At 48.6% G+C, this 144,179-nt stretch overlaps 1 protein-coding gene across 3 annotated transcripts; it reads right to left on the minus strand.

Moving 5' to 3' along the window:
- Window positions 1-1,370: 1,370 nt before the first annotated feature.
- LOC147105087 (N-fatty-acyl-amino acid synthase/hydrolase PM20D1-like) lies at window positions 1,371-101,136 on the minus strand. 3 transcript variants are annotated; one of them, XR_015081675.1, is made up of 13 exons: window positions 100,750-101,136; window positions 81,073-81,305; window positions 76,655-76,741; window positions 72,301-72,434; window positions 62,507-62,626; window positions 57,187-57,262; window positions 40,885-40,946; window positions 36,509-36,587; window positions 21,569-21,640; window positions 13,248-13,413; window positions 11,053-11,152; window positions 3,859-4,092; window positions 3,219-3,307 (listed from the first exon to the last, which is right to left on the minus strand). XR_015081675.1 is itself a non-coding variant. In XM_086011164.1 (12 exons), exons 1-12 carry the CDS (start codon window positions 101,048-101,050, stop codon window positions 3,178-3,180), a joined length of 1,560 nt encoding a protein of 519 aa, XP_085867290.1. In that variant the 5' UTR covers window positions 101,051-101,133; the 3' UTR covers window positions 1,371-3,177. The 3 variants fall into 3 exon arrangements, 2 of the variants coding, with proteins under 2 accessions (XP_085867290.1, XP_085867291.1); XM_086011164.1 differs by lacking the exon at window positions 3,859-4,092 and having other exon boundaries at window positions 1,371-3,307; window positions 100,750-101,133; XM_086011165.1 differs by lacking the exons at window positions 3,219-3,307; window positions 3,859-4,092 and adding an exon at window positions 4,182-4,898 and having other exon boundaries at window positions 100,750-101,135.
- Between the last annotated feature and the right edge of the window lie 43,043 nt (window positions 101,137-144,179).

Below are 144,179 nucleotides of genomic sequence, written 5' to 3' on the forward strand. Positions count from 1 at the left end.
TTGAGTCCAGAAGGCTGTAAAGTGCCTAATCGAAAGATGGGGTGCTGTTCCTCGAGCTTACGTTGAGCTTTGTTGGAACAGTGTAAGAGGGAGAGGTCAGAGTGGGAGTGGAGAATTAAAGTGACAGGCAACCAGAAGCGCGGGGTCACCCGTATGGACTGAACGGAGGCGTTCCGCAAATCTGCACTTGGTCTCCCCAATGTAGAGGGTCTAAATTAAGTTTTCCAAGTTCTCCCCATTTCTCTTGTTACTTCCTCTTAAGGTCAAAGGTTCGATGTGATGATGACCCGCTGCTACCCCACTGTCACCGTCAATAGGGTGACGAGCACAGAGACTGGCAAAGAGCATGCGAGGTCCTCAATATGAATTTATACAGAATAAGTCTTTCCCGAAACTCACTGCCTCTCTGTAGGTTTACGAGACATATACGTCTTTGAGAAATGTCGGTGCTGCAAAGCGGACAAAGGGCGTGTTCATATATAAAAAGATTTTCGGCCTTTTGACTATGAATGGACAGATAATGTTGTCCTAAATCGCATTAAAACTTATAAAATTCTAACAGGACTGGACAGACTAGATGCAGGAAGGATGTTCCCGATGGCCGGGGAGTCCAGAACCAGGGATCACAGTCTAAGGATAAGGGGTCAGCCATTTAGGACAGAGATGAGGAGGAATTTCTTCACCCAGAGAGTGGTGAACCTGTGGAATTCTCTACCACAGAGGGCAGTTGAGGCCAATTCATTAAATATATTCAAGAAGGAGTTAGATATATTTCTTAAGGCTAAAGGGATCAAGGGATATGGGGAGAAGGCAGGGACAGGGTACTGAGTTTGGATGATCAGCCATGATCTCATTAAATGGCGGAACAGCCTCGAGGGGCTGAATGGCCTACTCCTGCTCCTATCTTCTATGTTTCTATGTTATGTGCTTATGATACCTACTTTACCCACTCTGGTATATTCGTTGGAGCAACACCACCACAAGGACTGCAGCGGTTCAAGGTGGCAGCTTACCACCACATTGTCAGGGCACTGACTGTGGCCTTGTCAGCATTTAACGGGAACAAAGTTTTTTTTGAAAGCCTCTGGTACACTGGGGCAGCACTGCATATGTTTGGCTTCAGAAGACCGGTTTCTGACCAGTTTAGGTGACCATCTTGAGAACAGTGGACGGAAAAAGAGAGAGGTAGACAATGTTTACATCAAATAAACTGCTTGAAGGAACATTAGGCCGAGGCCTCCCAGTCTACGTGACTAAGACCAACTATAAACAAACAGCACGAGAGCACACGATTCATAAAGTGCTGGTCTGCCTCAGATATCCAACAGTTGGTTGTCCTTTTATTTCAAAGAATAAAACAGCCACACAGCTAGGTTCAAAATATCTATTTATTTATTTATTATTTAAATAATTATAATACTGTTCTGGCTAAACTAACAATAGTGTTATGGTACTAGAGTTCTGGTGTGAAAGAATGCCCCTGGCACAAGCGGTCTAAATCAGCAGCTTATAATTTATGTGTGAATGATTTTTAAATAATAACCTTCATTGTATGACTGCCCTAAACAAGAGATGCAGTCAACAAAATACAATTATAAATAATACTGTGAAAACATCATTGTTAAAAATGTTTCGCTAAATATTATAAATCCACAAACTCTGCAGCACTCAAAAGGTGTTCGATAATACTACATGCCAAGCAGGTAAATCCGGAGGAAATAAAGACTACACATTCAATCGTCCCTTTGGTATATGTATATATCTTTTAAAATGTTCATGTATTCATATGACTGTGTTGGCTAGATTCAGCAGCAATTTGTAGGCATTTCCATGTTTTGCCTTCTAATTTTTCTCCCTGTGCCTCTCGAATCATGACGGCAGTGGTTGCTGTTGCAGCACTGTTCCACAGGGGGCAGCAGTCCTCCGGTCCCTCTGGTTCTTCTTCACCATCCACCTTAGCTGGTGAGTGTCAGCAGTCTAATTGGCCAACCTTTTCCGCCCGCTATCCACACATGAACATTTTCAGCTCAGGGTTGCTGGATTGCACTCAGAAGGGGGTTACCCTGGCTGATTTCTCTCCCCCCCCCCCACCACTTCTACGGGTCTAAGGACGATAAACCAACTCAACACAGGCCAGAGATTAACCCTGGTCTATGCACGGAGTCACGTGACGTGCTTCTGTATTCCTGTGTGAAGGATCCAGTTAGTTCCCAATGAACTCTGGGATACTTGACTATGTTAGCTGTTTAAGATAAAGATTCTTTTTTAGTTTTCAAAACAGAGACTGACAAAATGCGGCTGGGAACAGATAGCAGGGATGCAGCAAAGTTGAATATCAAACATCAAAGACACATAGAAGTGATAAGGGCATGGGAATGTGTGTCCGCAGCCCCCCAGTAGAGCAGTGTCTAAACACTGCCCTGTTTCCCAGGAAATAAGAGTACAAATTAAAAACCAACATTGTACTAAGTTTCAGAACACATGAATCAATGTGGCCTTGCAATTACCCGGCCTGTTCGACAGAGAAGGATAAGACATAAACAAGGCCTGTAGCGAGGAAAAGATAACAACAGAAATGCGGGAGTAGAATTACGATCCACATCTGTGGCTAGCATGGTCAGGGGTTACCTGAGTTCAAGGGGGGGGTGGGTCCAACAGTTGAAGGGTGGACCCGACAGTTGAGTGACTAACCACATAAATCAATAAAGAGCAACGGTTATGACACTGTTTGTACGTATACGCCCCATTCTATAGAAAGTGGGCATTGCTTATTGAACTGTATAGCTTGAATGAATCACTGTTTATCCCCGTGAGTGCATCTCTTGTTTGAGGAAGCAGGATGACTCTCCCGTGTGCACACGTATTCTCTTAGTTGCTTAATAAATTCTGTATTTGTCCTCAATTCCGTCTCCGTCTAGAGTTTCTCCAAAATTCGAATCTAACATGTGCCTTGTACGAATTAGGTTAACTCCATTCGCCCCCTGAAAAAAAAAATCTACTAAGAATGACAATTTGTCAGAATCTCTTAAAAGGGCTGAAGAGAGAAATAACCGTGGCAGAATTTTCATTGGATTTTACGGGAACGTTTATACAACTACGCCCACCGTGGGTTACTTTGGAAAGTCTGAAGGATTTGTCAGGCTGTGTCAATCTGGGGACATTTTGCTGGCCCTTCTTCTACAGGTCATGTGAGGTACTACGAGGGAGAGGTAGGCTCCAAAAATCAGAGTACTGCATCAAACGAAAGTAAAACTGTACAATTTCTTCATAGTTCCTTACAGATATTCTTTCATTCACACCATGTATCCTGAGAGAGAGAGAGAGAGGAAGATTTAAAAAAGCGCTATTGAAAAAAAACATTATTCAATTCTTGTGAGGATGACTGTTCAAGGTCTTAATCACAGAATCACAGAATCCCCACAGTGCAGATAAAGGCCATTTCGGCCCATCGAGCCTGCACCGACACATATCCCACCCTATCCCCGTGTATTTAATCCCCTAACACTAAGGGTCAATTTATCATAGCCAAATCAACCTAACCTGCACATCTTTGGACTGTGGGAGGAAACCGGAGCACCCGGAGGAAACCCACGCCGACACAGGGAGAATGTGCAAACTCCACACAGACAGTCGCCCAAGGCCGGATTTGAACCCGGGTCCCTGGTGCTATGAGGCAACAGTGCTAACCACTATGTCACCGTGCCACCAACACATAATCTTGTGTTATAATTGAATATTATAGCACACAATACTGTAGTGCATTGGAGCATCAGGGATATTACCAGAGGCTACTTTTGAAAGGCTCGGGAATATATTTCCGGCGCCATAGCTGTAAAATTACATTCCCTATTTAATTACCCCATGTGTCTCATCTCATTGACCAGAATTTCAGTAGCACTCATCAACTCGGTGCTTGTTGCAAGAATTGTCGATTGCCATCATCCTGTTATCAAAGGCCAAAGTCATCACTTAGAGGGCATATCTCGGATTCACACGTCAGTTCTTTAGGTTCCTGCTGTTTGTAGCTAGTCGGCTCGGAGCAGTGAGATCCATTCACAGCACAGGTGTGTTCTTCGAGCCAAGCGAGTCTCGCTGAATAAAAATAAAAACAATTGGCCCATCTCTCTAGCTCATTAACTTTCCCATCATGGCATCTAATTGTATTTTGAAGAGTTCTAATGGTTTTTTTCTATCTCTCTATAACCTTGTATGGTAAGGTCGAGTACAGCTGTGAGACTGCGCCACAAAAAAATGACTCAACCATCTATTGATACAAAGTACATTAAAAAGACAGAACTAAACAATGGCACCAAGGTCGAGGTTACAAGAGGTGCGGACTGGAATGGATTGTTCTATTATAATATCAGGGGAGGTAACTGGCAAAGGCAACAAAATGAGCAAACAGTTTTGCTTTTCTATCGGATATGTGATTGACTCTTTCTCCAAGTTATTATCCTCGGTTCAGATAGACCATTTGACATTTTTTTCCCAAATAGTTAATCACTTCCCGGAGCACTAACAATACTGAGGTGTCAGAAGGAACCGCTAGAGTCTCGAAAGAAGGTGGTTAAGTGGACGGGACCTCAGTGAAAAACAGTAAATGATATAAATAAGGGAAACCAAGAATAAGCCAACAAGTCAGGAAAGTGGGACCAGGGAACAGAAATGGAGATAAGTGAAAGTAAATTTAAACCTTTTTTACTCAACGGGAAAGAAATATTTGGAATAATTTACCATACAGGATTATAGAGAGATAGAAAAAAACCATTAGAACTCTTCAAAATACAATTAGATGCTATGATGGGAAAGTTAATGTGCTAGAGAGATGGGCCAATTGTTTTTATTTTTATCCCTGATTTTTCCTATGTTCTTTCCATATTCACCAAGGTCCAATTAATCTAGTGAAAGCAAATGATATCCTATTATTGGGCATGATGGGAATACGCTTGGAGTAATGCAAACCATTTCAGCCTGTGCTTTGGGGTAGAGATGAGGCTTTTAATGTAATATGTCATAATTATACTGACTTCCTTCAGCTGCCGAGGCCCTAAGCTCTGGAATTCCCTTCCTAAACCTCTCCGCCTCTCCACCTCGCTTTCCTCCTTTAAGATGCTCTTTAAAAACTTACCTCTTTGACTAAGCTTTTGGTCACCTGTCCTAATGCCTCCTTATGTGGCTCGGTGTCAAATCTTGTTTGTAATGCTCCCATGAAGCACCTTGGGAGGTTATACTACGCTAAAGGCTCTATATAAATGTGCAAGTTGTTGTTGTTTACTGGTGGTGATAACAATTGTCCCCAGGGGGCCTCCTTCTAAAATTGAACCCAATCACCGAGAACCTTTGTATGGCTTGACAAAAGTTTCTCTTACTGGTGTAACCAACCGTATAAAATTGTAAGCACCACAACTGGAGGGGCGGGACTTGCACTATTCAATCCCTATTTGCATTATTTGGGATTTCAATTTCAACCCATGGCTGTATTAATAAAACCTTCCTATTGGCTTGTCCCCAATCGGAAGCAGGAGTATCTAACATGCACAACGATCTATGAATTGGCACCTTTTTTGGAAGGAAGTTACCACAATGCTTAATATTAGCCCTCCTGATGATCCAGTCCCTTTAACCAGTGAGTAGTGAAGTCCTGCAGACCATGAGCATCTCCCCTCCAGTTCCCAGTCTCTGCTGATCTCAGTCAAAATGACTGCAGGGGCACTACTGTCAGCCTCATGCACCTGGGTTAGGGAGGGGAAAATTAGCCAGGGTTCCTGCTCCTGATCACTATCCAGTGAACCCCTGCCAGGAGTGGGCATTGGGTGAAAATAAGGTTTTGGCTGTGATGATGCCCTACCGGTCAAATAGTCCACTGACAATTGATTGAGGTTCACATATGAGTGGCCCACTCACTTATCTGCTTGCCCAGTACCTGCGGATCATACCTCAGAAAAGAATCAACATTGTCAGGAAGGGCAAGGGGAGGAACGTGGCAGAGAAAAAATATTTAACATCACTAACCTAAAACTCCACGGGGGGAAAATTGGGTTGCGCCCCTCTTGGGGCGCTACCTTCGCCGGGGCGCTACTTTTAGCGCCCTGAAAAAGTTAGCATCTCCGCCCCCAAAATTCACCGGTAGCACCCCAAGAGGGAGGCGGGGCGCTACTGGAAGCGCCCCCACCTCCCTCTTGGGGCGCTGCGAGGGAACAAGGCCGCGTTACTGCAGGCCTTCCTCCCCTTATTAAAGGGGAGGGGCTTAGCACAGCACGACCCGGGGCCCAACTGGGCCACCAGGGATCGGACTGTTGGCAAAACAGCCCGGCACTCAAGAGAAGTGCCGGACTCACGGAGCGCAGCCGGCACTCCACGGGGGGGGCGGGGGCTGCTCAGGAGGCCGGGGATGGCAAAGTGGGCAGGTGCTGACAGGTGGCCAGCAACAAAAATGGCTGCCCGGCACCTCGCCTTTAATTTGCGCCGACCCGGCGGCAGGTAGGCCTCCCTGACCCCGTCAGATATAGCGTCTGGTGGTAAGTCAGGGGGCGCTACCAAAGATTGCGGCCGGGCACGAGCGGGGCGTTGTGCACGGCAATTATGTCATCACCGGTGGCGCAGTGCTAATGGTTACCGCTGTCGCTAACCTCCTGCTGAATTTCGTGGGAGTAGTTAATGGCGCCACGCCCAGGCGTTAGTTGCTTTGCGCCCCGTTAGGAGCAAATTAATCGAATTTTTCCCTCCACAAATTTTATAGGGGGTATTTTAGCGCACTCACCTGGCGGGAATGGTGCAGACGGCGAGTTAAGGTGCCGGGCGAGGGCGCTAATGGGACGCAAAGCAGCTAGCGCCCGGGTGCGACGCCGCCAACGCCTCCCGCAAAATTCAGCGGAAGTTAGTGGTGGTGGTAACCGCTAGCGCCCCGCGGCGCTGTGCCGCCGGTGATGACGTCATCGCTGTGGGCAGCGCCCCAGCCGCGATCTTTGGTAGCACGCCCTGACTTACCGCCGGACGCTATGGCTGAAGGGGTCAGGGGGGCATAGCTGCGGCCAGGGTGGCGCTAATTAAAGGCGAGGTACCGGGTGGCCATTTTTGTTGCTGGCTGCCTGCCAGGACCTGCCCTCTCTGCAGTCCACGGCCTCCTCTGTAGGCCCCCCACGGACTGCTGGCTGCGCTCCATGAGTCCGGCACTTCTCTTGAGTGCCGGGCTCTTTTGCCGGCACTCCAATCCCCGGTGGCCCAGCTGGGCCCCGGGTCGCGCTGCGCAAGGCCCCTCCCCTTTAAGAAGGGGAGGTAGGCCTGCGGCACATAGCGCCGTGATATTCACTCGTAGCGCCACAAGAGGGAGGCGGGGCGCTTCCAGTAGCATCCTGCTTCCTTCTTGGGGCGCTACCGATGAATTTCGGCTGCGGGGGCACTAATTTTTTCGGGGCACTACGAAGTTAGTGCCCCAAAGGGGGGCGCGACCCAATTTTTCCCCCAAAATGCAGGATAAGGAGTTAAGGCGCCGGGTGGCGGGCGGCGAGTTAAGGCGGCGGGTGGCAAATTAAGGCGGCGGGTGGCAAATTAAGGCGGCGGGCGGCAAATTAAGATGGCGGGTGGCAAATTAAGACGGCGGGTGGCAAATTAAGGCGGCGGGTGGAGTTAAGGCGGGGGCGAGGAGTTAAGGCGGGGGCGAGGAGTTAAGGCGGGGGCGAGGAGTTAAGGCGGGGGCGAGGAGTTAAGGCGGGGGCGAGGATTTAAGGCGGGGCGAGGAGTTAAGGCGGGGTGAGGAGTTAAGGCGGGGGCGAGGAGTTAAGGCGGGGGCGAGGAGTTAAGGCGGGGGCGAGGAGTTAAGGCGGGGGCGAGGAGTTAAGGCGGGGGCGAGGAGTTAAGGCGGGGGCGAGGAGTTAAGGCGGGGCGAGGAGTTAAGGCGGGGGCGAGGATTTAAGGCGGGGGCGAGGAGTTAAGGCGGGGGCGAGGAGTTAAGGCGGGGGCGAGGAGTTAAGGCGGGGGCGAGGAGTTAAGGCGGGGGCGAGGAGTTAAGGCGGGGGCGAGGAGTTAAGGCGGGGCGAGGAGTTAAGGCGGGGGCGAGGAGTTAAGGCGGGGGCGAGGAGTTAAGGCGGGGGCGAGGAGTTAAGGCGGGGGCGAGGATTTAAGGCGGGGGCGAGGAGTTAAGGCGGGGGCGAGGAGTTAAGGCGGGGGCGAGGAGTTAAGGCGGGGCGAGGAGTTAAGGCGGGGGCGAGGAGTTAAGGCGGGGGCGAGGAGTTAAGGCGGGGGCGAGGAGTTAAGGCGGCGGGCGAGGAGTTAAGGCGGGGGCGAGGAGTTAAGGCGGGGCGAGGAGTTAAGGCGGGGGCGAGGAGTTAAGGCGGGGGCGAGGAGTTAAGGCGGGGGCGAGGAGTTAAGGCGGGGGCGAGGAGTTAAGGCGGCGGGCGAGGAGTTAAGGCGGGGGCGAGGTGTTAAGGCGGGGCGAGGAGTTAAGGCGGGGGCGAGGAGTTAAGGCGGCGCGAGGAGTTAAGGCGGGGGCGAGGAGTTAAGGCGGGGCGAGGAGTTAAGGCGGGGGTGAGGAGTTAAGGCGGGGCGAGGAGTTAAGGCGGGGCGAGGAGTTAAGGCGGGGGTGAGGAGTTAAGGCGGGGCGAGGAGTTAAGGTGGGGGCGAGGAGTTAAGGCGGGGTGAGGAGTTAAGGCGGGGTGAGGAGTTAAGGCGGCGGGCGAGGAGTTAAGGCGGGGGCGAGGAGTTAAGGCGGCGGGCGAGGAGTTAAGGCGGGGGCGAGGAGTTAAGGCGGGGGCGAGGAGTTAAGGCGGGGGCGAGGAGATAAGGCGGGGGCGAGGAGTTAAGGCGGGGGCGAGGAGTTAAGGCGGGGGCGAGGAGTTAAGGCGGGGGCGAGGAGTTAAGGCGGGGCGAGGAGTTAAGGCAGGGGCGAGGAGTTAAGGCGGGGCGAGGAGTTAAGGCGGGGGCGAGGAGTTAAGGCGGGGGCGAGGAGTTAAGGCGGGGGCGAGGATTTAAGGCGGGGGCGAGGAGTTAAGGCGGGGGCGAGGAGTTAAGGCGGGGGCGAGGAGTTAAGGCGGGGGCGAGGAGTTAAGGCGGGGCGAGGAGTTAAGGCGGGGGCGAGGAGTTAAGGCGGGGGCGAGGAGTTAAGGCGGGGCGAGGAGTTAAGGCGGGGGCGAGGAGTTAAGGCGGCGCGAGGAGTTAAGGCGGGGGCGAGGAGTTAAGGCGGGGTGAGGAGTTAAGGCGGGGGTGAGGAGTTAAGGCGGGGCGAGGAGTTAAGGCGGGGCGAGGAGTTAAGGCGGGGTGAGGAGTTAAGGCGGCGGGCGAGGAGTTAAGGCGGGGGCGAGGAGTTAAGGCGGGGGCGAGGAGTTAAGGCGGGGGCGAGGCGTTAAGGCGGGGGCGAGGAGTTAAGGCGGGGGCGAGGAGTTAAGGCGGGGGTGAGGAGTTAAGGCGGGGCGAGGAGTTAAGGCGGGGGCGAGGAGTTAAGGCGGGGGCGAGGAGTTAAGGCGACGGGCGAGGAGTTAAGGCGACGGGCGAGGAGTTAATGCGGGGCGAGGAGTTAAGGCGGGGGCGAGGAGTTAAGGCGGGGGCGAGGAGTTAAGGCGGGGCGAGGAGTTAAGGCGGGGGCGAGGAGTTAAGGCGGGGGCGAGGAGTTAAGGTGGCGGGCGAGGAGTTAAGGCGGGGGCGAGGAGTTAAGGCGGGGGCGAGGAGTTAAGGCGGGGGCGGGGAGTTAAGGCGGGGGCGAGGAGTTAAGGCGGCGGGCGAGGAGTTAAGGCGGGGGCGAGGAGTTAAGGCGGGGGCGAGGAGTTAAGGCGGGGCGAGGAGTTAAGGCGGGGCGAGGAGTTAAGGCGGGGCGAGGAGTTAAGGCGGGGGCGAGGAGTTAAGGCGGCGGGCGAGGAGTTAAGGCGGGGCGAGGAGTTAAGGCGGGGGCGAGGAGTTAAGGCGGCGGGCGAGGAGTTAAGGCGGGGCGAGGAGTTAAGGCGGGGGCGAGGAGTTAAGGCGGGGCGAGGAGTTAAGGCGGCGGGCGAGGAGTTAAGGCGGGGGCGAGGAGTTAAGGCGGGGCGAGGAGTTAAGGCGGGGCGAGGAGTTAAGGCGGGGGCGAGGAGTTAAGGCGGGGGTGAGGAGTTAAGGCGGGGGTGAGGAGTTAAGGCGGCGGGCGAGGAGTTAAGGCGGCGGGCGCGAGTTAAGGCGCTGGGCGAGGTGTTAAGGCGGTGGGTGAGGAGTTAAGGTGTTGTGTGGGGTGGACTTTCTGATCCACCCAATTCTTTACTTACCTTGCTGGAGACAGTTTGTGTGAGTCCCCAAATTACACCACTCAATTTCTGTGGCGGGATGCCCCCCCCACCCCGTGAAGTTTGACTTCTGCCAGCTGACAGTGACGTCTTTCCCGCCGGCTTTGGACGGAAGTCATTGTCGTAGTGCACAAATCTTCTGGTCCTCACGCTCCGGGGGGACAGGAGGGGCTGGCGGTGGACAATTCACCAATTCACTGCTCACTTCGGCCCCCTGCACCTCCAATTCCTGCCTGAGTTAAAATCAGGGCTTAGGTGTTAGAACTCACATGCAGATGCAGGTTAATCAGGTTGCCAATGTTAATAAACAAAAAGACTAAACTGACACCAAGCTGGGTTGTTGAATGATCTGCTTCTGAACCCAAGGTGGAATAAGTGCATTTAGGTACAAGAACCCAATTGGCAATATCAAGATAGATAAGTATGCGTTAGAGAGAAGAGAGCGAGAATAGAAAGACAGATTAGAAGACAAGGTTTGAAACTGCGATTGCATGCGATCATAAGAAAGAGTTAATAATACTGTAGAGGAAACAGCTGTTTAGGCTTGGAACATAAAAGATGCTGTACATCAAACCTACCTGTCCTGCGTTCTCTGTACAAATTTAGAAAATTATTCACTGTAGCAGGGTCAACTGTGTATCTACTTATCCCAGATTGGCAAAACACACTGGCTAGGCAACTACATTCAATATGACAGCATTCTTCAACACAAGGCAATGGCCAAGAGCTACTTATGGACAGCATACCTGGACTTGAGACTTAAAAAGAGAATGCTTAAAACTTGAATAATATCCTTGTGCTGACTTCTTACCGAGATAAGTCTTCTTGCTTCAATATCATTGGTATAAATCTATAGAGTTCCTTGGTCAGGTTCTGGTAATGTCTAGTATCTGTGCCTGCAATACAGAGACCTAGAAGCAAAGGAGAGGGTAAGAAAGACAATAATTAGCAAGTACCAAGCTATGTTTTCCTCATTTTGCTTGACCCTCACTGAATGAACGACAATCTATTAATATTGCTCCTGTATTGGACACTAGTTCTAACCCGTTTGTTAAAGGCAAGTTTGACAAAGGTGACGTAATAAAACTCACTCCGCACTTGGTTAGAGTATAAAGCAAGGCTTTAATCAACTTGTTTCAGAACATGGAGGTCTAGTTGTACTTCACTAGTTCCTGTCTTACAAAATGTCCCTGGGCAAGCTGGACCCACGCCCGAGTATTTATACTCCTTGGACGGCGCCACCAGCTGGCCGTCCAGTGTTATTTCATGAGTAGTTTCTTTATGATGATGAGATTTATAACAAAAGGTAATAGATTATTTTTGAAGAAGTGAACAATTGGATAGAAGAGAATGCAGTAGATGTACACCTGGAATTTCCATGGGAGTTCTCTCAATCTACTCTGTAACTTTGGTGGGAAAGAAAGACTTGCAGTTCTATAGCGCCTTTCACGACCACCGGATGTCCAAAAAAAAACAGCCAATGAAGTGCTTTTTTGAAGTGTAGTCACTGTTGTAATGTATGAAACGCAGCAGCCAATTTGCGCACAGCAAGCTCCCACAAAGAGCTAATGACCAGATGATCTGTTTTTAGTTATGTTGGTTGAGAGATAAATATTGGCCAGGACATTGGGGATAACTCCCCTGCTCTTCTTCAAAGTAGTGCCATAGGATCTTCTATGTCCACCTGAGAGAGCAAGCGGGTCCTCGGTTTAACACCTCATCTGAAAGACGGCACCTCCGACGGGAGATCAATGGGTCCCATGGAAAATGGCTAAAAATGCTTGTTTTTGACGTATCTCGAAGATTTCCACCAAATTACAGTCAAAGATCAGGAGAACCCTGTGGAAATCCCCACCCCCACATATAGATTCTTGGAAGGCTTTCGATAGGTTATCTCACAAGAGGCTTGTTAGAAAAATTCAGGAGTTTGTTATCAGAGGAGATGTAGCATCACGGATAGAAAATGGTTGACAGAGGGAAAATAAAGAGTTAGGGTAAATGTATGCTGATCGGATTGGAGAAGAATTGGAAGTGGTGTATCCCAGAGATCAGTGCAGCTCTCTGTATATGTAGATGACCTAAACTTTGTCATAGGGAGTACAATCTCAAAACTTAATGATGACAAAAAAGCAGTGGGAAGGACTGTAAAAGACATCAACAAGACAATTAGGTCAGTGGAATGGGCAGACAGATGGCGGATGCAATGTGGGTAAGTGTGAAGTAATATATTTTAGGAGGATAAACAAGGAATAGGAGTATACAAATACAGCTTGCAACCATATTGTTCACTTAATGTAGAAAAATATCCCAAGGTGTTTCACAGAAGGGTAAGGGGAAGAAAAATGGGTGTCAAGCCAAATAAGGAGATATTCGGAGAGATGACCAAAAGCATGGTCAAAGACATTCGTTTTAAGGACAGGAAAGGGAGGTGGAGAGGTTTAGGGAGGGAATTCCAGAATGTGCGGCCTAGGTGGCTGAAGGCACGGCCGCCAATGGTGAGGCGAATGCGTAAGAGGCTGAAGTCAGAGGAGCGGAGGGTTCAAATGATGTTGTATCGCTGGAGGAGTGAGTTTCTGACAAACTTCCGCGAAGTTACCAATATACAGACACAGAGACACTCGCATAGACTTACACCGCCCCCCCCACCCCCTGTTTTTCTGGACTGGATTGAACTTTGTGAGGTAATACTAAATTAGTTCCTTAACCAGGAGTGCTGTTTTTCCACACTTCCTGGTCATTTGTAGGTTACATCACCACAATAACAGATGACTATGATGCACAAATCCAGACTTCAAAAACGCTTTAGTCACAAATCCAAATGGCAATTTAAACATTTCTGGTTGTGAAATTTGCAGAATTTCTATCTGTTGCCAAGGAAACCATTCAGCATTGCCAGGAGATGGAGAGCAAGCGGATCAAAATCTCTCGCCTTGCGAGATTCCAGCCGTTACCTTGTTCTCATTTAAATGTAATGGAAAGCCTTTGGTTTAGGAATTTCTCTCTTACCTGGAGTGATGGCTACTTCAGGAAATAGGTTTCCAATTGTTGCTTTGATAACCTGATACCCAAGTGAGGTGTCATCGTAAGAACTCATTGGAAGCGAGGGATGGTGCTGTAGAACTTCAATCTTCACTCGTTCATCAGAAATAATATATTGAATCTGATTGAGAAGCTGGAAAGAAAGTTGAATGAAACACAATTCATAGCGTTAACTTTCACTGACAACTGACGGAAAACATTTTGCGATAATCTCTCACAGATTTCTGTGTACTTCAAACTGTTGCATCATTCATAGGATATAGGGCACAGAAACAGGCCATTCGGCCCAACCAGCCCATACCGGCGTTTATGGTCCACTCGAGCCTCCTCCCCTCGTTCCTCATCTAAATCTATCAGCGTAACCCTCTATTCCCTTCTCCCTCATATGCTTATTTAGCCTCCCCTTAAATAAATCTATTACTATTCACTTCAACCACTCCCCGTGGAAGCGAGTTCCACATTCTCACCACTCTCTGGGTAAAGAAGTTTCTTCTGAATTCCCTATTGGATTTCTTGGTGACTATCTTATATTGATGGCCTCTAGTTATGCTCTTCCCCACAAGTGGAAACACTCTGGCCTAGAAATTCATTGACGCCACTTTTGGGGCGCTAAAGTGGGGCGTCCGCTAAAGTTTGCGGCCGCCGCCAAATCTATGCCACTTCTCCGATATTCATTAGCTTCGCCCTACTAGTTCGGGCGAGCGCTAAAACTGCTGCTGGACGCCTCTCTTTGGGCGCTAAGCCGGAAGTGGTGATCGATAGCGCCGAGGCCGGGCGCAGCGCAGGTGCGGCCATCTCGTGATTGACAGCAGACACCCTGGCGCCGGCCAGCTCTTAAGGGGGAAGGGTCGACTGTGTCTGCTGCCACGCCCTGGATAGTGGAGCCCTCCAGCTAGGCCTGAACACTGCTGCTGGACCCAAATAGCGCCTGAAGACATGGAGAAGGCCCATGAACGTGCGCAGCGCTTCTCAGAGCGTGATCTGAGTGTGCTGCTTGCTGCTGTGGAGAAGAGGCGCCATGTTTTGTACCCGGACAATGGCAAGAAGGCGATGGTCCGCGTCTACAGGAGAGCCTGGAGGCATGTCGCCAGCAAGCTGTCAGCCAACAGCGACGTCCCCAGGACCGGTGCCCAATGCTGCAAAAAGTTAAATGACCTCACACGCATTGTCAGGGTGAGTACCCTTTCCAATGACCTCCTCATCCTTGCATGTGCACCTCACATTATGGGCAAAGGGACCTGAAAGCTCTAATGGCCAGCCTTCATCCAGCAGCTATGGGACAGGCATGAGCATCAATTGCACATTCTGCACTTAACACACTGGCCAAGCTATTCCACCATGGGAGGCATTGCACACCAGATCATGGCGACACACTGGCCAGGCTATTCCACCATGGGAGGCAGTGCACACAAAATCACGGCGACACACTGTACTTAGAGGCCGTCCTTTCTCTTGCAGGCCAAGCTGGCGAATAATCGCAAGAGCCGGACTGCGACCGGGGGAGGCCGACCCCATATCCAGCCACTCACCGACCTGCAACATCGCGTGGAGCGCCTCATGGGTGGCCGGGTGATTGGGCCCGTTGCATGTGGAGATGCCGACCCTGTTCTGGGCAGCAATGGCAAGGACATCACCTTTTGCACCTCTCTCGTCCCACTTGCGCATCAGATCTACATCCTTTGCCACTGTCCGACCAATGCGCTGAATGCCACCACTCATGCATCCCGCACTGACGCCCTCTCCTCACTCTAAAGCTACTCTTGTGCCTTCCTGCTTTCAGATGGTCAAGAGGAGGTCCCTCAACTTGCCAGTGACAGACCCTCCGAGGAGGAGCAGGAGGAGGAGCAAGAGGAAGGCGGCCCATCAGGGGAACCCTCAGCCGCGGCCACCCAGGCCAATGTAGGGGACACGTCTTCCCTGGAGGGCAGCGTGGCGGAAGCGTCGAAGGGGAGGGGAGCTCCTGGGACCTGCGTGCTGCAGAAAGGCGGGAGGGGGGTGGAAGCTCGGCGGCCTTCTCCCCAGAGGGGGGATGCGTTGGAGGGGAGTCCAATTGCTGGGCCCAGCGGCCTCCAGCAACACAGGAAGGGTCGGCCAGCTCGGCGGCCTTCTCCCCAGAGGGAGAGTCCGGCCTCCAGTCAGGAGATGCCCTTCGCCGAGGAGATGGAACGCCTCGAAGACTTGTCCGCGGACTCGGAGCGCCGGCACACGGAGCTCATGGCGGCAGTGGCATGGTTGCCTGAGTCCATCGATTCCCTCTCTCGGAGTGTGGCCGAGTTCGGGCCCTTAGAGGCCACCAGTCGGGCGGAATACCGGGCAGATCTGTCAGCGACTGGCCAGGTGATCAGTGGTGCCGTCCAGTCACTGGCTGCTCTGCTGCGGTCAGTGAACAGGTCAACACGGGCACTCACTGCTGCCACACTCGCTGGGTCAGCCAGGCATCGCCAGGGCACCCGGCGCGCTGCAGCAGCACAGCGGTCTGTCCCTCGGCAGATTGGTGCGCATGCTGCAGTGCTGGCCCGGGCGAGTGCCAGTGTCTCAGGCGACCAGCGAGCGCCTGCCATCCGCCAGCTTGCCGCCATTCCTCCAGCCGCCACTGCCACTCCCCCAGTGGAGCTGCCAGGAGCTGCTGCAGCGACTGATGCTGGCCAGCCACAGCTGCAGCAATCAACAGCCGCCCGCTCGACGGCCAGACCTCGACTAGGCCGACCCCCAAGGGCATCTGCCGTCACGACATGTGCCCCTCAGGAGCCTGCCCCCAGCCTTGCAGCAGCCAATGGCCTTACTTTGAGGCGGAGCAGCAGGGCGGGCAGGGGCCACCCAAAGATGGCCAAGGCATCGCCCTAGCGGGCCAAATAGTCGAATGTGTGGCCATTTATGTTTGTTTCTTGAGGCCGAGAATTGGATGTTTGTTTTTTGAAGGCCGATGATGTGATGTTTGTTTTTGACGAAGGCCGAGAATGACGGCCATTTTAGTTCCCCTCTTTTGTTAATCCTCTCCAGGTTGTGGGAGCGAGTAATGTGTTTGAGTGTTTTTTGGGGGTTTCGTCTGTTTTTGGTTTTCATGTGGGAAGGGCCCAGAGTTTGTACAATAAAGCATTTTATTTATTCACATTGTCCATGTTTGATCTTTGAAGTGTTTGTTGCCTTAACCGGCTGAGGGCTTGCGGAGCGGCTGCAATCATGTTCTATCATTGGCACAAGCCATTCCCTGACAGGGGGCCTAGAAGTGACGTTCAATAAGCCGCTGACGGGCGGCCCTTGGACCTTGTGCTTCCCTCCTGGGCTGGTACTCCTCGTCCTCGTCGTCCTCATGCTCCTCCTGCTCCTCCTCCTGAGGTGGTGGTCCAACGTGAGGTGGCAGTGCCTGAGTCCTGCGGATAGCCAGGTTGTGCAGCATGCAGCAAACGACGACGAATTGGGAGACTCGATCCTGCGAATACTGGAGGGCTCCCCCGGAGCGATCGAGACAGCGGAACCGTTGCTTGAGCACGCCGATTGTTTGTTCTATGAGGTTCCTCGTCGCCTGATGGCTCTCGTTGTATGTCTCTTCAGCAGGGGTCGTGGGCGCGCGGAGCGGGGTCATGAGCCAGGTACACAAAGGATAGCCTTTGTCCCCGATAAGCCATCCTCTTGGGGGAGGCTGTGCCTGGAACATGTCAGCCACAGTTGTCTGTCGCAGGATAAAGGCATCGTGGCTGCTGCCTGGAAAGCGGGCATTGACAGCTAGGATGCGCTGCCTGTGGTCACACACCAGCTGTACATTGAGGGAATGGTAGCCCTTCCGGTTGCGGTACTCCTCGGCATGCTCAAGAGGTGCCCGCAAAGCCACATGCGTGCAGTCAATGGCGCCCTGCACCATGGGGAAGCCCGCTATTCTTGCAAACCCCACTGCACGCTGCTGCTGCTTGTCCAGGGTAATGGGGAAGGAGATGAATTGATGTCTCCTTCTGAAAAGGGCTTCGGTCACCTGGCGGATGCAGCAATGCACGGCGAACTGGGAGATGTTAGCGATGACCCCAGTAGCGGATTGGAAGGAGCCGGAGGCATAGAAGTTGAGAGCCACCGTCACCTTCACTGCCACCGACAGAGACGTCCTGCGCATCAGCTGTGGCTGCAGATCTCTCTGAAGCAGCCGGCAGGTGTCTGCAACCACCTCCCTTCGGAATCGCAGCCTCCTAACACACATCGCGGCAGACATGGTCAGATAGGAGGTCTGCTGGCGGTATACCCTGCGTGGGTAAGGCCTCAGTTGGCGACGCCTGTTGCCCCCTCTGCGTCTAGCCAGGGCTGCCACTCTCTCACGGCATCTGTAAGCCCTTCTGGCATAAGGCTGAAATTCAGCGTTGCCACCCAATGCAGCCCCCATTATATGCTGGCAAACACTGAGCTCTGAATGAAGGCAAAGATAATTGGTAAGCTCTGGTCTGAGCCAAAAATACCTGTCCAAGTGTTGGTCCAAACCAGTAAACTCTCCTCCTTGGTCTCTGTCCAAAAAACCGTTGCACAAGAGTGAATGCTGCAAAATGGCTGGCCTTTATACTGCTGGGTAAGTGCCCTTTAATTAGCGCTCCCCGCGGCCCGGCTGGCCTGTGTACCGTTCCACTTCACAGTGGCTCGGGCCGCCCGGCGCACAATGGGCCGGCGCGAGTGAAGTTCCGGTTTGGGGCGCACAAAGGGCGTTGCACTATTAAATGACGTCATGATCTGCGCGCGCAGCAGGGCGCGCGCTAAGACTTTGCGCCGGCGCTAAATGTGTCCTGAAGTTGGGGAGAGGCGCAGATCGCGCTGCGCCCGGGCGATAAGCGCCTAGCGCTCGAGATCTACTCCTCCTAAGGCGCTAACGGCTGGCGCGCCCAACTGAATTTCTAGGCCTCTCTCTGTATCTACTCTATCAAAACCTTTCATAATTTTAAAGACCTCTATTAGGTCACCCCTCAGCCTGCTTTTCTCAAGAGAAAAGAGACCCAGCCTGTTCATCCTTTCCCGATATGTATACCCTCGCATTTCTGGTATCATTCTTGTAAATCTTCTCTGCACCCTCTCTAGTGCCTCTATATCCTTTTTATAATATGGCGACCAGAACTGTACGCAATACTCTAAGTGTGGTCTAACCAAGGTTCAATACAAGTTTAGCATAACTTCACTACTTTTCAATTCTATACCTCTAGAAATAAACCCTAGTGCCTGGTTTGCTTTTTTTAATGGCCTTGTTAACCTGTGTCGCTACTTTTAATGATTTGTGTATTTGTACTCTGCTCCTCGACCCCACCCAGACTCGCACCCTCCAAGTAATAAGTGACCTCCCTATTCTTCCTACCAAAATGTAATACCTCACATTTATCTGTGTTGAAATTTATTTGCTAATTATATGCCCATTCTGCAAGTTTATTAATGACTTCCTGTAATTCGGTGCCGTCCTCCTCAGTATTGACTATCTCCCCCCAAATTTGGTGTCATCTGCAAATTTAGAAATTGTGTTTTTGATTCCAAAGTCTAAATCGTTAATGTAAATTGTGAACAACAGTGGTCCCAGCACTGATCCTTGTGGAACACCACTACCCACCTTCCGCCACTGTGAATAGCTACCTTTTACTCCCACTCTCTGCTTTCTGTCTTGAAGCCAGCTAGCTATCCATTCTGCTACTTGTCCCCTGACTCCACATCTAAGGCCTTTTTAAAATATAGATATGCTACATCTACTTCATTACCCTTGTCTACTCTCTATGTTACCTCTTCAAAAAATTCAATGCGGTTGTTCAAGCAAGACTTTCCCTTTTGAAATCCATGCTGACTATTCATTATTATATTTTTGGTTTCTAGATGTTCTTCTATTTTCTCCTTTAGTAGGGATTCCATTATTTTTCCTACCACCGATGTTAAGCTGACTGGTCTATAGTTCCCTGGACATGTTCTATCTCCCTTCTTAAATATAGATATTACGTTAGCTATCCACCAGACCTCTGGCACTACACCTTGTTCTAATAAATTATTAAATATGTGTAGTAATGCCTCTGCTATCTCCTCCCTCGATTCTTTTAAAATGCGCAGATGTAATCCGTCCGGACCAAGGGTTTTATCCTCTTTGAGTTTGATTAGTTTATTTAATATATCTCCTCTTTTTATTTTAAATGCAGTTATCTCATTACTAATCTCATCATCCAATGTCATGTCCACCTATTCTATCTCCCTGGTAAATACTGAAGCAAAGCAATTATTTAATATTTCTGCCATCTCTCTATCGCTGCCTGTGGTATTATTCTGTCCATCCCTTAGTGGCCCTATTCCCATCCCGACCTTCCTTTTTTTAATTGATGTGCCCGTAAAATATTTTACTATTTTGTTTTATGTTCCTTGATAAGGTGGAGCCCGGTCCCATCGGTACAGCTCCTTCCTGTCCCAGTACTGGTGCCAGTGTCCCATGAAAAGGAACCCCTCTTTCCCACACCAGCCCTTTAGCCACATGTTAATCTGACTGCTTCTATGCCAGTTCTAAGAGTGGGGATGAGTGTAGCGTGCTTGGAGGAAAAAGGTGACTTTGAACCTACGGTCCCCAAAGCTCTGCACCACTGGGTTTTTCCTTGTGTCATTTCTGGGTCTGGTGTAGACTAATTGACAGTGATTGTTTGCTATGATGAGTCAGCAACTGCATTATCCTTGCATCATGCAACTACCAGGATGGTAGAAGGTGAACTGGATGAACTTTATTCAGCTAGCAATTCCTATGTTCCTACGAGTGCATAGAAAACCGCAGGCTAATGCTCCAACACAAACGTGAAGTGCTGGAGCAGAGGGTCATGAATCAATACAATTTCTTATTTGTGAGAAACGAGTTAAGGATGCCTTAAAAAAATAAGGGAGCGGTGGCAGCATTCAGTTAATCATAGGGCAAATAAAGCAGATATCTTAATCTCATGGGCAGGTTGTTCACTGCTAGCTGTGGTGAATCACAAGCCAGTTCAGGTAATAACAGAACCCCGAAATGCAGTGTGCTAACATTGGAGGTTTGTGATTCCTCTGTTAATGGAAAAACAAGTATCTTTTTCTTCATAAATAATGACCTGTTTTACAAAAATCATAAGTCTCAGAAATCGCACATCTCAAAGCCGCAGGTTCTTGCAATTTCATTAGGGAGTCGTTAATTACAAAACAGATGTTCTTCTGTTTTTCATTAATAGAATTCCAATCCTTACTACTTGCACCCATCAAGACCATTTAGCTCATATTATTCTGCGCTGTACGTACAATATGCGGTACATCAGAGCACTGTGTGTTCGTACATAGAGTAGATGGTACTTCTCTCACCCCTCAATTCTTTTGTCCTTTCCACCCTCTGAAGGTAGAGGCTTGTGTCAGGGTATGGGTCGACAAATTCCTGCAGCATTGTGGTACCTCATCCAAGTGTCTTCTTTGTGTGTAAGCCCATGTAGGGGATGGGGTATCACAACACAGACTGATCCACACACTTCCAATTGGGGTCACTGGATATTGGTCAAGAGGATGAACCAATTTGTGCACAGGAAGATCCCACAAACAGCAATGAGATGATCTGTTTTGGGCGATGTTGGCTGAGGGATAATTGTTGGCCAGGACACCGGGAGAACCCCTCTGCTCTTCAAATAGTGCCATCCGTTCTTAAACAGGCAGATGGGTGGGCCTTGGCTTAACGACTCATCCAAAAACAGTACCTCCGACCATGCAGCACGACCTCAGTACTGCACTGAAGTGTCAGACTAGATGTGGTACTCAAGTACCTGGATTGAGGTTTGAACCCACCACCTTCTGACTCGGAGGTAATTGGGCCGTCACTGAGCCAAGCTGACATGTTAGATACAGGACTGTAATGGAAAAATTTTACCATTTATTCTGTGGTTTCTTGCTGCTTTGTGGCTACGTGCTAGAAATATTCTGAAGCACTGAACCATGTTCACAAAAGGGCATCATACTTTTTTTGTACATCATTTTTGCAAGGTTATCACTAAGAGATCTGGAGTACAGTAAAGGAAAACTCACACTGGAATTTCCTCACGACGTCTCCCGGTGTAACGTCAGCGGAATCCCTGTTTACACGCGCAAACTGGATTGCTGCCAAACTGCGAAAAACTTTTGAGCAAATTCACCCCTTTGAGGAGTGCTGTAAGATTATTTACAAGGTACTGGGAAATGTCTATTAACATCAGTAATAATAATCGGTAATTGTAGTGTTTGCTTGGTTGAAATAAAGGGAAACCAATCAACCTTAACATAGGAGCTCCCATTTAGAGTCACGCCTCAATTAGTATTCAGAATACCTCTTCTAGTGTGTGCACTGGGTGGAGCCGGAAATTCACTGTCGCTCTTGCCGAAGGAGCAATCACGTTCGCCTGCACAGAAAAAAAAAAGAAAATAATTGAACTAAGATATAGAGGGATAGAAATTCATTATAGCCAAGAAATGGGCAGTGTTTAGACTAAAAATGGTTAAGTAGCGCCAGTTGAAAATCGTCTAGGCTGCACACAAAATTCGTTGTCACTCCTCATTAAAATGATTGCAGTTATGATTCTAGTCTAAAAGCTCAAGCTCATTGGCGTTACACTGAAAAAGATGGACCAATATTGGGGCCAGTCTAAATGCAAGTAATGATTGTCACAGGCTTTTTTCACTACTTAAAGGGGAGGTTCATTGATGCTGCAGCACCTCATTCTCAGCATTGTTGGGTGTGCAGCTGCCTCAACAACCATAACAAGAAGGACAAGGAGAAGGAGCAACTATTTACAAATCCTGATGGCATCTTCGCCCCAGGGAGAGAGCCTGGAGGTTTTCTGAGGAAGCTTTGGAAGCATTGGTTTTAGCAATGGAGAGAAGGCGGGCGGTCCTTTACCCCCCAACTGGCAGGAGGCCCTCACCACAAGTCTGCCAGACTATGTGGAGGGAGGTGGCACACCACATCACGGGCAGCAGTGTGCTCCCCAGGACCCACACACAGTGCAGGAGGAAGTTTAATGAGCTCACACGGGTGGTCAGGGTGAGTGAAGGCTTCAACAAATGCTACATCTGTACCGCAAGCTTCACACACTGCTCAATGCACCACACTCCCAGCACTCACCCACCAACAATCTCTACCTAGCAACATTAACACCCACATCTCACAGCTATTCAACTATGGCAGGCACAAGGGTCATTAGTTATTAGAATTCATGTGATGTGTGTGATCTGTTTATAGATACATTTATTAAGTGTGTTTGGAATATTTTGTGGTCTCTCTCATTTCACCTTTGTGCCCAGGAGCATGCTGTGATACGGCGTGAGACAGGGATGGTATGATGGGGATGTGGTGAGCTACGGGCATCTGGGGTTTCATTCATGCGAATCGGGAATCTGATGAGCCAGTCACGGACAGCCCATCCGAAAGGCCGATTGTTTTGCTGCCTCCGCCCTCCCTCCTGTTCCTCTTCCTATGCCTCATCCTCCTCAGGTAATCCCTCAATCCTGCAGCCCCCATGACTGTTAGGAAGTGTTGTGAGCAGAAGCCATTAACAAATAATGAATGACTTCTGCACTTGAATCAACATTCCCTGTCACCAAAAAAATCTGAAATAACTAAAGAAAGCTGTTTCAGTTGCAGGAAGTAGCAAACAGCCACTGAAACTGCAGAACTATGTTAGCTGGAGCTGATTGGGGCTGGTACCTGACGTAAGAAAACTACTAGGCACTTGGTCTAAGTATTAAACAAAGCTTTAATCAACTGTTTTTCAACATGGAGATCTAGTTGTGTCCTTCACTAGTTCCTGTTAAAGAATGTCCTGAGCAAGCTGGGCCCGTGCCCGAGTATTTATACTCTCCCTGGACAGCGCCACCAGCAGGCCGCCCAATATCATTTCATAAGTCATTTCCACATGAATGTCAAGATTCATGTCAGTACCTTTAAACATCGTTGCTGCAGCCTGCTTCCTGTTGGTAGACGCCAGCTCTCCCTGTCATTGTTCTGTGCTGCCATTAAGGTAAATGGCTATAACGAATTTGGGAGATCGGACATCCAGTGAGCGCTGCACGCTCACTGGCGTCACGATCTCCCTGATGGCGAGGTCCCTGGCGATCGAGTTTACCGGCAGCGCTACTGGCAACACCGATATGGCGTGCAGCGCTGGAACCGGCCTCAGCTTTCGTTACTGCTGTCAACGGCATTTTAGCGCCAAACGTGTGATGCAAACCACACAAATTTTCCCCCCAGAGAATTTAAATCACTACATCAACTCTTCACAAGGTACTGCAAACTGGCGACATACAAAACGGGATTTGTTCCAAACCTGCAGCTATTCCAGATCACAATAAACAGGACAGAGCAAGCGAGTGAAATGAACATTGTCTCTGGAATTGATGGGGGTGAAATTCCACTTGGGCAGGGATGCAAAGCTGGGGGCATCGCATCTGCGGCCAGTTATACGCTCCGCCCGAAATTCAGTTCCATTGAAGTTACTGGAACTCAACATCCAGCGGGGCGTATAATGGGTGACAGATGCGATACTGCCTGTTTTGCTTCACCGCCCAAGTTGAGTTTCACCCCTAAAGGATTTCCCCACCACTCTAATTTGGTTTCACCAACTTTAATCATGTGCCAAAACCAGAGAAGGGACAGGGAGTGGGATCACAGCTTGAAGATGGTTTCTTTTGGGGACCATAATTAAAATCCAGATTGCCCGGACCAAAATTCGAGTGGCTTGGGACTCGGGCCGATTTCCTTCTGTTCCCACCTCTAGAGCGCTGATGGTGAAGATGGAGGTGGTAGTGGGGCTTTGGCGTGGGGAGGACTGGCTGCGAGGTATGAGATGGTCAACGCTCCCTTTTCCAACCCCTCTGAATTCCCGCTGTATGGCTGCTGGGTTCATTCAGAGCCCGTTCAAAATTTAGTGCAGGAAGATTTCGTGGGCTTCTGTCTGCCCCCCCCCCCTAAAACAGGCTCCACCCAGGAGTTGAGGACTCCCTTTGGAGAGTGGGGGATACTCCTGCGTGCCCACCCTGCGCACGTAATTGACCCGACCCGGGAAGATGGGTCGGGGTCACAATGGGGTCATGCTGAAGTCCTATCTCAACTCGCTTCCGGCGGGGATAAGGCAAAGGTCATAGATTTAAGATCTAGAGGGGAGACGAGGGGAAATTTTTTCACTCGGACAGTTGTCGGGATCTGGAACGCTCGACCTTGAGAAGGTGGAGGAAGCCGATTCCATAAATAATTTTACAAGGGAGCTGGGCAGGTACTTGAGGATGAGAAACTTGCAGGGTTATGGACAAAGGGCGGGGTGGGGGGGAGGGTGTGATGAAGCACGACTGTTCTTTCAAAGACCCAGCTCTGGCACGACGGTCCGAATGGCCTCCTTCTGTGCTGTAAGTTTCCAAGATTCTATGATGTTCTAAATCCCCTCCCTCAATGTTTCGTAACCATTCAATTTGATGCTGATTGAAAACAACCGCAGTATCACTATGTTCCTGTTGGCAGAGCTGCCGAGCTATTAGAAGAGACTGGGGCCTAAATTCATTAGCACATGAGACGAGCACAGTTCATGCTAGCGCGCCGCCAGAGCAGAGAGGCCCGAGGACAGCCCTAAATTGGTCCTTTGGCCTGATCGTCATAATTGCAGCAAGCTGCAGGTGCCAATCGGGCGCAACAACACAGCTCGCTGCTCGAGGCCTCCCCAATTTTAGCTGGTTCAGGCGCCCGCGGAGGCCCACAGGTGAATCTGGGGGGTGTGAGGCAATCAGGAGTTGGCGGGGGGGGTGTGCCGCCGGCCAACAGCAGCCGCAGTCTTGATGTGAAGGCAGGAGGTGCACTCCTCCTCTTCCTCCTCCTCCTCCTCCTGGCTCCGTATTAAGGCAAGTTTTCAACAGGAAAAACTTACCCGCAGGCTACATCCGTGGCCTCCGGTGGTCTGTTTACAGGCTGCTGTGGAGCCTGACGCAATAGCTGGAGCTGTGGTAACGCATACTCCGCTGACCTTTAACCATTCGCACGAAGGGGGTCTTGAATTCGGTGCAGGAGGTCACATTTCAATATTGCAGTGGCCCGGGGCGCATGTGCAAATGAGGCTTGAGCTTTTCCACTGTTAAACTGGGTGAAGTTAGGCCCCACTGTTCGCAGAGACCACCAAACAGAGCTAGCTCCTAGTCGTGCTGCATCTTGGAGAAAACCTTCAAAGGATAGGCAGACAGCTGACCCAGACGGCAGCGATGTCTGTCCTGTCCTGCACATTTTTGAAACTCTTTCATCCCTCGGAAATCCCTCGCCATTACCGCCCCTGCTGATGATTTCCTGACATGTTTCAGTCTCAAAAATGTTCACTTCCCCCCACCTGCTCCTTCCTTCCCCTCCATTGTTACTGCTTCTCATCCAGAGTTGGGTACACTCAATTTTACTGCAGCAAAATCCTGAAGCTCTAAAAGAAAATTATTTTATTGTTACTAAGCCTGTCTTCGCATCAGTTTTCCTCACATGACAAGTCCACCGTTGGCAGTAAATGAATAATATCAATTTCTCTGTCCCTCTGTGTGTGTGTCTGCAGTTTTCTCTCTCTCTCTCTCTGTCCATATGTATCTGTGGTTCTCGCTCCCTGTCCCTGTGTGTCTGTGGTTTTCTCTCCCTTTGTGTAACTGGTTCTCTCTCTTTCTCTCTTTGTCCGTGTCTGTGTGTGTGTGTCCACCATTCTCTCCATCCCATGTGTCTGTGGTTCTCTCTCTCTCTCTCTCTCTGACCTTATGTATGTGTCCACAGTTCTCTCTTCCCTATGTGTGTGGTTGTGGTTCTCTCTCTCTATTACTCTGTGTGTCTCTGGTTCTCTCCCCTGTCCGCCTATGTGTCTGTGGTTTTTGTCTCTGTCCCTTTACACATCTGTGGTTCTCCCGCCACATGGCTGTGGTTCTCTCTGCTCTGTTGTCTGACTGCAGTTCTTAAAAATAAGCAAGCTTTAAACTTCTAGAGGTCAATTTTCAACTTTTATCACCTGGCGTAAATGGGCGGTAATGACCTCCTCAAAATGGGGTCGGTAGCCTTATACTGACAATGGGGCCGGCAACATTTTTGAAAGGGGCCTACCAATGGGGGCCCGACATGCCCGCCTGTCTTAGGCGGTAGGCCCCTTTAAATATGCAAAATGGGGTCCTAGGATTCCAAAAGCCAAAATCGACCCTTTAGTGTTTTTGTCCCTTTTTAATTTCAATTACTAGCAAAACGCACAGATTGGAGAAAAGTTGCCAAGTTATTTGGGGATTTTACAGAGATATGTAAAATTTCACCACTATATCCCTGATGCATTATTATAATCACTTATACAAATCTGAATGGCTCTGGAATGTTTCCTTGTGAAATAAGTCTGGTCTCATTAAAGTTGCAGCAATTTGTACATTATAATCTTTTTGGTGTTCAATGGCTGCTTCTACGTGACAATGATCTGTACTTACATCCAAGAAAAAACACTGGAAAAACACAAACACCTTAATTAACATAACAGAGAAAGCAGAACCTATCCTACAGAAAAGAGAAGGGTTGATTAGTTAATCCTGGGTAAATCTTATACATTGTTCACATTCTTTGAATTTGCCAATAAGTAGAACTGACATCAGAAGAATAAGCAAGACACCAATCTGCAGTGTTTTCCTACAATTTCTTGTTGTCCTAACCCTTCCTGTCTGCCTCCGATCCACTCTCTTCTGGCTTCTTGCCTACCCCTGACCCACTCTCCTTCTCGTGACCCCCGACCCACTTGCCTTCTCGTGATCACCGACCCACTCTCCTTCTCGTGACCCCCGACCCACTCTCCTTCTCGTGACCCCCGACCCACTTGCCTTCTCGTGACCCCCGACCTACTCTCCTTCTCGTGACCCCCGACCCACTTGCCTTCTCGTGATCCCCGACCCACTCTCCTTCTCGTGACCCCCGACCCACTCTCCTTTGCACTCTTGCCTGCCTACCCCGACCCACTCTCTTCTGCGTGACACAAAGTTAATTGCGTGATTTCCAAGCCAAATTCAAAAAAGGACAAACCAGTGAAGCCGGAATATAAGCAACAAAAAACATTTTCCATTTGGAACATTGCAAATTCACATTTTAAAATTGCAAATAAACATGAATTTGCAACAATGATGTGCTTGCAATCAGGGCACCAAGCCAACGAGACTTGAGGGTTCTCTCAGCACTGCCTTGCCTTCAAAGAGCTGTAAGAAGGGCTGACAGACACCAGCAGCACAAATCTGGAAGGAGTGATGAGGGAGTGAGCAGGAGGTGTTAGGGGGATCCAGTGGAAAATTGATTTGAGCTGCATGTTAGGTAGAAGGAAAGTTTGGAGGGAAGTTCATACCCACAAACCAAATGGAAACAGATTCAAAATGCTAAATACTCCTTTTGAATAGTTGCTCTTTTTCATAGCATTAAACTTCGAGATGACGTTATCCATGATAAACAATACTGAATAGGACTAATTATGGTACAGAATTTTCCAACCCTTCTTCTCTCTACTTTAATCTTTGCAGAATCAGTATAAAGAAAGACTTACATTTATATAGCGCCTTTCATGACCACCGGACATCCCAAAGCGTTTTACAGCCAATGAAATGCTTTTTGAAGTGTAGTCACTGTTGTAATGTAGGAAACGTGGCAGCCAATTTGCGCACAGCAAGCTCCCACAAACAGCAATGTGATAATGACCGGACAATCTGTTTTTTTTAGTGAAGTTGGTTGAGGGTTAAATGTTGGCAGGACACAGGGGATAACTGCCCTGCTCTTCTCCGAAATAGTGCCACGGGATCTTTTACATCCACCTGAGAGAGCAGACGGAGCCTCGGTCTCATCCAAAAGACAGCACCTCCGACAGTGCAGCACTCCCTCAGTCCTGCACTGGGAGTGTCAGATTGGATTTTTGTGCTCAAGTCTCTGGAGTGGGACTTGAACCCACAACCTTCTGACTCAGAGACGAAGGGTGCTACCCACTGAGCCACTGGCTGTAGATTAATGGGCAGGAAGTCAGCACAGTCTCGATGGGCCAAATGGCCTTCTTCTGTGCGATAGTATTCTATGATTCAAAGTCATGGATACCTGGGAATGATTTTCAAGACAGCAATCTGATTGAAATGTTCAAATGGGATTCAAAACCACGAAAGCTAAATTTATAATGGTTTATAACAAATCGCTTAAATTTGTTCAATTAGATTAAAGCATTGAGACCGTACCCTGATGCAATTATTACAGGTTGATTGAGAACTACTTTACCATTGATTACCAGTAAATCCTATGGCCAGTGGTTGAAGGCAACACCTCATGCAGTACTAAGCCATACAAGTCAGAATGCCCCAGGTTCAATAGCAGGTCTTTGCTGAATTAACTGACCTCAGCAATTTGCACGCAATAACTGGCTCCAGTGCTGGGCTGGGGAAGGGACAATGAGGGTTCTGATTACTGTCTAGTGAATCTTGCTGGAAACTGTTTTTGTGTGGCTGTCAGTGGAGAACCGGAAAGGGTTTGTCTGGGAAAATCTCCACAGTCGAACAGCCTGTCAATACTCAATGCCTAAAACTCATATATGAATGACTACTCAGATGGGGCATTGGAGAGCCATTGGCATCCATGGAACTGTACCCCACATCAACAGTCAAAAGCTTCAGGAGAGGTGAAAATTGGAGTGTGGGATAACACTTTATAAAACCAAAAGCTAGAGCTACATTTTCCTCTCAAAGACCCAAGTTCTTTTCCAGGAGCCAATAGCCCAGGTAGATACTAAGGGCTTCCCATATTCTCTGTTGCAGCCCAATATTCATGTATGTTATAGATCCATTTATCGTGCATGATGCCATGCACACCAACACACTCCAGGATACCCAAAGGTCCATCAGCCACCCAAAATTTCTAAATCTAGTTATGGATCAGAGACAACACCAACATTAATGGCTTCACATTACTGGGATTGATTAGAAATTTTAACAGTGAGAAATATGAATTATTCACTCCATAGGTTTGCAAACAATGAGCAAAAATTGGAAAGAGTTACGAGTAGAGAGAGAGGAAAGAGAGAGAGAGCGAAAAGGAAAGACAGAGAGACAAAGAAAGAAAGCAATGAGGGAGCCAAGAAAGTAAGAGAGAGCGAGCGAGAGTAATGAGAGAGAGAAAGCAAGAGCGAGATGGTGCGAGAGCAAAAGTGCGAGTGAGAGAGAGATTAAGATTGAGAGAGAGGAAGGTGGACCAAATGCGAGAACGAGAGAAAGCACTGAGATTAGTTTGTGTGTTGACTCAAAACTGACGACAGCTGCAAGTTTGAACAAGCCCCTTTATGAAGCCCTGTACAACACAAAAGATCACAATGTGGAATAATGGCAGTCACCTACAACAAACTGAAGCTTATCGGCCAATCTGGTTTTGTAACGAGTCAATATTTAAACACCTTGTTGAGTTTCTGGTTGAATGATTGAGAATGGCTCAGGCATCTTAATCTGATCTTGCTGCACTACACACAGCTTGCCTTGGCACTGGGAGATGCTTTGGATTTGGTTATAAAAATTGTTCATAAATGTGCTCATCCACAGTTAAGCAATAACCTGATGCTGACAATCCCAATGATTGGTATCTCCTACAGAAATCGGATTCTTCCTATGTCAACGCTTAGCTTCATATCGTTAGCAGCTTCACATTGTTAGCAGTTCTTTCTTCAAAAACATCCAACATAGAGCTCTCAGCTGCTCTGAACTGACTGCAGTATTGAACCTAGCAGTCATTTAAGGGGATTGAAAGCTTGAGAGGGGGAATGATTTTTTTGGTCCATATTCCTCTTTTGCTGAAGAAAAAAGCACTTTTTAAAAATTCATTCAAAGGATGTGGGAGTCGCTGGTAAGGCCAGTATTTATTGCCCATGAGAAGGTGGTGGTGAGCCACCATTGCGGAGGGCAGTTATGAGTCAACCACATTGCTGTGGGTCTGGAGTCACATGTAGACCAGACCAGGTAAGGACGGCCGATTTCCTTCCCTAAAGGACATTAGTGAACCAGATGGATTTTTACGACAATCTGATACTAGCTTTTTATTCCAGATTTATTTAATTAACCGAATTTAAATTCCTGGGATGAGAGGGCTGTCCTTTGAGGAGAGATTAAGTAGATTGGGCCGATATTCTCTGACAGGGTAGATGCTGAGAGATTGGGCAGGATTTTCATTGTGCCGTGGAGTCGGGATTGGAGGCGGGGGGGGGGAGGGGGGTTAAAATCCCGAAATCAGGGGTCCTGACCCCATCCTGCACCCAAACCCGCCTCCATGCCAGTTTCAAAGGAGACGGGTACCCGCCCCGCATTCGGACCCGCCTACCCGAGGCGGGAAGTTAACAGGCAGTTTTTAGCCTAATCCCGATTTTGAAGGTTGAAGTTCGGGTTTCCCGATGGCCCGCCTCCTCTAACTTGGCGTGGTCGAGATGTCGGTGTTCAGGTGAGTGATGTGTGGATGAGTGCAAAGGTAAGTGTGTTTGGTGTGTCTAAAGTGATTAAAGAAGTGTAAATTACCTTTTCTTACCTTTTCAGCCTTCCTTCCTTTAGGTCCCGGGAGTCCCTCATCTCACCGGCACAGAAAGCAGAATGGCTGCGAACTGTCAAAAGTGACAGCCTTCAGCTTTCTGTGCAGCAGAGATTTCTAACCGAGTCTGTGGAGAAGGGCTCAGGTTAGAAGTAAGACTGTCAGTGTTTGACAGCTTCAAACAGCTGTGAAAACACTGATATTTCATCTGTCAAAACCTCCTGACAGATGAAATTTCAGTCTGTGACATCACCTGTTGCCGGGTGGCCCTTAATTGGCCTGCTGAGCCTGCTGGGCGGGCTCAAGAAGATCAATCAAGTTAAATCAAATCAAATCAAATCAAATCAACTTTTATTGTCATTGTTAGTGCACAAGTGCAGTACAACGAAATGTAGGCTTGCGGCTCCCGAGAGTGTACATTTAGATTAAGACATTTAAACATTCAACATACATTTGGCTTGTAATACATTAACATAAACATAATAAAGTGCATTGGCAGATGTGCAGGCTTTAGAGTTTATTTGTGGAGTTCAGTAGGATGACAGCCCTGGGAAAGAAGCTGTTCCTAAATCTGGTCGTATGGGTGCGAATGCATCTGTAGCGTCTCCCAGATGGCAGGAGGGCGAACAGACTGTGGCTGGGGTGGGTAGGGTCTTTGATGATGGACCGTGACCTCCATAAACAGCGTTTCTGGTATATGTGCTCTATGGTCGGTGGGTTGGCTAGAACTCGATGGAGGCGGGACTACAACCCCGAAAGTTGTAGTCGCGCCTCCTACCCGACTCCCGAGTTAAATTCCTGCCCGTTGTTTCCCCTGGCTGGAGTGTCGAGAACTAGGGGCATAATCTCAGGATAAGGGGTAGGCCACTTAAGACTGAGATGAGGCAGAATTTCTTCACTCAGAGGGTTGTGAATCTTTGGAATTCTCTGCCCCAGAGGGCTGTGGATGCTGAGTCTTTGAGTATATTCAAGGCTGAGATCGATAGATTTTTGGACTCTAGGGGAATCAAGGGATATGGAGATCGGGCAGGAAAGTGGAGTTGAGGTTGATGATCAGCCATGATCTTATTGAATGGCGGAGCAGGCTCAAGGGGCCGTTTGGCCGACTCCTGCTTCTTATGTTCTATAAATTCCCCAGCTGCCGTGGTGGGATTTGAACTCATGTCTCCAGATAATTAGTCCAGATTACTCTGGATTACTAGTCCAGTAACATAAGCACTATGCTACCCTACCCCTCGTACATTCATGGCTTTAATTTTTTTAAATACTCTTTTTAAAAAGAGATACCAATTTTACTACTGCCGTGGGGTGGGATCTCTCCTCTGCTTCGGGTCACCAACCCTCCAGGATTGTCCGGGAGTTCCCAGGAATTACAGATTCATCCAAAGGCAAAATGCTGCGGATGTTGGAAATCTGAAATATAAACAGAAAGTGCTGGGAATACTGATCTGCTGAGTAGTTCCAGCAATTTATGTTTATATTAAAGTTTCATCTCCTGGACCAATGCAAGACAACAATTATGATAGGAATTCAATTAAAATTGTGGGGTTTTTTTTCCCTCCTTTTTTTTGTGAGCATTTTCATTTATTGGTAACTAGCTGGAGTGCCCGGCGGTGCCGAGGGTTTTTTGAGGGCATGTTGTTATGAAAAAAGTAGAAATAATTTTTATATATATAAAAGAGTTTGTCTGTCTGTCTGTCTGTGTGGGAAGGAGAGAGAGAGAGAGAGGGAAAGAGAGAGAGAGAGACTGGGGGGGGAGAGAGAGACTGGGGGGAGAAGAGAGAGACGGGGGAGAGAGAGAGAGAGAGAGAGACTGGGGGCAGAAGAGAGAGACGGGGGGGAAGAGAGAGAGTGAGACTGCTGGATTTAGTTCGGGATTAGCCTGGAGAGAGAGGGGGGGAGGGAACGCCTCAGGCCTGGCCCGATGCACCCCTACGAAGGAAAGAAGGAAGGAAGATGGTGAGCTCTCCCTCCCTCTCCCACCCCCCTCACTCTTTCCCTCTCTCACCCTCTGTCTCTCCCTCTACCTGTCTCTGCCTGCTTTACTCTCTCTCCCTCCCTCCCCTCTCCTCTCCCTCCCTCCCCCCTCTCCTCTCCCTCCCTCCCCCTCTCCTCTCCTCTCCCTCCCTCCCCCTCTCCTCTCCCTCCCTCCCCCTCTCCTTTCCCTCCCTCCCCCTCTCCTCACCCTCACTCCCCCTCTCCTCTCCCTCCCTCCCCCTCTCCTCTCCCTTCCCCTCTCCTCTCCCTCGCTCCCCCTCTCTCCCTCCCTGCTCTCTCTCCCTACCCCGTCTCTGCTTTACTCTCTCCCGCCCTCCCCTCTCCCCCTCCCCCTCTCCTCTCCCTCCCTCCCTCCTCTCCCTCCCTCCCCCTCTCCCTCGCCCCTCCTCTCCCTCCCTCCCCCTCCCTCCCCCCTCCTCTCCCTCCCGCCCCCTCCTCTCCTTCCCCCTCTCCCTCCCCCCCTCCTCTCCTTCCCCCTTCTCCTCTCCCTCTCCCCTCCCCCTCCCCTCTCCCCCCTCTCCTCTCCCCACCCCCTCCTCTCCCCCCTCTCCTCTACCCCCCTCTCCTCTACCCCCCCTCTCTCCTCTCCCCCCCCTCTCCTCTCCCTCCCCCCGTCTCTCCTCTCCCTCCCCCTGTGTCTCCCTGATTTCTCTCTCTCCCTCTCTCTCTCCCTTTCCTCAGAGCCCGGACGCGGTGACCCGAAGCCCCCGTGTGCGGATCAGCGCCTCAGGGCCAGCCCGTGCGTGGCCTAGCGCGTGAGGCCCGGCCCGACTCACCTTAGCTCAGGTCCCGCTCCGGGCCGCCGCCGACGTTCACGCCACGCGCTGTCTCCCGCCCCGCCCAGCCTTTACCAAGATGGCGGCGATGGCCATGCTCGGCTCCACCCCGCCCCGGAAGCCTTTACCAAGATGACGGCGATCGCGGGCCGCTGGTTTGGAATCGGGGCCCAGCGGGACGGGCGGTGCCTAGCTCAGGCGTGGCTGGCGAGGAGAGGCCGAGGCTTCGAGGCCTGAGGCCTGCAGGCAGCTCATCCACCGCCGGGGTGGGGGAAAGCCCGAGTCCCCTTTGCAAATGGATTTTTTTTTTCTTTTAAAACCTACTTTTTTTTTGCTGGAGATCTATATTCCATATCATTTAATCCCCATTACCACACACACAAAGTGGGAAAAATAAATCAATAGTTAGGAATCAAGATGGCCGCCACTCACCTCAGCTCAGAAGGATTAGGCCCGCCCACACACGCAATGAAACGCCCCCCCGTGACGCACCGATTGGTCAACCATCAGGTCACTCAACTGTAGGATTGGTCAACCATCACATCACTCAACGCTATCCCCTGTAGGATGGCCAGCGCACACACACAATGAACCCCCCCCGTGATGCACCGATTGGTCAACCATCACGTCACTCAATGCTATCCCCATTACGATTGGTCAACCATCACGTCACTCAATGCTAATGAGCGGAGTTGTCCGTTTTTTGAAAGTTTTTTGTATACTGTCCGAACAATTTTTGTCTGACCAAAAAGTAAATACACCTATGACACTTCCATAATCATAAGCTTTCTTTTGATATAACATATGTGTAGGTACGCTCTATAACTTTTGAGTGTATAGAGGACATACAGACAGACAGACAGACAGACAGAAGAGCTCTTTTATATATATAGATAGATAAAAATATTGGAAATGGGGGCAAAAAAGGTTGTTTGACCGGGCGGGACAGTCGGAGGCGGGAGTCAGGTGAGGAAAGCTCCAGGAATACATCTGACTAGAGTTGGCAACCCTAGCTCTGCTAGGCCTCTCTGAACTGGCTCCAATGCCAACAACTGGTGACTGTGTCATTAATCTCATCTGACACTTGCTCCAGAGCTACAAATTTCCCAATCAGTCGCATGGTTTCTTGGGGGTGTGGGCTTAGGGGGCGGGGAGGTGGTGGTTAGCGAGTTTGGTGTCTCGGGATTGAGTCTCAGGCTTGACATCACTGGAGGAAGAAACTGAAGGAAAGAATGTGGAATATATGAAAACGTACATCGGGAAAAGAGCAGCTGGTCCATTTTTAAAAATTTGTTTATGGGATGTGGCAATGCCAGCATTTATTGCCCATCCCTAATTGCCCTCAAGAAGGTGGTGGTGAGCCGCCTTCTTGAACCGCTGCAGTCCGTGTGGTGAAGGTGCTCCCACAGTGCTGTTAGGGAGGGAGTGCCAGGATTTTGACCCAGCGACGATGAAGGAACGACGATATACTTCCAAGTCAGGATGGTGTGTGACTTGGAGGGGAACTTGGAGGTGGTGGTGTTCCCATGCGCTTGCTGCTCTTGTCCTTCTAGGTGGTAGAGGTCGTGGGTTTGGGAGGTGCTGCCGAAGAAGCCTTGGTGAGTTGCTGCAGTGCATCTTGTAGATGATACACACTGCAGCCATGGTACGCTGGGGGTGGAGGGAGTGAATGTTTCAGGTGGTGGATGGGTTGCCAATCAAGCGGACTGCTTTGTCCTGGATGGTGTCGAGCTTCTTGAGTGTTGTTGGAGCTGCACTCATCCAGGCAAGTGGAGAGTATTCCATTACGCTCCTTACTTGTGCCTTGTAGATGGTGGAAAGGCTTTGGGGAGTCAGGAGGGGAGACACTCGCTGCAGAATACCCAGCCTCTGACCTGCTCTTGTTGCCACAGTGGCTGGTCCAGTTAAGTTTCTGGTCAATGGTGACCCTGTCTCATACAACTGTGATGCCTTGTATATCATGTCAAGAGACTTCTTACCATGCCTCAAACCCCTACCAATGTTCCTGCTAATTTTGTTTGGCCCTGCGCGGTCCTTTTATGTGCGGGCCATTCAAAATACAGCGCGTTTGCAGTTTTTGTATTGAAAAGAGTTAGATTTTAAGGAACAGCTTAAAGGAGGAGAGAGAGGTCGAGAGGCGGAGGGGTTTAGGGAGGGAATTCCAGAGTTTAGGGCCGAGGCAGCTGAAGGCATGGCCTCTGAACCTCCAAAGTGTAGATGACACCTCCAAAGTGTGTGAAGTAACTTCTCAGCACAAGTATTGTGAACAAACCCTTTCACACAAGCAGGTAAGAAAGCAGTTGCAAGTGCTGAGTACAGGTAGACTGTCCTTTATCCGAAAACCTCGGGACCAGCCGTGTTTTGGTTTTCGGAAAATTTCGGATTTCAGAAGGTATTTTATAAGACTGGGAAATTTGTCGGGGGTGGGGGTCGGCGGGGGGGGTCGGCGGGGGGTGGGGGGTCGGGGGTGGGGGTCGGCGGGGGTGGGGGTCGGCGGGGGGGTCGTCGGGGGGTGGGGGTCGGCGGGGGTCGGCGTCGGCGGGGGGGTCGGCGGGGGGGGTCGGCGGGGGTCAGCGTCGGCGGGGGGGTCGGGGGTGGGGGTCGGGGTCGTGCGCACGACTTACGCTGAACGAAAAAACTTTCGGTTTTTAGAGGTTTTCGGTTTTCGGAAGTTCGGATAAAGGATAGTCTACCTGTACTTACTGGCATATTTCCCTGTCACGGCTTCAGCCCCTTTAATTGCCGTTGTCTTCTCACCTTGCTTTCATTGGTGAGTTCCAGTATTGAAAAGCCGGCAAGCTGGCTGTGCGGGTTCCCTGGAGCAGTGCCAGGTCCCATGAGAAACAAAAAAACAGATCAGAAACCCAAGACCAACTAGAGGGGAAAAAAATGGAAAATTCCTCTCCGAACCCTCTCAACGATCAAAATTAGTTATTGGTTTTTACCTTAATTCCAGCGTGAAATTCTGTCACTGCAGTAGTTGTCCTGACAATGCTATTGGTACTTGGTGTCTTCTCCATCATCCTATTACAAGGAGAGATTAAAAAAAAATAAGTACCAGCTTTCTGCTGTATGTGCTCTAGCTGTGTCCATCTAATAGGGAAGTAAGTAATATGTATGATCTAGAGGATGCATTGCAGCACCTCATAAGAACATAAGAAATAGGAGCAGGAGTCGGCCATTCGGCCCCTCGAGCCTGCTCCGCCATTCAATAAGATCATGGCTGATCTTCGACCTCAACTCCACTTTCCCGCCCGATCTCCATATCCCTTAATTCCCCTAGAGCCCAAAAATCTATTGATCTCAATCTTGAATATTCTCAATGACTGAGCATCCCCACCCCTCCGGGGTAGAGAATTCCAAAGATTCACAACCCTCTGAGTGAAGAAACTTCTCCTCATCTCAGTCCTAAATTGCCAACCCCTTATCCTGAGACTGTGATCCATTGTTCTAGACTCCCCAGCCAGGGGATACAGCCTCTCAGCATCTATCCTGTCAAGCCCTCTTAAGAATTTTGTATGTTTCAATGAGATCGCCTCTCATTCTTCTAAACTCCAGAGACTTTAGGCCCTTTCCACTCAATCTCTCCTCATAGGACAACCCTCTCATCCCAGGATCTCGCCTCACCAAACTTCCTTCAACAGTAGCTGCCTCTTCTGTGACCTCGACCACCAGAAGCAGCAATGCTGTAGGACCACCATCACCTCCCAGATCCCCAATCTAAGTCACACACAATCTTCTGACTTGGACGCATGCTCCTTGATCGTTATTGGGTCAACATTCTGGAATTCGCCATCCTGGGAGCATCAGCACCGAGGATTACAGGAATTCAAGGTGATGGCTCATCGCCACCTTCTCAGGGCAGTTGGGGATGGGCAATAAATGCCTGCCTTGCCCAACACCGAATTAAAAAAGAACTTCTAATTGGCCAAGCTCATGCCCGATTTCTTAATAAACTCCTACCCCATTCCATCTGCATTATTTCACAAGCTTTAACCTATTTATTTTACGTATGTAAAAATACTGCACCCAGAAATGCATCAAGCGTTTGAACATGAACTTTGCTGATCAGAATTTTTGTTGTAAGATCGTGACTGTGGCGACTCATGCTGGTGTTTGGTTAGCCCACCCACAAAGAATAAATGAGTAGAAGCAAAAGTGTAGAGTATTAAAAGAAATTGATCACTAACGTTTTAAAATCCAAGATGCTGAGAATGCACATACCCGCTTTTTATCGCTCCACCATTGGCGGCCGTACCTTCAGCTGCCGAGGCCCTAGGATCTGCAATTCCCTCCCTAAATCTCTCCGCCTCTCTCTCCTCCTTTAAGACTCTTTTTAAAACCTACCTCTTTGACCAAGCTTTTGGTCCCCCGTCTTAATAGCTCCTTATGTGGCTTGGTGTCAGATTTTGCATGTGACGCTCCTGTGAAGCGCCTTGGGATGTTTTACTATGTTAAAGGCGCTATATAAATGCAAGTTGTTGTTGTCGTCATAGAGCGGCACAAGGGTTCAAGTGCACTGTCTCTCTGGCCTTTGACTCCAGCCCAGCCTAACGGAATGAAGGTCCACGATGTGAAATGAGTGTGGCCAGTGTCAGGCCAGCTCCTGGTGGGATAGGCGTTCAGAGGGAAACTCTCCCCAATTAGGCCCTAAAGGGGGGAATTTTCCACTTTGGTGCCCCTTGCATGTGTCGGGACCCCAAAACGGGAAATCGTGCAGCCTGCGATTTTCTGTCCTTTTAATTGGCTAAAAACATAAAAATGTCTAAAGAAAAACGAATTAGCGCATAGTGAATAGACTAAAAATACAATTTAACTGCACTTTTTGACGCATTTAAGGGGAAGCTAGACAAGTATACGACAGAGAAAGGAACAGAAGAGTTTGCTGATAGGGGTCATAGAAACTTTGAGCCTGCTCCGCCATTCAATGAGATCATGACTGATCATTCAAATTCAGTACCCTGTCCCTGCCTTCTCCCCAGATCCCTTGGTCCCTTTAGCCTTAAGAAATATATCTAACTCCTTCTTGAATATATTTAATGAATTGGCCTCAACTGCCTTCTGTGGTAGAGAATTCCACAGGTTCACCACTCTCTGGGTGAAGAAATTCCTCTTCATCGCTGTCCTAAATGGCTTACCCCTTATCCTTAGACTGTGACCCCTGGTTCCGGACTCCCCCGCCATCGGGAACATCCTTCCTGCATCTAGTCTGTCTAGTCTTGTTAGAATTTTATGTTTCAATGAGATCCCCTCTCATTCTTCTAAACTCCAGCGAGTATAAGCCCAATCGACCCAATCTCTCCTCATACGTCATTCCTGCAATCCCAGGTATCAGTCTGGTGAATCTTCGCTGCACTCCCTCCATGGCAAGAACATCCTTCCTCAGATAAGGCGACCAAAACTGCACACATACTCAAGGTGTGGTCTCACCAAGGCCCTGTACAACTGCAGCAAGACATCCTTGTTCCTGTACTCAAACCCTCTCACTACGAAGGCCAACATACCATTTACCATTGTCAGATGAAGTAGGGCGGGAGGAGGCTCGTGAGGAGCATAAACACCGGCATAGACCAGTGGGGCCGAATGGCCTGTTTCTGCGCTGTAAATTCTATGTAAATCGAGCAGGCATTCCAGCCAGTGTACGGTTGAAATCAGGGGGTAAATCGTCAACTTGTCTGAGCGGATCATGGAAATGGGAATCGTGCAGTTTCGATATCGACAGACCAATCCGCAATGCCAGTTTGACACCTGGGTGGCAAGTTGATAATCAACCCTAGGACCCGTTGTCCCACGGGGACAGGAGTTTGAATGATGGTGTAGACTGATAATCAGACTCTCGTGTGCTTAACAGGCAAAGGATTTGATACTTCCAGGAGCCAGTAAGAACTTGCATTTATATAGCACCTTTCACGACCCCAGGATGTCCCCAAGCGCTTCACAGCCAATGATGTACTTTTCTTTTTGAAGTGCAGTCACTGTTTTAACTTAGGAAAATGCGGCAGCCAGTTTGCGCACAGCAAGCTCCCACAAACAGCAACGTGACCAGATAATCTGTTTTAGTGGTGTCGGTTGTGGGATAATTATTGGCCTGCCCTGCTGTATGCCTCAGAGACATGGACCATGTACAGCAGGCACCTCAAAGCACTGGAGAAGTACCACCAACGCTGCCTCCGCAAGATCCCGCAAATCCATTGGCAGGACAGGCGCACCAACATCAGTGTTCTTGCTCAGGCCAACATCCCCAGCATCGAAGCTCTGACCATGCTCAATCAGCTCCGATGGATGGGTCACATTGTCCGCATGCCCGACACGAGACTCCCAAAACAAGCGCTCTACTCGGAGCTCCGGCACGGCAAGAGAGCCCCAGGTGGGCAGAGGAAACGCTTCAAGGACACCCTCAAAGCCTCCTTGAAAAAGTGTAACATCCCCACCGACACCTGGGAATCCCTGGCCCAAGACCGCACAAAGTGGAGGAGAAGCATCCGGGAAGGCGCCGAAAACCTCGAGTCTCTTCGCTGGGAGCAAGCGGAAGTCAAGCGCAGGCAGCGCAAGGAGCGCACGTCAACCCAAGCACCCCACCCACCTGCCCCTTCAACCACCGTCTGCCCCACCTGTGACAGAGACTGTAGGTCCCGCATTGGACTCATCAGTCACCTGAGAACTCATTTTTAATGTGGAAGCAAGTCATCCTCGGTTCCAAGAGACTACCTAAGAAGAGAGAGAAGAAGAATTATTAGCCAGGACGCCGGGGATAACTCCCCGCTCTTCTGTGAACAGTGCCATGGGATCTTTTACATCCACCTGAAAGGGCAGACGGGGCCTCGGTTTAACGCCTCAGCCGAAAGACGGCACCTCCGACGGTGCAGCACTCCCTGAGCACTGCACTGGAGCGTCAGCCAAGTCTCTGGAGTGGGACTTGAACCCACAACCTTCTGACTCAGAGGCGAGGTGCTGCCCACTGAGCCACGGCTGACACCAAGTAGGATGATCGTCTCAGAGAAGAGGCTGAATGGTGGTACAAGGCCTACAACTGGGCAACATGGAGTGGCTGGAACAGTGGCCCACCTGAAACAGCTGGAAAGATGGTGGGAGACGTAAAGAGAGAAAAAGGCTGGGAAGGAAAAAATAAAAAGCTAAAAAAAAAACACCAACACCTGACATGAAAGAATGTTACCCAGCCCGATCTAATGCTAATACTCCAGCTTTTGCCTATTCGCTCCCAGGTCATTGCTAGCCAGGTCAGCAGTTCCTGGACCTTTTGCTGAACTATAATCAGATTAATATACTGAGAGGTTAGTGTTGTTTCTTGGTCATTACCTACCTGCTGACAAGTGGAGCAAACAGCCACAGGTTGGCCATGACTACATTCAGAGGGAAGCGAAGCTGCAAAAACAGAAAGGGATATTTACTTACACCGTACAGATTGAAACACAAAGATGACAAACATACTCCGCTTCAGTAGACTGGTTTGTATCATCAGTCTTTGTGCACTAATTCACGCACTCAAAATGCACCTTTGCACGTTTCTTGCTCCCTTGCACAACAACAACTTGCATTCGTCTAACGCCTTTAATGTAGCAAAACGTCCCAGGGCGCTTGGGCACCTGCACAATGTTTGTCTGTTTGGTGATTAAAAATAAATGGGTTTGTGTTCATCTATCTGGACCCCACGCTCTGGAATTCTCTCTCCGCCTCTCCACCTCCCTCTTCTCCTTTAAGAACCTCCTTAAAGCCCATCTCTTCACCCCTCCCAATATCTCCTTCTTTGGATCGTCATCCCTTATGCCTCTGTGAAGTACTTTGGGAGGTTTTTCTATCCTAACAACGCTGAGTAAATGCAAGTTGTAATAGCATTAAAAAAAACTTGTGAATTCAATTTCTAAACAGAACGGGGTAGACCTACCTGCTAAAGGCAGCATTGTATTTGCGACACTAGTGTATTATTAATGAGGAGCCGGAGGTTTAATGATCTTTTCAAACTGAAATGGCTCCAATACCATCTTCCAAAAAAAGACTTGCATTTCTGTAGTGCCTTCCAAAACCTCAGGATGTCCCAAAGCGCTTTACTGCCAATGAATTACTTTTTGAAGTGTAGTCATTGTTGTAATGTAGGAAACGCAGCAGCCAATTTGCACACAGCAAGCTCCCACAAACAGCAATGTGATAATTGTAATGTATGTACCTTTAAGGGGGAGAACTACTTTTTACAGCTCCTGTATCCTGTAGTACCGGCAGTGACCACACCTGTATATAAACCCTGAGTAGTGCTCTGTACAGTCAGTTGCAGTTTGAACCCTCATTCAGTAAACACCTATTGATCGTTCCCTGCAGTCTTTTGTCTGATTATTGAAGGACACAACATTAAGATACCCGGATCTAACATTGGCGACGAGAAAGATTCGAACCTACCTGCAACTCTGCATCACCTCCCAGGGATTCGCTCCTGGAGAACAGTGGAAGGAGGTCGAGTCCAGAAGCACGGGCATCGCAGGGGAGGCTGTCGAGAGCCAGGCTTGGCTTTCCAGTCACGGTGGTCCAGCAAAACGGGCTGGCAACAGGTACTGCACAGACCCTTCCCGGACAGCGGCGGCTAGAGCCGACCGACCGGCACAGAAAAAGGGCGAGCAGCGTCGACGGGGGAGAGAGAGAGGGCAGAGCGCACAGGGCGCAGCCGGTGTTCAAGGGCCGAGCGGCGTCAACGGGGGAGAGAGGCGAGAGAGAGCAGAGCGCAGCTGGTGTTCAAGGGCCGAGCAGTGTCAACGGGGGAGAGAGGCGCGCAGGAAAACGCGAGGCGCTGCCATTGCCACGAGGACCGCAGAGAGCGGCATTGGCAGCAGCGCAGGAGCAGCGCACGAAACCCACAGGGCGTCGCCATTTGCCACGAGGACCGGCGAGAGCGGCGTTGGCAGCAGCGCGGGAGACGCCATTTTAAGCCGCAGCGGGGAAGAAAGGAAAGTGCGGGAGACACCATTTTAAGCCGCAGCGGGGAAGAAAGGAAAGCGCGGGAGACGCCATTTTAAGCCAGTCTAACCACACCCAAAAATGCCGAAGAGTGGCAGTATCACAGCGTTCGACAATGAAGTCGAAGATTGGACGACATATGTCGAACGCGTAGAAGTATACTGCAAGGCGAATGAAGTGCCAGATGACAAGAAAGCGCTGGTATTGTTGAATTCAATGGGTGCAAAAACGTATGGCTTACTACGAAACCTAGTAACCCCAGAGAAGCCAGCAGAAAAGGATTTTGAAAACATAGTGTCAATCCTACAGGACCACTTAAACCCCACACCGCTGCTGATAGCAGAAAGATTTAAGTTTCACAAAAGGAACCAGCATAAAGATGAAAGTAATGCTGAGTATTTAACGGAACTGCGCAAGCTATCGAAACACTGCCAATTTGGAACGGGACTAGCAGATACTTTAAGGGACAAGTTTGTGTGTGGGCTTCAAAGTGAAGGAACCCAGAAATGGCTTCCATCAGAAAAGGATCTTACGCTGGACAAGGCTTTCAGCATTGCAGTATCACACGAAGCAGCCGCACGGGGCGCTGCCGAGATACAACGGAGATCGCAAGAATATGGCACAAATGAAATGTCATGCGGAACAGTGAAGTGCTATCGCTGCGACAGACAACACACGACCATAATGATTGCTGGTTCAAGGACAAAGTGTGCAGACAGTGTGGAAAAGTAGGACACATAGCAAGAGTCTGCAGGTCGGGAAAGAAAACCAGCAGCAAGAAATCTCCACAGGAGAAGTACAAGAAGGTACATAAAGTGACAGAGAGTAGTTCAGACGAACAGAAGAGTGATACAGACTCCGGAAGCAAGGAGCTGGGTTGTCTGAAACTACATAATGTGATCAAAACGGAGGATCACCAAACTATCTGGGTCACACTCAAGATAGACGGAGTCCAAGTGAAAATGGAATTGGACACAGGATCAGCCCTAACAGTCATAAACCGAAGGGCCTACAAGCGGCTATTCTCACATATACCCTTGAGAGATACAAAGATTGTCTTGAAGACGTACATGGGGCAAATAGTCTACCCCAAAGGAAAAATAAGGGTGAACGTTATATATAACGGCAAGGAAACACCAAAAATGGACCTATATGTATTGCCAGATGAAGGACCACCACTACTAGGACGTGAATGGATCCGGAAGATACAGTTAGATTGGCATTCCATACAAGCACTGACTGTAGATGCCAAAAAGGATGATGACGTCACACCTGGACGACTGTCAAAAATGCTAACTGACGCACAAGAAGTGTTCCAGCAGGGACTCGGAACATACAAGCACTGACTGTAGATGCCAAAAAGGATGACGACGTCACACCTGGACGACTGTCAAAAATGCTAACTGACGCACAAGAAGTTTTCCAGCAGGGACTCGGAACACTAAAAGGCATAACAGCGACGATCAAAATAGAGGAAAATGCAAGCCCAAAGTTTTTTAAGGCCAGACCGTTACCTTATGCGATCCGCCCAGCCGTCGAAGCAGAGCTGGAAGGTTTGGAACGTTCAGGAGTACTGTCCAAAGTGGACTGGAGCGAGTGGGCTACAGCCATCGTTCCTGTAATGAAGAGGTCGTTGAGTAATACGCCTGGGGAACCAAAGAAGGTTCGCATCTGTGGGGACTTTAAGGTGACAGTGAACCCGGTCCTTCACACTGTACAATATCTGCTTCCGTGGATTGAAGATATTTTCGCCTCGCTATCTGGAGGGAAACGTGTCACTAAGATTGATCTGGCCCAGGCGTACCTGCAGATGGAGGTAGAAGAAGCCTCGAAACAGTACCTCACGATCAACACTCATAAAGGTCTCTACCAATACAACCGGCTGGTGTTCGGGGTAGCATCAGCTCCGGCTATTTGGCAAAGGGCAATGGATCAAGTCCTGCAAGGGATTCCAGGGACCCAGTGTTATTTGGATGACATCCTGGTCATGGGCGAAAATGACAGTGATCACCTTGCCAACCTGGAGCAGGTGCTCACTAGATTGAAGGAATATGGGCTCCGAGCTAATCACCACAAATGCGAGTTTTTCCAGAAGCAGATCTCGTATTGTGTCCACGTTATTGATAAAGAGGGGTTACATAAGTCCCCTGAAAAGATTGAGGCAGTAGTCAAGGCTCCAGCACCGGAAAATGTGTCACAACTGAGGTCGTTCCTCGGGCTGGTGAACTACTACCATAAGTTCTTGCCGAATTTGTCTACCGTACTACACCCACTGAACACCCTACAGCAAACGGGGGTACCATGGAAGTGGAGTGACGAATGTAAATGAGCTTTCCAGAAGAGCAAAGCATTGATCACATGAAAAGAGGTGTTGGCTCATTTCAACCCAGCACTAACAATTTGGTTGGCGTGTGATGCATCACCCTATGGCATTGGAGCGGTGCTGTCGCACAAATTCCCGGACGGCTTGGAGAGGCCAGTAGCCTTTGCGTCTCGGTCACTAGCCTCAGCCGAGCATAACTACGCCCAGATTGATAGGGAGGCCCTCAGCCTAGTGTGGGGAGTGAAAAAGTTCAATCACTATCTGCACGGGCAGAAGTTCACCTTGCTGACTGACCACCAACCACTTGTCTCCATCTTTAATCCAAAGAAGGGCGTTCCGGTGATGACTGCGCAACGGCTACAAAGATGGTCCCTTTTCCTAGAGGCGCACCAATATGATATCGAGTATAAGGGCACGAAACAGCATGGAAACGCTGATGGGCTATCATGCCTGCCACTGTCTACTGCGGAGGAAGCACCAGCAGTGGATCCTGTCGAAATATTTCATTCGACTATAATTGAATGCTTGCCAGTAACTAACGCTGGTATAGAGAAGGAGACCCGAAATGACCCGACACTGTCTCAGGTATATGATTTGACGGTGAAGGGATGGCCAGCATATGGCGACTCACTGTTGCCAGCATTCTCATCCAGAAGAGAACAGCTGTCAGTATGCCAGGGGACCTTGATGTGTGGATCCCGAGTGGTAATTCCACCCAAGTTAAGGGAGAGAGTGCTCAATGAGCTTCACGAAGGTCATCTGGGAGGGGTGAAAATGAAAAGCCTTGCTAGGGCTTATGTGTGGTGGCCGGGGATCGATCAGCAAATCGAGGACCTGACAAAGAGCTGCTCAGGATGCCAGAAGGTCCAAAATGCACCGCCACATGCCCCTCTACACCCATGGGAGTGGCCCTCATCTCCATGGCAATGGGTGCATATTGATTTTGCTGGTCCATTCATGGACTCAATGTTTTTAATAGCCGTGGATGCGCACTCGAAATGGCCTGAGGTGATCAAAATGTCCTCCACCACCACGGAGAAAACGATTGCAGTCCTACGGGCCATTTTTGCCAGGAACGGCTTGCCAGAGTAGATTTGCTCTGATAACAGACCACAGTTTGTGTCCGAAGAGTTTCGAAGATTTATGAAAAGGAATGGGGTAAGGCATTACACATCCGCCCCGTATCATCCAGCCACAAATGGATTGGCTGAGAGGTTCGTACAAACCTTTAAAAGAGCAGTAAAGGCCATGTGCGATGATGACATTCCACTGCAGCATAAGGTGGACAATTTCCTGTTAGCCTACAGAAATGCGACACATGCAGTCACCAACCAGGCCCCGGCCATGATGTTCTTTAACCGAAGGTTGAGATCTCATCTGGATTTGCTCAGACCAAATGTACGAAGAGATGTTGAGAATAAGCAATTCCAGCACATCAATGAGAAGCCGACAAGGAGCTTCAATGTAGGGTAACCAGTCTTGGCCCGCGACTACTGAACAGAGAAATGGCAACCAGGAACGATATGCACACGGCAGGGGCCACTAATGTACACAGTGGATGTTGGGGAGAACATTGTGAGACGCCATGCTGACCAGATCCTAGAGTCACAGGAACGAGTCAACCCCATGTCTCGGCCATACGTACCTGGTGAGGAACCCGACGTACAGGTCGCATCTACCTCAGAAACAATAGCATTGGAAGCTGATGAATCAACTGACGACAGGGTGTTAGAATCGCCTCCGCACCAAGAGCGAGACACTCGGGAAAGGCGTTATCCAGAAAGAATCAGGAAGCCTCCCCAAAGACTGAATTTATAAATAGACTATTTCCAGTTAATGTTGCATGTTAAAAGTGTTAATTGTAATTAGTTTGATATTTAATTGTTAAATGAGTGTTATGGTACTGTTAATCTAAAAGGGGAGGAATTGTAATGTATGTACCTTTAAGGGGGAGAACTACTTTTTACAGCTCCTGTATCCTGTAGTACCGGCAGTGACCACACCTGTATATAAACCCTGAGTAGTGCTCTGTACAGTCAGTTGCAGTTTGAACCCTCATTCAGTAAACACCTGTTGATCGTTCCCTGCAGTCTTTTGTCTGATTATTGAAGGACACAACATTAAGATACCCGGATCTAACAATAATGACCAGATAATCTGCTTTAGTGATGTTGGTTGAGGGACAAATATTGGCCAGGACACCAGGGATAACTCCTCTGTTCTTCTTCAGAATAGTGCCACGGGATCTTTTATGTCCACCTGAGAGAGCAGACAGGGCCTCTGTTTAACATCTCATCTGAAAGACAGCACCTCCGACAGTGCAGCGCTCCCTCAGCACTGCACTGGGAGTGTCAGCCTAGATTTTTGTGCTCAAGTCGCTGGAGTGGGACTATGAACCCACAACCTTTGGACTCAAGAGGTGAGGTGTGTTACTAATTGAGTCACAGCTGACACTATGATCACTATAATCACCCAGGTCAGCTCACAGGTCGCAGAATTCAGTGCAACCAACTCACTTGGTTCCTGTACCACTGTGGTAGAGCTGAAGGAAGACGAGATTCAGGGGGGCATGTCTCATAAATGCATTGTGTCATATTGGCATTGCACAATGCATTTTGGTGGAAACTGGGCCAGAATGACAGAAAACACTATTGTTGTAAGCAGAAAGGAATCAGGACTGCCCTGGATTCTGAGCACCAGAATTTTTTTTTAAGTCATATCCATGCGTAAAAATAGACAGAGGATATGAAAGATAGCCCATTTTTTCCCCCAACATGTAGATGAAAGTGAAGGAAAAGACAAAAAAAAGTCTATGTTGATCAGACTTATGCTGCTTTTCTTTGCACGAGCTGCCTGCTGAAGTCTTTTCCCCAGTGATCAGATTTGTGTGAAACGATTAGCAAAGGGTGGACTAACACGAGAGGAGCTGTTCGACTGAGTAGGCTGTTTCTGTGCTGCAACATTCTACGACTCTATGCTGTAACACGGAACTGAACTATCAGCACAGGCAGAAGTGATGCTGGGAGGCTGGGTGTGGTAACAAGATGCCTTGGTTTTGGCACTCGGAAGATTGTGGTTATCACAGCCTTGAGCTTTACACTGACAATGTTGCAGAATGCGTTCCATGCATAACATAAAATTCTGAAATCGCACTGGGGGCAATCAATTTCTGTGACACAAAATTCTCCTGTGAGAACCTGCGAAGTTTAACGCAGCGAGTGGTTAGGATCTGGAATGCACTTCCTGAAAGGGTGGTGGAGGCAGATTCAATCGTGGCTTTCCAAAGGGAATTAGATAAGTACCTGAAGGAAACAAAATTGCAGGGGCTTCGGGGAAAGGGCGGGGGAGTGCGACTAGCTGAAGTGCTCTTGCAGAGAGCCGGCACGGGCTCGATGGGCCGAATGGCCTCCTACTGTGCTGTAACCATATGATTCTAACAACAGCCACAAAGAAGATGAAAACCATTCGCACACCCCAAATCTAAAACTCAACAAGACAGTTGTAAGGTGCTTTTACCATTAGTACCTAGCAATGTAAAGCTAATGTTTGTGCCACACAAGTGTCAGGCAATGACCATTTCCAACAAGATAGAGCATAACCATCTCTCCTTAACATTCAACGGCATTACCATGGCTGAATCCCCCACCATCAACATCCTGAGGGTCACCATTGACCAGAAACTGAACCGGACCAGCCACATAAATATTGTGGCTACAAGAGCAGGTCAGAGGCTGGGTATTCTGCGGTGAGGGAATCACCTCCTGACTCCCCAAAGCTTCTCTACTACCTACAAGGTACAAGTCAGGAGTGTGATGGCTTACTCTGCACTTGCCTGGACGAGTGCACCTCCAACAACACAAGAAGCTCGACACCTTCCAGGACAAAGCAGCCCGCTTGATTGGCACCCCATCTAGCACCTTAAACATTCACTCCTTCCACCACCAGCGTACCGTGGCTGCAGTGTGTATCATTTACAAGATGCACTGCAGCAACTCGCCAAGGCTTCTTCAACAGCACCTCCCAAACCTGCGACCTCTTCCACCTAGAAGGACAAGGGCAGCAGGCGCATGGGAACACCACCACCTTCAAGTTTCCCCTCCGAGTCACACACCATCCTGACTTGGAAATATATATCACCGTTCCTTCATCGTCGCTGGGTCAAAATCCTGGAACTCCCTCCCTAACAGCAGTGTGGGAGTACCTTCACCACACGGATTGCAGCGGTTCAAGGCGGCGGCTCACCACCACCTTCTCAAGGCAAATTAGGGATGGGCAATAAATGCTGGCCTTGCCAGCGCCGCCCACATCCTGAGAATGAATGAAAAAAAACTAATGAATGGTTTAAAGACCAGGGTTCATGCTTACACAAGCTTAGTGGAATTTGGCAGCTTGCGAAGTGATTTCACATGACGCGTAACGTGCTGTCAACACCCCATGCACTGGTTCGCAGCTTCCAGACCTGTACTTCACGGTGTACCAGCATAAAAAGTTCATGTGGCAGCAACAACAGCATCATGTGATACGAGGCTATCTGTGCTTGACCACCCCCTCACCCACCCCACCCCTGACGTGCCCCAGATCGCAGCTGGCCTGAACGCCCACAGTTCTGATCTTAGTCAAAGATGAAATGCCACTAACCTGGATTCTACCCAAACCAGAACATTTCTGCAAGGTTGCTCCCTGCCTCTCAAAACAAAACTCCAGAATGCCTCCAGAACCTTACATCTCTGACCAACTGAAAAGAACCCTGTCTTTATGGGTCAGAGCCAATTATACGTCACAGAGATAGAAAGATCTCTTCCAAGAAAATAGCAGTCTGAACAAAATTTCTTTCAACGTTTCAGTGAAAACCTCAAGTTTATTCCTGGCATGGAGATTCTTAAATCCAGTCTCTCTTGCTGCTATGCCTCTTTGGTGATATCACCGTCGGGCAGAAATTCAGATCGGCTCCATGGTAATGAGCAGGCGGCTTACGGAACCTGAAGTTGGGTCTCCTGTGCTGTTAGGTCACTCCAGCGACATCATCAACAGGGAGAGTCTGGAGGGACTCCACACAAGACAGCAGGGTCCATGACCTCAAACCAGGCTGCGAACCGTTCTGGAGCTGTCAAACCTCAAGGAATAGGCTGAGCAAGCTACATCCCTGCCCTACAGCTTGAGGGGTTCCTTAGGCTGGGTACCTCGAGTGGTTCTTAACCTGGTTTGAAGTCATGGCCCCTTTTTTGTTTTGTTTGGAGTCACTCGGGACTCTCCCAGTTGATAATGTCACTGGAGCAGCCCATCATCAGGAAGGGAGTGGATGGGAGGTTCTGTACGCCATTAAAAATAAATTAACATTTCAACATTACAAAACATTCAACTCAGTCTATTATGGGGGTGGTAGTCCAGATGTTCTGGCTGGGACTGAGGTGAGCAGGTAATGAAAAATGTGACCAGGAGGCGTAGAAGGGCGAAATAGTATAAATATATCAGATAAGGAATTTAAAGATCTTGTAACATAATTTACTAAGATCAAACTATATTGTTGAAGTTTTTTTAATACTCTCATTACTACAAATCACCTACTGTGTGTGACACAAGGCTGAATAAATCTGTGATGGGCAAGATGTGACTCCCTTAACTCTTTAAGACATAACGGGCATTACAGGCAGTATAATGGGTTTGCCCTTAGGGACAAGTTTCTCACAAAAGTTAAAAGCATACCTTATGTACCAAATCTAATGTAACCAGAGATTATTCTAGAAGCCTGGGTAGAAATATCAATGTAATTACTGTAGAAATTACTTTTTTTTACATTATTGCTTGTTCATTTTATGTGCTGTCTTTTTATGTCTTTTATTTATTTTATGTCTGCTTTATTTATATTTAAAGTATGTATGCGTGTATATGTCGGTATGTGTTTTTTTGTGATGGCGCCGATGAAGATGGCTGCCGTCCTTGCGAGCTCCGTGCGTACCAGGCAGCTAAGTGTTCTTGCTGCTTGGTGCTCTCGGCTCGTCACGAAAAAAACATTTCACTGACTAGATTACACTTCTTGGCCTAGAAATTCAGTATAGCCACGTTCGGGGCGCTAAAGTCAGGCGGCCGCTAAAGTTTGCGCCCGGTGCAAGTTCGTGCCACCTTCGCCGATATTCAGTCGCATCGCCCCAAGAGGTGGCTGCTGCGCTAAAACAGGCGATGCATGACTATCTTTAGGCGCTAAGCCGGCGGTCCGGGGCGATACCCCCGAGGGCGGGCGCTGCGCAGGTGCGGCGAGTTGCTGATTGACGGCAGACACTCTGGTGCCGGTCAGCTCTTAAAGGGGGAGGGTGGATTTGTTTGCCTGCCACGCCCTGCACCCTGCAGCCCTGAAGCAAGGCCTGACCACTTCTGCTTCATCTGTGCAACGCCCAGGGCTATGGAGAAGGCCAGCATTTGCACCCATTGCAGCCCCCATTATATGTTTGCAAACAATGATATGACACTGAAGGCAAATACAAGTGGAAAGCTGTGGCCTGAAGCCACAAGTACCTGTCCGAGTGTTGAGCCAAAGCAGAAAGCTCTCTACCTTTGTCTCTCTGCAAAGATCCGTCTCTCAAAAAGGAGTGCTGCAAAATGGCAGCCTTTTCTACTGCAGGAGGTGTGCCCTTTAATTTGCGCCCCCCGCGCCTCGTATCGACTGAGAACCGTTCCCCTCTACCAGTCGCAAGGGGCGCCAGGTGCACAATAGGGCGTCGCCACTGAATTTCCGGTTTGGGGCGCACAAAGGGCGTTGCACGAGGAAATGACGTCAGGATCTGCGCGCGCAGCTGAGCGCGCGCAAAGACTTTGCGCCGCCGCTAAATCTTGAGTGAAGTTGGGGAGAGGCGCAGATCGCGCTGCGCCCAGCCGCTAGCCGCCTAGCGCCGAACATCTCCTCCTCCTAAGGCGCTACCGGCTGGCGCAAGCAACTGAATTTCTAGGCCCTTGTGTTTAGTTATGTGACCAATAAAATTGTAATTGTAATTGTAATTGTAATGTATAATAGATTAAGGGAATAAGGTGGGCCTCAGCTTAAGGTCTCATCCAAAAGACAGCACCTCCAACAGTGCAGTATTTACTCAGTACTGCACTGAAATGTCAGCCTAGATTATATGCTGAAGGCTTGAACCCACAAAGCCTTCTGACTCAGAGTCAGAATAGTCTTGATGAGCCAATTGCACCTCTCCCATTTCATATTTCCCCAGGTATATCTGTACCTTTCATTCCCAGGCCATACTTTATCTGGAAAGTGTCAGCTGTGGCTCAGTGGGTTGCACCCTCCCCTCTGAGTCAGAAGGTTGTGGCTTCAAGTCCCATTCCACGGACTTGAGCACATAAAAAGCTAGACTGACGCTCCAGTGCAGTGCTGAAGGAGTGCTGCACTGTCGGAGGTGCCGTCTTTCGGATGAGATGTTAAACTGAGGCTCAGTCTGCTCTCTCAGGTGGACATAAAAGATCCCATGGTGCTATTTCAAAGAAAAGCAGGGGAGTTATCCCCAGTGTCCTGGCCAATATTTAACCCCTCAACCAACATAACAAAAACAGCACGGTGGCATAGTGGTTAGCACTGTTGCTTCACAGCGCCAGGGACCTGGGTTTGAATCTGGCCTCGGGTGACTGTCTGTGTGGAGTTTGCACATTCTCCCCGTGTTTGCGTGGGTTTTCTCCGGGTGCTCCGGTTTCCTCCCACAGTCCAAAGATGTGCAGGTTAGGTTGATTGGCTATGATAAAAATTGACCCTTAGTGTTAGGGGGATTAAATACGTGGGGTTACGGGGATAGGGTGGGATATGTGTCGGTGCAGGCTCGATGGGCTGAAATGGCCTCTATCTGTACTGTGAGGTTTCTGTGATTCTGTGATTGATGTGCGGGTTAGGTTGATTGGCCATGATAAAAAAAAATTGGCCCTTAGTGTTAGGGGGGATTAAATACGTGGGGTTACGGGGATAGGGCTTGGGTGGGATAGCTGTCGGTGTAGGGACCGGGTGCTAGGGTTTGGATGATCAGCCATGATCTCATTGAATGGCGGAGCAGGCTCGAAGGGCCGAATGGCCTACTCCTGCTCCTATCTTCCATGTTTCTAGATGATCTGGTCATTATCACATTGCTGTTTATGGGACCTTGCTGTGCGCAAATTGGCTGCTGCATTTCCCACATTACAACAGTGACTCTACTTCATTGGCTGGAAAGCACTTTGAGATGTCCGGTGGTTGTGAAAGGCGCTATATAAATGTAAGTCTTTCTTTTCTGGTTGGCTCAGCCAAAAGTAAAAGCCATGACTGATTCTTGAAAAACATTACTGAGGGATCGCTGTGCAAAACAGTTTTACATAAACATTTCATATCGCTATTTATTCGTTGTCCAACTGTGAACTGCAGTTTGCTAAGATAAACACGCCATGTGATGAGTGAAGATATGACCTGATTGCTTTTGACCTTGATATAACTCAGTTTGAAAACATTTCATAAACATTTGGAGCAGAACCTCAAAATGAAGGCAACATATTTTTGTATATAGAGAGAAATTTGCAACATGTGAGTTTTCAATACAGATACAAACTGTGGACCAATGCCAAAAATATTCAGCAGCTTGATCCTGAGACATTTCATTGAACTAGTTTTCAACTTGTTGCTAGGATTCTGGTGGTCAGTTATTCTGATTCAAATCAGCTGATTCTCAACACAGTTGCACGTTGCAACAAGCCAAGTTTCACTACAAAATGGGCCTGTGTATCTGCTTCTTACTGAGGCCACTTCACAGCTCCGATTTTATACAATGCGAGTAAACTACAAAGCCTAATGATGAGACAAGTCAATGCAAAAATGAAACAGATAGGAAGACTTGCATTTCTATAGCGCCTTTCACGAGCACCGGACGTCCCAAAGCACTTTACAGCCAATGAAGTACTTTTTGAAGTGTAGTCACTGTTGTAATGTGGGAAACGCGGCAGCCAATTTGCACACAGTAAGATCCCACAAACAGCAATGTGGTACTGTCCAGATAATCTGTTTTAGTGATGCCAACTGAGGGATAAATATTGGCCAGGACACTGGGGAGAACCTCTTCGAGATAGTGGCCATGGGATCTTTCACATCCACCTGAGAGAGCAGACGGGGCCTCAATTTAACATCTCATCTGAAAGGCGGCACCTCCAACAGTGCAGCATTCCCTCAGCACTGCACTGGAGTGTCAGCCTAGATTTTTGCCTCTGGATTGAGAACCTGAACCCACAACCTTCTGGTTCAGAGGCGAGGGTCCTACCCACTCAGCCACTGGCTGACACATAGCTAGAAGGAAAAATAAACCTGTTATAGGAAAACATGGAGTTTCTGTTGGTGTTTTTTGGATGTTCCTTGTAACTTCGATGGAAGATCGGCGAAAACGTTGGGGAAAATGCCGTAAATGCCTGTTTACGCTGTTTCTCTGGGTTCCTAAGTTGAGGTGGGAAATCTGTGAAAATTCCACCCCCATGGTGTTTAAGCAAGACCTGAATTTATTTTTTTCTCTTTTCAAGTCTCCCTAACGCCACAAGCAATCACTTAACAAGTAGGCGGGGAGGCGACATGCTCCCAAGTTTGTGGCAACTGGCCACTTGGTTATTGTTTGTCAGTCACGCTGGGAAATGCCTCACCTCTGCTTCATGCCTCTGAGGGCCTGACTGAAATCAGGAACTCATCCTGTGAGGAAGTTGCAAAGAGAAAATCTGCCTGCGAGCAGCGTGCAGCACCACAAACACCGAGGATGTTGTTGCAATTCTGACAGTCTCTTAACTGCAAAAAAACAATTTCCTTAAGCAGATCCCAATCTATAAACTAAAACTTGTGTGCCGTAACATAATGTGAACAGGACAACATGCCACAGATCTAATGGCTAACTTGTTACCGTGGCATTTTGCACTGGAAACTATTGGGCTGCCCCATGCATTCACCATCAAAAGACAGTTACTATCACCTAGTCACACTGTTAAGCTAGGTGTTAATCCAATATTGCTGTACCAATGATTCGCAAGGCATGATGGACTACTTGACATGCAGTGAATAGTTTAAATGTAAAAACTGATGCAGGACTGTGGGAATGCAGTACACATAGATAAGAAAGGACAGGAACAGGATGTTTAGATAACTGTTGGAGACAGTCTCATGGTCGAATTTTGTTGAAAGCAAAAGTGAATTTTAAACAGAACTCTGTAAAAAGAAACAAATGACTTGTGCAGCGTGTGATCGCCTAGTTTTCTGTATTCTCATGATGACTTGCAATTTATGAAAATGTATAAATATTGTAGCCCCGTGAGTCTAAGGGCGCAAGAGTGAAGTCCAGTACTGGTTACCGGAATAAAACTTTACTTATTTTACAGTTTCTGACTTTGTGTATTACTGAGAAAGTGACAATAGACTGACCGGCGTGTTGAGTCTCCTAAAGCAGCGAACCTTGATTCCCCAAGTTTGGGGTTGATCCTCCTCACAGAAGCGAGGGGTTAACAACACTTTTATTCGGGCTAAAATTAATAATCAAGTTCATTTGCGAGTTGGATAGTTACAAAAAACAAAAAGACACACAAGTATATTATGGTATTTGATTTTCACAATCATTCAACTGTATAAAAACAATATTGGCTGGATTTGTAATCTGGCGGCGGGTCGGGAGCGGGGGGCTAGAAAGCGGTCAGGATCTGCCGAATTTAACGGCAGAGCCTGATTAGTATTTGAAAGCTCCGTTTCCCGCCCACAGCCAGCCTGTGGCACTAGGTCGCAGAGAGGAGGGAGGGATGGATCGGGAAGGGGGGAGGGGGAGGGGGATCGGGAGCCCAAGAAGCATCGGGGTCCGGAGGAGCATCACAGCGGGGGGGGGGTTGGGCGGGACTTGGGAGCCAGAGGAGCATCGCGGCTAGAGGGGCAAGGGTGGTAAGGCGATCGGGGACTTGGTGGGGGGTGGGAAATTGGAGCTGGGGGAGGGGGAAATCAGAGGCCTTGTGGGGGAGATTGGAGGATGGGGTGGGGGGGAAATCGGAGGTGGGGGAGATTGGAGGCCTGGGGTGGGGGTTGGGGGGGGGGGCGGTGGTGTGTCCAATCAGGGGAGTGGGTGAGGCAGGGAGGCTGGATCCAGCCGGTAAGTGGAAAGGCACTTACCTCCTGGGTCCAGTAGTCCTCGCCTTCCTTTAGCTACCGGGTCCCCAGAGGCCTGGGAAACCCAACCAGCCAGAGTTAAATCTGTAATGGTGGATCACCATGAGGCACGCCAGCCTCATTATAATATTTAAATGGGCGACCCGCCCCGAGAGTGGGTAGGTTGCCCGCCCCCTGTTCCACGTCCGTTAAGGCTGGAAGTGGGCGGGTTGGGGTCGGGGTTCTGTTTTTTTTTTAAACTTGAACCTCCCACCTGACCCCAACGCACCCATTTTTTTGGGTTAAAATTCCTCCCCATGGAGGCAAAAAATCTTTTAACTGCAACTCCAATGAAATGTTCCATGGACAATAACACCACAGATTCCTCTTGCTGCCTTATAGTAGTAACGGGCAAGCAAAGCAGGAACTGGCGATACAGGGAAAACCTATACATAGGACCACATAGAATACACAACACTGAAACAACTAGTCCGTGCCAATGTTCCCACCAAACTGTGCGGCAGTGTGGTCGTGCGGCGGTCTGAAGCACCCGCGCAGCTGGCTCACCGGCTTTTAAATGCAAAAACCACACATTAAAGGGGTCTCCAAAAAAATTAGAGGGAACATTGGTCTGTGCTGGTGTTTATACTCCACCTGAGTCTCCTTCCATTTCATCTACTTCAACTCAGCCTTTCAGCAGAGCAAAGTACAGGCAAGACATTCTAATGAGAAATCTGATGCACAACATATGAGTCTCCCAAGTGCCAAGGCCTAAGCTAAGGCAAATTGCAATTGAGTGAAAATTCACTGACGTTTCCACCATGAAAATTAATGATTGGCTTTCATCATCTCTTTGCTCCAGGCCAACTGGCCTTCATCTGTGCTGTCAACTTCAATGGTTCTATCTCTCCCTATCTGCAAGCATCAAAAGCAAGTGGTAATTTCTGATGCGGCCCACTGACGAATACAGGCAATACCGTCATTGCAGAGAACCAACTAGGCCAGATGGCCTACATGGAAATGTTCTTATCTCCAAACAGTTTTTACATCTTGCTTTTCTCCCATGAAGGTAAAAAAGAAAAACCTCGTAAGGATACAGCTACTCCCAAACTGTTTTGGAATCACGCTGGTCTATCTTATCTAAAAAGTATAATACAGCAATGTTCCTGTTTGAAGCATGAGGGAACTCCACTTCCATCGCACACCTGACCAACACATTCTACCTGACACGATCGTACCTGAGAACTCAGGTGTTCAAACATTCCACGCTCTGGTCCCTGGCCAAACATTCTGGGCATTGGGTTATTTTCCAATCTAGAGAAAAAGAGAAATAATGGGCTAGATTTTCAGTATAGACAGTTTTGGGGCGCTAACCTTAGCGCCCGCCCGAAGTTAGCGCCCGCCCCAAAGTAGCGCCCCGTTGCCGGAAATTCAGTGGCTTCGCCCTAAGAGGTTGGTGGAGCGCTAAAAGAGGCGTTCCACTACTATCTTTAGGCGCTAAGCCGGCGGTGCAGAGCGCAGCGCCCGAGCTCGGGCGCAGCGCACGGCAGACACTCTGGTGCCAGTGAGCTCTTAAAGGGGAAGGGTGCATGTGTTTTTTTAGGAGGAGGAGGAGGAGGAGGCCGGAAACATAAATACACCGTTCACAACAACACACTGGATCCTTCCACACAACACATGCAGACTGCCGTTTATAGTGCAGGAGGAGTGCCCTTTAATTTGCGCTCCCCAGGGTGTGTTGCGTTCCATTTTACAAACGCTCTGGACGCCAGCCGCACAATGGGGCGGTCCGACTGAAGTTTGGAATCGGGGCGGCCAAAGGGCGTTGCACGAGGATGTGACATCATTTTCTGCGCGCGCATCCGGGCGGCCGCTAAACTTTGCGCCGGCGCTAACGGCCAACTTAATTTGGGGCGGGGCGCAAACTGCGCTGCGCCCGGGCGCTACACGAATAGCGCCCAAAAATCACTTCTCTTAAGGCGCTAACTGTTGGCGCAAGCAACTGAAAATCTAGCCCAATGAGTTTTAGTCGTTATTACAGAGTGCCTTTATAAACGTTTGCAAACCCTTTTCTTCTTAAAATTAGAAATCCCTAGCCTCGTAATTCTGACTGTGCAGAAGGTAATGGACCTCCCAGTCTGTTTTTTTAATCAATAGGTGAGGTATCCAAGTGGACCAACATTTACCACTAATTATATTATTGTGTAGTTTGAGCTAGTCTATCAAGGCCTTGGGGAAAATACAATCTCGGGTTAGCTGTGTGCATAGTTTGTACTTTACATTCATTTGGTGGGCGGTTTGCAGCTTTGCATTCCTGGTTAATTGCTTTTTGGATTTATTATGAAAATAAGTTAAAGAGTATGTAAAAGGTGCCAAATTATCTCTTCATATCACCACCCACATCGGCCCAATGATTCAAAAGGGCAGGTAATGTTCCTGTTGCAGCCTAAATCTACCAAGACCACCAAAGTGGCTAAATGGGAGACAAAGCTTCCAACTTCTTTCCCCATTTGATACACTAGTGTAATGAGCGATGACTTTGTGAATTGTGATTGGGCAATTCCCTACCTAACATCACTGTGGGAGTACCTTCAGCACACGGACTGCAGCGGTTCAAGAAGGCGGCTCACCGCCACCTTCTCAAGGGCAACTAGGGATGGGCAATAAATGCTGGCCTTGCCAGCGACGCCCACATCCCATAAAAAAGGAATTAAAAAAAAAGTTTGGCTTTCGTAGTTTCAAAGCAGTGATGAGTCAATCTAGAAGTAGCAGGCGATATTCGAAAGCCACAATTTTCTACACACGGTGCAGACTAAAAGAGAAACAGATAGGCAGGCCTGCTCCGCAAGTGCAAGTACAGCAGAAGGAACGTGGGTGACCTCCACCACGGATCTCACAGAGTCATCGGGGGTCAGTGAGAGGTCACCTCATTCACATGGCATGGGGTGGGCACTTGCGCTGTTGTGGCTACATCTTGAAGCAGGCAGAGAAAGCGACACCAGTCGATGGCCCCGCCAATGTGCCCTTTAAGCTGCGTGGCCGCACGACGCTCTGGTGCTCCCGCGCACCAGCTTTTAAATGGGAAAATTTTGAATGGGCCATGCTCCCCACCAAACACCCCCCTTCCCCCACCACCGCCTAAAGGTGCTGCAGTGAAAATGATCAGCTTATTTTGTAGGTCGATCAGGAAAGGTGCGGCGAAGAATTTCTGGGATGTTCCAGGCCAGTACTGTGGCCCATGCACTGCGCTCCTGGCCCACTTACACCCGAAGCGTGCAGCTGAGCCCATCCAAATTCGGGACCCTTATATTCGGTGGAATTCAGAAGGCCCGATTTTAACCCAGCGGAAACCAGGCGGGCAGACAGTTAAAATCAAGGCAGTGCCTTACCCCGCACTGAGCCCGCTGCGGGATGTATTTTTAACCTGCTATTTTTAGCAGGTACGTGGGACTCCTGCTGGAAGAGGGGCGTTGGGGGGGGGGGGTGGTCCTGCTTTAAATATGCAGATTGGGCTCTGATGACTTCACCAGGGCTCTAATGCAATTTTAATCTCAGGCCTGAGCGGGGAGGCCATTGTGTCTTCCTCACCAGGCCGGTCTGGCGGCAAGCGGATCCGGGACCAGAAGAGGTCCAGAAAAGGAAGTGATTTTAAAATATTTTTGTCTCCCAGGTTGGTCAGGGCTGCTTCTCCAGGCCCCACAAAGAACCATTGGGGCACCCCTGCCCGAGTTTCCTTCTGCCTCACCCGCTTCTTCCCTCACCCCAGCTGTGATGCCCTCCCTACCTACCCCTGCCCCCCCACCAACCGATCCACTTATCCGACTGTCTGGGACCATGCCATCCGACCTCCTGCTGCCCAAAGTCCCACTCCTGCCCATCGGCCAGCTAGGGCTCCCTGCCGGGTTCGAGTAGGAGGCTCAGTGCAGGCATACAGATGAGACCCAGACGTTAAAATCGACAGGGCCTCATGCTGCACGGGGGGCGGGGAGGTGGGGGGGGTGGCGCGTGAGGTTTGCCGTCCAGCTCGGCTAAAAAAGGAGTTAAAATCAGGGCTTCAATATTTAGCTTACTTTTTAATCCCTGTTTTTGACTGCCTTGTAAAGCAAACACTGCAATAGCAAACCAATTTAGAACTGTACATTTTCAAAGGGCACAACTAGGGTTCAGTGAATGCAGGCCCCTGACCCTGCAATCATTCTTTTCATTCCACAGCCGATTCTAATTTCCTTTTCGTGCTTTGATCCTTTACTGAGGTTTTCCCCACTGAGTTATGAACATCTGTTCATCATCAGTTCTGTCGTGTGGACGCAAGCTCGTAGGGCTGAAGATCTGAGCGGTCACATTTATCAGACTTACAAACGTTACCACAGTGATGGGATGGATCCAGCCGGGAAAAGGAGCCCAACGGCCTTGGGTGTGTTTGCGACGTTGCCAGAACACGCGCCGAAAACATGGCAAGTTATAAAACATGGAAAATGCATCCTTCTCAGTCAGGGTGGGTAGGACTGTGCAGCTTGCAGACATCGCCACGTGTGTCTTGGCTGCTTGCCAGGCCATGCACTTTGGTGCAGCATGAAGTGATCCTGCCCTCTGTCGGTTTTCCTAATCTTCCTCGGCCTATCCAACAAACAGGAGCAAAAATCCTTCTCCACTCTCCTCAGAAGGACTGAGCACAAATCTCAGTCAAGACAATGTACTTAACAAAAGTCTCATTGGAACGAGACTCCATTGTCAAACTGTTGCAGGTAAGGGGCTTTCTCTTTAGATTTAGTTCGCCGCCTATTTTGATAGGGACATGGTTGCCAACATGGTAGCTGTTTGCAATGGCGATGTGCATGAGGGATTCAAATGCAGCTGCTCTTTTAAGTGGAAAACTGTGGGATTGTGCCCGTGACCTTCCAAACCTTGCCTTAGGAGATTTAGTAAGTTACAGGTAACTAGAGTCTACAGTGGGGCAGATCCCACATGTTCAGTGGAAATAATGGACCCCTAAAAGGCTGTTTTTTCATTCTGCACTTAATGTTCTGATAGTGAGTTTCCCATCTGAGCAATGTAATTTGAATGGGGTGGGTGACAGAAAACAAGGCCTGGCATTTCTCCACAAGGATGGAAAACAAATTCTAGAGAGAGAGAGACACCCAGCTCAGGGTTGTTTTGTGCACCTCCAGGTTACATTACGTCGTTTAGCACCTAAAATTCTAGTAGGCTGGGAATCTCGGAGCTGGTCCAGCACAACTTCACTGGGGGTGCGGCGGAAACCAGCTCTTAGGAAATTCTCGGCCCTGGATCTACTTCTTCCCAGTGTGTGTAGATCTGGGAGGATTCTGGTTTCCTGTTGGATCTAACCAGGGTGAATTCTGCAGAATCTCCAATGATTACAGATCTCTGTTTTTCAATTTCTTCCCCAGCTGCTTGCTGGAGGGAGATGGTTTCACGGGTATCAGAATCCCAAGTGATCATAAGAAAATAAGAAATAGGAGCAGGAGTAGGCCATACGGCCCCTCGAGCCTGCTCCGTCATTCAATAAGACCATGGATGATCTTCGACCTCAACTCCATTTTCCCGCCACAATCCTCATATCCCTTGATTCCCCAAGAGTCCAAAAATCTATCCATCTCAACCTTGAATATAATCGAAGATTTAGCAGAGGGCTGGGGGCAGCACCACAACTTACATTTTTAAAACATCTTTAATTAATAACCCAAAGCGCTTCACAAGAGGAAGAAAGAAACAGGCGCTGAACCTTTCTGGGGGAGGTCAGACTGAAGCTTGGCGAAAAAGAGATGGATTTTCAGCAGACTTTTACAAGGCTGAGAGGGAATAGCGAGTCAGAGGGTTTCAGGGAGGCAGTTCCAGAAAGGAGGGCTGAGAGAGCTGATGGATGGTGCAGCCAGGTTCAGAGGACCCGAGGCTATGGGATGGGATGCAAGTGTGGAAAAGGTTTCAGGGGTAGGATGGGACCAGGCCATTGAGCGATTTGTAGATGAGGACGAGCTGGATGTGTTGGATGACAGGGAGCCGGTGTGGGACGGGAGGTGATGGGTGAGTGGGTGAGGGTGTAGGCGGCTGAGTTCTAGACAAGTATGGGTTTTGCAGAGGGTCAGAGGTTGGGAGGCCAGTGAATAGGGTGTTGGAGAAATTGAGTCCAGAAATGACAAAAGTGCGCATTCAGTTTTTTGGTTCTGAGGTAGGGGCAGAGTTAGGCAATGTTGCCAAGATGGAAGCACCCTTTCAGCAGGAGATGGTATGCTGCACAGAGAGACCGAAGAAAATGGTGAGAGAGAATCTAATAGAGTGCCTTCAAACTTGATAACTTTCTTCTCTTAAAACACCAATGTATCATTCTCTGCTCACTACACAGAACAATGTGCATTATGATAGGAAACTGAAGGAGACCCCAAAAATTACTCAGGGGAGAAAACATAAAGCACTATGTATATATTCCTACATTCCCAGTATATCAATACCATCAGAATCCTGTCACACATACTTACACACACACAAAAACACACACCGTAGAAAAGCTTTTGAAAGAGCATGAAATGGTCTCTCACTCACTTGGACACCGCAGTTGCCAAGATTCCAATGCTGGACTCCTTCGGAGGCATCGAGGAATGGCCAGTGCCCGTGGTCACACTCAGGCTAATGGTAGCATATCCCTTCTCAGATGTAGCTATACTGGAGAGAATTAGACAAGTGACATTTTCAAATTAAAATTTAGTTCATTGCATCCACATTAAGCCAAAAGCAAAGAAAAACATTGGCTGGAATTTTCCGAGGGGTCGGCGGGCAGGATTGGTGGCGGGTCAGGTGGGAAAGTGTTTTTTTTTGACAGTGGGTCAGGACCCCGCTGTCACGCGCCTTTCCCAATGTCGGGTCTGTCAGCGCTGAGCAGATCCGACACGCGGCAGCGGGGGACCCAACTAACATCTCATTAACATCTAGTTGACAGATGATTAACAGGCTTTTTAAACTTACCTTTTCCCTTTAACTTCATGGCCACAGGAACCACGCTCTTTGGGGACCAAGCCTGTCAACCTGAGGTGGGAGTTCAGTGGCCATTGCTCCAGCTGTTTACTTGACAGCTTCAAATGTACAGTAAAAGCTCCCACCTGACAGATCATCACTATCCTCAGCCACAAGCTGTATCTCAGTCCATTTCCAGCACAGATTCTGCAGGCTTTCCGCTCTCCATCCAGTATCATCTCTTTGGAAGAACTCTCTCACCATTGACTGAATGCTTCTGTCATCTCTACTTCACCTGCCATCTATTCCATCAACATGGGTGCCCTTTTTATTGTCTCCCTTTGGTCCTCAGAGTCTGACCACGATCAGCCCCAACACCAGCAGCACCAGGCACACCAGCAGCACCAACAACAACACCAACCTTCTCTGCAATCACCTGATGCTGCAGAGGACAGAGGGCATCAGCGCTCGAGCACATTGCTGCCCGGGAGGCCAGGAATGGCCTCAGCATGGCCAGATTTACTTCATTTGATGCTGTACACCCTGGCTGCCACATGATGTGCCAGGTTGGCACCACTCCACACCAACACCATAAATCATCCCTACAATGTCCAAGCCATTCCTTTCACACTCATCATTGCGGGGGGTACCATTATGTCTCACCATTCACTGCAACTCACTAAGCCACTTCCAAAGGTGCACACAGATCTGTCCAAGAACGTAAAGTGTTGTAAATAAAGGTTTCAATGTTTGACACCACATTAATAGAAACTTTACATGAACATTGGACAAAACACCCAAGTGGCTACCCTTATGTGTTGTTAGTTGGCATGATTGGACTAGGATGAGGGTGAGTGTGAGGGGTGGCTAGTGAGATGGGGAAGTGATAATGTAGAGAGAGAGAGAGGGATAGGTGGAGATGCAAGGTAAGTTGGTGTGAGTAAAGATGTGCAGGAGTAGGGTAGGGAAGGCAGAGTGATGGGGAAGTGATGAAAGGCACAGCAGGATGAAGGCGAGTGTGGCTTTGTACTAACGTTTCGAGATCTAATGAGATCATTAAAAGGTTTGCACCACTGCACCCAGGTCCTCTTGACCACATCCCTGCTTGTGCCCTCCTGTGCAATGTGCAACCAGGCTGCGTTGGTCTCCTGGGGAGGTGTCTTCTGCCCATCGGAAGGGAAGAGAACCTCCCTGTGTGCTCTGACTCCCTCCATAAGCATATGGAAGGAATCATGGGAGAACCTGGGTGCAGCCCTGTGCCTCTGTACAGTGATTGTCAGTGTTTGCAGCACTTCAATGCTGTAGAACACTGACAGCACAACTGTCAAAATAAAGTTGGTCATGGTCCCTTTAAGGAAACCGGCTGACGACACGTCATGAAATGACATCACCAGACCCGCTTCCTCTAATTGGATCGGCAAACGGGCTGGACGGGGCTTAACGAGCCCCATCAAGGGAAAATCATTTTGGCCGCGGGATGGAGCCAGCAGCGGGGTCGGGACCCGCCACCGATGGCGCCCGCCACGGCCCCGCCGAGGTTAGCAAAATCCCGGCCAACGTAACAACAACTTGTATTTATATATTTTGTATTTAACGTAACAAACATCCCAAGGCACTTCACAGGAGCGTTATCAAACAAAATTTGACACTGCGACACATGAGGTATTTAGGACAGATGACCAAAAGCTTGGTCAAAGAGGTAGGTTTTAAGGAGTGTTTAAGTGTTGAATAATTTCAGGCTAGGTACAGTATTGTCTTTGTGAGCTGCCTCTACATTGTCCTCACTACACACCTCCACCTCAGGAGCTGTGCTCCCAGCCAAAGCCCAAGATGGAGGTTGCTGTGTAGCTGTCATTTCATCAGGCGATGGCAATCACATTGAGGGGTTCAGATTACATAATAGAACAAATTTCCATTATCTAGCACCTTTCATATCCTCGGGATGTACCTTAGCCCATTACAGCCAACTAAATACTTATGAAGTTACTGTTCTGAAATAGGTAAAGACAGCAGCTAATTTGCACGCTGCACAGTGCCCTAATTGCAATGAGATAAATGACCAGATAATTTGCTTTAGTGACGTTGGTTGAGGGAACAATGTTGGCCAACACATCAGGAGAACTTCAAATAGTACCATGGGATCTTTTGCATCCACCTCGAGCAGGCAAGTGGGGCCTCGGCACTGCACTGAAGTGTCAGCCTAGACTAGGTGTTCAAGTTTCCGGAGCGGGGCTTGAACCCAGCTGGCTCACTGAAGTCCTTTAGAGAAGGAGACTTGCCATCATGAGGGAAACATTCCGAGTTCAAATCCCACCACAGCAGTTGGGGAAATTAAATTCAATTAAATAAATCTGGAATAAAAAGCTAGTAATAGTAATGGTGACCATGAAACCACTGGATTGTTGTAAAAATCCATCTGGTTCACTACTATCCTGTAGGGAAGGAAACCTGCCAGTCTGGCCTATATGTGACTCCAGACCCACAGCAATGTGGTTGACTCTGAAATGGCCCACTAGCGAGCCACTCTGTTGTATCAAAAACGCTGCTACGATGGCCTGCAGTGGTTCAAGTAGGCAGCTCACCGCCACCTTCTCAAAGGCAATAAATGCTGACTTTGCCAATGGCGTCTACATCCTGTGAATGAATAAATTTTTAAAAAAGGGAGGTAAGGTGTGTGTGGGGGTGTTCCTTTCCAAGGCTGTTCCCACTAGTTGATGGTGCAAGGACTAGGGGACACAGATTTAAGGTTTTGGGCAAGAGATACAGGGGGGATGTGAGGAAAAACCTTTTTACACAGCGAGCGGTGAGGACCTGGAACTCGCTGCCGACGGAAGTGGTGGAAGCGGAGAGTGTTTTCAAGGGGAGACTGGATAGGCACTTGAGGGAAATAAATTTGCAGGGCTACGGGGATAGAGCGGGGGAATGGGACTGACTGGATTGCTCTACAGAGTCGGCATGGACTCGATGGGCCGAATGGCCTCCTTCTGTGCCGTTATGACTCTATGACTTAATGGACGCTTCAGGGTGGGCGGCACCCAAAGAATATTGCACCGTGGTGTGCTCCCGGGCCTTCGCTGCCCATAGAGTGTCTGGGGGTCTCTCAGCAGGCTCAAGACTTGCAGTTTATCCCATTTTTGAGAGGTTCATCCGCTTGCATTAAGACCTCCACGAGCCACCAAATGGTCCCAGTGTCTGAGACCTGAGATGCTGATATAAGTCTGAAACCTCCAGCTGTGCCTGATTTTCCTGACCCTTCCACCAGTGCTAGAACCTGTCGGGGGGTGAGCTATGCCCGAGGGTGCTACAAAATCAACGATGCTGTCTGCTGCGGTTTGGGAAAAATGAGCAATGACACAAACGCATAGCATTCACCTCGGCACAAACCTACCAGCGAATGCCTGCGAAAATTCAATTTTAAGAAACTTGTTAGCACAATGTGTTAAACATTCGATCCACTGTGGCAGTGTTGAACGCAAGTCTTTAGCGAGAGACGCTGTCCGACAAAGGAATAAACTCCATCACCTGAAATTTCCACGGGGGTTTCTCCAGTGAGGGATGGGGGAACTCCTGGACCCCCGGGCGAATTTCTGCCGTTTCACCAGCATTTCTGCCGATCTTCCGCCAAAGTTGCGGTGGAAGATCTGGAAGGCTCCCGTGGAAATTCAGGGCCTTCGAGTGCACACAGCAGTGGCCTGGAATGTCTTTCCTGCAATGTAGTTGCGACATACAGCTAGGGAACTGAAGACGGAGATCGTGGGGCTCTCCACAGCATTTGGCCATGGTTGACACTTTAGCAAGTGTCAGGTGTGGCTCAGTGGGTAGCATACTCACCTCTCGAGTCAGAAGGTTGTGGGTTCAAGTCCCACTCCATGGGACTTGAACACATAAAGCTAGGCTGACACTCCAGTGCAGTACTGAGGGAGCGGTGCCGTCTTTCAGATGAGACGTTAAACCAAGGCCCCATCTGCTCTCTCAGGTGGATGTACAAGATCCCATGGCACTATTTTGAAGAGTAGGGAAGTTATCCTCAGTGTCCTGGCTAATAGTTATCCCTCAAGCAAAAACAAAAACAGAATTATCTGGTCATTATCACATTGCTGTTAGTGGGAGCTTGCTGTGCGCAAATTGGCTGCCGCGTTTCCTACATTACAAAAGTGACTCCACTTCAAAAGTACTTCATTGGCTGTAAAGCGCTTTGAGACGTCTGGTGGTCGTGAAAGGCGCTATATAAATGCAAGTCTTTCTTGCTTTCTTTTTTCCTCTATGATGGGATATGAGGAATGTCCAATACTTGTGCTGATACAAGGCTGAACTCTGCTGGAGGGAACAGTGCAAATGTGGCTATAATTACTTTCAGATAGCATAAAGCTGGAAATCATGCTTGTTACATATTTATGTTCTTCAATTTGTATCCCATCACACAAAAGGACAAAATACTGCACCAGAATCTTTCAAGCATTGTAGTCAGTTATACATTTGTCCTGGAGGGCGGGTATTTTAATTAAGACACACAACGCAGTTTTGTGAAACTTTCAATTTTACACCAAAGTACAAATGTTTGGCCACACTGAAGTAGGATAGCAACTGTGGCTTGGTGTCTACAGCGTGAGTTCCTCCAACATGATTCTGTGCATAACGTTTGTAGTTGACACAGGACTTTGTGGATTCTGTGTATTTGAACACTTGCCAGTTTTAATGAACCCTGCACAGCTGGCTCAAAGTCAACAGTGGAGACAGCAGAAATGTTTATCTGTCAATTATCTACCTGGCCCCGAAGGTCAAAAGATAGACCACAATCTCTTGTTCTGCGCATTCAACAACAGCGCGCATTTATATAGCCCCTTTAACACAGTAAAAACAGCCCCAGATGCCCAAGGAATTCCTGTGATTTTAGGTTGTCGCTTAAAGCAGAGTCCACCCCGATGCTGACGGATAGCACATACAGGAAGTAATGGCTTATGAAAGCATAATCACCGAGCATGCATAGCTGATGCGGAATTGGCTGCAGACTTAAAATCTGCACCACAGCAGGAAAGCTGTCCTTAAGCCTGCTATTTTAAAGTGTTTTTGTGGGGTGTACAGGGATTCTTTTGTTTTCACAACTCATTAGACAGCTCCCACAGCCTACACTACTACTTATACTCATGCTTTACTTTAAGAAAACAACACTAGATATCAATTAGACGTGCCAGCTGGTTATTGAGTTGCTGTGTGTACAGTGGTGGGACAGTTCTAGCTAGGCTCTGCTGGGTTTTTTCCCCCCAAAAGGTACTTGCTGTGATGGACGCGAGGTCCTTCTTGCATCATCTTCTAAAGTAATTCCTCATTATAGCTTTTCTTAGGATTTCAGCTAAACCAATGCACCAGGATTATGGATCAAAGCTACGGCATCTAGCACTTCCTTTCCCTTTGAGCCTGAGGCATGTAGGCACGGAAAATATTCAATCCTGGACAAGAGCTGATAAAAGCTAATGGTTGCACAAATGCCGCAGCCATTAAAAGAGGCATCATGCCCAGAGATAAATTCCATTAGGCATTGTTTCGGGTTTGAACTAGTAAACAGCCCATCTGTCAGCTGGGGGGAGTGGGTGTGTGGAATCTGCTTTCAACTTTCCAACTATCTGAATGATCGGAATAACGAATATCGATTTCCAATGTTCCCCATAATTTTTATTTTGGGTGCGGGGTCCCTTTAAACGGGCTGCGCGGCCCATTCACAATTTTAGAAAAGCAGGTAAGCGACCTGCCTGGGGGCGCCAGGCACCGGTGCGGCTTAGCGGGAATGTTGGTGATTAACATCATGTTGAAAAAGGATTTGTTGACGAATACATTTGCCTATTGTTGGAAGTCGAAGTCGAAGGTGGAAGAAGCTGCCTGGATCATTTGCTGCTAGCTGTCCCTATTTTGCAAGTTCACTTATCTCCATCAGTGCTGATCCAAAACTCGGCTGCCCGTGTCCTAACTCGCACCAAGTCCCGTTCACCCATCACCCCTTGTGCTCGCTGACCTACATTGGCTCTCGGTTAAGCAACGCCTCGATTTCAAAATTCTCATCCTTGTTTTCAAATCCCTCTATGGTCTCACCCCTCCCTATCTCTGTAATCTCCTCCAACCCCCCAACCCCCAGAGATATCTGCGCTCCTCTAATTCTGCCCTCTTGAGCATCCCTGATTATAATCACTCAACCTTTGGTGGCCGTGCCTTCTGTTGCCTAGGCCCTAAGCTCTGGAACTCCCTGCCTAAAACTCTCCGCCTCTCTACCTCTCTTTCCTCCTTTAAGATGCTCCTTAAAACCTACCTCTTTGACCAAGCTTTTGGTCACCTGTCCTAATTTCTCCTTATGCGGCTCGGTGTCAAATTTTTTGTCTTATAACACTCCTGTGAAGTGCCTTGAGACGTTTTACTATGTTAAAGGTGCTATATAAAAGCAAGTTGTTGTTGTTGTTGAACTCCATGTCACGGAGGTGAGCTGGAACTCCATGGACCTGGAACACTCATGTTATTTGACTCATTTCAAAGGTTCTGCGAATTTGAACACTTGGCATTTCAATTCTGGTCTTAAGTATCGATGAGAGTTAGCTGTCTATCACAGAATCACAGAATCACAGAAACCTCACAGTGCAGATAGAGGCCATTTCGGCCCATCGAGCCTGCACCGACACATATCCCACCCCCGATCCCCGTAACCCCTACACCAACACATATCCCACCCTATCCCCGTAACCCCACGTATTTAATCCCCCTAACACTAAGGGTCAATTTATCATAGCCAATCAACCTAACCTGCACATCTTTGGACTGTGGGAGGAAACCGGAGCACCCGGAGAAAACCCACGCAAACACGGGGAGAATGTGCAAACTCCACACAGACAGTCACCCGAGGCCGGATTCGAACCCAGGTCCCTGGAGCTGTGAGGCAACAGTGCTAACCACTATGACACCGTGCTTTACTTTAATTGCTTTCATACTAGACTAGCAATCCTGAGGTTATGATCTTAAAATGCACAAAGCAAGTTGTGAAATTATATTAAATAAATCTGGTATTTGTGAGCTGGCTTCAGGGATGATGACCATGAAAGCTGTCAGATTGTACTGAAACCCAACTGGTTTACTAATGCCCTTTAGGAAAGAGAATCTGCCATCCACATCTGATCTGGCCTATATGTAACTCCAGTTCATACTATTTGATTAACTCTTAGGGCTGGATTTTGTCAATGGGGACGTGATGGAGGCGGGACTCCCACTTTTTGGGTTGTAGTCCCGCCTCCATCGACTTGTGGCCAACCCACGCTATTTTCCCTTGATTGACCTTGTTAAGCCCGCCCAGCGGGCTCAGCAGGCCAATTAAGGGACATCTGGTTACTGGTGACGTCAGCGATTGACATTTCATCTGTCAAGAGCTTTTGACAGATGAAAAATCAGCGTTTGACAGCTCTGTGAAGCTGTCAAACACTGACAATCTGTCTTCTAACTTGAGTCCTTCTACTCAGAATCAGTTAGAGATCTCTCCAGACCAGAAAGCAGAGGCTGCAACTTTTGACAGTTCAGCGGCCATTCTGCTTTCTGTGCCGGTGAGATCAGGGACTCCCGAGAACTGAAGGAAGGAAGCCTGCAGGAGAAAGTAAAGATAAGTAAAACTTATTAAAACACTTTGGCCTAGATTTTCAGTATAGACAGTTTTGGGGCGCTAACCTTTGCGCCCGCCCGAAGTTAGCGCCCGCCCCAAAGTAGCGCCCCGTTGCCGGAAATTCAGTGGCTTCGCCCTAAGAGGTTGGTGGAGCGCTAAAAGAGGCGTTCCACTACTATCTTTAGGTGCTAAGCCGGCGGTGCAGAGCGCAGCGCCCGAGCTCGGGCGCAGCGCACGGCAGACACTCTGGTGCCAGTGAGCTCTTAAAGGGGAAGGGTGCATGTGTTTTTTTCATAGGCAGAGTCTGGGGGGAAAAGATGAAGATGATGATGATGATGATGATGATGAGGAGGAGGAGGAGGAGGAGGAGGAGGAGGAGGATGATGATGATGATGATGATGATGCACCGTTCACAACCACACACTTGATCCTTCCACACAACACATGCAGAGTGCCGTATATGGTGCAGGAGGAGTGCCCTTTAATTTGCGCTCCCCAGGGTGTGTTGCGTTCCATTTTACAAACGCTCTGGACGCCAGCCGCACAATGGGGCGGTCCGACTGAAGTTTGGATTCGGGGCGGCCAAAGGGCGTTGCACGAGGATGTGACGTCATTTTCTGCGCGCGCATCCGGGCGGCCGCTAAACTTTGCGCCGGCGCTAACGGGCAACTTAATTTGGGGCGGGGCGCAAACTGCGCTGCGCCCAGGCGCTACACGCATAGCGCCCGAAAATCACTTCTCTTAAGGCGCTAACTGCTGGCGCAAGCAACTGAAAATCTAGCCCTGAATACTTACCTTACACACTTACCTCTGCACACATGCACCCATCACTCACCTGCACAACAGGCATCTCGACCCCTCCAACCCCTTCAGACCGACGGTCCGCCTCGCTAACTTGGCATGGTTCGGAGCCGTCGGGAAGTCCACACTTCAGGGCTAAAAATAGGGATTAGGCAAAAAAATGCCTGTTAACAGGCAGTTAATTCCCTTCCCGCCTCAGGGAGGCGGCTCCCAGCACAAATCGGGTCCCCGCCTCCTGGGACATTGGCACGCAGGCGGGTTGGGGGCGGGATGGATTCCTGCCCCCTGATTTTGCAACTTTCCCACCACTCCTGCCTCCAAGGGACTTGGAAATTCGAGCCCTTAATATTCCCTGAAGTGGCCTAGCAAGCTATTCAGTTGTAAATCAGGGCAACTAGGGCAGTGCAATAAAGGTGATGGGATCTTTTACGTCCACCTGAGAGGGCAGCCTAGACCTCTGTTTAATGTCTCACCCGAAAGACGGCACCTCCGACAGTGCAGCACTCCCTCAGTACTGCACTGGAGTGTCAGCCTTGATTTTCGTGCTCAAGTCTCTAGGGTGGGACTTGAACCCACAACCTTCTGATTCACAGGTGAGAGTGCTACTCACTGAGCCACAGCTGACACCTAAAGTCCAAAGCCACTTTGTCTCCTCTGCATCCAAACATCTCTTCATGACAGGAATAAACAATTTTTACTTCTGTATAAATTTATGCCTTGCACAAAAAAGTACTTTGTAGATGTTAGCCTGGAAAAGCTATTCAATCCATCATGTGTTCTGGACTATTTCCTCTCTAGGTTCATTGGAAATAATAAGCAGCTAATTATATACCAAGCAATTCTACGTTCTGTGTTTCTGTCGGTATCAGCTCCTCCTGCAAGGGATTTGCTTTTTGGCAATTGACAGAACATGCTCGACATAGAAGATCTTGTTCGAACTTGGGGCTGAGGTACTTACACTGCAGCCTGTTTCTCCAGTCCTGGCATGATTCCGTCGAGTATAGCCGAGCCCTCATCCAGGAGGAAGGATAGCTTCACTCCTCTGGACTGCAGAACGGCTGCGATGTTTCGAGCTCCACTGTTTCCTCCAACCTGTGGATCAGAAAGAAAGAAAGATTTGCATTTCTATAGCGCCTTTCACAACTTCAGGATGTCCCAAAGCGCTTTACAGCCAATTAAGTACTTTTTGTAGTGCAGTCACTATTGAAATGTTGCAAACACGGCAGACAATTTGCGCACAGCAAGCTCCCACAAGCAGCAACGTGATAATGACCAGATAAACTGTTCTTTTAGTGATGTTGGTTGAGGGATAAATATTGGCTCCAGGGCATCGGGGAGAACTCCCCCCTGCTCTTCTTCGAATAATGCATGGGATCTTTTACGTCCACCTGAGAGGGCAGCCTGGGCCTCTGTTTAACGTCTCATCCGAAAGACGGCACCTCTGACAGTGCAGCACTCCCTCGGTACTGCACTGGAGTGTCAGCCTTGATTTTTATGCCCAGGTCTCTAAGGTGGGACTTGAAGCCACAACCTTCTGACTCCGAGACGAGTGTCCTTCCCACTGAGCCACAGCTGACACCAAAAGTCCAAAGACACTTTGTCTCCTCTGCACCCAAACATGTCTCGTGACTGGTACTTGAGACCTCACTGCGAAAACTGTAAGATCTTTTTGCCGTAACCACGTGCTTCACATCACGTAAGAACTGGAAGCACTAACTGGGTGCACATTACTCTCCCCAACAGTTTCCCTACGTTTGCTGTGTTTGGTCACTTCAAGGTGATAGCAGTATGTGTACTGTTAACATTAGTGGCAGTGTTATTTATGTTTCTTAGTTAGCTGTCAAAATTGAGTTTCACCAAGCACTAACAAAGTTGTATTTGTTTAGAGACACGCAACTAAATATGCATGCCTGTTCCATTGGGATACAACAGCCTATTTGTATTTTTATACAGTGCCTTATCATGTCCTCATGACATCCCAAAGTGCTTTGCAATCAATGAACTACTTTTGAAGTGTAATCATTGTTATTATGTAGGCAAGTAGAGCAACCAATTTGCACACAGAAAGGTCCTGCAATGGAATAAATAACAAAATACTTTGCTTTTTGGTTTGTTGTTTAGGAAGGGATGTTGGCCAGGACACTGAGAGAATCTCCATCTTCTTCAAAAAGTCCCATTGGAATTTCTAAATCCACCGAACAGGCAGATGCTCAATATAACATCTCATCCAAAACATGGCACCTCTGACAGTGCAGCTCTCCCTCAGTACTGTACTGAAGCATCAGCCCAGATTGTGTGTTGAAATCTGTAGTGGCACTTGAACACACAACGTCCTGATTTAGAGGAGAGAGTGCTACCACAGAGCAAAGCTGACACATGCTTATTTTTACAACCTTTTGTGCTTTTTCATTGCCTCACTGACGTGATCTATTTATATCATCCACCAGTTTTCACCTCATTCTGGCTTCTTTTATAAACACCTGCCACTCAGCTCATTCCTCTGTGACTCTTGGGGCGAGAAATTCATTATTGGCCAGTAACGGGCGCTAACTTTGGAAAAGTTTGAGATTTAGCACCAGGCGCTAATGAATCTTGCTGCACGCAAAATTTATAATCATCACGCAAAGAAAGGATGGAAGTGCTAAATCAAGCACTAACAGCCTAGCTCTGTGACGTTACATGCAAAGAACTAACCAATATTAGGTGCAATCTAAATCGCAAGTCACAGGCTCTTTCCAGTTCTTAAAGGGGAGGCTCATTGATGCTGCAGAACCTCGTTCTTAGGATTGCTGGCTGTGAACCTGTGTCAGCAAGCAGGAGCAAGCCAAGCCTAAGGATCCGGATGACTCAAGCAGGTTTCATGATGGCAGATCCACGCCCCAGGGATAGAGCCCGCAGATTTTCAAACCAAGCATTGGAGGAGTTGGTGTCCGCTGTGGAGAAATGGAGGGTGCTCAGCCCATCAAGTGGCAGGAGGCCCATGCCGCAAGTCTTCCGTACCATGTTGCCCATCAGGTCTTGGGCAGCACTGTGGTCCCCAGGACCCATACACAGTGCAGGAAGAAATTTAACGACCTCAATCGGGTGGTCAGGGTGAGTCAATGCCTCAACAAATGCTACATACCACCGTCTGAACCACAGTCTGCACACACTGGCCAAAGCACCACACCCCCAGCACTCACCCACCAACAATCTCTACCTACCAACACTCACGCCCACATCTCACACCTTGCACACATGCAGTCTCAGCTTGATGCCACGCAAGCTCTGACTGCTGCCATCGTGGCTGGCTCTACCACCGTCGACTGGGGCTTTCGTGGTGTTGCAGCAGGCCAGTAATCTGTACTGCAACAGATTGCTAGGGATGCTGAGGTGCTGCCCCGGGGGAGTGGCAGTGGGTCAATGGAGCAGGAACCTGCTGTCCTCTGTCAGGATGACAGCATTCCTGCTCCCACCACTGGCACTCCACCATTGCCCTTGTCACTGCCTCTCATCCAGCCAGCCCAGACTGCTGCCGCCCAGCCTGAGGTGGTGCAGTCTACAGCCGGGCCTTCCAGGCCCAGAACTGATCGAGGGCGTCCTGCAAGGCCACCTGAAGTCTCCCGCATGGACACTCAGCAGCCTTCCACCAGCCGTGCTGCAGCCACTGGGCCAACACTTCATAGGAGCACTAGAGTAGGCAAAAGCACATAATGAGAGGCACTAAGGGATTGCACAAGGGTGAATAGTAAATATTATTGTTGTAAAGATGTGTTCACTGATTATTGATAAATTGATTAATTCACTTCAGATAATTTTGTACTGTCTCTCATTTAACTGTGTGCTGTGATATGGGCTGCGACAGGGATGGAATGCTGGGAATGTGGTGAGCAACGGGGATCTGGGGTTGAATTTACTGGAACCACAGTCTGATGTGGCAGGCCAAGGAAGGCCAATTGAGTGGCTGCCCCCTCCCTCGCTCCTGTTCCTCTTCCTCGTCCACCTCCTCCTCCTCTCCCTCCTCCTGAGGTGGTCCTGCAATCCCTGCTGACAAGGGCTGGGCGCTCATGATGGTGAGATTGTGGGGCATGCAGCAGACCACGACGAAATGAGACACCCGCTCTGGTGAGTACTGGAGGGCTCCTCCCGAGTGGTCAAGGCAGCAGAACTGTTGCTTGAGCACTCCGCTGGTCTGCTCAATGATGTTCCTGGTGGCAGCATGGCTCTCATTATATGACTGCAGCGCAGGAGTGTTGGGGTTGCGGAGGGGAGTCATGAGCCAGGTGGAGAGCGGATACCCCTTGTCTCCGACCAGCCAGCCGTGAGCTTGATGTGGTGGCTGGAAGAGTGCTGGCACACCGGTCTGGCGCAGGATGAAGGCATCATGGCTGCTGCCAGGATAGCGGGCATTGACACTGAGGATTCGCTGTGTGTGGTCGCACACCGACTGCACAGTAATTGAGTGGTAGCCTTTGCAGTTACAGTAGATTTCAGGATTGTTATGCACTGCCCGCAAAGCCACGTGGGTGCAGTCAATGGTGCCCTGCACCAGGGGGAATCCCGCTATCCTGGCAAAGCCACATGCATGCTCATCCTGGTGATGGGGAAGGAAATGTAGTCCCTTCTCCTACTGTAGAGAGCCTCACTGACATCACGATCTGCCTGGCACTGAAGTCCCCGGCGCTACGGGGGAGGGGGTTGGGGGGTGGTGGGGGGAGGGGGAATTTGGCGTGCGGCCCTGGATTTGCTTCGCTGCGGCACTACTGCCTCAGTGCCCCGTTAGCACCCCCGCCAGGCACTAACTGGAGGCGCTAAGGTACCGAATATCTCCCCCTTGAACTTTTACCTGTTCTGTGCCTCCCTCCTTTGTCTTATTCTATAGAAGAGCTTCCTTATCTCTCAGTTCTGAAGAAAGGTCTTTACCTGAATCATTAACCTGTCCTGTCTCTATTCAGATGCTGATGGGCCTTTCATTTTTTTTTAAATGTCAGATTTTCAGCATTGCCAGTTTTTCTCCCCCTCTCATTATTAAACATAAACCACCTCTAAAGTAGAACATCTTGGAAGGAAAGATGGAAAGACAGAAAGATTTTACATTTATATGAAGTACTTTTTGAAGTGTGGTCACCGTTGTAAATTAGGAAACGCAGCAGCCAATTTGCGCACAGCAAGCTCCCACAACCAGCAATGTGATAATGACCGGATAATCTGTTTTAGTGATGTTGATTGAGGGATAAAGAACACCCAAAGGGTTTGTTACAGCTACAGAATTAATAAAAGGACAGTTTTGATTACCCAGCCGTCCCCAAGTTGTGCACTTGGCTTTGAGTTACCTCTTCATCATGTCCAAGCCCAATGTAGAACGATCGACAAGGTTTATAGTCTCTTTTCAAAAGGAATTCCAGGCCTTGGAGAATTCCCTGGAAAAAAATTTAACAAGTAAGTTGCAGCATGGGGTTTGTCACTAAATAGTTTCTGACCTACATGTAAGGTATAGAGTCATAGTCATAGAGTCATAACGGCACAGAAGGAGGCCATTCGGTCCATCAAGTCCGTGCCGGCTCTCTGTAGAGCAATCCAGTCAGTCCTATTCCCCCGCTCTATTCCCGGAGCCCTGCAAGTTTATTTCCCTCAAGTGCCTACCCAGTCTCCCCTTGAAAACATTGAGTGTCTCCGCTTCCACCACTTCCGTCGGCAGCAAGTTCCAGGTCACCACCACTCGCTGCGTAAAAAAGTTTTTCCTCACATCCTCCCTGTATCTCTTGCCCAAAACCTTAAATCTGTGTCCCCTAGTCCTTGTACCATCAACTAGTGGGAATAGCCTTTCCCCGTCTAGCCTATCCAAACCCATCATAATCTTGTACACCTCTATCAAATCACCCCTCAACCTCCTTTGCTCTAATGAAAACAAATCCAGCTTCTCCAACCTGTCCTTGTAGCTAAGATCCCCCATCCCCAGAACCATTCTGGTAAATCCCCTCTGCACCCTCTCAAGTGCCTTCACATCCTTTTTAAAGTGTGGTGACCAGAACTGGACACAATACTCCAGTTGTGGCCTAACCAGCGCTTTATAAAGGTTCAGCATAACTTCTCTACTTTTGTACTCAATACCTCTATTTATGAAGCCCAAGATCCCATATGCTTTGCTAACCACTCTCTCAATGTGTCCTGCCACCTTCAGGGACCTATGCCCATTAACTCCCAGGTCGCTCTGTCCCTGCACACTCTTTAAAACTGTGCCATTAAGTGTATATTGCCTCTTCCTGTTCCTTCTGCCAAAATGCATCAGCGAGTATTAAACTTCATGCCCTGGGAAAAATCCTATAACTAGGGACACAAGCAGTGGACAAGTTTCTCTCACCGTATCATAGAATGTTCCAACACAGAAACAGGTCAGTTGTCAATGTTGTTTCTCTCATGTGAACCATCTACTTGGAGCCCTATAGCCTTTAACATTCCTCTTTTTCAATCAAGTATCAATCCCTCTTAAAAGGATTTATGGGCTCTGCGTCAACATAAGATGTAGGAGCAGGAGAAGGCCATTCGGCCCCTCGAGCCTGCTCCGCCATTCAATAAGATCATGGCTGATCTGAACTTGGTCTCAACTCCACTTCCCCGCCCGCTCCCCATAACCCTTGACTCCCTTACCTTTCAAAAATGTGTCTATCTCCCCCTTAAATATATTCAATGACCCAGCCTCCACAGCTCTCTGGAGAAGAGAATTCCAAAGATTCACGACCCCTCAGAGAAGAAATTTCTCCTCATTTCCGATTTAAAAGGGTGTCCCCTTATTCAGAAATTATGCCCCCTGGTTCTAGATTCCCCCACGAGGGGAAGCATCCTCTCTGCATCAACAATGGTTTTTGGCAGATAATTCCACATTCTAACCATCCTCTCTCTGTAATGACATGTTTTCCAAACTCCTCTGATTCTTTTTCTGATTATCTTAAATTTATGTCCTCTCATTATGGTCTTGCTGAGCAGTGCAAACAATCTATCACTATCATCGTCGCTGGGTCAAAATCCTGGAGCTCCCTCCCTAACAGCACTGTGGAAGTACCTTCACCACACAGACTGCAGCAGTTCAAGAAGGCGGCTCACCACCACCTTCTCGAGGGCAATTAGGGATGGGCAATAAATGCTAGCCTTGCCAGTGACACCCACATTCCATAAATGAATTTTTTTTTTAATTTTCCCTCACATAACCCTTCCTGTACACCAAGTCATGCCTTAGCTTTCTCACCTTTAGTGAACAAAGTCCCTTAAATTTCTCAAATCTCTTGACCCCCCCTCCCTAATATCATCCCACTTGAGTATTGCACATTGTTGAAAAGCCAGGGTGAAAGGGACATAGTGCAGTGCCAATGTGTGGTGCCACTGCTGTAGGCTTGATCATCTGCCCCATGCTGCACTGCCCCTGATCTTTGCTACCCTGCTGTGGGGAGGCCTAGCACCTTCACACAAGGGGTCGGAGAGGGGAAAAGTCAGAATGAGAGGGGTACAAAGGCTGCAGTTGTGTGCATATTGGCAGCTGACTCAAAACTGATGGGGACTTGGGAGCAAGTGAGTCACCCAACCACCCTCCCGGTTGAATGCTATACATGTGAAAGTTGGAAGAATGAAGTAAAATCAGGCCGAGGGGGCCCTGGTGACACAGCTCATTGATATGCTGGTGTACAAACTACAGCATGGGATGAGCAATGGCTTCATTGCTACACTTTTCAGTATTGGGATATCCTGATCTCAATAACAATGTCTTGGGGGTGATGATGAAGGGGGTGGGTGACAATGTAGAAGTCAGGCAAGATGAACCCCTCCCATGCCCCCCCCCCCCACCCCCCCCCAAGCCACCCATGATGAAGGGGTGAGGAAGGGCTAATAATACGCTAACTGACTTAGGATGCTCCTGAAAACTGACTGGTCCATGACTGACACTGGATGAACTCTGTCTGACCTCTTAAAAAATGCATCGACCATCAGGGAAAAGTATCTCACAAGAATACACATTGGGTAAAAGCTGACAATTCACACAGTCTAATACTGTACAGCTTGTGTTAGTCACAGCACCCACTCCATCTCGGCCACATTATTATAGATTCATAGAACGATACAGTACAGAAAGAAGCCATTCGGCCCATCGTGCCCTGTGCTGGCTCTTTGAAAGAGCTATCCAATTAGTCTCACTCCCCTGCTCTTTCCTCATAGCCCTGCACATTTTTCCCCTTCAAGTATTTATCCAATTCCCTTTTGAAAGTTACTATTGAATCTGCTTCCACCGCCCTTTCAGGCAGCGCATTCCCGATCACAACAACTCGCTGCGTAAAAAAGATTCTCCTCATCTCCCCTCTGATTCTTTTGCCAATTACCTTAAATCTGTGTCCTCTGGTTACCGACCCTCCTGCCACTGGAAACAGTTTCTCCTTGTTTAACTCTATCGAAACCCTTTGTGATCTTGAACACCTTGATTAAATCTCCCCTCAACCTTCTCGGCTCTAAGGAGAACAACCCCAGCTTCTCGAGCCTCTCCTATTTGCCCTCGCTCCAGGAGCGCTGTCCACCAGTATATCATTGTGCTCCAACGCAACAGCATGTCAGCTGGCCTTTCTGCTCATTCTTCTAATTTACATATCATGCAATGCATCTGATGGCTGATGGCACATTCAGCGAGGAAAACAGATTACTGGCCCTAGATCATGCGGAGTCACTGATAGCACCATGGACGAAACTGATGGCAGACAGCAGAACAGCCTGGACCTGGGGCAAGTTTGTCTGGGTCTCTCCAACAGTTATCTACACCCTCATTTTCAGTATAAATTTACTTCTGTACGAATATCCGATAATTCCCCTTTCATACTATGTGCATGTTATTCCAGGCCTGAAAGAAAAGCCAAATTCACGCCACAGAAGGAGGCCATTCAGCCCATCGTGCCTTTGCCAGCTGAAAAAGACTTAAATTCCACTTTCCAGCTCTTGGTCTGTATCCCTGTGGGTTACGGCACTTCAAGTGCATATCCAAGTACTTTTTAAATGTGATGAGGGTTTCTGCCTCTACCACCCTTTCAGGCAGTGAGTTCCAGACCCCCACCACCCTCTGAGTGAAAAATTTTCTCCTCAGCTCCCCTCTAATCCTTCTACCGATTACTTTAAATCTATACCCCTTAGTTATTGACCTCTCTGCTAAGGGAAATAGGTCCTTCCTATCCACTCTTATTTAGGCCCCTCTAAATTTTATACACCTCAATCAAGTCTCCCCCTCGGCCTCCTCTGTTCCAAAGAAAACAACCCCAGCCTCTCCAATCTTTCCTCCTCACTAAAATTCTCCAGTCCTGGCAACATCCTCGTAAATCTCCTCTGTAGCCTATCATGTACCACATCATAGACTTGTTGCTGGGCAGAACATTGCAGTGACCATCAGGGAAAGGTTGCTGAACTATTAAAACAGCTACATTTCATTGTTTTCAATATCCCCATGATAAAACCCAACTGGTTGTGTACTGGTAGAATCCAGCACAGTGTGTGTTTGCTTTAAAAGGGAACTTGTTAACTGGGCAGCCAATGCAGCTATATTTTTCTACCATAAAGAATGATGTAGAGTTCTCCAATATTCTGCATTGGAAAATTCTATGGACTGACAAAGCAGATTTGCCATGGATAGTAGTGCGTTCCTCAGAGCTGAATCAGGCAATGTGCTTTAAACAATACGACATATTGAGACAAAACAAGCTGTACAAAAAGATTCCGGAAACAATACCATAACAGATAATTTGTCATCCAACGTTCCCCGTCCATATAAATAGCCATCCTGCTCCTCTGCGGAAAATGGTGGAACCTCCCATTCTTCTTCCAACACAGGAACCACATCCAGGTGGGCAATTAGAATGTACGGCTGGAGACTGTCATTTGACCCACGCACAGTAAACAAGTGACTGTAGTTAGCGATAATCTCATGACGCACAAGGTTCGAGGAGAACACTGTGGGAAACGCTGGAAAGAAACAAGAAGTGGATTATGTAAACGGGTTATTACAGGATGCTAGCTTCTGAGTAAGAGTGGTACTTGGTTATTACAAGCCTCTCTGTAAAATGAATGCTTCCCCGGTGCTGGAAAAAGTTCATTGAAGAATCAAACGTTTACAAAAAGGAAGGAAAGACCTGCATTTCTATAGCGCCTTTCATGACCTCAAAAGTCCCAAAACGCTTTACAGCCAATGAAGTACTTTTTGAAGTGTAGTCACTGTTGTAATGTGGGAAACGCGGCAGCCAATTTGAGCACATCAAGCTCCCACAAACAGCAATGTGATAATGACCAGATTATCTGTTTTTTTTATGTTGACTGAGGGATAAATATTGGCCAGGACACCGGGGATAACTCCCCTGCTCTTCTTTGAAATAGTGCCATAGGATTTTTTATGTCCACCTGAGAGAGTTTAACGTCTCATCCGAAAGACGGCACCTCTGACAGTGCTGCACTCCCTCAGCACTGCACTGGAGTGTCAGCCTAGATTTTTGTGCTCAAGTCTCTGGAGTGGGACTTGAACCCACAACCTTCTGACTCAGAGGCGAGAGAGAGTGCGACCCATTGAGCCACAGCTGACACGGCAAGAACCACTTCTGCACCGATTCCTTGGGGTGTGCAATGACAATGTTCATCATCAGTAGTTATTTGTAGAACCTAACGATGTGACCGTATTTACTTCGCTTCAAGGCAGATGTTTATGGTATCTTTAAAATGTCTTGGTGATTTCCCGCTTAACCGAAGCCTCCCTAATAAAAGAGGGAAAGTCTTTGACCTTGTTAGCCCACAGTGGTATGGAGTGTTTTAACATAACTATATGACACCCACACAGCATATTTCAGAAAGTACAGAGCAATTTAATCCATAATATGCCAACACTCAAAAAAGTGTAACATTTTCTTGATAGAATTCAACAAAAACTTTTAAATTGTCTTGTTACAGGATTGGGAAAGGGGAACAAACTATATGAATATTTATAATTTAATAAATAAAATTTAATATATTTATTAATTTAATATAAATATATAAAAGGGAATTGAATTAATATTTGAAAATGAAAAATTTGCAGGGCTGTGGGGAAAGGGCGTGGGAGTGGGTCTAATTGGAGAGTTCTTTCAAAGAGCCGGCACAGGCACAATGGGACGAATGGCCTCCTTCTGTGTCTCACGTTGCAAAAATCTTTGAAAAATTACATTGAATTACAAAGAATTTACAGCACAGAAACAGGCCATTCGGCCCAACTGGTCCATACTCCACATGAGCCTCCATCCACCCTACTTCATCCACCCTACTTCATCCACCCTACTTCCTCTAACCCTTCTGTTGCTTTCTCCCTCATGTACGTATCCAGCTTCCCCTTCAATGCATCTACGTTATTCACCTCAACCACTCCCTGTGGTAGCGAGTTCCACATTCTAACCACTCTCTGCTTCTCATGAAATCTTTATTGGATTTATTAGTGGCTATCTTATATTTATAAAATAGAGGCCTAGAAATTCGGTTTTGGCGCAGCGAGGGCTTTAGCGCCGGAAGTTAGTGCCGGCGCTAAGTCCCCCTGCGCGCGGCAAAAATTCAGTAGCGCCGTGCCCAAACGGCTGCCGGCGCTACTGAGGGGTCTCAGCGCCTCAAAACTGGCGCCATGCGCCGCATTGCGGCGCTATTCCGGCGCTGCGGCGCCCGCTGCGGTGCGGCAGGCTCGGGAAGTGCAGGCCTCCTCCTTCCGTTAAGGAGGAGCTGCCTGCACCCGGCCGCGGCCCGCGATAATCTTTTTAAAAATGAGCCCGGCACCTCGGACAAGTGCCGGGCTTGCTTCTGTTCTGGGGGGGGTGGGGGGGGAAGTCCGGGGAGGGAGCTGCGGCCAGGCGGCCGGCGGGAAAGCGGCCGGCCGCCGCGGGGCCTTTAATGCGCCGGCGCAAAGTTCTGTAAGGCACCTCTGCCTCGCCCGTGGCAGCCGCAACTCAATTTCCGAGTTCGGGCGGGTTACCATGGCAACCGGGACGCTGCGCACACCGATGACGTCATCGGTGCCGGCGCAGCGCTACCGGCTTAACGCCGATTTAGGGCCCCTGTCAATTTCTAAACTGGCCATAACTTCGGCGCTAGGCCCTCTAGCGCCTCAAAAGCGGCGCTAAGGCCAGTGAATTTCTAGGCCAGAGTCTCTGAGAAAAAAAGAGAAATGAATGCTACCCATTTAAAAAAAATATATGTATATTAAGCTTAATGCACAAGAAAGGCCATGCTGACAATCAAAGATCCATCAACTAGGTCCACGTGAATTGTACTCAGGAGTTTAAGCACAGAATTAATAATCACTTGTTGAACCAGTGCTGCTGGCACATATATTCAGCCCTGGGAAATCTGTGACTTCCTTATTGTTTCCCCCCGTCCATTTCCTTCCCCGTCTTTCTGTGTCAATTTTGTAAATTGTCGGTTCTTGTTACAGTAGCGTCTCAGCATTATTAACCTTCACAGTCACGTAACCAGGAGCAACTTGGCGTATCCCAGGAGAGAAAAGAATGAAGCTCTCCTCGTGAGACTGATCTCACAACATGAAGGGGAGGCCCCACGAAATGGAGTGTCCCTTCCAGACTTGGGTGGTAATCAAATAGGAAACACAAAATTCCTGTTTGTGCTGCCGTGCAGCTCTTCATATGATTCATTGCGCTCCAGGTAAAATGTAATCTACGGGGATTTACTGCCATTTTGAGGCTGCTGCCCTGACACACATCTACAGACAATGCCAGAAAGTGCAGGGATTCTGGAGAAGCTTAATTAGTTAGATCGCTGAAATAATGAAAGCGCACATATCTCCATCTCCACAGGAGGGCTGTCCTATGATGAGAGGTTGTGTAGGATGGGCCTATACTCTCTGGAGTTCAGAAGAATGAGAGGTGATCTCATTGAAACATACAAGATTCTGAGGGGGATTGACAGGGTAGATGCTGAGAGGTTGTTTCTCCTGGCTGGAGAGTGCAGAACTAGGGGGCATAGTCTCAGGATAAGGGGTCGGCCATTTAAGACCAAGATGAGAAGGAATTTCTTCACTCAGAGGGTTGTGAATCTTTGGAATTCCCTGCCCCAGAAGGCTGTGAATGCTGAATCATTGAGTATATTCAAGGCTGAGATCGATAGATTTTTGGACTCTAGGGGAATCAAGGGATATGGAGATAGGGCGGGAAAGTGGAGTTGAGGTTGAAGATCAGCCATGATCTTATTGAATGGCGGAGCAGGCTCGAGGGGCCGTATGGCCGACTCCTGCTCCTAATTCTTATGTTCTTATGTTTTTATCTCCCACAGTTGCTTTATTGGGAGAACCATCATAAAGTAGTGCTCCCAACTGAATCGGATATTGATATCGATTAACGATTAAAAAAATGATTTCCACAGCTGTAAAGCTGCACCTGTTGCCCCAGGAGCACGAAGTATGTCGACATGGCCAACTAAAACGGCCAAAAGGGTTTTGTCTTCAGAAATCAAAGCAAAGAACCTCTTTCATGGTTCTCTCTGTTAAGGTACCTTGCACACCATGCCATTCTCGGCTTCACAATGAACCCTGAGTGATTCTCAAGAGACAGGATGGCACAAGAAATATCGGTGAACCTCACCACTTGTCATAGATCTCATTTTGCTTACAATAACTTGCGTGTTTTCAAACTGATTTGGTAAAAACACGAGTGAAGTATTTACTTCACACTGCTGCAATGCAAGCATTTAATCGGGTTATTTTGGTTAGATATAGATATAAAGATTTCGCTGTAAAGGCAACAAAAAGATTGCAATTCTGTTTAGACATGAGATTCCAGAAACAAAGAGAGATGGAATGCATTACAGCCGTGAATTGTACAGCACAATAGCTCCCACACTGCTACTTCATAACCCTTTATCCAAAGAGGCTTTGTGTATCTGTGTGTGTTACGTGGTCTGAGGGGAGGAGCAATTTAAACCATCTTCCCAGGTTCAGTCACAATACAGTGAATCTCACACTGAACACATAGATGCATTGAAACCCATAATATTGAGAGAAAAAAACAAACCATTGTCTTGATTGAGTTGCCATGTAGGTGAAAGGTTGTTGTGAAATTGCTACCCACTTTGGCAATGCACATTCATTTTGTGGAAAAAAAACTCATGGGGATTACTGTTTGCCTTTAAGTTGAAAAGGTGACAAATTTGAAGTGGCTTTTTAAAAAAAAAGTGCCACTTTCAGTTCAGTTACAGGAAATCATTAGTCTCAGGAACTGAGTGCTTTCGCAAATGCTAAGTAACTTTGGCGACAAGCAAAGAGTTAGCATGTCTCTAGAGTTTGAAGATCTGACTCACTGTTGCAATCAACATTAAGGCAGCAGAATTCAGATAGTTTACTGTAAATAAACTTCCTCTACCTCACTTCCTGCCCAATTCCGGTACAGAGTCAACTAGTGATACTTAGAAGGAGATGGTAAGCTTAGGGCAGCACTTTCAAGATAAAGTACTCACCCTGCCTACTACAGGAAACTTTCGTTTAACCGGAGGTTAAATGTCCGGAAAGCTCTATCCACCGGCAAAATTCAGGAGTTGGTTCAGATAAGTTTTTTTTACTTCTCGTTGCTTTTTTTCTCCAGTCGTGGCTCTGCAAGGTCTAGCTGAAGCTGTTGCTTAGCTACAGAGACGCTTGCAAGCTACGCCGACTGTTTTGAAGCTGTTGCTAAGCAACAGGGTTTGTTGCTTCACATGGAGCTCAGAAGCTCCGTATGTTTTAACATGAGCGCTGGTTTCTCCGGCAGTTTTGATGGAATGGCAACAGCTCGGTCCTGTCAGTGCCGGATACCAGAAAGTTTCCTGTAGTATTCCCTGGGTTGCAATTTTAATCTTCTTTGCTCTCCTTGTTGAGGGCTGCCATTGCAACCCTCTCCTCTCTGCAGGAAGCTACTTATCTGATTTCAGCACATCCTACATTAAATCCTGCAGACTGGCATTCTTTATGGTCTGGGATGTTTGGATTGTGAAACTGTCTGGGCTATGGAAACCTGACAATGCGCTGGGTACACAGCATTTCCAGCAACTACAATACCACAGCAAAGCGCATTAACAACAACCTGCCTGTATATAGCGCCTTCAAATGGAGAAAAGTCCCAAGACGCTTCACAGAGGAGGAGAAAAATGGATGCACGGCCTTTGCGGGAGAGTTAGGAGGAGCGATTAAAGCATAGTTAGAGATGGGCTGTGAGAAGCAATTAAAGGTGTGGAGGGAAGTTGTGAAGTGCCACCTTTCAAAAAAAAGTACTGCATTGGCTGTAAAGCGCTTTGGGATGTCCGGTGGTGATGAAAGGCGCTACCTAAATGCAAGTCTTTTTTTTTCTTTTTACTTTCCCCCCCTCGGTAAAAATTGCTGGGGACCTCAGGCAGCTTGCAGCTGGTGTCGAAAACCCTGGCTCCTGGCCCAGTGCTCCGAGTGCCACGTGAGCAATGCCACAAAACCGCCTGAAAAAATAGGAATGCCGGAACAGGAGTAGGCCATTCAACCCCTGGAGCCTGCTCCGCCATTCAATGAGATCATGGCTGACCTGTGATCTAACTCTATATACCCGCCTTTGGCACATATCCCTTAATACCTTTAGTTAACAAAATGCTATCAATCTCCGATTTAAGATTAACAATTGATCTAGCATTAATTGCCTTTTGCGGCAGAGAGTTCCAAACTTCTACCACCCTTTATGTGTAGAAGTGTTTCCTAATTTCACTCCTGAAAGGTCTGGCTCTAATTTTTAGACTCTGCCCCCTAGTCCTAGAATCCCCAACCAGTAGAAATAGTTTCTCTCTATCTACCCTGTCTGTTTCCCTTAATATCCTGAAAACTTCGATCAGATCACCCCTTAACCTTCTAAATTCTAGGGAATACAATCCTAATTTGTGTAATCGCTCCTCGTAACTTAACCCTTGGAGTCCTGGTATCGTTCTGGTAAACCTACGCTGCACTCCCTCCAAGGCCAATATATCCTTCCTAAGGTGTGGTGCCCAGGACTGCTCACAGTGCTCCAGATGTGGTCTAACCAGGGTTTTGTACAGCTGCAGCATAACATCTACCCCCTTGTATTCTAGTCCTCTTGATATAAAGGCCAGCATTCCATTAGCCTTTTTGATTATTTTCTGTACCTGTTCATGACATTTTAATCATCTATGTACCTGAACCCCCAAGTCTCTTTGGACAGCCACTGTTTTTAGCTTTTTACCATTTAGAAAGTACCCTGTTCTATCCTTTTTAGGTCTAAAGTGGATGACCTCACATTTGCTTACATTGAAATTCATTTGCTACAGTTTTGCCCATTTACTTAATCTATCAATATTCCCTTGTAATTTCATGCTTTCATCTACACTGCCTACACTGCCGCCTATCTTTGTGTCATCAGCAAATCTGGATATATGACTTTCTATACCATTATCTAAGTCATTAATAAATACTGTGAATAGTTGAGGCCCCAACACAGATCCCTGCGGGACACCTCTAGTCATATCCTGCCAATTACAGTACCTACCCATTATCCCTACTCTCTGTCTCCTGCCGCTCAGCTAATTTCCTAACCAGGTCAACAATTTGTTCTCAACGCCGTGGGCTTCTACCTTAGATAACAGTCTCTTATGAGGGACTTTATCAGATGCCTTCTGGAAGTCCATATAAATAACGGCCCAGAACTTCGGGTCTCCACGGGTGAGTACGCATGGGGTACTCACCCGTAAGCCCAATGGATGTGCCGGTTTCCTGCATGCACTGCGCATGTGCGGGAAACCGGCACTTCCGTTCCCCTGAAAGGAGGGGTTAAGAGGTGGAATGCGTGCGCGGGAGAGGCTGCACGTGCGCATCGAACTTACGTTTTTTTGGCAGGTTTTCCCGGGAGGGTAAGTCTCCAGAAGTTAAACATTGGGCCAGAAATTCCAGGCCAGAAGCGTGAGTACGGTCGGGTTACTCACGCATCTGGCCGTTGGAAATGCCGGCGTTCAGCAGGAACAGCGCATGCGGGGAACGCCGGCATTTCCAGACCCGAGGTCTATTCACAGCGCGTGCGACTGCACAGGCAGCGCTTGCGCAGTGAACTTTGTAGATTTCACTGATGGATTCAGTGAGGGTAAGTCCCTAGAACTTACACGTGAAAAAAGCAAGTGTAAAGTTGTTCATTGGCTGGGGAAGGAGATATATTTTATGGAGGAGCTTATGAAATGCAATATTTAGGTTTGGGAAAGGGAGGGAAGTTATTTTAAGAAATTTTAAGTAAGTTTTAAACTTTAATTTTTTTTTTTTAAACGGGTTTTCAGAACGGTAGGTAGAAGGAGCAATTGTGGCTGTGTGAATGGAATGTGAGAATGAGTTATGTATGTATGTCCACATATATTCCTTTACGTATATGTATGTATGTTTTATATTCCTTTACTAATGTGTATGAATGTATATTTTTAATTATGATTTTCCAATAAGTTACTTTCTCTGAAAGTCATAATTAAATAATACATTCATACACATAAGTAAAGGAATATATACATAACACGCAAAGGAATATATACAGACATACATACTTTCAGAAGCTCCATGATAAGAAATATCTTCCTCCGCAGCCTCTGGAGCAACTGTACCCATGCTTTTTTCATGTGTAAGTTGTAATGACTGGACCTCACTGAAAGCATTAATGAAAGCGGCGAATTATACTGCGCACGCGCTGCCTGTGCAGTCGCACGCGTTCTGCCTCTGAACCCCTTCGTTCAGAGGACAGGAAATGCCGTTTTTCCCCACATGCACTGTGCATGCTGAAAACCGGCATTTCATCCGGCCAGATGCGTAAGTACCCCGACCGTACTAACGCATTTGGAAGGGAATTACTGGGCCAACATTTTACATGTCAATAAAATAAAAAATTTAACAATTGCACGACTTGCCCCCTCGCATCTGCGACTGAGGGTCCAAGGAGGTGCATTGCGCAAGAGGTCATCATCGTACGTATCCTCACACTGTTCCCTTTGGGGAACTGTATGAAGTGGTGGAAGGATTTATGGCCGTGATTAACGCTCATTCCGTGACCGTAACCATCTTTGAACCAGCCATTAGGGTGGTTAGTCCTATGGTGGGAGGGTTTTACGGGCTCCCACAACCCATCTGAGGGGGGGGGGGCCACCAACACCCACGGACGCAAGTATCCCGCTGGATGTCCACCCAGAATTTAAAGTTGGAGCTCCGACTCCACTTGCCGGGACTGTCTGGAGTGGGGTTCAAAACCCTACTCTTTCTGGCCCAGCGGCGGGGATGCTTACTGCTACGCAAAAGGCCCACTCCGCACAAAAGGTGACACCCATACGTTTCTTGCGCCTTTTCCCTCCCCGTGACTGGAGCCCTATGCTGCCATTTCACGTTGCTAATTGGATTGGGCCTTTGTCATAGCGGTAGGATCCCCGCCGCTGGGCCAGATCAGGGTAGGGTTTCGAACCCCGCTCCAGACAGTCCTGGCAAGTGGAGTTGGAGCTCCGGCTCTAAATTCTGGGTTGACATCCAGTGGGATATTTGCGTCCGTGGGTGTGGGTGGCCCCCCCTCCTTGTATAGCTTGTGGGAGCCCGTAAAACCCTCCCGCCGTAGGACTAACCGCCCTAATGGCTGGTTCAAATATGGTTACGGTCACGGAATGAGCGTTAATCATGGCCATAAATCCTTCCACCACTTCATACAGTTCCCCAAAGGGAACAGTGTGAAGACACGTATGACGACGACATTGCTAAATAAATAAATGGAATTAAAAAAATTCTTTTAGGGCTTTTAAAAGTCTTTAAATTGCTTTAATTCTCTTTAAAACTACTTCAGATTACTCAAAATAATGTAAACATTTTAAAAAGTTTATAAAAGTTACCAAAATCTTCAAAAAAACTTCCAAAAACCTATTTAAACTGCTGCTTTGCATGTAAAAATCCTTAGCAGCTTGACAGAAACATTGGGGGCGTGTCCAGTGAAACTGAGACCTCAAGGAGCGTGTCTCACTTACACTGCACGCTCCTGCCTTCGCGCTGGCTGCACTCCTGGGCGGCATGACGTCATACGCTGCCCGGGAATGTGCTTTCTATTTCTGCAAGTTCAGGCGTCCCAGAAGCTGATCGGCACGAGCGCGGGGTAAGTGCAAATACGGGGCTTGCACGCGCTGCAAGCCCCGTTCTGGAATTTCTGGGCCATTTAAAAAGCAGTCGCAAGGCCTGCTTTTTACAAGGTAAGTGGTGAATTAATTAAAATTAAAACATTTTTTCCACAGGTTTATTATTTTTAAATACTTTAAAGAAAGGTAAGTTTATTTTTAGCCCCGCTAGAAAATATAAAAACATTTTCAAAATTTTAAATTATTGTTTAAAATAGTTATTTCATGTAATTTATAGTTTATTTAAAAAATGTGATTAAAAAAAAAATTATTTGAAGATTTAGTGATGTTTTGGGACTTGTAGTATTTATAAGTTTGACAGCACTTCCTGTCAAACTTATGAATGAAGCATTCCCTGCTCCGATTGGCTCCCCATGGCCCACGTGATCCCAGGGGACGCATTGAACTAACTGCGCCCCTGGGATACGCAAGCACTGCGCACCGGCAGTTGGAGCAGGCACAGGATCGGAATCCCACGGGGGCCCACAGCTCAACGGCCGGCGCGCTAGGTAAGTACAGGTCGGGGGCTTCCATCCGCGGGAAGCCTCCGACCCGAATTTCTGGGCCAATTATCTATAGACATTCCCCTGTCCACTACTTTAGTCACCTCTTCAAAAGATTCAATTAGGTTTGTCAGGCATGACCTACCTTTCACAAATCCATGCTGGCTCTCTCTGATCAACTGAAAATTTTCAAGGTGTTCAGTCACCCTATCCTTAATTATAGACTCTAACAATTTCCCCACAACAGATGTTAGGCTAACTGGTCTATAATTCCCTGGTTTCCCTCTCTCGCTATTCTTAAAAAGCGGAGTGATATGCGCAATTTTCCAATCTGAAAGAACGGTTCCTGAATCGAGAGAGCTTTGGTTATTATAGTTAGGGCATCTGCAATGTACTCACCTACTTCCCTTAAAACCCTGGGATGGAAACCATCTGGCCCTGGGGATATGTCACTCTTTAATGCCATTATTTTCTTCATTACTGTTATTTTACCTACGTTAATTTTATTGCGTCCCTGTCCCTGATTCAATATTAGTTCCTTTTGGATTTCCGGCATGCTATCCTCTTCCTCTACTGTAAACACTGACGCAATGTAATTATTCAACATGTCCGCCATTTCCCCATTGTCATTGACAATATCACCACTTTCAGTTTTTAAGGGGCCAACATTGCTCCTGACCACCCTCTTTTTCCTAATGTAACTATAAAATTATGTGTGTTGATTTTGATATCCCTTGCAAGTTTCTTTTCATACTCCCTTTTTGTAGCCCCCCATTTACTAGTTTAAAGTCCTTGTGACCACCTTACTTATCCTTTCCGCTAGGACCCTGGTCCCAGATCAGTTCAGGTGGAGCCCATCCCAACAGTACAGTACCTTCCTGTCCCAATACTGGTGCCAGTGCCTCATGAAATGGAACCCCTCTTTCCCACATCACTCCTTTAGCCACGTGTTCACTTCCCTAATCAGCTTATCTCTACGCCGCACGTGGCTCAGGTAATAATCCAGAGATTATAACTCTTGGGGCTGAAAATTCAGTAGGGTTAGCGCCCCATTTGAGGCGCTAGAGGGCCTAGCGCCGGAGTTATGGCCGGTTTGTAAATTCAGTGGGGCCCTGCCATCGGCGTTAGACCGGTTGCGCTGCGCCGGCACCGATGACGTCATCGGTGTGCGCAGCGTCCCAGTTGCCGCGGTGACGGGCCCCAACGCCGAAATTGAGTTGCGGCCGCCTCGCCCGTGGCAGCCGCAACTAACGATGTTTCAGCAGAGTCCTACGCGAGTTAGCGCCGGCGCATTAAGGTCGCGCGGCGGCCGGCCGCTTTCCCGCCGGCCGCCTGCCCGCACCTCCCTCCCCGGACTCCTCCACCCCCCCCCCCGCGGAACAGATACGTCTGGCCTGCGAGCCCGGCACTTCTCCGAGGTGCCGGGCTCATTTTTTTCAAGATTTCAACGGCCAGCGGGCGGGTGCAGGCAGCTCCTCCTTAACTGAAGGAGGAGGCCTGCACTTCCCCAGCCTGCCGCACCGCATTGGGTGCCACAGCGCCGGAATTGCGCCGCAATGCGGCAGTCAGCGCCCATTTCGAGGTGCTGACACCCTCCTGTAGCGCCGGCAGCCGTTTGGGCGCGGCGCTACTGAATTTTTGGCGCGCGCAGGGGGACTTAGCGCCGGCGCTAAATTTCCGGCGCTAAAGCCCTGGCGCGGCGCCAACTGAATTTCTAGGCCTTGAGGTCCTATTCTTTAATTTAGCTCCTAGTTCCTGGTACTCCCCAAACATGACCTCTTGCCTCCGATCTTCGGGTAAGCATTCTCCAAGGCGGCCTGCGAGACACACGACAACGCAAAATCATCGAGCAGAAACTGATAGCCAAGTTCCGCACCCATGAGGATGGCCTGAACCGGGATCTTGGATTCATGTCACGCTACATGTAACCCCGCCTGATGTAGGGTCATCCAGACTTGAGTCGTCGTTGGCTTGTTCTCTCCACACAGATGCGGCCGGACTTGCTGTGATTTCCAGCAAAAAAAATGTTTTTTGTCTGTTTTTTTGTTTTTCATACAGACCCCAGCATCTGCAACATTTGACCCCTTGTGACCCCACCTCATTGTTCTTTGATGTAATGTTTTCCTGACTGACCTGTTTGGACACCATTTACACCTTTGATTGCTGTGATTATCTCTCTGCCGAGGTGTGATAAATGGCAGTTAGAAAGATTACCTGTCAACATCTGACATTATTCTCTGACTATATAAGCTGTGTTTTTATGCATCTCTCCACTTCACCTGATGAAGGAGCAGCGCTCCGAAAGCTTGTGATTTCAAATAAAGCTGTTGGACTATAACCTGCTGTTGTGTGATTTCTTACATTTGTCCACCCCAGTCCAACACTGACATCTCCACACCATACTCTTCCCTATGTTGTTGGTCCCAACATGGACCACAATGACTAGATCCTCTCCCTCCCTCTCCAATATACTTTCAAGCCGGTTCGAGATGTCCCTTACCCTGGCACCAGGTTGACAACATACCATGTGGGACTCTCGATCTTGCTTACAAAGGATGTTATCTCTCCCCCTAATTATAGAATCCCCTACAACTACAACATTACACTTCCTCTCCTCCTCCTCCCCCCTTAGGACAGCCTCCTGCTCCAAGTTGCCATGGTCTGCATTCTGGCTGTCCTTCCAACAGTCTTTATCCTTATCCTCACAGGTAGCAAGTACAATGTACCTGTTGGTGGATCCTCATTTCCTTTCTTACCTAGGTTCCCTTTACTCTGCACACTATCAGTCACACCAAACCCATTCTGATCCTGCAGCTCTCTATGAGGTGTGACCGAAATCTGGAACAAACTGTCCAGATGCTAATACAGCCCCTGAAACTAATACAGTACTTGTGTAAGATTTCGCAAGAATTTCGATATTTTCTGCAGTTCCGAAGACTGATTTTTGATTAAAGAATACCTGGGTAGAATATACCTTTAAAAATCCAGGGATCAAAATGGCCGTCAGACCTCATGGCAGAAGACAAAAAGGACTTGAAAGGCAGCCTGTGTGTGTGTCTGTGAAAAAGGATGATCAAAGATGGCTGTCCGACCTCGTGGCAGAACACAGACTGTGTACATATGAAAAGGGAAAATCAAAGATGGCTGACAAAGGATTTAGAAAAACCCCCAGCCCTGAAGCAATGGAGTAGTTAAACTGTCAATCAAAGGCAGTTCAGGGAGTTTCCCTCCCTGCAGGACAATCAATGTTTGTTTACACTAAACTGCTACAATGTTGAACCACTTGAGACTGCCAATCAATTGCGGTTCCAGTTTGACCACAGGACAATGGCTTTGTTTACACTAACATCCAAGGCTGTTTACTCAGCAATTAAGGAAATAGACATGCTTTTTTTCAAACCAAGACAGCTCTATTCAAACCCATCACGATGAATGGGAATACATTCAAAACCCATCACGATGAATGGGAATACATTCAAAAACCCATCACAAGGGAAATGGGTAATTCATCCAAAACCCATCACAGTTAATGGGGCCATCGGATCCCTTTTGTTTAGCCCAGATGCATCCGGATTTGGGCGGGAAGATTTCGGCTCCGAATGGGGTATAAGATAGCTTCTCAGGAAGTGATCTCTCTCTCTCTGCGGCCTCGCCTCCATGCCCTCTACAACTTGGGAGCCTGCCTAAAGGAGTGGAATACCAGCAGTTTACTTTTAAATACTGGGGTATTCTCTACTTCGGGGCAGTGAAGATCAAAGACCGCAAGGGCATGGAGCAGGCATTTTCATTGGTGAGCATACATTTTCTGTCCCATTACAAGGCAACTTAGAATAGGTATAGGGGTGGGAATTAAGGGGAATTTTGTTAGAACTCTAATTTTAGTCAATTTTCCCTCGTTGTGTCCGTTTTCTCCTCCCCTATTTAAGTAACAGTGTTGCACTAGCAGAAAAGTGCTGTAGTGAACACTAAGAGTTCTGTATTGAAAGTGCTGTTAAAAGGGTATTGCACTAAGCAGGAAAGTGCTGTAGTGAACACTAAGAGTTCTGTATTGAAAGTGCTATTAAAAGGGTGTTGCACTAAGCAGAAAAGTGCTGTAGTGAACACTAAGTAGCTGTATTTAAAAGTGCTGTATCTAAGTAACAGTGTTGTACTAAGAAGTAAAGTGCTGCATTTAAGCAACAGTGTTCTATTAAGCAAAAGAGTGCTGCAGTAAACAATAAGTGAACTGTGTTAAGCAAAAGTGCTGTACCAGGCATAGGTGTGTTGTATCGATTATTTTTAAGTTGTTTGTTTCTTTTTGTTTCAATACTGGTCTGTTTTGAACCCAACCACGAGTTACGTTTTTGGTCTACATCGCTACCGAATAAGTCCGGCGGTCAGAACCAGGAATAGGGGAGTGCTTTGAAATCGCACGGGGGTCCCTGGAGCAGCTCAGAGGCTTCTGACTGGCCAAAGACAATAACCCCAACCCCGCTTATTAATTCCTACACTTGTATGGCGTGAATATTACCTGCCACTTATTAGCCCAAGTCCAGGTCTTTGATTACCACCCAAGTCTGGAAGGGACATTCCATTTCGTGGGGCCTCCCCTTCATGCTGTGAGTCTCACAGGGAGAGCTTCATTCTTTTCTCTCTGGGATACGCCACGTTGCTCCTGGTTACGTGACTGTGAAGGTTAATAATGCTGAGACGCAACTGTAATAAGGACCGACAATTTAACCCCCCTCCCTTATGTGTTGGAGTGTCTCCAGCTCAATGACTCTGAGCCAGAGAGATTCGAGACGGAGACATCTCCTGCAGACGTGTTCGCTCGGGACAGTCTCGCTGTCCACAAACTCCCACATACTGCAGTCCAGACACACAACCTGCCCTGCCATTTTTTAGTCTAACTTTATTTTGTTTATTTACTTAGTTAAAATCTTTATTCAATGAATATTTAAATGCGCTGACTTTGCATTACTGGGTGAGGAGCGGACATTTGTATGCTGGCGCATTACCAACATTCAAAAGGTCTCTTTGAGCAGTTTTCCCCCCCGAATTGCCAGTGTCTTTAAATATACAGATTTTCTTTATTCCTATATTGAGATTTTTTTTGAGAAAGCAGTAGGCCAGGGACTTCCGGCAGCTACTAATCCTCCGCAATGACCCCAATGATACACATATTGTTAACTGAACATTCAGTGGCCTCCCTGATCGGAGTAAGCACATTGTAGTACTTATACTCCAAGGTCTCTCTTGTATTGTTTTTGTTATTCTTTGACGGAAGATTCTAAAGGGTCTGGGAATAAAAGCAGCTAGTTATTACCCCGCCAATTTCAGTGTTTATTCGGACATAACACCCTTCAATTTCCAGGGAGTTCTATTTCCTTGGCTGTGCCTTTTTAAAAATGTCTTTTCCTTTACACAGCATGAGGCTCAAGAATCAAAATATTAGCGTGAAATTGATTATTTTTTGTAATATTAACAAAATACAGACTTTAAAAGAGCTTAACTAAAAATAAGTAAGCATAAACCCACTGTTTTTCTTCACAAGATCATCGCATAATTACAGTTGGAGAAAGCCAGTTGACCCATCGTAATACTTTGAAAGAGATCCAAACATCCCCCATTGTAGCATCCAATTGTTTCTTAAACCATTCCAAGTTTCGCCACTCACCAGTCGGGACCTGAGCGAATGCTGAGCTCTGATGCTGAGCTGACCCGCAGGTAGGTACTGGTAGGGGGAGGCAAGCCCAGGCTGGCAGCCGCCCGTAATATTTTTGTGGAGCCCATATGAGCAGCCCCCCAGCTCCTCCTGGCTCCACAGAGATGTGACTTTTAAAATGTTTTGTGGCCATTTCTTGACCGGTCTCCAGTGCCCCCTTTAAGGACGGCTGTTTAGGCTGCTGGAGACCTGGTACAACTAGGCAGAGCTTGCGTGGCATCCTACAACTGGTGTTGGGACTCTGATTTGTACATGCAAGGGGCCCAATGCCTGTTTCACGTGGGCGCCCTGGGCACCCGCTTCCAAACCACTTGCAGGGCCTAATCAGGGGTGGGAAGCCGTGATCTGAAATTTGTAGTTTTACACCCAAAAATCGTGCGAAACAAAGTGGAATTTCCCCGCTCCTGCCTCCCCGTTTCTCCAGTCCCTTTCTCCCAACTCAGGCAGCAGATCCTGGGGATCAGCCTTGTGGCTCTTCTCGGCACTGCCTCCAAACCCTTGAATATCTCTCTTATCTCATACAGCCAGAAGCGGGCGGAGTATTCGAGGTGCAGTCTAACCAGAGCACTATAAAGTTTGATCATTACCTCTTCTGACTTATATTCTACTGTTTGGCTAAGTAGCTTAACAATTTGGAACTTCAGTTTTCAGTCAGCTGGATGACATTGTATTAATAATGCGTGATTGGAATGCCAGGGCAAATACTTTGTACAATTTTTTATCTGAGTCTATCAAGTGAAAAAAATTAAACTGCAAGAGAACTTGGCTGAAATGAAATCTCTCATCCTTTGGGCCTGTGAGATTTAATAGGGGAGGTGTAATCTACCAAACTACCCCATACCTGCCAGCTTCTAAAACTAGCAAAAGCTTCAAAGAAGCTGATGACTCCTAGGCAGCCCTGCATATGGGCCAATAACGCATGACAAGATAGTTTTACTGAAAGTGCAGTGGGACTATGCACTTGTTATATACGGACACGGGCTTGTACCTTAAGCTCCAGGTTTATCCGACATCCAGTCACATATTGGAGTCCCTTTATGGAATGGGATGGGCAAAACAATTGAAGTACATGAAACCGGTTTTGTTTGCCTTTTCTTTTGCCAAATTGACTTCCTTCATGTCAAAAAACTCCGCTCTCTCCATCTCTTCTGTCAAACAGCTCTCCCCGTTGCCAACAATCACTGTGCCTTTCGTACACTAAAGCAGTCATGACTAATTTGATGATGTAGTAGTGGAGGCAAAATTCAACGAAATTTTTTGCTTAAACATTACCAGTGGCAGGATGCAAGGTCTCCCATCATTGGCAGGGTACAGGCGTGTTACAGTTTTTTAACTGATCCGTGACAGATAGGCCCCATTAAGTCTCAGCTGAGCGAGCAGCAAAACCGGATGGTCTGGGTGTAACCCAATAACGTATGTGCCGATAAATCAACCAGAGTGTTTCATGGGGCGATCTCAGGAGCTTAAATCAGCATGACTTTTACAAACGAATGCAAACAAGCAGGCACTGGGCTGTCCGTGCAAAATGAGCACAATTTGCATGATCATGTTCGCTAAACTGGCTTTAAAATTTGAATTAAATGATTCGAGACATAGCATGGTGCTCATAGATGGGCATAGTCCTTAAGGTTTTCTCAAAGTTACCATTTGTAAGTAACTTCTTCTCCTCTTCTAGGAATGCCTACCATGAAGAAGTTCTGCTCTTCTCTTCGACGGGATCTCCGTTTGGCTCTTCAATCTTGTACCTCTTAATGTCTCTTCACTTCCACTTTGTTCTTTCATCCCCTCCCCCATTTCCCAGCCCCCAAACTGGCCTTTTAATCTGTTTCATTTCCTGCCTTTTTTCTCAGTTCTGATGAAGGGTCATCGACCTGAAACGTTGACTCTATTTCTCTCTCCACGGATGTTGCCTGGCCTGCTGAGTTTTTCCAGCGTTTTCTGTTATTTTCTCCTCCTTTAAGATTGTTTCTATAGTTCTCCCTCTCCTATCACAGAAGCATTCCTCCCCACCACCCTCCCCACCCCCCCATTCCACACAGGAACTCTTCCTGTTCACACCCACAGTTCCTAAAGGAATTCTTCCTTGACTGGCCACTCCTGGCTCCTACCTGATGCTGCTGCTTTTCCCTGATGGAGCGGACCCTACTGGACGCTGTGGGCAGCACATCAGGTGGGAGCTGGGAATGGCAGTGATGTTTAATTAGCGAATGGAGCAGGACCAATTTAAGAAGGGAAAAGGAGTGTGGCGTTGAGGGTTAATTGGAAATTGAACCAGGACCATTTACGTGTTTGGGTGGGGGTGGGGGGGGGGGTGGAGGTTGGGGGGAGTAGACAAGAGTTTCACTTAGAAGAATTGAGCTGAGTGGCTCATAGTGATACCTTGGGCAGCACAGGGTGTTTAAATCCCTGTTGAGTTTTACTAACAAACACAAAAAATGGACACCGGGTCTGAAAAAGTGACTCCACATAACACATGGATGGTTGGCACATATGCTGTCCAATAGTCCCTAACTGTTATCTCCATTCTTACTGGTGTCATTCAGCCATTCCTAGCTACTGCGATGAACAGCTGGTTAGAAATAGCCTTGAAAGTCTGTCAGAATCTCCCCTGATTTGATACCTTTATATTTTAATTTTGTTATAATTTTCCTCTTTCTGATTAGTTAGGTATGCGTAGTGTTTGTTGTTACACATGGTCATTATTTTCTTCTTTCTAATTAGTTTTCATAGCAAACAGATCCACCAACCTCATTCTACCGTAAAAGAATTTCCTTTCTGAATGACCCGTCATATCTACAGAAAACAAGACGCAGCCACCGTGACAGCTCCCCACTGATCTGAACCTTGCCCCCCTGCTCCAAGAACACGGCATAGCCACCATCTTGGCCCCAGCGTTGTGTTCTCTCGCATGCCAAGTACTGATGACCATTGGTCATGGGGCAGAAGCTAAGAGCCTGGGTCTACACCATCCAAGAGCAATGCCACGGGAGTTGTACTAAAGTTGAATAACGCCATGGCTAGGAACAGATGAAAATAGCACTGGAGTGGAACGTCATAAGCAGAACGTTTGTTCTCTGATAGCGTCTACCTAGGACTTTGAAAGCATTAGTCATGGCAATTCAGGATGATTGAAAAACTTCAGCTATTTCCATTTACACCACCTAGAAATTAGGAGACTGGGGTTGGTTGTGATACCATAGACAGCCAGATAGTCCGTTGAGACTCACTTTGCAGGGCTGGGCGAGCTATCAGAGGGCTGGCAGCGCTGATGGAACCAAGCCCAGCATGAGTCAACAGGGCAGAAACAAAGCAACAACAGGGAGGAATATTACTTCAAATGAAGAGCACCATTTATCGTTTTCTTTTAGAGAAGAAAATATAGAAGGAAAAATCACTCTCAACCTGCGTCACACAAAATAATCAGACTGGGTTCTGTCTGTGCTCAACAATTGCACTTGCCAATCTAAACATCTACATTTGAAATTGGAACCCAGTCGAGTATCCTCCAGGACATGTACATTTAATCTCATTTTCCGAACATAAATCAAATATTTAAAACATGATGATGTTATAAACAGAATGCATTACAAAGATGTGCAGAATGCAATTTCTATCCTACTTTAAATACTGGCCCTAACTTATTCATGAGTTCTAACAATTAGAAATGAGCCAACGAGCCCCACTTGCTGAATATAAGATGCATCCCTATTCTCTTCACAAAATAGCTTCCACTTACAGCTGGAACTATGGACTATGGTGGGTGGACTTGAGAAACATCTGCAGACAACATATGGATAAAGTCAATTTACTGCAGACCCAGCCCTTTAATTAACACCACATTGTAAGCTTGTCAGTAAAATACAATTAATTTGGGGGCATTTTAACTCCCCTTCCCCCCCCCCCCCCCCAAAGAAAAACATTTTCAATGATTCCTTGAGGTAAAATCATTGCTGAAATTTTTAATTTGCCACGCAAAACAAATAAATGAAGGAGTTGGAAAAAGCACACAGTGGCCACTTTAATCCAGACAAGGTATTATCAGTCGATTGTGACCAAATAAGAATAGTACCTTTGGGCAGATAATCTCGAAACTCCTCCAGGGCTGAGATGTTAAAGTCAGTCGCGTTGCGGGAGACGGTGGCGATTCGAAGCGCCCCTTTGAACGCGTGGAGCAGTTGCCCTCTCTCTGCCAGACTGAAGTTTGCTCTGAAGGTTGTCCCCTCGCTGTCAAAGGAGCTCGCCGCCTGGTTGCCGGCCGGATTAAACGTGTATGTCCTGACCAGGAGCGCGGTCACAAAGATGAGAAACCCCGACACCAGGGTTAGCATGATTATCGCGGCCACTTTATTCCTTCTCTTTGTGACCTTCATCTCCCTCTTTCAAAAAAAGAGCACCAGCAGCGCCTGGACCCGGCGCGTCTGTGTAAGGCAGCGATCGCTCAACAGGGGCAAGCCAACCAATAGCTGCAATGCGCCTTGGGAGTTGTAGTTCCTGCAATCAATTTAAGAAGAGCTCAGTGTTCAGAAGATCACAAGGTTTATTACGAGCGAGGGAGGCCCATCTCAATTCATCCCTCCATTACAGCATCCAATTATTTTCTTCAGTGATTCCAGGGTTCACTACTCTACCTGGATACCCGCCCTGCTGTATGCCTCAGAGACATGGACCATGTACAGCAGGCACCTCAAAGCACTGGCGAGGTACCACCGACGCTGCCTCCGCAAGATCCTACAAATCCATTGGGCAGGATAGGCGCACCAACGTCAGTGTTCTCGCTCAGGCCAACATCCCCAGCATCGAAGCTTTGACCACGCTCGATCAGCTCCGATGGACGGGTCACATTGTCCGCATGCCCGATACGAGACTCCCAAAACAAGCGCTGTACTCGGAGCTCCGGCACGGCAAGAGAGCCCCAGGTGGGCAGAGGAAATGCTTCAAGGACACCCTCAAAGTCTCCTTGAAAAAGTGTAACATCCCCACCGACACCTGGGAATCCCTGGCTCAAGACCGCACAAATTGGAGGAGAAGCATCCGGGAAGGCGCCGAACACCTCGAGTCTCTTCGCTGGGAGCAAGCGGAAGCCAAACGCAAACAGCGGAAGGAGCACACGTCAACCCAAGCACCCCACCCACCCGCCCCTTCAACCACCGTCTGCCCCACCTGTGACAGAGACTGTAAGACTGTAGGTCCCGCATTGAACTCATCAGTCACCTGCGAACTCATTTTTAGTGTGGAAGCAAGTCACACTCGGTTCTGAGGGACTGCCTAAGAAGAAGAAGACTCTACCTGGAGTTTAGGGACATAGAGATCCAGGAATAGGAGTCAACCATCTCAATTCAGCCCCTCCAGCCTGCTATGCCATTCAATTAGATCAAGGCTGATCTGTACCTTTACCCACTTTGGCTCCATATCCCTTGTTACCTTTACTCAAAAATCTATCAATCTCAGTCTTGAAAGCTCCAATTGTCCCACCATTCACAACCTTTTGGGGCAGAGAATTCCAGATTCCTACTACATGTCCCACATGTTGATCGCTCTGTCTGTAAAATGATTTCCTGATATCAGTCCCAAGACCTTTTTAGCCAGTTCTATTCTGCCAGTTTAAATTAATATTCTGTGGTAATTTTTTTCAATATCCTTGACAACCTCATAAATTGAGCTCATTCAAAACTCTGCTGCCTGTATCCTATTCTGCACCAAGTCCCGCTCACCCATCCCCACTGTGCTCGCTGACCTACATTGCCTCCTGTTCACCAATGCCTCGATTTTAACATTTTCATCCTTTTGTTCAAATCCCACCACGGCCTCACCCTTCCCTATCTCTGTAACCTCTACCAGCCCTACAAGCCTCCGAGAACTCTGCATTCCTCCCACTCTGGCCTCTTGTGCAGCCCCCACTCTCTTCGCCCCACCATTGGCGACTGTGCCTTCAGCTGGCTAGACCCTAAACGCTGGAATTCCCTCCTTGAATCTCTCCACCTCCCTCTCCTCCTTTAAGATACTCCTTAAACCTTACCCCTTTGACCAAGCTTTTAGTCACCCATCTTAATAGCTCCTTCTTTGGCTGGTGTCAAGTTTTGTCTGATTATGCTGCTGTGAAACACCTTGGGGCGTTTTACTATGTTACAGGCGCTATATAAATGCAAACTGGTATGCTGACTCCGCCCATTTCCTATCGCCTGCCCGATGTGCTCTATAAAAGACAATCAGCCCCATTATATTTGATTCGCACCATCATTGTGTCAGCCATGACTCGGTGGGTAGCACCCTCCCCTCTGAGTCAGAGGGTTGTGGGTTCAAGTCCCACTCCAGAGACTTGAGTACAAAAGTCTCGGCTGACACTCCAGTGCAGTACTGAGGGAGCTCTGCACTGTTGGAGGTGCCGTCTTTCAGATGAGATGTTAAACCGAGGCCCTGTCTGCTCTCTCAGGTGGACGTAAAAGATCCAATGGTACTCCTTCGAAGAAGAGCAGGGGAGTTATCTCCAGTGTCCTGGCCAATATTTATCCCTCAATCAACATCACTAAAACAGATTATCTGGTCATAATCACATTGCTGTTTGTGGGAGCTTGCTGTGTGCAAATTGGCTGCTGCGTTTCCTACAATACAACAGTGACTACACTTCGAAAAGTACTTTATTGGCTGTAAAGTGCTTTGGGACATCTGGTGGTTGTGAAAGGTGCTACAGAAATGCAAGTCTTCCCTTTTTTAGATATGCACGGCATCTCCTGGCTCTAATTCTCACAAGACATTGCTAAGCACCTCATTAGTTAAATGCAGCCTCCCCAAGTCATGTGCTTAGGCATAGAGAACATAATTCAACCCCACATTAAAGAAATATTATGACTGGGTTCCAAACATGTTGTTTAAATGTGTATATATTACCATTGTCATGCAGAAATATACTTAAATTGCTCTATTTAATATAATGAAACATTCTGCTACATGTTTTTGCCAGATACAAAGCGTTTTTTCAAGAGTTACTAATGTAAACACTGTATCCTAGCAACACTATTATTCTAATTTGATTAAATCTATATTTATCTCCATTTGTCATTTAAATTAGCCTCCGTCTTATTATCTGTTTTTGTTTCATCTCTTTGGTTACACTCACCCTGTATTTTCCATAGAGAAACTGAAGCCAAAGCAGATCAATTCATCATTCAAAGAACAGAATTGTTTCCACTCGCTAGCTGTGAACAACACTGACTCAGAGGTACTTGAAACTTTTATTTTTTGTAAATAATGGGCTAGAAATTCAGTAGGCTTTGCGCCCAGTTTTCGCCCAAAGAGGGCTTTTGCGCCACTTGCTGAGCTTTCGCCGATATTCAGCGCTGCGGTAATGGCGGCGTTAGCCAGTAGCGCTGCGCCACCACCGATGACGTCATCGGTGTGCGCAGTGCCCCGCTACCGCCCCGCTACCGGCCCGACCGCCATATTGAGTTGCGGCCGCCTCTTCCGCAGCGGTCGCAAACAGCGATCAGAAAACGGGGCCGTACTGTAGCGTTAGTGGGGCGAGTTAAGGCGGATGTGCGGCCGGCCGCTTTTTCGGCGGCCGCCTGCCCGCACCTCCTTCCCCGGCCTCCTCCACCCCGCCCCCCGTGGCATTGCCGGCTGTTTTCCGGGAGCCCGCCACTTCTCCGTGGTGCCGGGCTCATTTGCCGGCACTAGCGAGCGGCGATCTCGCTGTTGCAGGCACCTCCCCCTTAAGAGAGGGAGGAAGGCCTGCAGTACCGCAGCCTGCCGCTCCGCAGTGTGTGGCGCTGCGGCACCTAGCGCGCCGACATTCAGTTTCAGCGCCCCAAGCGGGGGCGGCCACACCCTTGAATAGCGGCCGGCTTCGACGTGGGGCGCTGAAAGTGAATTTCTGGCGGGCGCAAGTGGCTCCGCGCGCAGCGGTAACTTCTGGGCGCAAGCGAGCTGGCCGCCCCAAACTGAATTTCTAGGCCAATGACTTTTGCTTCTTTATATCCATTATAAAACAGAATTTGCTTGTGAATGAGGGTTTGACACGTGATCCTACTTCTAATTATTAGTTTAGGCTTACGATTACAAGTCGCAGTGGCTTCCTGTGCAACAGAGAATCTATTTCTGCCCTCCTCGATAAAATCTCCCCATGGCCTTTCCTCTCATGACCTGCTCCAGATCCTATAACCCTGCACACACCAGCCTACGCCTCATTTCTTGCTCCATGTGCTGAAACATCAGTGGCTGCTCCTTCTGCTTCCACACCCCTACCCTCTGGAATCCCATCTCTGCTTTCAATAATCCCCTTAAAATCCCTCCCTTTTGCCCCCCCGCCCCTTCTCTTTCTCCCTCCTGCTTGTTGTGCACTCACTAGCCACGATTAATGAAGAGCAAAAAAGCAGCTCTATAGATGCCTGAAGGCCGAGGTCCAACAAAAAAACTTGCGACCTAAAGAACAGATGGTGGGTGAAGAAAACGCAGGAGATCCAGCAGCCATCCGACAACCATGATGTGCGTTGATTCTTTAGCGCAGTCAAGACCACCTACAGCCCAAGCACCCAAGGTCCTACCCCACAGCAGTCCAAGAACGGAGAAGTACTCATCAAGGACAGAGAGGCAGTCAGTGCCCGCTGGAAGGAGCACTTCGAAGATCTCCTTAACCGAGACTCTGTCTTCAACGTGAGTATCCTCAACTCCATCCCGCAGCATGCTACCTGCCACCACCTCAGCACAACCCCAGCCCGGCATGAGGTTGAATAGGCCATCCGACAACTGGAGAACAACAAGGCTTCAGGAGCAGATGGAATCCTCGCTGAGGCGCTAAAACATGGTGGAGAAGCACTATTGGCATGAATATATTAACTCATTTCTCTTATTTGTAAAGAAGAGAGCATGCCAGGGGATCTCAGAGACACCGTAATCGTGACCATCTTCAAGAAAGGTGACAAGTCCGATTGCGGTAATTACAGAGGAGTCTCCCTGCTGTCTGCCACAGGGAAAGTCATCACAAGAATCCTCCTCAATCGCCTTCTCCCAGTGGCTGAAGAGCTCCTCCCAGAGTTGCAATGCGGATTCCGCCCACTAAGGGGCACAATGGACATGATCTTCACCGCGCGTCAACTGATAGAGAAATGCAGGGAGCAGCACCAACCGCTGTACATGGCCTTCTTTGACCTCACAAAGGCCTTCAACACTGTCAACCGTGAAGGATTATGGAGTGTCCTCCTCAAATTTGGCTGCCCCTCAAAAGTTTGTCACTATCCTCCACCTGCTTCACGACGACATGCAAGCCGTGATCCTGACCAACAGATACACCACAGATCCAATTCACATATGGACCGGGGTCAAGCAAGGCTGTGTCATTGCACCAACGCCCTTCTCGGTCTTCCTGGCTGCAATGCTCCATCTCACCCTCAGTAAGCTCCCCGCTGGAGTGGAGCTAATCTACAGAACAAACGGGAAACTGTTCAACCTCCGTCGCTTCCAGTCCAGATCCAAGGTTGTTCCATCCTCTGTCATTGAATTATAGTATGCAGGCGACGCTTGCGTCTGCGCACACACTGAGGCCGAACTCCAGACCATCGTCAACACCTTCACCGAAGCGTACGAGAGCATGGGCCTTACACTAAACATCCGTAAGACAAAGATCCTCTACCAACCTGCTCCCGCCACACAGTACTGCTCCCGATTATCAAAATCCATGACGAGGCCTTGGGCAACGTGGACCACTTTCCATACCTCGGGAGCCTACTGTCAACAAGGGCAGACATCGATGGCGAAGTCCAAAACCACCTTCAGTGTGCCAGTGCAACCTTCGGTCGCCTGAGGAAGAGAGTGTTTGAAGACCAGGACCTCAAACCCAGCACCAATCTCATGGTCTACAGAGCAGTAGTGATACCCGCCCTCCTGTATGCTTCAGAGACATGGACCATGTACAGCAGGCACCGCAAAGCACTGGAGAGGTACCACCAACGCTGCCTCCGCAAGATCCTGCAAATCCATTGGCAGGATAGGCGCATCAACGTCAGTGTTCTCGCTCAGGCCAACAACCCCAGCTTTGAAGCTTTGGCCACGCTGAATCAGCTCTGATGGACGGGCCACACCGTCCGCATGCCCAATACGAGACTCTCAAAACAAGCGCTCTACTCGGAGCTCCAACACGGCAAGAGAGCCCCAGGTGGGCAGAGGAAATGCTTCAAGGACACCCTCAAAGCCTCCTTGAAAAAGTGCAACATCCCCACCGACACCTGGGAATCCCTGGCCCAAGACCGCACATTTGGAGGAGAAGTATCCGGGAAGGCGCCGAACACCTCGAGTCTCTTCGCCGGGAGCAAGCGGGAGCCAAGCACAAACAGCGGAAGGAGCGCACGTCAACCCATGCACCCCACCCACCCGCCCCTTCAACCACCGTCTGCCCCACCTGTGACAGAGACTGTAGGTCCCGCATTGGACTCATCAGTCACCTGAGAACTCATTTTTAGTGTGGAAGCAAAAGTCATCCTCAGTTCCGAGGGACTGCCTAAGAAGGAGAAGAAGCAGCTCTGAACCATCCCTCCGTATGCAACCAGCATTATATATAGAAATATTAAGCTTATTATAAAAGAAATAAAGAATTGCATTTCTATAGCGCCTTTCACGACCACCGGACATCGCAAAGCGCTTTACAGCCAATGAAGTACTTTTTGAAGTGTAATCACTGTTGTAATGTAGGAAACGTGGCAGCCAATTTGCGCACAGCAAGCTCCCACAAACAGCAATGTGATAATGACCGGATAATCTGTTTTTTTTTCAGTGATGTCGATTGAGGGATAAGTATTGGCCAGGACACTGGGGATAACTCCCCTGCTCTTCTCCGAAATAATGCCATGGGATCTTTTACGTCCACCTGAGAGAGCAGACAGGGGCCTTGGTTAAAGTCACACCTGAAAGACGGCAGCTCTGACAGTGCAGCACACCCTCAGCACTGCACTGGGAGTGTCAGCCTAGATTTTTGTGCTCAAGTCTCTGGAGTGGGACTTGAACCCACGACCTTCTGTTATAATCATGGGTTAAACATCGTTAACCGGGAATTTTCTCAGAACTGCTCCTGCTCTGCTGCTGTAACTTCGCCAGAAACTCCAGATATCCATGTGAACAGAGTTTTCACTGCACTTCCAGGGAAATTCCAGCGGTAGAGCCGGAGCAGCTCTGAGGAAATTGCCTTTTTCCTTGTAAGGAAACAAATATTGGAAGGGAAGGGACATGTGGATTGTTTTTGATTGCATACTTTTGTGGCTTGTACTGTATGAGCTGCTCCGGCTCTACCGCTGGAATTTCCCTGGAAGTGCAGTGAAAACTCTGTTCAGATGGATATCTGGAGTTTCTGGCGAAGTTACAGCAGCAGAGCAGGAGAAGCTCTGAGAAAATTCCCGGTTAAGAAGGCAAATGGTATGTTGGCCTTCGTAGCAAGAGGGTTCGAGTACAGGAACAAGGATGTCTTGCTACAGTTGTGCAGGGCCTTGGTGAGACCGCACCTTGAGTATTGTGTGCAGTTTTGGTCGCCTTACCTGAGGAAGGACGTTCTTGCCATGGAAGGAGTGCAGCGAAGATTCACCAGGCTGATACCTGGGATGGCAGGAATGACGTATGAGGAGAGATTGTGTCGATTGGGCTTATACTCACTGGAGTTTAGAAGATTGAGAGGGGATCTCATCGAAACCTATAAAATTCTGTCAGGCCTGGACAGACTAGATGCAGGAAGGATGTTTCTGATGGCCGGGGAGTCCAGAACCAGGGGTCATAGTCTAAGGATAAGGGGTAAGCCATTTAGGACTGAAATGAGGAGGAATTTCTTCACCCAGAGAGTGGTGAACCTGTGGAATTCTCTACCACAGAGGGCAGTGGAGGCCAGTTCATTAAATATATTCAAGAAAGAGTTGGATATATTTCTTAAGGCTAACGGGATCAAGGGATATGGGGAGAAAGCAGGGACTGGGTACTGAATTTGGATGATCAGCCATGATCGCATTGAATGGCGGAGCAGGCTCGAGGGGCCGAATGGCCTACTCCTGCCCCTATCTTCTATGTTTCTATGTTTCTATGTTTCAGGACTGTTATTTAAGAGTGACATCGATGGAATCATAGAATGACACAGCACAGAAGGAAGCCATTCGGCCCATCGTGCCTGTGCCAGCTCTTTGAAAGAGCTACCCAATTAGTGCCGTTCCCCTGCCCTTTCCCCATCGACCTGCAAATTTTTCCCCTTCAAGTATTTATCCAATTCTCTTTTGAAAGTTACTATTGAATCTGCTTCCACCGCCCTTTCAGGCAGCGCATTCCAGATCGTAACAACTCGCTGCGTAAAAAAAAAATTCTCCTCCTCTCCCCTCAGGTTCGTTTGCCAATAACCTTAAGTCATCCTTCCTTTTCGACTTAAGAGGGATCTTAACCGCCAACATTTTTTGGGGTGGGTAAAAATAGTTGAACGGGAGCTATTTATGTATCAAGAGGCCCCTAAAAATTAACCCAATTGGTAATTCAAAGTTAGTTTTATTATTGAATGTACTTGGCTGAAATACCTTTAGGTGACATCATCAAAGAGCACCCAATTAAGTATGTGTAATTATGGGATGGAATAGTTCTTGTAATTAAAGGAAAGTCTAGACAGGATGAATAAAGCAAGAAACAAACATTTGTTGTTATTGCGAAGCTTGGTAAACTGGAACTGAACCTGTTCCTCAGATTGAGTAGACTAGGCCTATGTTCTCTAGAGTTTAGAAGAACGAGAGGTGATCTCACTGAAACATACAAAATTCTTACAGGGTAGATGCAGGGAGGATGTTTCCCCTGGCTGGGGAGTCTAGAAACAGGGGTCACAGTCTCAGAATAAGGGGTCGGCCATTTGGGACTGAGGTGAGGAGAAATTTCTTCACTCAGAGAGAGTGGTGAATCTTTGGAATTCTCTACCCCAGAGAGCTGTGGAGGCTCAGTCGTTGAGTATATTTCAGCCAGAGATCGATAGATTTTTGGATATTAAGGGAATCAAGGGATATGGGGATAGTGCAGGAAAATGGAGTTGAGGTAGAAGATCAGCCATGATCTTAATGAACGGCGGAACAGGCTCGAGGGGCCGAATGGCCTACTCCTGCTCCTAATTCTTATGTTCTTATGTTCTCAGAAAAGTAGTCCAAATAGAATTCCAATTAACGTGGGTCAATTTTCAATTTGACACCCGGGTGTAAAACTGGCATCGTGGAATCGCCCGCCCGCTGTTAAAACTGCCCCATTTTCACTTCTACGGATTTAAATGGAAATGAGGACCGAGCGGTCTTTATAATGAGCGGCCAATTGCAATGTTAGCTTTACCCCAATAAATGATTTTTAAAATCAAAATAGTAGTTACAACTCCCAGATTTTGACTTGGCTTTCTGTTTTTTTAACCGCACTACGCCTTGGAAATTAAATTCTGTTCTGTGTTTTTTTAAATTCACTCATGGGATGTGAGAGTCACTGGAAAGGCCAGCATTGAATGCCCATCCCTGCTGTTGTGTACTCCCTGCTGTTTGTTCAGCTGGAAACAACAACAAGCGCAGCCCCGTAAACTTGAAAGATAAATGATGGGCTTGAGCTTCACACCATTTCAGCCACAAAGTACGAGGACAAAGTTGCACAGAGCAGAGGGAAAATATTTCAGAGTGCAGCTTCCCCCTCTCAGATGGTTCAAAAAGGCAGATGGCTTTCTAGTCTTTAATTTTACTAAGCGGAGGCTATTCCACCAAGGCTATCAGCCACTACCAGAACCTACAGATTAATTGAATGAAACCGGGTTGTTCTGGACTTATTACATGCAGATAGCACCCTCTAGTGGTAGTTAGTGTATAGCAGTGTTAGTATATAGCAGTATGTTATTTGACCTTCCTGTTTGACCCGGAAGTAGTATTCCAGGAAGAACCTGCTGAGTTATGAAGAAGCTCACATGAGGGATTCTCAATCCTGTTGCATCCTTCTCATACGCTAGGCAAGACGCAATGTCTGTGAGTATCCTTGTTTGGTAACATGATAACAACCTTGTCAGTGTAGTATTTTGACAATACTTTGTCTATAAGAAGTTATTAGCTGTTAGTTACCGAGGTTTAGCTTCAGTGCTATTTAGTTATACAATTAGTCTATTCTGTTGTCATAAGCATGTTTATATCTTATGTAACATCTAATGTATGGTACTCAGTTCTATGTACAAAACATACTTTGTCTTTGTTTACAGTTTCACAAATTTGTTCAAGTAAAGCTTCAAAACAGCAATCTTCTTCTCGGAGGAATTATTTGAATGAGTGTTTAGCTGGCTGGATAACTAGATAGGAGCACGTTTAGTGAGACCAGTACACGGGTAAACGCCTGACCATTGCAAATGTTAATGAATACTGGTAGGAAGTGCCGCAGACTGCTGGAGAAACGTGAGCAGTCAATCTTAACATTGGTTCAGGAAATAGCAAGGCTGGGCAACAGCGAGATGTCTTTTCAAAATCCAGAATTGGATTGTGAAGAGATTAATCAGTCAGCCTGACAGGAGGAAATTCATGAACTACAGTCCAATGTTTTAAACTCAACCTATTTTTAAAGATTAGTGGGTAAGTGCACCACCGGGTATTGTATTATGCAACTATAGAACTAAATCCTAGATTTGATTCCTGGTCTGTGCTGACTTAGTTGATTTGAGCCAGCACAGGTGTGGCCCTACAATTAGTCACGCCAATCCGGCAGGTGCGTACAGAAAGCAAAACATTAGCGGGAGTTCCCACACTTGATGACTATTCAGCATCATCTGTAGAAAGTGCACACACTTGGGTATTGAGTGAGAATGGAATTGAGCTTGGCTTTGACGCCCTCCATGGTCAAACAGCACAACGTTGACTATCTAGGATTGGATATAGGGAACGATCAATTGGGTGGGGTACCGGAGGACTGTCAGCTCCCACAGAAACATAGCGCAACAAGAGTTAGCACCATCAACAAAGCAATGTAGAAGAGAAGAATTGAAGAAGAAAATAAATTCTCAAATATCGATACCTTTAACTGAACAGAGTAGATAAAGCTCTGGGATCGGAGACATTCCTTAATCTGGTGAACCCACGTGTGCCATCCTCTGCCACATGACATGAACTGCCAGTCCAGTTGGTAGCACTGAATTGACTCATCACGCAAGCAGTGGCATTTTACTTCCTTTCATCTTGTAAGCTGAGTTCTTTGTGAGCAGGTGGACCCCACAAGGAGTTACATGTTGCAACCCATTTGAGATTAATGGCACATCCCACTTCAGCACACCAGGCACCCTCTGTGCTGAACCTGCACATGTTGCAGACACTTGGACTGAGCTTATTACAATGCTGCCAGTCACTTTCCACCTGCTGGGAGCGTAAAAACTTGGCTGCCAGCCTTCGAATCACGCCCTTGACCTCTGATTCCTGAATCTTGCTCAGTTTGAGTGGTAAGAGAGCTGCATAAAAGGAGCTCAGGATAGAGGCAGTCTAGCTGACAAAAGGGCAACGTATCGAAACTGGAACTGTCGGCTCACTCTGCAACATTCTGCCACCTTTTATTTGGCACCATCACCATTGACCAGAAACTTAACTGGACCAGCCACATAAATACTGTGGCAACAAGAGCAGGTCAGAGGCTGGGTATTCTGCGGCGAGTGTCTCACCTCCTGACTCCCCAAAGCCTTTCCACCATCTACAAGGCACAAGTCAGGAGTGTGATGGGATACTCTCCACTTGCCTGGATGAGTGCAGCTCCAACAACACTCAAGAAGCTTGACACCATCCAGGACAAAGCAGCCCACTTGATTGGCACCCCATCTACCACCTGAAACATTCACTCCCTCCACCGCCGGCGTATCGTGGCTGCAGTGTGTACCATCTACAAGATGCACTGCAGCAACTCGCCAAGGCTTCTTCGGCAGCACCTCCCAAACCCGCGACCTGTTCCACCTAGAAGGACAAGGGCAGCAGTCGCATGGGAACACCACCACCTCCAAGTTTCCCTCAAAGTCACACACCATCCTGACTTAGAACTATATCGCCGATCCTTCATCGTCGCTGGGTCAAAATCCTGGAACTCTCTACCTAACAGCACTGTGGGAGTACCTTCACCACACGGACTGCAGCGGTTCAAGAAGGCAGTTCACCACCACCTTCTTGAGGGCAACTAGGGATGGGCAATAAATGCTGGACTTGCCAGCGATGTCCACATCCCATAAGCGAATAAAAAAATATCAGATCAGATAGGAGCTTATCTTGCCACGGCCCTTGAGCTTTGGTTCCTGAATCTATTTAAATGCTCAGCACAAACTGTGGGATGACAAGACTCCAATCCATAGTTTTTCAAATAATTCAGAGTGCCAGATTAACACTGGTGGATTTGCCATTTGTGCTTCCTCTTGTTCCTTTAGCTGAAGTAAATGGCTTTGTGGAGATCAAAGTTCTTTCTGATGCTGGAGAGGGGACAATTTGCATTTCACGCAGAAGGCGTTATATCAATATAAAATTGTGTCTTTTAATAACTTCATTAAATTTTAACTTGAAGGCCTCCACCTCTCCCAAAAGCCTTGGTTTGGACTTTATTGGGTCCATTTTAACCCACTTCGCCTGGCAGGAACGGAATGAGGGGACTGTTAAAATTGATCAATTCGACTTACTGGCCCATCCTCGCTGTAATCATGCTGGCCGCCATTTTAACTGCTCACTTCATTTAGGCGGCTGAGGTGCCCACCTGAATGAACACAGATCCGGGTCCTAGATGTAAGCATGATTTAAACTGGTTAGGACAGAAGCCCCGCCCAGCTGCCAAATCGCTGAGTAAAACATCGTGGGATTGGCTTCAGGTACTGATTGACTGACTGAATTCACTACTTAAAGGGGCCTTCAGCCGTAGGCACTTAGATCAAGGCACACATGGCTAATGACATCATGCCTCAACCCTACAATGCCTGAACAGCTCAGGTACAATAACAGCCACGGGACCACCAGGAACATCACTGAGCACACGATTGGGCTATTGAAGCAAAGATTGAGGTGCCCGGACAGGTCTGGGGGCCTTCCTACAATATGTCCCACACAAAGTCTGTTGCATCATTGTAGTGTGCAGCATGTTGCACAACTTGGCGATACAGAGGACTGCCGTTAGTGGAGGCAGAGCAACAGGAAGAGTCATCTTCTGATGAGGAAGACTTGTGTGAAGGCAAGGGAGAAGCAGAAGAAGGAGGGCAAATACAACACATTGCAGCCAGAGAGGCCAGGGATCAGCTGAGTGCCCTGCTCATTTCCTATCTCTGAGTGGTTGCACAGAGCCCCTCTGCTTTAACAGTCCTTGCTAACCCCATTCACCACTCCCTTAATCCTGCATCAAAGAACATTGAAACCTTCAGCCAACTTTTAGATCAATGACCTGCTGACAAAGCAGACTCACAAGCTGCTATAAAAAGAAATTGCAGACCAAAATGCCAACTGTGATAAAGGTGATTAATTTAATGCCAAACACAATAAATTGCCTCCCGTTCATTTTTCACCGAAGAGATCAACCCATAGTGCTTTTTAAAAAAAGGAGGTTTACTAACTCTACTACTCTCATGGGGTGCTCTCCTAGTGGCCTCAGCAAAGCTGGTGGAAGGCTGCTGTTCCTCATGTTGGGATCCTTGAGATGCCCGTGGCCAGCAACTTCTGGGAGCTCGAGCCTGTGAGGACCTGGCTGTAGACTGCAGCACTTCGGCTGCTGCCAGGGGAGGCTGGCCCACTGGCACCATGGTGGGCATAGGTTGATGGCGAGGGAGCAGCCATGCAGCCATCCTGGGAGAGGACACTCCCATGAGACTGGGGCTCATCATTGCCACTGCACTGTGGGAGAAACAGACTGCAAAAAATAAGTGACACCTTGAATGCCCCTATCCATTCGGTCCCCCACTCTCTTCAAGGTGGAGCCCAGAGTTTGGATGGCAGCCGTTTGAGCTTCCACCAAAGCTGCAAAGGCTGGTGACGTGGCCTCCTGTAGTGAGGGCCCGGCTGCACCTGGAAGTGGCCACATGCTCCAAGGTAGACAGCAGAGTGGTGATGCCATGCGAGATGACACTACAGAAGCTAGAAGTGGAGTCTTCCGTACTTTCAGCCATGGTGATGGTAGGCGTTCCAATACCTTGTACAACTGCTTGTGTGAGGCAAGCACTTTTCTTTTCATAGCTGAGTCCCTGAAGTCTGCATCTCTGTTCCCCCACAGCAGAGCTGGAAGACAACCTCACCCTCCAATGGGCTGTCACTCGTGCTGGGTGCGTCATACGTGTCCCATGTGGAGATACATTCCCTATGGTGGTGCTTAGGAGGGCTGAAGCACATGATGGTGCCGCCTCAGAAGAATTGCCTTCCTCCAAGGTGTCTTCTTCAGGGAAGCTCAGAGTAAGCTCCAGGAACAGCACCTCATCTTTCGATTAGGCACTTTACAGCCCTCTGGACTCAACATAGAGTTCAACAATTTCAGATCATAACCTCGGCCCCTATCATATATATATTTTTTATCCACACTTTTTGTTTTTGACTTTTTTTCTTCCCTCCCACATGGCAGCTGTCTTTCATTCTGCCAGCGCAATTCACACTTCATCTAGAGCCATCCTTTGTTTCTGAACCTGTTCCATTACCATCTCCTCTTGCCTTGAATATCTCTTAATGCCTCTTTACCTCTCCTGCCTTCCATCCTATCACAGACCTTCCCTTTTGTTCTTTCATTCCCTCCCCCCCCCCACAATTCCCAGCCCCTAAACTTGCTTTAAAATCTGTTCCATTTCCTGCTTTTTTCCAGTTCTGACGGTAGGTCTTCGACCTGAAACGTTGACACTGTTTCTCTCTCCACGGATACTGCCCTGGCCTGCTGAGTTTTTCCAGCGTTTTCTGTTGTCTTCTTCAGGGTCTTGCAGCTGTGAAGGACCTAGCGGAAAGAAGAAAAGGGCTAGTTAGTCTGGCACCGACAGGCTGGGCAGCAGCAGATTGAAGGTTTCACAATGCAGCTTGATGTTATCAAGCTGGCTGAATGTGTGTTTTTGCATGGTATATGAAGGTGTAGATGTCATAGTAAGAGATCCTGTTCAGATAAGACCTCAGCCTCGGAATTTCCGATTCGCACAGTTCTCGAGGGGCGACTGGTTTCCAGAGCTTGCCCCTCCAGCAAGGGGACGATCAGGATATCTGGGATGGCAGGAGAGATTGGGTTGACTGGGCTTATACTCGCTGGAGTTTAGAAGAATGAGAGGGGATCTCATTGAAACTTATAAAATTCTAACAGGACTAGACAGACTAGATGCAGGAAGGATGTTCTCGATGGCGGGGGAGTCCAGAACCAGGGGTCACAGTCTAAGGATAAGGGGTAAGCCATTTAGGACAGAGATGAGGAGGAATTTCTTCACCTAGAGAGTGGTGAACCTATGGAATTCTCTACCACAGAAGGTAGTTGAGGCCAATTCATTAAATATATTCAAGAAAGAGTTGGATATATTTCTTAAGGCTAAAGGGATCAAGGGATATGGGGAGAAGGCAGGGACAGGGTACTGAATTTGGATGATCAGCCATGATCTCATTAAATGGCGGAGCAGACTCGAGGGACCGAATGGCCTACTCCTGCTCCTATCTTCTATGTTTCTATGATGGTTCCCCCCCCCCGTGTTGGAGGGGCAAGCTCTGGAAATCTTACTCCGCTCCCTGGTGTTGTGTGCCATCTTCTCCTGCAGAAAGAGAGGGTTGTTGTGTATGTACCTTTAAGAGAGAACTGTTTTACAGCTCCTGTGTACTGTAGTACCGGCAGTGACCACACCTGTATATAAAGCCGGAGCAGGCTTCTGTACTTCAGTCTTGAGACTACTCTACTCCAGTGAACACCTGTTGATTGTTAAGTTACAGCCTCCATGTAGTTCTTGGGGAAACATCCTATTTAAAGAATCACGGATCTAACAAGGGTGATAGTTGGTGAGTGTCTACTGAAAAGGAGAGTGCAGATGGGTGGGGCTTCTGCGGGTAGTGCAGATGCTGAGAGTGAGAAGAAAACAAAGCAAGTAGGATGGGGAGCGGTTGACTGGAAAGCAAGTGGATGGAGTGTAAATTGAGGAATGAGTCATGAGAGAAGTTGCCCATCCCGCTTTCAACAGAATCCCCAGTGAGGCCTTAGAGAACCTGAGGATTTGCTTCTGACTCATTTCTGGATGACATCTCCTGGCAGCAATCTCACAGAGCAGCCTGCCAGAAGGGAATGCACCTGTCCTTTAAGAGCTCTAAATAGACCTTTGGAGGCCCGCCAGAAAATACATGTAGAAAATGGACAGGCTTCCCCTTCATGATGTAATTGGGTGGGAAACCTGCCATTCAAATCTAAATAAGGCCCGGGACTTAAAATAACCCAGGCCTTCATTCACTCACCCTGCCCCCCGCCCACCCAAAACCCGCTCCAGGGTTAAAGCTCACTGCCATATCAAATAGATTAAAAAAAGGAAAATGTATACCAGGTACAATAATAAATACCTAGGAGGGAGTTGAAGGATAGAATACAATCTCAAGGGGTACAGGTGGGCTTACTTTAAAACAGTATTTGCAGTACCTACATTGGCTCCTGGTTAAGCAACGCCTCAATTTTAAAATTCTCATCCTTGTTTTCAAATCCATCCACGGCCTCGCCCCTCCCCATCTCTGCAATCTCCTCCTACCCCACAATCACCACTCCACCCCCCTGCCCCCGCCCGAGATATCTGCGCTCCTCTAATTCTGGCCTCTTGAGCATCCCTGATTTTTATCGCTCAACCATTGGTGGCCGTGCCTTCAGCTGCCAAGGTCCTAAGCTTTAGAATTTCCTCCCTAAACCTCTCCGCCTCTCTATCTCTCTTTCCTCATTTAAGAGACTCCTTAAAACCTACCTCTTTGATCAAGCTTTTGGTCATCTGCCCTAAGATCTCCTTATGTGGCTCGGTGTTAAATTTTGTTTTATAAGACTCCTGTGAAGTGCCTTGGTACATTTTACTATGTTAAAGGTGCTTTGTAAATACAAGTAATTGTTGGTCTGGGGTTGTTCTCCTTGGAGCAGAGAAGATTGAGTGGAGATTTGATAGAGGTGTTCAAAATCATGAGGGGTCTAGACAGAGTAGATAGAGAGAAACTGTTCCCATTGGTGGAAGGTTCGAGAACCAGAGGACACAGATTTAAGGTGATTGGCAGAAGAACCAAAGGTGACATGAGGAAAAACTTTTTTACGCAGTGAGTGGTTAGGATCCAGAATGCACTGCCTGAAAGGGTGGTGGAGGCAGATTCAATCATAGATTTCAAAAGGGAATTGGATAAGTACCTGAAGGAAAAAAATTTGCAGGGTTACAGAGAAAGGGCGGGGGAGTGGGACTAGCTGAAGTGCTCTTGCAGCGAGCCGGCACGGACTCGACGGGCCGAATGGCCTCCTTTTGTGCTGTAACCATTCTATGATTCTAATCATCAATTTACATTAGACCCAAATCCTCAGGAGTTTTAACCCATTTATTTTTTTTACTATTTTTAAGAAGAGCTCGCGTTATTGAAAATCATTGTTGGGAACTTTGCTGAGAGAGCTTATACAGTTCTGCATCAAAGAACTCAAATCTTCGAGAATCTGTGGTACATAAATTAGCAAAAAATTAAACAAGACACCACAGATATACTGGAGGCCTTAAAGTGGATCCCCTTATTGTTGCTCTTTGGCAAAATCAACTGAAAACACGTCAGGTTCCACATGTACGCTGACAACATCCAGCTCTACCTCACCACCATCTCTCTCAACTCCTCCACTGTCTCTGATTTGTCATGCTGCTTGCCCGAGATGAGCAGAAATTTCCTCCAACTAAATATTGGGAAAAGTGAAGCCATTGTCTCCGATCCCTAGCCACCGACTCCGTCCCTCTCCCTGGTCACCACCTGAGGCTGAACCAGACCCTTCACAACTTTGGCGTTCTAACCGACCCTGAGATGAGCTTCCGACCACATATTGATCTCTGCGTTCCTCCAATTCTGGCCTCTTGCGCATCCCCGATTTTAATCTCTCCAGCATTGGCAGCCATGCCGTCAGCTGCCTGGACTCTAGGTTCTTGAATTCCCTCCCCAGGCCTCTCAGCCTCGCTTCCTCTCATGAAAATCATGAGAACCACTGAATCCTAACTCCCCTTGGGCACTCATATGTCTCATTAAACCGGCCTCTCCTGTAAGATCACTGTGTATTTACTGTACAGATAGGGTCACTGTAAGATAATACAAATCTGACACCAAAGATGTTTGCAACTAATCTGTTTATTGTGCGACGACAAGTCTTAACATTGGTCTTGGTATACATAATGTTCGAGAAAAAAACGACAATTAACCCGTTCTTTCCTCAGGTAGAGGGAAGTAACCTGATGGATTCGCGTCCTGAACCTCTACAGGATTTCAAGAGCTTAAGCACACTGTGCTTTAGTAAGCCCGTCACATATGCTTGTCCACAGCTGCCTGCTTCTTATCTCACTTGTTCCAAGCTATGCAATGTGTAGGCCTCCCTTTATCAGTGTCCAAACTCTCTCACTGCCTTGTTTCTCATCCTTGAAACAGACTGCTCTAAAAGCAAGTTTCAGAAGCATCTTTTGTTAGCTATATCCCTCTGCTTTATGGGCAGTTTAATTTGACCATTTCTACCTGTGATAAATCCATGTAGTGAAACAAGAACTCGAAGAGGCAAGATATTAGAATTAGTCTGTGTACTTTATTAACAACTGCGAAGCAAACATACAGGCCTGCATCCTGGCATTCCACCCTTGCTGACCTTGGCAGGAAGCAACCCCCTGACCTTAGCTAGCAGCAGCACTAGCTACAGCACCACCTGGTGGATAACCTTAATCATAACATCCCAGATTACTATATTCCTCCCCCCTCAAGATTTCAGTATGAATTTCTTAACAACCACCATTCCTAAGGGTCACATAAGAAGTCTCCATTCTTGACAAATCTAACAGGTCAGTACCAATCTCTCTGGTGGCTTGCGAGCCCTTTGTGAACGTCTAACAGTAAAGTCCCTGCTTGTTTGTGGTGAAGCCACCAGCTGCTCCTGAGCAGTGCTCAGAGTATCTGACTCTGCAACGATGGTTTCCTCTTGACGAATAGATTCCTGTTGAATTGTCTCTGTCCCTGGTGGTGGCATCACAGATGCACTTGGATAACTGGGGGCAACCCTGTCCTCAGCCATTGCATCTGGAATCTCAATTTAAATTTCCCCTTGTCTGGTAAGTATCTGATCTACATGTCTGCGTACTACCCTACCATCTCCCAACATGACCTTGTATGATACTGGACCTGTCATTGAGTCTATGAAGCCAGGAATCCACTTTGGTCCATAACTGAAATTCCTGGTAAGGACCGCATCTCCTTCTCCAAAACTTTGGCTCCTTGTTCTTTTGTCATGGTTCTCTTTTTGTTTGTTTTGTCTGTTTTCCATTTTCCTTTTTTAGGTCTGGGTGGACAAGGTCAAGAGTGGAGCGTAGTCTACGACCTAATAACATCTCAGCAGGAGAGAGTCCTGTGGTGGATTGTGGTGTTATTCTGTAGCTGAACAGAACCCGTGACACTTTGACTGCTAAACTCCCTTCTGCACTTTTTTTCATCATTTCTTTAAATGTTTTTTTAAATGACGAACCCGATGTGGAAAGACCTGCAATGTTCTTAGTGATTAAAAGCCTTTAGTTGAATCCTTTAAACTCCTTGTCTTTGAGTTATTGATGGCACATCAGTTTGTACGGCCCTCTCCGCAAGTCCATTTAAGGACGGATGATATGGAGCCGAGGTCACCTGCACTATGCCATTTTTTCTCATGAACTCTTTTGTCTCTGTACTCACAAAACAAGTGGCATTGTCACTTACCACGATCTCCGGTAGCCCTTGATTACTGAAGCTCTGACGCAGGCAGTCTATAGTAGTAGTGGAGGAAGCAGAATTAACAGGATAAACATCCATCCATTTGGAATGTGCATCAATGATTATGAGGAACATCTTCCCCATGAATGGACCCGCATAATCTAAGTGCAATCTTCTCCATAGTTTATCCGGCCACTCCCAGGGGTGGAGAGGAGCCGCTGCTGGTGCCTTCCTGTGTACCTGACAAGTGCTGCATGTCTTGACTAGATTTTCTATCTCCTCATGTAGCATTGGCCACCACAAGTAACTCCTAGCCAAGGCTTTCATACGCGAGACCCCAGGATGACACTGATGTAGTTGCTCTAGTATAGACTGTCGTGCTGGCTGTGGAATAATCACTTGTGCTCCCCACAACACGCAACCATCCTGCACACTCAGCTCTGTTTTCCTGACACTGTAGGGTGTGAAGTCAGTCCCTTCCGGATGTTGTGGCCATCCCCTCACCACATATTCTTGAACTCTAGACAGTACTGGATCTTTACCTGTCCGTGTTCTTACTTGCTCTGCAGTCACAAGTGCCGTGTCAGTGTCCTCCAACATCAAAACTCTGTCCTCTGGAGCTGCAAGGATAGGTGTGCCTGGCAGTGGAAGACGGCTCAAGGCATCTGTGTTCCCATGGTACTTGCCCGCCTTGTAGACGATGACATACTCATATGCCCTCAACGTCACTGCCCACCTCTGGATCCGGGGTGACACCATCTGTGGAACTGCTTTCATTTCATTGAAAAGAGAGATAAGAGGTTTATGATTGGTGCATATGGTGAACTTCCTGCCATATATGTACTTGTGGAACCTCTGTAACCCAAACATTACTGCTAACCCCTCTTTATCTAACTGGGAATAGTTTTTTCCGCTGGTGTTAGAGTTCGGGACATAAACTCTATTGGTCTTTCAGTTCCATCTTCCATGCGGTGTGAAAGAACTGCCCCCACCCCGTAAGGTGAAGCGTCACAAGAGAGAATGATGTCTTTCTCTGCATTGTAGTGAACCAGCACATCCGACGACAGCATCAGTTTCTTGGACTGTTCAAATGAAACCCACTGCTCCTCTCCCCACTGCCATTGTGTCTCCTTGCGCAGTAGTTTGTGAAGCGGTGCTAACACTGTTGACAAGTTTGGTAAAAACCTGTTATAATAGTTCAGCAGTCCCAGGTAAGCTTTTAACTCAGCCACATTGGTAGGAGCAGGGGCGTCCTGCAGTGCTTGCAGTCCTTGATTGGATGGAACCCGGTGGTGTCCACTCTGTGTCCCAGGAACACTGCCTCATTCCCCAGGAAAGTGCACTTACTCCTCTTGAGCTGTAACCGTGCCCTCTCCAATCTCTGTAGTACCTCTCTCAGAGTGCTCAGATGCTCCTGGTCGGTTCTTCCCGTCACCAAAATGTCACCCAGATAGATGGAAACATGCGGAATCCCTTGCAGTACATCTTCGATTGTCCTCTGGAAGATAGCTGGACTAGATGAGACACCAAACGGTAAGCGGTTATATGTAAATAAGCCCTTGTGTGTATTTATGGTGACATACTTCTTTGATTTGTCATCCAGTGTAATCTGCAAGTATGCATGACTCATATCCAACTTTGTGAATTTCTTTCCTCCAGCCAGGTTTGCAAAGAGATCCTCTGTTTTGGGAATAGGATACTGCTCTAATTTGGACAACCGATTGACCGTCAATTTATAATCTCCACAGAGTCTTACCGAATTGTTCGGTTTTAGAACAGGTACTATGGGAGCTGCCCATTCTGAACATTTCACTGGCTCCAGTATGTTCTCTCTCAATAGACGGTCAAGCTCACCCTCTACCTTTGGTTTCATGGCATAAGGTACAGGTCGTTGTTTAAAAAACCTTGGCGGTGCCTCCTTGTCTGGGGAGGCCATTAAATGTGCCAAGTTCCTCCTTGAACACATTCTCATGTTCACTCAACACTTCTTGCAAAGTCAACTGTTTGCCCTCATCTATTTGATTTACTGCTCCCCAGTCTAATTTAAGTTCTTTTATCCAGCCCTGACCTAACAGGTTTGGTCCGGTACCCGATACTATAACTACAGGTAGCTGTTCCACTGTGTGCCTGTGCTGCACAGTCACATTAGCTGCACCTAATGTCGCTACTCATTCACCTGTATATGTTTTAAGATGCAGAGAGCAAGACTTTAACTCTGGAACTTTTGCACGGTTCCACAATTTTGAGTACTCTGCCTTGTTCATTATGGTTACACCGCACCCTGTATCAACTTCAAAGTTCACCTTAGAGTCATTTACTGTCAGTTGCAATGTGATAGGAGCCACTTTTGGAATGTTCTCTAACATGCTATACATTATGAACATGTCCTCTTCTTCCTCAGCTCCCCGCTGATGTGGTGTGCTCCATGTTTTTTCACTTCTCTTCCATGGTTTTGCTTTCCTCCCCCTTTTGGTTTGGATTCCTCCACAGGTGATTTTGCCCTGCATGCTCGTTTAATGTGTCCTTGTTTCCCACACTTGTGGCACTTTTCCTCCAGAAACCAGCATTCACTCACCAGGTGATTGCCCTTGCATCTATAACATGCCTTCACATGCTCACGTTGTGGTTTCTGATGCATGTTTAACTTGTGCACAATAACCTGACCTGCAACTTGCTTAGCATTAGCCCTGTCTGAACCCTGTATTTCTTTTACATCTCGGTTCGCTGTCTCTATGGCTTGAGCAAGTTCCAAAGCTTTTTCATAAGTAAGCCCAATCTCGGATAATAATCTACGCTGCATTCGGTCGTCCATTATTCCGCAAACTAGCCTATCTCTCAGCATTTCCTTCAGGTTGTTCCCATAATTGCAATCTTGTGCCAATTTACGCAACACCGCTACATAGTCCATTACACTCTCTTCCTCTTTTCTGTCCCTTGAATTAAACTTGAACCACTGTACAATCTCACTAGGCTTGGGGTTGAAATGTTCTTTGAGCAAGGCCACTAATTCAACAATTGATTTGTCTCCAGGCTTTTCAGGACTGAGCAGATTCTTCATCAAACTGTCGGTTTGGCTTCCCACCGAACTAAACAGAATGGCTTTCCTTTTTCCGGCATCATTTATTTCATTTGCTTTGAAGAAATAACCCAACACTTCACAGTATTCCTCCCAGGTTTGTGCTCGAATATCAAAAGCGGTGTCCGTTCCTACCATGGCAGCCATGCTTCCGTCCAATTTGCAGCTAACTTTAGCTCATGAGTTTGTTCTTTAAAAGTCCCGGCGGACTTCACTTTTTCATGCAGTGTCCTTTTACCTCGTCGCCAAATGTGATAAATCCATGTAGTGAAACAAGAACTCGAAGAGGCGAGATATTAGAATTAGTCTGTGTACTTTATTAACAACTGCGAAGCAAACATACAGGCCTGCATCCTGGCATTCCACCCTTGCTGACCTTGGCCGGAAGCAACCCCCTGACCTTAGCTAGCAGCAGCACTAGCTACAGCACCACCTGGTGGATAACCTTAATCGTAACATCCCAGATTACTACACTACCTTTTTAGCTGTTTGTGTTAATGCTTAATCTAATTTCTATAAGCGTGAGCTGGTTACATTCGGATGTCTAACCCAAAAGTGAGGGGCTTGTCTGGTTTATATGTTAAAAACACCCAAAACATAAGTTTTATATACTAGAAAATGATCATGTAAAGGGCTTACTACTGTGAACATTAGTTTATGACATCAATAAAGACCAGTTCATAACAATCACCATTACCATGCATGGAGAGGGCTAGATATCTCTCATATGTTTACAAGGAAATTGTCTAAATTTGCCCACTTAAGCGCCCGGTCGATTTTAAAATATAAAACCTTTTTGCTAAATGTTCTGCAGCTGGAGATTTACAACGTGTTAAGAGAAACCTTAAAAAGCTGAGACCAAGCAGGAAGAAGACAGGGGAAAAATATGGGAGAGAGAAGTTAGAAGGCAGGCACGGGACTAAATAAAAAGGGCCAAATTATGTCATGTCACAAAAGAAATAATTCCGACAGCCAAGCGAAAAGACACTTCATATTGCGTAAAAGTAGCAAGGTGTTTTGAATTGTATGTAAATCTGTACACTTTGTACCTCCAGGTTAAACAAACTGGGAGGCTTGGGAATGGCTGATCTGCTGCCCTGGAAATTGCTGCCGATCTGATCCTTTGATGATCTTCTCCCTGGTCCCTCCTGCGGCTATGTGGATCCAGGTGGAAAAGGTTGGAATTTCCAGCAAGAATGCAGGAAGCGATGAAGGTCGAGTGAGGAATACTGGAGCTAGGGAAAACTGGAGGTCGGGAGGCAGATTTTATGGGAAAAAAACCCACGCTGCAACGTTTACACAAACTTTATTTTTTGAAAAATGAATAAATTGCCATTTTTATATGGGCGGGGTGAGGGCAGGTCCAACCTGGCACTTAAGGTGAGATGTGACCCTTCCCCTGCACCAACCCCACAGGGTTTTAGCCATGTGATATCTTTTAGACCCAGGACTACATTCTCGGAGGGATTTGAACATTTTTGGGAGAATTTTGCACTCTGTGCAGTTTGTGGTCATTATCCGAAAAAGCTTCGTACAATTATATTGCAGCAAATTCCCAGCAGTTGAACCTGTTTGGTGGTAATGAAGCTTGCTTGACAACATGTGAAGTGAGCATTGTTAGAGTGCATCATGGTTGGCTGATTTTCTCATTGCTGTTGACATATTTTGTACTTAATGAGCTCACCTGCAGCATAATCACACACACCTGTCACTGTGATTTGGGCTTGTTATCTTCTATATCTATCTATCTTCTATATATATATATAAAAGAGCTCTTCTGTCTGTCCTTCCGTCTGTCTGTCTGTCCTCTATACACTCAAAAGTTATAGAGCGTACCTACACATGTGTTACATCAAAAGAAAGCTTACGATTCCGAAATGGTCATAAGTGTATTTACTTTTTGGTCAGACAAAAATTGTGCCGACGGTATACAAAAAACGTTCAAAATTCCGCTCATTATCCCCTCATTAGCATCGAGTGACGTCAAGGTTGACCAATCGTACAGTCGAGCGACACGACGGTTGACCAATCGCTGCGTCACGGGGGCGGGTTCATTGCGTGTGCGGGCGGGCCAGCCTAGAGTTGAGTGACGTGACGATTGACCAATCCTACAGTTCAGTGACCTGACGGTTGACCAATCGGTGCGTGTGTGGGCAGGCCTAATCATTCTGAACTGAGGTGAGTCACAGCCATCTTGATTCCGAAATTGATTATTTTTTCCCACTTTCTGTACGTGTGGAGGGGATTTTATCCAGCACAAATTCAGTAATTAGGAGTCCAACTAGCTCATTATATTATTTGCGTGTAATAAATGAGTCCAGTGTGTCAATTTTGAGTCCAGTATGTCAATTTTTTCTCGAGGTCTGATGCCTGCAGGCCTCGAAGCCTGGGCCTCTGTTTGCCAGCCATGCTCGAGCTAGGCAATTGTCCCTCTGCTTCTGGCAAGCTCCTCCCCCCCTCACCCCCCCCCAGTCTCCCCCATCACGTTAACCGGGGCAACGGCGTCGGCCACGAGGGACACAGGACAGACACAGGGTGCGCGCGCAGCAGGCGACACACACAAGCCCGAGGCACAGGTCGTGGGGAGAGGGAAGCCAGCAGGTGAGCGGTGGCGTCTCTCTCTCTCTCTTCCCGCGCGGTGCACAGGCCCAGCCACAATCGGCGGTCTTGAAGCCGACTCGGGCGGGGGGCCGATGTTCGGGAGGGCGGGGGGGGGGCGGTACTCGGGAGGGTGGGGAGGGGGGCGGTGCTCGGGAGGGTGGGGGGCGGTGCTTGGGAGGGCGGGGGGCAGGGGCGGGGGGAAGGGTTACCCCGGCAACCGGGCCCGGCCCTCTCTCACAGCCTCAAGCCAGCTCACGCCCGGTCCCGGGGTCTCTCTCTCCTCCCCCCCCTCCCCTCTCCCCCCTCCCTACCCCCCTCCCTCCCTTCCCTCTCCCCCCTCCCTCCTCTCCCCCCTCTCCCACCCTCTCCCCTCTCCCCTCTCCCCCTCTCCCCTCTCACCCCTCCGTTCTCCCCCTCCCTCTCCCCCCGCCTCACCCTCTCTCTCTCCCCCCTCTCTCTCCCCCTCTCTCCCCCCTCCCTCCCCCTCTCTCTCTGCCCCTCCCCCTCTCCCCCTCACTCCCCCCTCCCCCTCCCTCCCCCTCCCTCCCCCTCCCTCCCCCTCCCTCCTCCTCCCCCTCTCCTCCCCCCTCTCCTCCCCCTCTCCTCCCCCCTCTCCTCCTCTCCTCCCCCCCCTCCTCCCCCCATCTCCTCCCCTCTCCTCCCCCCTCTCCTCCTCCCCCCTTTCCTCCCCAGCCCCCTTTCCTCCCCCACCTCCCTTTCATCCCCCACCCCCCCCTTTCCTCCCCCACCCCCCCTTCCCCCAAACCCCCTTCTCTAGCCCCCCTTCCCCTACCCCCCCTTCCCCTACCCCCCTTTGTAGTGTATGTAACCGTTCCACCTTTAAGAGAACTATTGTATGTAACCGTTCCACCTTTAAGAGAACTATTTTAAGAGTTGCACTACTTTATTTTGGCTGCTGTATACTGTAATACCGGCGGTGACCACACCGGTATATAAGTGCTGTGTAATGATTTATTGGGCAGTTCCGCCCTGACCTTCGACTAGTAAAGACCTGTTAAATTTTACTCTTGTGGTCTGTCTATTAATTCTCAATATAACACACAGACTTAACAGTGGCGACGAGTACGATCTTACCCCTGCAGCAGAGATATATCCAAGGCAGTTTAACGGGCGTCGAGAAGAGGCACCCCGCCCTCATCATTCTGCTGAGAAAAGACTCGGGTCTGCAGAGCAACGGAAGAATTCTAACACGAAGCCTTCCATCAGCAACAGGCAGAATCATCCCTTCTATCATGGTGGTGGGTAAGTCGATCAGCGACGAACAGCGAGTAGGCCACGGACTGTGAAGTAGGGGAGGGAAAAACGGAGGATATAAGGGCGGAGAACTCGACCACTGCCGGGGAAAAGAGCCAGACAGAAGTCGGGGCCAGAGGCGCTGAGACTGGGGCAGCGTAAGGCACGGAAGCCGCGGTGAATGCAAATGCAGCCGGTGTGAGAGACCGCAGCGAATGCAAACGCAGCCGGTGTGAGAGACCGGGCTGCAAGCGGGCTGGGAGATGCAACAGCGTCGAGAGAGAGCTCGACCGCGACCGGGGGAAAAAGGCCGGGCAGCTACCGAGGCCGCGAGGCGCAGCGACTGGGACAGCAAGGCGCGGGAGAAAATTTAAAAAAAAAAACGCGGAGAACCTCAGCCGCAGCCGGGGGGGAAAGGACCGGACTGCAAGAGGGGCTGGGAGGCATGATTGAAAACCGCTGGGGAGGGCGAACGCAGCAATACGGCAATCGCCGTTACAGCGAGCGGGAGAGACAGAGCCTGAGCGAGCAGGAGAGACAGAGCCCGAGCGAGCGAGCGAGACTGAGCGAGCGGGAGAGAGAAGAGACCGAGCGAGCGAGGGAGACCGAGCAAGGGAGACCGAGACCGAGCGAGGGAGACCGAGCGAGCGAGGGAGAACGAGACCGAGCGAACGAGGGAGAACGAGACCGAGCGAAAGAGACAGCCAGCGGGGGAGAAAGGCAAACGCGGGAAGCCACCATTTTCGGAGGCGGGGAAGAAGACAAGCGCGGGAAACCGCCATTTTGAAAAAAAATAGTTAAAGAAAAATTTCTTTTTGTTCTCAAGAAGATTGCGAGGATGCCTAAGCGTGGTAACATCAACGATTTCGATCCCGATGTTGAAGATTGGGCCACGTATGTAGAACGCATAGAGATATATTGTAAGGCAAATAAAATATCAAATGAAGATAAAGCACTAACCTTACTAAACTGAATGGGTGCAAAGACATACGGGCTATTGAAGCATCTTCTATCACCAGCTAAACTGGCGGATCAGACTTTCGCTAATATTGTTGCTGTCCTGAAGGATCATTTGAACCCCACACCGCTGATGTTAGCGGAACGATTTAAATTTTATGCGAGAACGCAACTGAAAGAGGAAAGCAACGCGGAGTACTTAATTGAACTGCGTAAGCTAGCGAAATACTGTCAGTTTGGGGAAAATCTGACAGAGGCACTGAGAGACAAATTTGTGTGTGGGTTGTCGAAAGAAGGAACACAAAAGCGGCTACTTGAAGAGAATGATCTTACACTTGATAAGGCTGTCACTATTGCAGCATCGCACGAAGCCGCAGCGAGAGGCACTGCGGAAATGCAGCGGTACTCAGCGTAGATCAAATGGCTTCGGGTACAACGAAATGTTATCGTTGTGGGAAGACAACACACGATCAGAACCAATGCTGGTTTAAAAACCAGGAATGTAGAAAATGTGGCAAGCTTGGTCACATAGCTAAAGTATGCCGGTCAGGAAAGAAGACCAGCAACAAAAAGTCACCGCAGGAAAAGTGCAGAAAGGTACATAAGGTGGCTGAGAAGAGTTCGGATGAACAGAATTCGGATTCAGACTCCAACAACCAGGAACTGGGTAGTCTGAGAATTCACAATGTGAGTAAGGAAGCTGACCTACAAACTATCTGGGTCACACTCAAGATAGCCGGAGTCCAAGTGAAAATGGAATTGGACACAGGATCAGCCCTAACAGTCATAAACCGAAGGGACTACAAGCGGCTATTCTCACATATACCCTTGAGAGATACCGAGATTGTCTTGAAGACATACACGGGGCAAAGAGTATACCCCATCGGAAAGATAAAAGTCAAGGTGAGACACAAGGGCAAAGAACACCAAGGAATGGACTTATATGTACTACCTGAGGGAGGTCCACCACTTCTGGGACGGGAGTGGATCAGGAAAATAAAGATGGACTGGCACTCCCTAAAAGCAATAACGGGAGATTCCGGAAAAAGAAAAGATGTCAAACCTGCACGATTGTCCAGAATATTGGATGAGGGCATATGCAGCAGTGACAGTGACAAAGCAGAGAGTGAGAACTCGGGGAAGACAATCAGCTCAGACCCTGGAACTGATGATGGTAAGACCAGCCCATGTGCAAAAGACAAGTCTAAAATGGACTTGCAGACTAATGATGGAAAAACGAAGGAGTGTATAAATGCTTCAGGAGAGAACAAAGTATCAGAACAGAATTCCACTGAACAACAACAACATAGTTTGACAGAGAATTCTGAGTCTGTCCAGTCTACAGACATGCACATTTCTGAGGAACCCGGGGCTCGAACTCAACTCGATCTCAAACTACAACAGCAATTAGAACAAATGATTCGCCGTTTTGAGCAAGAGATGAATGCAAAGAAAAAGTTCTTTGACACAGAGTTGGAGAATCTGGGAAGACAGCAGAAGCAGCTGATTGAGAAAATGGAGCAGGAACACACCAACCGTCTGCGCGAGGAGGCCAAACGAATCAAAGCTGATTCAGTTTCTGAAGGTGCGTGCCCTAATCTGGTGGAGCAGGATGTTCAGCAACTGAAGGCGCTTGTTAGCAGGTTGCAGGCAGGAAAGGCTGACGTGGTTGCCATGAATTCCGAGCTCCTACTGAAGTTGGGTGCAGCATCACCGGACGATTCATTTGTTGAAATTCGAACGGTGGAGGCTGCGGATGATGGCGAATTAAAAGCAACAAAGGACCCCCAGTGCAAGGTTACAAACAGCCCTGCAGCCTATACGTCAAAAACACATGACGACGATACTGGGAAACGTCTGATGTCAGAAGAGTTAACGGTCAGCCAACTCCTTCATATGCTGAGGGACAAGACTCTGAAATTGGAAAAACTTGAACACGAGCTTCAATCTTCAAAGGAAAGGGTTTCGGAGCTCTCAAAAGTTATTGAAACGGCTCAGGTTGCAACACAGACTGAGAAGATTGCAGCAGAGCAGCCCTTGGATGCCAAGAGTACGCTGACTCACGTCAATGTAGAACAACAGAACGCTGAAACAGCTGCTCCAGTAAAGGGATTGAATAGTCCGAACAATCAATCTCCGAATGAAGTTGAAGTATTGAAATCACAAGTGATGTCATTAGTAAAAGACTTGCAGGAAGCCCAGAAAAAGCTGGATGAAGCTGAACACATGAAGAAGTCTCTTCAGGAGAGATGTCTGGATTTGGAACAAAAGCTGGCTAACGCCCAGCTGGGCATGAAGGAAATAGAAGACAATAGAAAAGAAGCAGAAGATGATGACTCATCTGAACTATTATCACCCCTGCCAGGTCACGCACGTGGTCCCTCCGAACTGAGTCAAATCAGTCTGGAAGTAGAAAAACTTCCCAAGGTACTCGAGCTTTTAGAAGTCAGCAATGCTGGTTCTGAAGTTACGGAAGTTCAAGCTGGTTCTGAAGCTACGGAAGTTCAAGCTGTTAAGTCCAGTGAAGGACTATTAGATGAGTCACCCCAGCAACAAGAACCTACTACACCATCGAAAACTACTACACCACCGAGGCGTTATCCGGACCGAGTCAGGAAGCGCAGGAGGCGCCTCCGCAGAGACTGAATCTGTGAACTGTTTTCCGCAGAGACTGAATCTGTGAACTGTTTTTGCATGAAGTTGTGCATCTATGTTATGATGTTATGTTTAATGGGGAATATATATACTGTTAAGCTAAAAAGGGAGGATTGTAGTGTATGTAACTGTTCCACCTTTAAGAGAACTATTGTATGTAACCGTTCCACCTTTAAGAGAACTATTTTAAGAGTTGCACTACTTTATTTTGGCTGCTGTATACTGTAATACCGGCGGTGACCACACCGGTATATAAGTGCTGTGTAATGATTTATTGGGCAGTTCCGCCCTGACCTTCGACTAGTAAAGACCTGTTAAATTTTACCCTTGTGGTCTGTGTATTAATTCTCAATATAACACACAGACTTAACACCCTTCCCCTACCCCCTTTCCCTACCCCCCTTCCCCTTCCCCTACCTGCCCCTTCCCCTACCCCCCCTTCCCCTACCCCCTTCCCTCTCTCTCTCATTCCCCCTCTCTCTCTCTCTCTCATTCCCTCTCTCTCTCTCTCCTTCTCTCTCTCTCTCTCATTCCCTCTCTGTCTCTCTCTCCTTCCCTCTCTCTCTCTCTCCTTCCCTCTCTCTCTCTCCATCCCTCTCTCTCTCTCTCTCTCTTCCCCCGTCTCTCTCTTCTCCCCCAAGTCGCTCTCTCTCTTCCCCCAGTTGCTCTCTCTCTTCCCCCCCAGTCGCTCTCCCTCTTCCCCCAGTCCCTCTCTCTTCCCCCCAGTTGCTCTCTCTCTTCCCCCTGTCGCTCTCTCTCTTCCCCCAGTCACTCTCTCTCTTCCCCCCAGTCGCTCTCTCTCTTCCCCCCAGTCGCTCTCTCTCTTCCCCCCGTCGCTCTCTCTCTTCCCCCAGTCGCTCTCTCTCTTCCCCCCGTCGCTCTCTCTCTTCCCCCAGTCGCTCTCTCTCTTCCCCCCAGTCGCTCTCTCTCTTCCCCCCAGTCCCTCTCTCTCTTCCCCCCAGTCACTCTCTCTCTTCCCCCCAGTCACGCTCTCTCTTCCCCCCGTCACTCTCTCTCTTCCCCCCAGTCGCTCTCTCTCTTCCCCCCAGTCGCTCTCTCTCTTCCCCCCAGTCGCTCTCTCTCTTCCCCCCAGTCGCTCTCTCTCTTCCCCCCCAGTCGCGCTCTCTCTTCACCAAGTCGCTCTCTCTCTTCCCCCCAGTCGCTCTCTCTCTTCCCCCCAGTCGCTCTCTCTCTCCCCCCCAGTCGCTCTCTCTCTTCCCCCCCAGTTGCGCTCTCTCTTCACCAAGTCGCTCTCTCTCTTCCCCCCAGTCGCTCTCTCTCTTCCCCCCAGTCGCTCTCTCTCTTCCCCCCAGTCGCTCTCTCTCTTCCCCCCAGTCGCTCTCTCTCTTCCCCCAGTCGCTCTCTCTCTTCCCCAGTCGCTCTCTCTCTTCCCCCCAGTTGCTCTCTCTCTTCCCCCCAGTCGCTCTCTCTCTTCCCCCCCAGTCGCTCTCTCTCTTCCCCCCAGTCGCTCTCTCTCTTCCCCCCAGTCGCTCTCTCTCTTCCCCCCAGTCGCTCTCTCTCTTCCCCCCAGTCGCGCTCTCTCTTCCCCCCAGTCGCTCTCTCTCTTCCCCCCAGTCGCTCTCTCTCTTCCCCCCAGTCGCGCTCTCTCTTCCCCCCAGTCACGCTCTCTCTTCACCAAGTCGCTCTCTCTCTTCCCCCCAGTCGCTCTCTCTCTTCCCCCCAGTCGCTCTCTCTCTTCCCCCCATCGCTCTCTCTCTTCCCCCCCGTCGCTCTCTCTCTTCCCTCCAGTCGCTCTCTCTCTTCCCCCAGTCACTCTCTCTCTTCCCCCCAGTCGCTCTCTCTCTTCCCCCCAGTCGCTCTCTCTCTTCCCCCCAGTCGCTCTCTCTCTTCCCCCCAGTCGCGCTCTCTCTTCACCAAGTCGCTCTCTCTCTTCCCCCCAGTCGCTCTCTCTCTTCCCCCCAGTCGCTCTCTCTCTTCCCCCCAGTCGCTCTCTCTCTTCCCCAGTCGCTCTCTCTCTTCCCCCCAGTCGCTCTCTCTCTCTCTTCCAACAACAACATGCCCTCAAAAAACCCTCGGCACCTCCGGGCACTCCAGCTAGTCTCTATATATATATAAAAGGATAGTGGTGTCTGTGCGTCTGTCTGTCCGCTATACACTCAAAAGTTATAGAGTGTACCTACACATATGTTATATCAAAAGAAAGCTGATGATCAGGGAAGTGTCATAGGCATATTTACGTTTTGGTCAGACAAAAATTGCTCAGACAGTATACAAACAACGTTCAGAAATCCTCAAAAATTCACTCATTAGCGGTTGACCAATCCTACCGCTCATTAGCGTTGAGTGACGTGATGGTTGACCAATCCTACAGTTCAGTGACCTGATGGTTGACCAATCGGTGCGTCACAGGGGGTGTTTCATTCCGTGTGTGGGCGGGCCTAATCCTGCAGCCTCCCGAAACGCCGTACGTCGCCGCCATTTTTAAACGCCCACATTGCAGCTCCGGCACAGTATCCCACTCCCGCTCAACGCTTCAGCAGGATTCTTCAGCAAAGGTGCAGAGAGACGACTTCCCTCCTCACTCCTGTCAACTTTATTCAAACCTTAAGTGGCGGCGGCTGGCCGGAGACATTAACTTCACAAGCGGCGGCGGCCGGCCGGAGCGGATCAGCAATGGTGCGCGGTGCGGTGGGCCCAATGGGCGGCCAGGGCCGGGGACTCGGGCTTTCCCCCCCTTGGCCCAGTCCCGGGACTCGGCTCCGTTTGCGGGCGCGCGCCGGGGACTCGGCCTTTCCCCCCCTCGGCGGTGAGCTGATCAGCGATGGTGTGCGGAGCAGCGGGCCCAATGGGCGGCCGGGGACTTGGGCTTTCCCTCCCTCAGCCCAGTCCCGGGGCTCAGCTCCGTTTGCGGACGTACGCCGAGGACTCGGCCTTTCCCCCCCTCGGCGCTGAGCGGATCAGCGATGGTGCGCGGTGCGGTGGGCCCACTGGGCGGCCGGGGCCGGGGACTCGGGCTTTTCCCCCCTCAGCCCAGTCCCGGGGCTCAGCTCCGTTGGTGGGCGCACGCCGAGGACTCGGCCTTTTACCCCCCTCGGCGGTGGATGAGCTGCCTGCAGGCTTCAGGCCTCGAAGCCTCGGCCTCTCCTCGCCAGCCACGCCCGAGCTAGGCACCGCCCGTCCCTCTGGGCTCGATTTCAAAACAGTGGCCCGTGATCGCCGCCATCTTGGTGAAGGCGGACGGAGCAGAGCGCAGCCATCACCGCCATCTTTGATCATGGCAGCAACTCAATGTGGGGAAACAACAGCGCCATATTTGATCCTGGCGGCACGACAATTTCCTCATGACGCCATCTTTGATCAGGTGGCACTTCAATAACGCCATCTCTCTGTCTCCTTCCCTCTCTCTCTCTCTCCTTCCCTCTCTCTCTCTCTCCTCTTCCCTCTCTCTCTCTCTATCCTTCCCCCTCTCTCTCCTTCCCCCTCTTTATCTCTCCTTCCCCCTCTCTCTCTCTCCTTCACACAGACAGACAGACTCATTTATATATATATAAATAAAATATTTTTTCTTTTTTCATTACAGCATGCCCCCAAGAAAACCTAGCAGAGCTGGACGCACCACTTCTGATGCATACCGAAAAAAGGCTCGCAGAGCCTCAGAGACTACTGACCAAACTCAGGGACGTCAAGATGCTGACCAGGCGAGACATACCCAAGCCAGAGCCTCAGAGACTACTGACCAAACTCAGGCACGTCAAGCTGCTGACCAGGCGAGAAATGCACAAGCCAGAGCCTCAGAGACTACTGACCAAACTCAGGCACGTCAAGCTGCTGAGCAGGCGAGACATGCCCAAGCCAGAGCCTCAGAGACTCCTGACGAGACTCAGGCACATCGCCAGGCCGTCAATAGACGCAGGGCCATTGCCAGAGCTGACATTTGGAATCATTGGCTCGGAGCAGCCTTCTCCTATACACCCACCATCAATTATGAAGCAGACCCCACAGTCATCATTGGCAGGATGACCGTCATTTGCCCTCACTGTGGCGCTCTGAAGTGGGAAGGGGAAATTGCTGGGATATGCTGCACTGGAGGAAAAGTTAAACTTCCAACACTAACAGCTCCGCCTGAACCCCTACACTCACTTCTGTTCGGCCGAAATCCAGCTTCAACACATTTCCTCACTTACATCAGAAAGTACAACAACTGCTTTGCAATGACCTCTTTTGGTGCAAACAGAGTGCGTGAATCAGGATTTTGCCCAACTTTTAAAGTTCATGGACAGGTGTACCATACAGCTGGCTCACTACTTCCTCTACCAAACAAAAGACCTCAGTTTCTCCAAATCTACTTCTTGGGTGATGACGAAGAGCAAGCCAATCGCCGCAGGGAAGCGGCTGTTCTCCTCGCACAACAACACCAAATGAAGCTTCCAACTTTGCTTGAATTACAGCACATGCTTCATCACCAAAACCCATATGTAAAGAGTTTCAAAACAGCCATCGAAAAAACAACAAATGAAGACCTCAAAGTTGTCATCAAAGCTGACAAGACTCCTGCAGGTGAACATGAGCGACGCTTCAATGCTCCGACCACCAATGAAGTAGCCATTGTCATTGTGGGCCAAGAATTTGAACAACGGGACATTGTCTTGCATATGAGAGGTGGTCCACTCAAAAGAATTTCTGAGCTTCACAGGTCATATGATCCTCTGCAACACCTGCTTTTGTTTTGCCATGGGGAAGATGGATACGATGCCTATAACAAGATCCCACATGTTGACCCCAAAACTGGTGTGCCACCTGCAGCCCAAAGGCAAAAGATGGCTTCTGCCATGGAATTCTATTCATACAGGCTGATGGAACGACAAACTGCTTCAAACCACCTGCTTCAGTGTGGAGGACTTCTCCACCAGTTCCTCACTGACATGTATGCAAAAATAGAAGGAGAGCGGCTTCATTGGTTCAGGAATAACCAAAATCATTTGAGAGTAACAGACTATATACACTTACGAGATGCTGTGGCCAATGATGGCAACACTGAGGACATTGATCAACTGGTCATCCTACCGTCCACCTTCGTTGGAGGTCCTAGGTACATGCATGAGCACACGCAGGATGCCATGACCTATGTCAGAAACTATGGCAGACCTGACCTCTTCATCACCATGACTTGCAATCCCCAATGGCAGGAGTTCCCACCCAAAGCTGGTACTGAAAGGCATGAGCTCATAGCACGGGTCTTCAACCTCAAAGTTAAAAAACTGCTCAAACTCCTGACTGTGGGCAAACTTTTTAGTGCACACCATTGCTACATGTACAGCATTGAGTGGCAGAAGAGAGGAATTCCTCATGTTCATCTTTTACTCTGGCTTCAGGCAAAGATTCACCCCAATCAAGTTGATTCCTTCATCTCTGCAGAGCTACCCGATAAGGACCAGGATCCAATCCTCTTTGATGTTGTTGTAAAAATATGATTCATGGTCCTTGTGGGCGACACAACCCTTCTTCTCACTGCATGAAAAACAATGCATGTACAAAAGGGTACCCAAAGCCACTCCGCGAAGAAACTCAGCATGGGGATGATGGCTATCCTTTGTACAGGAGAAGGGGCAAAGAGAGTGGAGGTTTCAGCACTGAGATAAGAATGCGAACTAAAAAATCTAGCCACTCAAGTCAACCTGGTCCGTCAAATCAGACAACACAGCAAAGTCAGACATTTGAAGTTGACAACCGTTGGATTGTTCCTTACTGTCCACTCCTATCCAGGCTCTTCAAATGTCACATCAATGTGGAGTACTGCCACTCAGTTAAGTCTATCAAATATGTGTGCAAGTACATCCATAAGGGCAGTGACCAAGCTGTCTTTGAACTTCAACCGGCTGGAGAGCAGAATCAAAATGATGAGATCACCACACATCTGATGGGCCGTTACATCTGCAGCAATGACGCAGCCTGGTGAACTTTTGGATTTGACATCCACAACCGTTACCCCACTGTCACTAAATTGGATGTTCACTTGCAAAATGGACAAAGGGTTTTATTCCGACCTGCAAATGCCAGCCAACGTGCCGAGGAACCTCCAAAGACAAAACTTACAGCATTCTTTGAGTTGTGCCAAACGAATGACTTTGCCAAGACACTTTTGTATCATCAGGTGTCCAAGTACTACACCTGGCAGCCAAACAAGACATGGCGGGCTCGGCACCCTGGAGCAGGTCAGAAGGAAGTTCCTGGTCATACAGGGGTGTACTCATCAGATGCACTTGGCAGAGTCTACACGGTCCATCCAAACAACACAGAGTGCTTTCACCTTCGTCTACTCCTCCATGACGTTGCTGGGCCAACATCATTTAATGACCTCAAGACTGTCGCTGGCCAACTCTGTGACTCTTTTCAAGAAGCTTGCCGCAGGAGAGGACTCATTGAGGATGACATTCATTGGCATGCAACGATGACAGAAGCTGCTCTGTCGTACTCCCCCAATAGGCTAAGAAATCTCTTTGCCATTATAATTGCCCTCTGCAGCCCTTCCAACCCGATGCAGTTGTGGCAAGATCACAAAGACAGCCTCACAGAAGACATCTTACACCAACTCCAGACAGCCAACCCCACAATGACGCTGAACTTCACTGATGCAATGTACAATCATGTTTTGATCCTTCTGGAGGACAAGACTTTGGCATTGGCTGGCAAGTCTCTGACTAAGTTGAACCTTCCATCTCCCAATAGGAATGATTCTCCAGGTCTCAGCAGAGGGGTCCTCAATGTTGAGGAACTGACCTCCTTTGTCACCGTCACTGAACCTAAATTGGTTCCAGACCAGAAAGAGACATACAGGTTGGTTGTGGATATGGTGGAAAACAATGCAGGTGGCATTATCTTCCTCGATGCACCTGGTGGAACAGGAAAGACATTCCTGATCAATCTTATACTGGCCATGGTTCGCTCTAAGGGACACATTGCACAGGCTGTTGCCTCATCAGGAATCGCTGCAACTCTTCTCCAAGGAGGTCGCACTGCCCACTCAACCTTTGCTCTCCCTCTGGATCTGACAATGCAAGAACACCCAGTGTGTAACATTAGCAAAGGAACTGGTGCTGCTGAGTTGCTTCAAAAGTGTAGACTCATTGTGTGGGATGAGTGTACAATGGCCCACAAGAGGGCACTTGAAGCACTCGACACAACTCTTCAGGATCTGAGAGGCAACAATAGGCTGATGGGTGGCACCACCCTGTTGCTGGCAGGTGATTTCCGCCAAATCCTGCCAGTTGGCCCCAGAGGAACTCCAGCGGATGAGCTCAATGCATGTCTCAAGGCATCCCATCTGTGGCCAAATATGCAAACAGTCCATTTGACCACAAACATGCGTGTTCATATGCATGGTGACGAGATGACAGAATCCTTTGCGCAACTTTTGCTACAATTGGGAGAAGGAAACTTGCCAGTTGACGGCAGTGGCCAAATCACAATTCCTCCAGGTTTTGGCAGTCCAGTCAAAACAGTTGATGAGTTGATCTCACAGGTGCATCCAGACCTCCTCAATCACTTCAAAGAACCCGAGTGGCTGTGTGAACGGTCAATACTTGCACCCAGGAATGATACTGTCAAACACATAAACATGCTCCTTCTTCAAAAACTGCCTGGCCAAGAGCAAATTTACAAAAGTGTTGATACTGTTTGTGACAGTGCTGATGCGGTACACTACCCCACTGAGTTCCTCAACTCATTGCAGCCTTCAGGAACACCTCCTCACAAACTGGTACTGAAGGAAGGCACCCCCATCATGCTCCTAAGAAACATATATCCACCAAAGCTGTGCAATGGAACCAGACTGGCAGTCAAAAAGCTCATGCCAAATCTCATTGAGGCTACCATCATCTCCGGCTGCGCCAGAGGGGAGGATGTTCTCATTCCTCGAATTCCAATGATACCAACTGACTTGCCATTTCAATTGAAACGGCAACAGTTTCCTGTGAAAATTTCTTTTGCTATGTCAATCAACAAGGCACAGGGGCAGACTTTGAAGGTTGCTGGCATCAATTTACTCACGCCCTGTTTTTCACATGGCCAGTTGTACGTGGCATGTTCAAGAGTTGGTGCGTCAAGGAATCTGTTTATTTTAACACCCTCAGGAAAAACAGAAAATGTTGTCTATCAACAGGCTCTCCAATAATGCAGACTGCTCTCACCTTTGTCTACTCCCCCATGAGGGTGCTGGCCCAACATCATTTAATTACCTCAAAACTCTCACTGGCCATCTCTGTGCCTCCTTTATAAAAGCTTGCCACGGGAGACGACTCTTTCAGGATGACATTTTTTGGAATGCAACGATGACATAAGCTGCTCTGTCTTACTCCCCCAAAAGGCTACGAAATCTCTTTGTGGGCATCCTTCGCTCTAAGAGATTAATTGCACTGGCTGTTGCCTCATCAGGAATCGCTGCAACTCTTCTCCAAGGTGGTCGCACTGCCCACTCAACCTTTGCTCTCCCTCTGGATTTGACAAGACAACAACACCAAGTGTGTCACATTACCAAAGGAACTGCTGCTGCTGAGCTGCTTGAAAAGTCTAAACTCATTGTGTGGGTTGAGTGTACAACGGCCCACAAGAGGGCACTTGAAGCAATCAACAGCACTCTTCAAGATCTGAGAGGCTGCATACCTACTACAAGATTAAAAAATCACTCTGTGCAATACCAACCCTCTTGGGTTTGCAAACCTTTACCAGAGGGAGTATTCACTCACTCTTTGGTTGTAACTCCAGCATATTGTCAAATGCTCTATTGTTCTATATTGTTGCAATAAATGTTCACTGTTGATTTCTAAACTGACCTCTAAATGCCTCACATAGAATCTTTTATTTCCCTATTCAACTCATACACTTAAACTTTGTGAATAATGTAATATCACTCCTGGGTGCTTAGGAAGAGTTCTTCAATCCCACCAGTTTAAAAAAACAGTTTTATAAACATTCCACAGGGTTCTTGAGTTCCCTCGGCACCGCCGGGCACTTTAGCTAGTAGATAATAATAGATATATATATAAGATAAGATAATCTATATATATAAAATAGCTCTTCTGTCCTTCCGTCTGTCTGTCTGTCTGTCTGTCTGTATGTACTCTATACACTCAAAAGTTATAGAGCGTACCTACACATGTGTTATATCAAAAGAAAGCTTATGATTCCGGAATGGTCATAAGTGTATTTACTTTTTGGTCAGACAAAAATTGTTCAGACGGTATCCAAAAAACGTTCAAAATTCCGCTCATTATCGTACAATCGAGCGACCCGACGGTCGACCAATCGCTGCGTCATGGGGGCAGGTTCATTGCGCGTGCGGGTGGGCCATCCTAGATTCGAGTGACGTGACGATTGACCAATCCTACAGTTCAGTGACCTGACGGTTGACCAATCGGTGCGTGTGTGGGTGGGCCTAATCATTAACTGAGGTGAGTGTCAGCCATCTTGATTCCTAAGTTGATTTTTTTTCCCACTTTCTGTACACAATTAAATAGTTTAAAAAAAAAGTAAATTAATTTCTAAAGACTTTTTGTAAGCTGATGAATTTCCCTATCTTTCACCCTCTTTTTTTGCTGCCGGGGACTCGGGCTTTCCCCCCCTCTACTAGGCCGCAGGCCTAGCCGCAATCGGCGGTCTAAAGCCTGCTCAGGCCCTGACCCGGGGTGCGGGAGGGCGGAGGGTTTTCTATAAACGAAGTGACTGCTGCCAACGACTGGAAGCTGCGGTGAGTGACTGGTGCCAATGACTAGAAGCTGATATTGATGTTTCTACTTCTCCCCCCCACACCCACAGAGCCCGCTCCGTTGAGCGACGGCATCTCTCTCTCTCTCTCTCTCTTCTCGCGTGGCGCGCAGGCCCAGCCGCAATTGGCGGTCTTGAAGCTGGCTTGGGCGGGGGGGCCGGTGCTTGGGAAGGGTTACCCCGGCAACCAGGCCCGGCCCACTCTCACAGCCTCAAGCCCGCTCACTAGCCTCAAGCCAGCTCACACCCCCGGTCCCGGCTCCATTTGCGGCGCGGGCCGGGGACTCGCCCTCTCTCTCTCCTTCCCTCTGTCTCCCTCTCCTTCCCCCTCCCCTCTCCCCCCCTCTCCCCCTCCCCCTCTCCCACTCCCCCCCTCCCCTCTCCCCCCTCCCCCCCTCTCCCCCCTCACCCCCTCTCCCCCCTCTCGCCCCCTCCCTCTCTCACCCTCTCCCCTCTCTCCCCTCCCCTCTCTCCCCCTCTCCCCCTCTCTCTCCCCCCTCCTCTCTCCCCCTCTCCCCCTCTCTCTCCCCCTCCCCCTCTCCCCCTCCCCCTCTCCCCCTCTCTCTCCCTCTCCCCCTCTCTCTCTCCCCCCGCTCCTCCCCATCTCTCTCTCCCCCCTCCCTCCCCCTCTCTCTCTTCCCCCTCCCTCCCTCCCCCTCTCTCTCCCCCCTCCCTCCTCCCTCCCCCTCTCTCTCCCCCCTCTCTCTCTTCCCCCTCCCTCCCCCTCTCTCTCTCCCCCCTCCCTCACTCCCCCTCTCTTTGCCCCCCCTCCCCCTCTCTCTCTCCCCCTCTCTCTCCCCTCTCTCTCTCCCCCTCTCTCTCTCTCCCCATCTCTCTCTCCCCCCGAGTCTCTCTCTCTCTCTCCCCCGAGTCTCTCTCTCTCTCTCCCCCACAGTCTCTCTCTCTCTCTTCTCCCCCAGTCTCTCTCTCTCTCTCTCCCCATCTCTCTCTCCCCGTCTCTCTCTCTCCCCCGTCTCTCTCTCTCTCTCTCCCCCCCAGTCTCTCTCTCTCTCCCCCAGTCTCTCTATCTCTCTCTCCCCAGTCTCTCTCTCTCTCTCTCTCTCTCCTCCAGTCTCTCTCTCTCTCTCTCCCCCCCAGTCTCTCTCTCTCTCTCTCTCTCTCCCCCAGCCTCTCTCTGTCTCTTCTCCCCCAGTCACTCTCTCTTCCCCCAGTCGCTCTCTCTCTTCCCCCCAGTCGCTCCTCTCGCTTCCCCCCAGTCGCTGCCTCTCTTCCCCCCAGTCACACACTCTCTTCCTCCAGTCGCTCTCTCTCTTCCTCCCAGTCGCGCCTCTCTCTCTCTTCCAACAGCAACATGCCCTCAAAAAACCCTCGGCAACCGCCGGGCACTTCAACTAGTATATATATATATAAAAGGATCGATCTGTCTGTCTGTCTGTCTGCCTGTATGTCCTCTATACACTCAAAAGTTATAGAGCGTACCTACACATACGTTATATCAAAAGAAAGCTTTTGATTATGGAAGTGTCATAGGCGTATTTACTTTTTGGTCAGACAAATATTGTTCGGACAGTATACAAAAAACGTTCAAAAAAACGGACAACTCTGCTCATTAGCGTTGAGTGACGTGATGGTTGACCAATCGTACAGGGGATAGCGTTGAGTGACATGATGGTTGACCAATCATACAGGGGATAGCGTTGAGTGACATGATGGTTGACCTATCGGTGCATCACAGGGGGGGGGGTTCATTGTGTGTGTGGGCGGGCCATCCTACAGGGGATAGCGTTGAGTGATGTGATGGTTGACCAATCCTACAGTTGAGTGACCTGATGGTTAACCAATCGGTGTGTCACGGGGGGCGTTTCATTGCGTGTGTGGGTGGGCCTAATCCTTCTGAGCTGAGGTGAGTGCCGCCATCTTGATTCCTAAACTTCGCCCCCATTTTTTTAAATGCCGAACGCGAGCACACCCGCCGCATTAAGTAACACAATTAAATTGTTTTTAAAAGAAGTAAATTCATTTCTAAATATATTTTCTAAGCTCATTAATTTTCCTAGCTTTCACCCTATTTTTTTGCTCTTGACTCACTGCCTCCGCTGGGTACCGCAACCTTGGAGGGTTACCCCTCCTGCAGGCCTCGAAGCCTCGGCCTCTCCTCGCCAGCCACGACCAAGGCACCACCCGTCCGCTTGCCCCGATTACAAACAAGCAGCCCGCGATCGCTGCCATCTTCGTAAAGGCTGGCAGGGCGGTACTGAGCTCCGCGGAGCCATCGCCTCCATCTTCTAAAGGCTGGTGGGGCGGTACGGAGGCTGGGGTCACTCGCGCCAGGCCTGATCGCTACGCCACGCACGCGGCCTCCGGCTCACCAAGGCCAGGCTCCCTCCCTCTTTCTCTCTCTCCTCTCCCTCCTCCCCCCCTTCCTCCCCCACCTCTCCTCCTCCCCCTCCCCCCTCCTCTCTCCCCCCTCCCCCTCCTCCCCCCTCTCTCCTCCCCCCTCTCTCCTCCCCCCCTCCTCCCCCTCTCCCCTCCCCCCTCTCTCCACCCCCTCCCCCTCCTCTACCCCCCTCCCCCTCTCATCCAACCCACTCACCTCCCTCCCTGCCCCCCTCTCCTCCCCCTCTCCTCTCCCCCCTCCTCTCCCCCTCTCTCCTCCCCCTCTCTCTCCCCCTCTCTCCTCCCCCTCTCTCCTCCCCCTCTCTCCTCCCCCCCTCTCTCCTCCTCCCCCTCCTCCCCCCCTCCTCCCCCCTCTCTCCTCCCCCTCTCTCCTTCCCTCTCTCTCTCTCCTTCCCTCTCTCTCTCTCTCTCTCTCCTTCCCCCTCTCTCCTCCCTCCTCTCTCCTCCCCTCTCTCCTCCCCCCTCCCCCTCTCTCCTCCCCCCTCTCTCCACCCCCCCTCTCTCCCCCTCTCTCCTCCACCCCCCCTACTCCACCCCTTCCCCCCTCCTCTCTCTCCTCCCCTCTCTCCTCCCCCCCTCTCCTCCCCCCGCCTCTCCTCCTCCCCCCTCCTCCTCCACCCCCCCTCCCTCCCCCGCCTCTCCTCCTCCTCCCTCCCTCCTCCACCCCCCCTCCTCCACCCCCTCCCTCCTCCTCCACCCCCTCCCCCCTCTCTCTCCTCCACCCCCTCCCCCCTCTCTCTCCTCCCCCCTCTCCTCGCCCCCTCCTCCCCCCTCTCCTCCCCCTCCTCTCTCCTCCCCCTCTCCTCCCCCTCCCCCCTCTCTCCTCCCCCTCCTCCCCCCTCCCCCTCCTCTCTGCTCCCCCTCCTCTCTCCTCCCCCCTCTCCTCCCCTTTCCCCCTCCCCCCTCTCTCCTCCCCCTCTCTCCTCCCCCCTCCCCCTCTCTCCTCCACCCCTCCCCCCCTCTCTCCTCCACCCCTCCCCCTCTCCTCCCCTCCCCCCTCCCCTCCCCCCCCCTCTCCTC

This window comes from Somniosus microcephalus, chromosome 18 (genome assembly GCF_052327205.1).
Source record: "Somniosus microcephalus isolate GS21.2 chromosome 18, FLI_Smic_1.0, whole genome shotgun sequence".
In the NCBI taxonomy this organism is placed as follows: Eukaryota; Metazoa; Chordata; class Chondrichthyes; order Squaliformes; family Somniosidae; genus Somniosus; species Somniosus microcephalus.

What these genes read in the sequence shown, in the direction of transcription:
- LOC147105087 (XM_086011164.1), bottom strand. Translation starts at nt 101,050, where the DNA reads ATGAAGGTCACAAAGAGAAGGAATAAAGTGGCCGCGATAATCATGCTA. An exon ending in CTGGAGAAACAGGCTGCAGT is followed by an intron (nt 62,627 to 72,300) that starts GTAAGTACCTCA and finishes AATTCTCTCCAG; the next exon opens with TATAGCTACATCTGAGAAGG. An exon ending in TTGAACACCTGAGTTCTCAG is followed by an intron (nt 40,947 to 57,186) that starts GTACGATCGTGT and finishes CTGTTTTTGCAG; the next exon opens with CTTCGCTTCCCTCTGAATGT.